The 144,179-nt window shown below is 38.9% G+C and overlaps 2 protein-coding genes across 2 annotated transcripts; one reads left to right on the forward strand and one right to left on the reverse strand.

Moving 5' to 3' along the window:
* Window positions 1-15,646: 15,646 nt before the first annotated feature.
* On the forward strand, window positions 15,647-39,528 carry grin3a (glutamate receptor, ionotropic, N-methyl-D-aspartate 3A; the record flags this gene model as incomplete). Its single annotated transcript, XM_079599872.1, has 9 exons — window positions 15,647-16,360; window positions 23,975-24,579; window positions 30,616-31,666; window positions 31,752-31,897; window positions 36,199-36,314; window positions 36,435-36,586; window positions 37,570-37,734; window positions 37,895-37,965; window positions 38,701-39,528. The coding sequence occupies 9 exons, from the start codon at window positions 15,647-15,649 to the stop codon at window positions 39,035-39,037; spliced, it is 3,357 nt and encodes a 1,118-aa protein (XP_079455998.1). The 3' UTR covers window positions 39,038-39,528.
* Window positions 39,529-46,050: 6,522 nt separating this feature from the next.
* On the reverse strand, window positions 46,051-107,943 carry plppr1 (phospholipid phosphatase related 1). Its single transcript, XM_079598928.1, has 8 exons — window positions 107,643-107,943; window positions 86,218-86,314; window positions 65,026-65,214; window positions 57,717-57,849; window positions 50,847-51,097; window positions 49,375-49,551; window positions 48,334-48,465; window positions 46,051-47,073 (listed from the first exon to the last, which is right to left on the reverse strand). The coding sequence occupies exons 2-8, from the start codon at window positions 86,275-86,277 to the stop codon at window positions 47,041-47,043; spliced, it is 975 nt and encodes a 324-aa protein (XP_079455054.1). The 5' UTR covers window positions 86,278-86,314; window positions 107,643-107,943; the 3' UTR covers window positions 46,051-47,040.
* Between the last annotated feature and the right edge of the window lie 36,236 nt (window positions 107,944-144,179).

The raw sequence follows: 144,179 nt of genomic DNA on the forward strand, positions 1-144,179 counted from the left end.
CAACAGGAAGTCGGCTATTTGGCGTAGTTTAAAAAACACATGCAATGGAATTTAAAATACTCCTCCTAGACGATTCAACCAATCACCACGAAACTCGGTGTGCATGAAGTCAAGACATTGAGGATGAAAAGTTGCGAGGGGATTTTTGATATCTCGAACGGTTTGGCCGTGGCGAGGAAACGAATTTATGGCGAATATTGGAAACAGGAAGTGTGTTATAACATCCTCATACATTAACTGATCTTGATGAAACTTCAGCAGTGTGTTCGCTGTAAGAGGCCGATCACATGGATGTGACTATTGTGAGTCAAAGTTATAGCGCCACCAACTGGCAGCAGGAAGTGTGTCACTTTCAAAATGCTTTGAAATCACCCTCTTATTTTTACCCGATTTGCTTCAAACTTAATCTGTATAATGTAAACACACGACAGATGTAGACCTGTGAAAGGATTATTGATATCTTTAATACTGTCGCCATGGCAACGCATCAAACTTTAATATTCTTTTTGGATGCATTTGAGGCTCTTAACATGCTTCAAATTGCATGAAACTCAACATGCATTTGACATTTATTGTGTAATAGACATGTGCGAAGTTTCAGAAACGGGCGTGGTAAGGGGCTCAGTAGCGCCACCTTTAGTCAAAAATGGGGTATTAGTTTTACCTACAGTAACCAAACTCGGTACGTATATTCTTCTCTTCGATCCGGACAACTTTCTAATTTACAGTCATTAGCTCCGACCAACAGGAAGTCAGATATTTTGGTTTGAATGTGTACTGTTTGGAGCATTTTCCTTCTGCCCCTGTGTGTGTGTGTGTGTGTGTGTGTGTGTGTGTGAGGAGGGGGGCTAGTTTAGTTTAACCCTTTCTCTGCTGTGTGCAAAATCTCTGGCACTTTTGAGGGCCTTAACATGCTCGAAAACTCTTGAAATTTTGCACACAGGTCAGAACCCGCGGCCATTAGGGCCAGGCTGAAGCTGGTACCCGGGCGTGGCAGGGGGGCTCGACAGCGCCCCCTGGAATGGGATTCGAACACTTGTCCGTATATCAAACACGCTTGCATGAATTAATATGAAACTCGGTACACTTATAGATTTAATCGGGCCGAACAACTTTCCCTGGGTCAAGTTTTACGCCAGCCCAACAGGAAGTCGGCTATTACGGGTTGATTGGAGAACGCTTGCTCTCGCATTTGAAACACTTCTCCTAGAGAATTCATCCGATGACCACGAAACTCGGTCAGCATGAAGTCAAGACATGGAAGATGATAAATTGCCAGGGGATTTTTGATATCTCGAACGGTTTGGCCGTGGCGAGGAAACAAATTTATGATTAAAAAAGGATGCATAAAGTGTGTTATAACTTAGTTATAGTTTTACCTACAGTTACAAAACTCAGCGTGTATATTGATCTTATCAAGCCGAACAACTTTCTAATTTACAGTCATTAGCTCCGACCAACAGAAAGTCAGATATTGTGGTTTGAATGTGGATTGTGTCTCTCTCTGTCTCTCTGCCATTCTGTGTGTGTGTGTGTGTGTGTGTGTGTGTGTGTGTGTGTGTGTGTGTGTGTGTGTGTGTGTGTGTGTGTGTGTGTGTGTGTGTGTGTGTGTGTGATATTTTGGTTGGGTGACAGTTGTAGGTTACAGTTTGACAAGAGTTTATAGTATAGTTTATATAGTTTATAGTTTAACAAAAGCACAATGTTGTGCTTTATTGCGAGTGTACACAAATATAGAGAAACACTTTGAATGATGTCCTGTGTGAACAAAATGACGGAGTATGTTTTTATGTCTCCATTCGATCGAGCCACACACACACACACACACACACACACACACACACACACAGCATTTCAATCTTGAAATCGCAGCATGTTCATTATAGCCTTAATAAAATTTAATAATAAAATAGTCAACCTAACATAAAAAAATTACACTGCTCTGTTTAAATAGTCAGTTGTACAGTTCGTACCGTTCACAGTAAGCACCGCTCCACTGTGATGTTTCCAAGCATATATATATATATATATATATATATATATAATTAAAGCTGCAAGCAGCGATGGAGGGCCCAAGCCGGTAGCACCGCCACCCGGTGCCTTTAGTGCAACTAAAGGCACCAGGGTGGCGGTGCCACCGGCTTGGGCCCGCAATCGCTGCTTGCAGCTTTAATTATATTTATAATTGTAATTGCTTGCTTAGAAATAACCCCAAAAGTGGAAAACAGTCAAAACTGTACATTTAAAACACTGACCAATTCTTCATTTTTTAGCTCATCTGTCACGGATAGAACACACAGGATTGTGGGATATCAGAGGCAGTGAAGGATGCATCTATGCTGCCTTCAAACATCGATCAGATGAAGGTCTCAGGAGACAGGAGAACGTGTGCATCCTCTGAAGGCAGCATTTTTAAGTTAGAACCGAATGGTTGTTTTTGAGTCGGACATGACCGAAAAGATGACTTTCAACTCTGCCTGGTGGTTTAATTTGTTATTTAATTCAGTAACCCTTCTGGACATGCTCATTGGCTCATTTGGTGCTGCGCAAGGAGCATGCATGCTACTTCAGTTATGTATCTGCTTGAACTAAAGTTTGACCGCTGGCTTGTAATAATGGGGGATTGTCCTTTGGAGGATTTTGTGGAGATTTTAGAGCAGTGCCTTCAGGTCTCCTGGAATGAGGTCCCGATATGTTTCTGGAATGGGTTGGGTGACCTCTTCAGTTGATGCCCATGGTTATGACCAGATGTAAAAAGTGTTCACGTGCTCGTAGAGTCCATAATTACGGTTTGCAAGATGGGAATAGTCTGAGAGCTCCCACTTGACCTCTGTAATGACTGACCGCTGCAGATTCATTTAGGTGTTGATAGTTTTGCCATAAAAACGCATAATTCCCAGTCCAAGGATGTGAACAGCTATGAATAATACGTCACGTGTGTTGTCATTTTGAGAGTACAGTAATTACAGCACAGCATGAAAGCAGCAAATTATGTCATTTGTAATTAAATCAGAGCTGGTAAATGTACACCAAATAAAACTTACATTTACATTTATTAAATTAGCAGATGCTTTTAACCAAAGTGACTTGCAAATGAGGATGAATCTCTTACATACAAATTAGCTTTGAATATTTTATAAATTAGCATAATTTAAGGGCAGCAGAGATTAGAAAATCACTGTGGCTTGTCTGTGTAATTGTTTGATCAAACGACCGGCAACGTGTTTCCAGACATACCTTTTGACTTTTGACGTCCTCCTGAGAGTCTGTCTGAAATTGAGAAGTTCATGTCTGTGTTTAAACTCACATTCTTCCATCAAATTCCAATTCAAAGTATGAACTGAACAGAGTTTTTTCCATGTCAGGAATCAGATGTCAATCTCTGAAAACGATAAGATAAATAAATAATATACCTTCAAACAGAACAAACCTGGCAAGATGAATTAACCGAATCTGATCTCTGTGAAAACGGATGAAAGTCATACGAACCAGCTGGCCTTGAAGTGGGCTTAATAAATAATTTAATGTATATTAATCTGCTTTCATTAAAATCATTGCTGGGCCATTTTGAAAAAGACTCGATCCACAGTGTCTGTAATTATGTTAAGAGAAATGAACATATTTTGTGTGAATTTCTAAATGCACCTCTAAATACCTCAATCTCATCAGCTAGAAGTCATTCTGTAAATGTCCTCATGAAAAGTGTTTAAAAAAAGATGAACAGTTAAAGAAATGACCTTGAAGAAATAGACACAGATGAGAAAAGGTTTTTTGACGCCACAGGGAATGAAAAAGTATCAAGACAAGAAACACAAGGCTTTCGATACACTAATAAAACATAAACATTATATGAGCACGGTGTACCTGTACCTGGTCTGGTTAATGTCATGAACTCAAATGATTACTATTTCAGTCAGATCATATCTTCTGTAATGGACCTGCTGAAATGACATTTAAAAACATAGATTGCTTTTACCCGAGGCATCAAATGGCATGTAAAAATGAATGAGGCTTCTCGCCTTATCTATATAAACGTTACAATTTATGAGCATTTAAGATTGTATTATTAGTAAATAGCATATTACATTCACTACCACTCAATAGGTTGGGGTCAGCAATATTTATTTTAAAGAAATTAATACTTATTATAAGGAAGTATGCATTGAATTAATCAAAAGTGAGGATAAATACCTTTATATTGACAATACATCACTTTTACACTTTTATTTCATCAAAGAATAAAAGTATTACAGTTTGCACAAAACATTGATAATAATCAGACATGTTTCTTGAGCATCAAATCATCATATTACAATGATTTCTGAAAGATCGTGTGACAATGAAGACTTGATTAATGATGCTAAAAATTCAGCTTTGATCACGGGAATAAACTAACACGTGAATATTACTGTTTTTACTGTATTTTTTGATCATATAAATGCAGTTGTGGTGAGCAAAAGACACACACACACACACACACACATCCAACCCTAAACATTTGAATAGTAGATAATCTTTGATAAGAAAATGTTGGTTTGCCCAAAGCTACATTTTCTCTAATACCGGTAAATCTAACCACACAGGTATAATTACCTACTTCTACATGTTTTAAATGCAATTTTCCCCAGATAAAAGGTAAAAGAACCAACAACATCTAATATGAGTCAAAACACTTTTAGTGTGTGTATAAGCGAGAATTACTTCAACCCCAGATGTGCCAGGCCTGTTGGCCAATCTTTCAAGTATACCCAGACAGATGCCTGATCAATACTGTACATTTACTTGGCTAGGCTTTTATTTCTTGTAGAGCTGTAGCGCAGTGTATTTTCCTTTTTTCTAGTTCAGATGAGATTTCCAGCACAGAACACTGCATTATAAGCGTGATTCGTATCATACGTTTTTGCAGTTTGACAGAAGATGAAATGAACAGTACTGGATTTTGCACACGAAAATTCTTGACAATGTGACCGCTTCTTAAATCTTAAAACCAGAAGGAGCGGATCATGTTTTTTTAAGCACAAGATAACTTGCGTCAGCATTTTAATAAAAAAAAGCATAACGTTATTAATGTAAAATGTCGAAAACTACGAACAGGTATAGGACTCGATCTCCATCTTTCATAGTTTTTTTTTATCATCATTCTGAATCTGATTGGACATAATCTTTGACAAAAAGTGATTTATATTCGTTCTTTTTTTATGAAACTTGCCCACATTTAGGTGTTTATTTAAAAAAAAAAATAATGAGGCTAGACTTTTTTTAATGAAGGCGCTGTTCTTTCTTTTGATATATTGAGAACTTAAAGGAACACTCCACTTTTTTGGGAAATAGGCTCATTTTCCAGCTCCTCTAGAGTTAAACAGTTTTACCGTTTTCAAATTCATTCAGCCGATCTCTGGGTCTGGCGGTAGCACTTATAGCATAGCTTAGCATAGATCATTGAATCTGATTAGACCGTTAGCATCTCTCTCAAAAAAATGACCAAAGAGTTTCGATATGTTTCTTAAACATTGACTCTTCTGTAGTTACATCGTGTACTAAGACCGACAGAAAATGAAAAGTTGTGATTTTCTAGGCCAATATGACTAGGAACTATCCTCTCATTCCTGCGTAATAATCAAGGAACTGCTGCCGTACCAGCAGACGCAATGATATTACAAACTTAGTGCCGGTCATGTTGGAAGTTACCTAGCTGGGGACTATTTTCAGGCGCTGTGTAATTTCATTGCGCTGCTGGTACGGCAGCAGTTCCTTGATTATTACGCAGGAATGAGAGGATAGTTCCTAGTCATATCAGCCTAGAAAATCACAACTTTTCATTTTCTGTCGTTCTTAATACACGATGTAACTACAGAAGAGTCAAGTTTTAAATAGGAAAAATATCGAAACTCTTTGGTCATTTTTTTGAGAGCGATGCTAACGGTCTAATCAGATTCAATGATCTATGCTAAGCTATGCTAAAAGTGCTCCCGCCAGACCCGGAGATCGGCTGAATGGATTCGAAAACGGTAAAACTGTTTAACTCTAGGGGAGTTTGAAAATGAGCCTATTTCCAAAAAAAGTGGATTTTTCATTGGAAAAATGCAACACATCTCATGGCAATTCGTAACTATTTTACATGTTGGCAAATTATTGGCTAATTTGTACAATCTCATTTTGATAAGAGATGAGGAAATGAGGATCTAAATGCTCTAGTTTTACTTTACTTAACTAAATTAACAAAGATAATATCAAGTGAAAAAGAAAGGAAACCAAGAAAAACCAAGCACAATAAGAAACTAGCACATGAGAACCAAGGGAACAAATGAAACGGGAGCTAAACACAGGAAACAAAAAAATACAAAGTAAGAGTCCCATAACAGAAACCATATGAGAACGTGGCAGTGTGAGGTTCGGGCTGGACCTTCATACTTGCTATTTTTAGAAGAAAAAAAGAGTATGTTTTCATACAGATCATATCATATGAATTCATACAAAATCTCCACCTTGTTCAAACCATTTTTTTCATCCCGTCTGTGACCCACTAGTTTATAACCCTTTCTATAGAGTATAAACAGGTCACAATGGTATTTTCTCATGACCTACATTAGGCGTCAGCACAGCATTAGAAGATGATGATGCAACCAGTCATGCTTGGTGCTTGGGTCCCTCTCATAATTACGTCTGATAGAAGGGGAATGAGAACATGAGATTTATTTCTGTGGCTTGTCAATGAAGGGTCAAGGAGTCACCGGTGAAATCCCATCTCTCTCATGATGCAGATCTACACTCTGAGTTCAATTCCCTCTATATGGGAGATTTCCCGCTAGGGCAATTACTGGGATGTCCTTCATTCATTCCACACTTGTTTTTGAATCAATAATAGTTAGTGGTTTGTAGAAATCATCCTGCGTTTAGTTGTATTTAATTGCCATTTATCTGAATGACAAGTCGTATGATTTAGACTGGAAATTTGGACTTTCATGAACAAAAACATCAAATAAAGGAGATGATCTGTGTCCATGAGGTTGGAAAAGCCTTTGATCAGAGCTGGATTATAGACCAGATGAGCAGGAACTGCCAGAGCTCTCCAAAGCCTCTGCAAAGACTGCCAAAGGAAGCTGAACACCAAACGTAACTGCAATGAAGTGCTTGAAGACAAGGAGTGAACAGAAACAGTCTTTAATAAAACCAAAGTGGACAATGTAGGAGAATCACTGAGAATAACACAACCACATTAATTCATACGACACATATTCATAACACAACATGGAACAATGAACTGCAGAAACTACAGGTTTAAATATACATCCTGCATCCCAGTTCAGAGGCTGCATGCTTCAAAGGTCACATTCAACGGCCCAGTGCGTCACGACGAAGGCTGTCCCAATTCAAAGGCTCGAAATGCGGCCTCGAAATGTATCCTTTGTTTCCCGTGAAATGAAGGATACAACAGATGGATCCTTCGCAGCCTTGGCTACCCCAGAATTCATTGCGCGCCAGTGACGACAGGATTGTTTGAGAGAATTTCCCGAATTGCACTTATTTAAATATCTAATGACACAAATGTAAAAATAAAAACTTTAAAGCGGTTCAAATGTTGAAATCTTACTAAGATGCGATTATATGTGTGACTCTGGATCACAAAACCAGTCACAAGTCATATGGCTATTTGTGGCAATAGCCAACAATACATTGTATGGGTCAAAATTATTGATTTTTCTTTTATTAAGGATATTAAGTAAAGATTATGTTCCATGAAGATATTTAGTACATTTCCTGTAAATATATAAAACATTTATTTTTGTGAGTGAATGCAGCACAATCACGAAAACTTTAAAGGCGATTTTCTCAATGTTTAGAATTTTTTTTTTTTTTTTTGCACCCTCAGATTTCAGATTTTCAAAGAGTTGTATCTCGGCCAAATATTGTCTATCCTAAAATAAAAATTATTAATCTTTATTCAAGAATTTAACTTTTTTTTTTTTTTTTTTTATTACCCATATGGTTTTGTGGTCCAGGCCAGCAGGGTCACATACAGTTTATGCTCTTTATCATGTACAGAAATGGACCATGGTGAACATAATTTAGACAGTTTGTGAACCCTGTTTTGTTTTCAGACAATTTAAGGTAACTTTCAAAAAAGTCCAGTACAAACGTTACTGCCGCTCATCATCAATGGCAGCTGTCGTTGCTTGGCACTTAATAACTCTCAGTCCGTTGTTGGTGTGTCCTTTGAATCGGGACGCGGTTGCAGACAGAGTAATCAACAGAACTAAGAACAGGTGAAGAAATAATAAGTAACTATGGAAACTTCAGATAAAAACGGGAACAAGGAAAACAAAACCAATACACGATCAAACTTGACAGACTGAGGGAGTTTTGACACTGGGCACGTTTGCTGCGGTCATGACTGTAGGCTTGTTCGGCTTCATGCAGCGCTGTGCAGAGCGATCGGCGGCTGACTTGAAGCAGTGCATGCCGGATAGAAATTGTGTCCGACTTGAGACAGCGCCGACGCCACGTGACGTATGCCAAAGTACCGCGAGAGCGATTCGAGAGCACCCGGCAGATTCATTCTGCGCAGCTTCTCCAGTGCGGCTCTGATGACGACACAGCTGTTTCACGATTGGCTGAATCCACCGCTTGACAATGATAGCGTGTTTCGCGCTTATTCTCACACTTTCCGTTTCACTAATGTTCACAAATCAGTTTTTTATAAACAGTAGCTCATGTATTCGCAAGGTTATATTGTGTTGCATACATGTATACATGTTTATCAAAATAAAACAGTGGTATTTAAATAGTATAAGCGTATGTTGAACTTTATTCTTGTACAAATAGACGGTGTATTTAGCAGTATATAAAGTATTAAATGGAAACGTATCTGAAATGTCTGTGTATTTGACAAATATTGCATTTATTTCACTTCAGCCGTGGTAAAGTATGCAGACACAGCGCAAGCGTCACTACGGGAACCAGAAAGCGTCCAACTTTAAGTCTCTGTTTTCGGCGTTACATCCATCCGCAGCCGATGTCGAATACACTGTGTATTTAAGTTCATCCTTGTGCTCCATTCAGTTGTCGGTATTGTCATTCCTACATGCTGTTATTTTGCCTCCTTTTCAACTGTGAATTACTTGAGTTTGTTAACTCATCATCACTGCACGGCCCATTATTTTCTCCTCATGTGTTTATTTATTCGAAATGCCAGAGGAAGACGTTATCCGAACATATCGTTACAGAGCCACGATATTTTTTGCACCTGTGTTGTTAGATTACCTGCACCTGATTATCATTGGCTCTGCTTGTTTGCTACCCGGAGCTAATTGGCGCTGCTCATTATGGAAATGATCTGCATCTGTGTTTAGTTTGCACATTGTCAGTAGATCATCCACAGAACTTTCCACTCCAATCTGCGCTTTAATAGGATTGCAGTACCACGCTAATTTCCCCTGTTCACTAAATCTGGCCCTATAACTGTAAAAGATGAATGTTCGGTGTGGCTCTTTATTCTAAAATAAAACACTTTGAAGTAAAAAAAAGAACATCCAAAATCTTAGTTCAAACAGTGACTGCTCACACAGCCTACCCAATATTTTGAGGTGGAAAATGGGAGAGGGCCAATTTGATGTTAATAAAATTACCAGTTCATTCATTTAATTTCATGTCTCAGAATGTGAACTTCTTGTTTGTAATTTCACCATTGTAACACCAAAAAATATTACTGAAGTCGAAATCACAGCTGCTCTTCCCCGAACGCAGAGATGTAAATTACGTGATATTAGTTTGAACTGCTACCGCAGATAATATTGCAACCAACTTAATTACAGAGTGTAGAGATATTGAATATTTGATCACCAACAAATTTACCAAGCTACCATTCTAACAGCAGCTACAAATTAAAAATGAATTAAGACTCCATGCCGAAATTATAGGCTTCTGTAATCAGCTTCACTAAATGGCACAATGTGCTCTTTTAACTCTTTTTACATTTTATGTCAGAAACTGACCAACAAAGCCATTTTAAAAGAGTTAAAACAAAAATTATCACAATTAGTTTGCCTGGTGCCTCCTCCATTTTAAAATCCACGAGCCGCCACTGAGTTCAAATATTTAAATGAGGTTTTGTGTAAGGTATTTTTAGTCATCAAATGTTATCTTACCAAAACATGTGTCCTTACACTGTAAAAAAATTATCGTGATTATAACGGTAAAAGACTGTTAAGTAGTTAACAGAAAGATTCCTTACTATATACAGTGAATAACTGTGATAGATATAATGGTACATTAATTTTACTGTAAAATACCGTTAAATTTTACCGTTTTTGAAAGTGAAAAAGAACAACTCGTTGTATAATTTACAGTGGAAACCCGTAAATTGACATTCCTACAGTTCTGACATTGACATCCCTGCGTGACACTTCACATTTGATGTATTTTTGTTGAAATAAATGTTTCTTCATAGTGTTCTTAGTTTTTTTCTAATCAGTTATGTACCTTAGGTTTTTATGTTACATTTAACGTTGTTAAATTAATTATTGCATTTTTTAAATGTCATGTGTGTTACCATAATGGTGTTTAGTGTTTGTGTGAATTACACTGTGCAGCTTCAATATATTAGTATTAACTTTCTTGTGGAAGAGCTGCTTGTGTTGAGCTTTAATTGATCATGTGACTCTCATCACTGCTGTGATTGTGGGTTGTCAGTGTATTACAATGGTACAAAACAGATATTAATACTTCAATAGGTCAGTAAATTAAAATTTATGTCAGATAATGAATTACGGTTTATTACTGTAAATTGTAATTTAAGTCTGTAAAACCTAAAATGTTGCTACCGTATTTTACACGGTAAATATCTGGCAACTACAGCTGTTTTATTACAGTGTATTTATTTATTTCGGCACGAGATGAACATTGTGATCAACTCCTCTATTGCGATGTCTATCAGAGTGAAACAGCTTCTCAAACTATGAAAAATGTAGCGCGGGATTTGATTTTGTCCATCAGAATTGATAGCAACATTGTCATTTGCTATTTCTACGATCAGAGACACACATCATCAGAAAAGAGATGTTATTGTAGGGGAAAGGATAAGTTAATGTCTGCAAGGACACATGGACTTAAAAAATAATGATGTGGATGGATAAATCATTTATAATAAACACTGGAGTGTTCCATACATTCCACATATCCCATGATGACTTCAACATACTGTATGATGAGGGTTTAACACAAGGATTGTTAAATGACTTTTCCATGACCCTCAAAGGACCGTGATCCAGTCCTGCATGTGAAACTGATAAAATGGGCAGTGTGTCCTTGTAGGGGAGGAGAAGGTCAGATCATGCAGGAAAGAAAGACTATAGGTCCAGAAGTGTAAAGCTACTGTGATCTTATAGGTATTCATATACAGTGTTTTAACAGACCAGTGGTGTGTTTCTCATACAGCGACTTAACTCACTGCTTCACCAACACTATAGCTAGTCCCGCCAGTCACGTCTGTTTCCTGAAACCATAACATGGTCCCACCGCTGGTTCAACAGTTGAACTGTTATTAATAGCGTCACGTGGTGGTGGAGTAATAACTTCTGCTGATTAATAGATTCAATAACAGCTAAATAACACAAACAACAGAAAGCTGTTCATATTTTTTTGATCAAGCTAACATATGTAATTGGTGTACACGTTCCTCTCGTAAGCCGGTGGTTTGTTCAGACAGCAGCGTCTTCTCAACGTAATTTAGTAAGCCATCTTGAAGGACATCTCGATTCTCTAACTGCACCACAAGGAGGCGAGGAACTAGGAGTGAGGCTTCCAGAGGAGCGATTAGCGAGGATGCACAAGTATGCGTAACTATTTATTGTCGAAAAACGTGCGCACGTTAAAAAAAAATCCTCCCCCTTCATGTCTGTCACTAATTTTAATTCTGTCTTGATAACTCTCAGAAAGTTTGTCATGGTAATGATGAGTATGACAAAGTTAATGTGTTTGGTCTTGGTGGAATAGATCTGCTACACTGCTGCTGTTGCAGAGCAAGTACGTAATTTGCCACTGCCAATACACACACAACATGTCGCTAAAGACATGCTGCTGCTGCACAAACACACATGCATCACCCCCGTAGCAGATCTAGACAGGTGGAGCTGGGGAGCGTGTGGGGTTTCTGAAAGCGCACTGCAAACTGCCACAGCAAACAATAGCCAAGAATCTGAATGTTGAGTAGCAAGCTCATTGGCTACTGATACAGCAGGAACCAATCAGCAGATCAGTTCACTTTTAAAAAAAACTTTTGCTGATATTTTACTCACCCCCATGTCATCCAAGATGTCCATGTCTTTCTTTCTTCAGTCGAAAAGAAATCAAGGTTTTTGATGAAAACATTTCTCCATATAATGGACGTCAATGGGCCCCAAACAGTTCAAGGTCCAAATGACAGTGTCAGCGCCGCTTCAAAGGGCTTTAAACGACACCAGACGATGAATAAGGGTCTTATCTAGCGAAACGTTCAGTCATTTCAAAAATAAATAAAAAAGTTTAAGTTTTATAAGCACAAATGCTCGCCTTGCTCTGTTCTGTGATGCGCATTCGTGACGTCACGTAATACGCAATTACGTTGAAAAGGTCACGCTTGACGTACCGAGTCAGTGTTTACAAATGTGCGGAAGGACCATATACACATATTCAAATGTCTTTGTGTCAGTTTATCGTTTAATACGCCCATTGCGTGTGCGTATCCTGGGTGTTGTAATATTAAAAAGCCTAAAAGAACATTTTCGTCAGGACAGAAATTTTTTACTTTTCATAGAAGCGCGACCTTTTCAACGTAATTGCGTATTACGTGACGTCACAAACGCGCATCACAGAACAGAGCAAGGCGAGCATTTGTGCTTATAAAACTTAAACTTTTTTATTTATTTTTTAAATGACCGATCGTTTTGCTAGATAAGACCCGTATTCATCGTCTGGTATCGTTTAAAGCCCGTTGAAGCGGCGCTGACACTGTCATCTGGACCTTGAACTGTTTGGGGCCCATTGACGTCCATTATATGGAGAAATGTTTTCATCAAAAACCTTAATTTCTTTTCGACTGAAGAAAGAAAAACATGGACATCTTGGATGACATCGGGGTGAGTAAATTATCAGCAAAAGTTTTTCTAAAAGTGAACTAAAAGAGCTTATGAGTCTGTGCCATCTAGAGTTTCATGACAGAACTTTGCATTTATGTTTTACCTTTGCAGTTGAAATAAACCATACTGTTACGATTCGGCAAGGACGAAGCGGAGAGCGAATCCACATGCACGCACTACTTTATTTAACACAGAACAGGACAGGAACAAGGAACAAGAAACAGCTACAGCAAACAACGACCGACAACCAACAACTGAAACACAGAGGTATAAATACACAGACAAACAAGCTAAACAAGATAACAAGGGGGTGTGGCTAATCAGAAACACATGGGAACAATGATCAGACAATTAACAAGACACATGGCAAACAGGGAATCACATGACAGACAACAAGGAACAAAACCCACACCGTGACACATACATCATCTCACATATTTCAACAGGGCATATTGCTTTACTATTATTTATTATGAGTTTCTTAAATAACCAAATTAAACAACATTAGGGCAGATCCCTTCAGCACAGCTGGTGATGCTTCGAAGCGACACTTGAGTGATCAAGAATATTCCAATATACAAATAAGCTTTCTTTCTATTTCCTCCATGCTCATGTTCTGTCCTTGCATTCTTTCCTCGCATCCTAATGAGGGTGGAGTTGGGAAGCTAGGAAAGGAAGAGAGTATAAAGGAAAAGAGGACAAATAAGAAACGAGAAGCACTCTAAGTGCGACAGCCAGGGCCACTCTCTCTCTGTTTCTCTCTCTCTCTTAGGAGACTTCGCTCTAATTGGACGTATGAAGGCTCACCTGCTGATTCGTCACATGATGACTGCCATCCTTTGAAATACACCACGGATGCTGGAGAATAGAGTTGGCGTTGTTGTGTTCCTCCACCACACAGGATAGGAATGGGTGCCATTTACTTTCGATTGCAAATACTTTTTCTACTGTGTAGTTAACTTCAAGTCCGCCGTTATTTATTTTCAAGTTATCTAGTAGTTGTGGGTTTAGTTGGCACCATCTTTTGTCCATTATTTTGGTTTTCCCCAATCCTGAAGAGACTGCCTTTAATCTGAGTGGTGTCAAGAAAAAAGAATAAAGAAACAAGCACACGATCACGGCTGGTACAGACTTATTTGTTTATGTTTCCTCCCTGACCCTGGGTCGTAACACTGTTATTATTGTATGCATCAGCGTGTATCAAAATCTGAAGAAGAAAGCATGTCTAAGCGATGACATTCATGGACCTGGCGACCGATGCACTGGCTGCACAGTCTCAGCCGAGGAACAGTGTGTGTGAGATTTATGGCAGTGGTGACTGATGAGGTACAACAGCCATCAGATTTTTCTTGTTCATCACTCACGGATGGGAGTGTTCTGGTGTCACGCCCCTCCTCTTACCCAACCTCTCCTGCCGTAAGTCAGGACTGCGCCGTGATAGGACGAGAGGCAGAGGTTATACTTCCTAACCAATGAGAATCATTTTGATCAGATTCAACAGATCAACAGCTAGCCACTGCAAATTGGAGATGCTACAAATTTCCCATTCATCTAAGTGTATGAGCATAAACAACATCTGCTTTCTTTGCCACATTGTCACATTTAACTTGCTCACTAGTGCGATAATCTTTTAAATCTACTTTAGATGTTTATTTATTTATTTTTTGTACTTGTGTGAGAAGTACTATACAGACAAAATCAAATTGGAATTGACATGTTCTATTTGTTTATCTGTTTGGTTTATGGTTAACAATCATTCATTTATTTTTTGTTTATGCTTATATCATGTGCAAATGTTAGATGGAAATTTACATGAAGCTAATAAACCCATATTTTAGGTTTAAAAAAATAATAAAAAATCTACTACAGAATCTATGATTGATGTCTGTCTATAGCAGCAGAGGTGTCCGTGCAGCAGTGAACGGGTTAAACGCACAGCACAGCCAGTGCAATAATCTGAACTATTCCAGCGCCGTTCTGGGAGTTTATAGGACCAATTCCACTGCGCTACTGCGTTTAAACTGTAATGTAAGCCTTTCAAACGCTCATTTCTGTTTTGGAATAGTTTTCGAGTATTTTTTTGTGATCAAAAACAGGATTGAATAAAGGTTTGCATACAAAAAATAAAGATAAATCGAAAATCTAATTCTTTCTTTTATATTCTTGGACATCCCTTACGTTGATTTGGAGAACATACGCGTTTTGGTGGATAAACAGACACTTTGCATTTTAGTTTGCCTTTTCGCTTGTTTTGTGGAGAGCGCGTGAAAACAACACCCTCTTATTATTATTTCACAACGGGAATATTTCGCCATAAACGCTTTTGAGATGAGCAACGAGTGTTTTGAGCCGCGTTGGACATGTGCACTGCTGGCGATCCCTCAGAAGCCTGTTGGAGAGGAGCGTAACTTTGCTGCGTCTAGGAGATTCACCGGTGATCCATCATCTATCCAGCGCTGTGCAGGAACCACCGGGCGCGCAGGTGGACGAGGATCCCGTCGTTTCCAGAGCTTAAGCGAGGCTTGTTTGGAGTAATGCCGGGCTCTTGGATTTGGGGTGCGCTGGGCAGGTTGGTGTGGCTCTCCTTACTTGCGCCGAGCGCTTTGATAATGATCCTTGTTCCTCCAGCGTCTATGGCGCATCCACAACCATGTCAGATTCTGAAGAGGATCGGACACACTGTGGGAGTCGGAGCTTTGCACCTGCATCCTCGCGTATTCAGGCAGGATCATCTCAGCGGGAGAGATGCGGACTGGGATGCAGACAGGGACACGCGGGAAGAGTGGGACATGGTCATCCAAAGTGTGCACGAACAAGCCTGGAGGGGTATTAGGACTAAAAGCTCAGCTAATAACCCAAACAAGGCCTCCAAAAGTAAAACCGCACTCAAACAAGTGGGTACGGATGCTGTGTTTCTACCTCGAGACTCTGTTCTACTCGCTACAGAGACTCTCAATCGAGTGGCGGGGCTTTTACCCTACAACCTCACCCTTGAGATAGTCATGGCCGTGGAAGCAGGACTTGGAGAACTACCTGCTTTCTCCTTTTCCTCGTCGTCTACATCTCCCAGTGGCGATCCCGTGTCGTTCCTGCAAAGTGTGTGCCACACTGTCATCGTGCAAGGAGTTTCTGCCATCATCGCGTTTCCACAAAACAGGGACGAACTGGTGAAGTTGGAATTTATTTCCTTAACGCTACAGATTCCAGTCATCAGCGTCGTCCAGAAAGTATTCAAACGCCAGAGTCAGGTGTGTTTATTTTCATAATAAATCATAATGTTAAATCAGAAAACACTGCTATTGCTGCATGTAGTTTATTCAGCACCATTTTCCCTCACGTAGAAATGTAAATAAATGCTGCAATGTTGGCGAGCTGCACTAGTGGAATTTGAGGAAACATGATGACTGTGTGTTTGGAATTGAGGAAGTGGATTGTTGCATTAATTGGAAGCATGAATGAATGAACTTTAGTTATTTAAGGGTTTGAGAGTATGATTTTTGAGATTTATGATTCAACATAGAGAGTATGATTTTACACTTTGCTTCTCACAAATGTATTTTCCCTTGTGATCACTCGATACATGCATGTCAGATGCAAGAATAACGTGTGTGTGTGTCATTTAGCCTAATTATTACAAATAGTGACAAGATTCAATTTATATTAATAACGAACTGAAAATATAGAATGATTTTCAACTGCGCCTATTTAAATTATGGAATTGTCACCATCATCAGACAGAATATGAATATTACAAATATAATTGTAAATAACACAGTTATAAAATATATATTTTCTTTTTTAAATTAACATATTCGTCCTGTCAGTTTATAGTAAGTAAATACGTTTCTGAATTTCTCAAATTTAAAGTTGGTTATGTTATGATATGATTATCATTTCTTTATTATTATATGCTTATAGTAAATCGCTGTCTGATGACAGGTGGTGTTTGGTGGTGTGAGTGATATATATGTAACTTTTAAAAACTAAACAGTACATGCAATTTGTCAAAACAAATGTCAGGGTAAATTATGATTTATCATATTTAGTGCATACATATCTCCAGTGCTATTTATAAGTGCAACCGTTTTTTTTAAGGATTGGTATCAAATGTTCACGATACATTTGCCTGTATCTGGATCTAACTTGCACTGAAGGTGTTTGAGGTCAGTTCAGTTGGTTGGATATCTTTTATTAAATTAATAAGTTTGTCACAGAACAGCAATTTAGATACCTGTGGCACATGGTGTTTGTAAAAATGATTGATTTATTTTTAAACGAGGGCTGAGCTGTTTTAGGCTATATCTGATCTTTTGAAGTTAGCACCATCTTCTGGTCAGGTCTTTGTTTACATGGAGATTTATCCTATCAGATTTCTCTTTGTTTGGACAAATTTTCGTTCAATGAGCAAAAACCGACAATATTTATCTAAAATGCTACTTTTGCATTAACTTCTTGTTTATTTAATGTTCTATAAAATCAATATCACATTTGCAATATGCTTTTTTAGGGGAAAACAGGGTAACACTTTATTTTACGGTGCCCGTGATACAGAGTAATTACATAATTAAGTACTTAGTAGTAGATGTTGTAATAACATGTAACTACATGTACTTAACATGTAATTAAGTTATGGAACAGCCTGTACTTACACATTGTAATTACACACATGTAATTCGCCTTTGGCTAAGCCACGCCCTAGAATGTAGATTGACCAATCACAGCGCAGCGAAGAACGAGCTCCCACAGAGGGTCCGACACATTATCACGGCGCTCCATTGACTTCAACGCAGGAGGCTCATATTTTTGGTCTCAGCAGGCTATTACGTCGTCGTTTTATAAAAAATATGGTTAAACGTTGTGCCGGGGGCATTTGTAACACAGATACGCGTTTCCCAGAGAGGTTGGAGTGGGTGTCCGTTTTTTCCCCTTCCCAAAACCGAAGTTAAATACTGACAAGTGTCGTCTTTGGATTAAACTGTGTGGACGTCCTCACAGTCAGCGAAACCCCTCAAGATCAACAAGCTCACTTTTGTGCTCTAAGATACATTTAGCTTTTAACCTTACTGTGAAGTTATAGTTAGACAGTTTTATGCTGGTTTAGATTTATGATTTCGGTTCTCTGCCCTAATTGTTGATACGCTAGCACACGCTGCTAATAAATACAGCTTTATACTCGCGTAGTCCGTTTGCTTTGTAAATAATAACGATTATAGAAGTGAATAGAGACCTACCCAGTTTTGCATAAACAGTGTTTCTCCTGATATTGTGAGTAACAGCCTCCGTCTCGATTAGTATATGCTGTGTTCATTTTTTGACTGTGACCGTTATGCTTTTGCCTGTATTTGGATGCCTTGTTGTTGCTCGCGTTTCACCGTATGTCTTGAATAAAGCCTTCAAACGCACACTGCAGACACGTTTGCCTACTTCTATCGGACACTTTATTTGCTGCTTTATAAAAGTTTGATAAAATTTCAGCAGGAAGAGCCGTCACAGCATAAGCCATGTTGATGCCAAACCAGAGCGCATATGAAGTTGTCGGAGGTAGCAACAGTAACTAAGGGGGGCGGGGCTTAGCCAAAGGTGAATAGGCAGCTACTGTTACACATATGTAACAAGCCGGGTCAGTTACATATGTGTTACCAACTTGGTACAATGTAATTATATAAGAAAGTACTTAGTACTACACAATGTAACAAAAAGTGTATCAAGTGTACTTCATGTGTATCTACATACCTTATCCATGTGTACTGTAGTTTGGATTAACTCACTAGTTCACAGCATAAATACATGTAGTAGCTTTCTAATTACATTGCAATTACATAATATTACACAGGGATAAGCTACGTAAAATAAAGTGTATCAAGAATGTACTTAAGTGTACTTCATGTGTATCTACATACCTTATCCATCTGTACACATGAAGTACACTTAAGTACAGTCTTGATACACTTTATTTTACGTAGCTTATCCCTGTGTAATATTGTGTAATTGCAATGTAATTAGGAAGCTACTACATGTATTTATGCTGTGAACTGAGTTAATCCAAACTACAGTACAGATGGATAAAGTATGTAGATACACATGAAGTACACTTAAGTACAGTCTTGATACACTTTTTGTTACATTGTGTAGTACTAAGTACTTTCTTATGTAATTACATTGTACCAAGTCGGTAACACATATGTAACTGACCCGGCTTGTTACATACGTGTAACAGTAGCTGCCTATTACATATGTGTAATTACAATGTGTAAGTACAGGCTGTTCCATAACTTAATTACATGTTAAGTACATGTAGTTACATGTTATTACAACATCTACTACTAAGTACTTAATTATGTAATTACTCTGTATCACGGGCACCGTAAAATAAAGTGTTACCGAAAACAGCACTCTTGCTCGTGTGATAGCTTATTACTTAACTATATAGTTATAAATGTAAAAATCAGGGATTCGTATGGGGCATTTTTCCCCCATAACTAAATTTTTGAGGGAATGTTTGTTTATTTTGATGCCATTTTTGCCACAAGCCGCCATTAATTTCTCCCCCTGTTGTGTGTCAATCAAGATCCTAGAAGAATGAAATAATAGACTAATCACATTTTGAGAAAGTAAACGATGTAAGATTAAAAGCGTTTAATAAGAGAAAAGGTTTGTAGCCCACTTACAATTTGCAGTTAAATTCCTTCCTCAAGGTTTACTGATTTAAAATGTATTGATTTCTTCATAAAAATCACGCTGTGTTTATAAACCTGTTATAAACCAGCACACATGCCTATATCAGACCATAACAACAACTATATTATTTTACACCGTTTGGCAGATTTATCATTTGTCATTCCGAATACCTTTCAGGATAATTTGAAGGATTCAAGGTTGAAAAGACAAGCTATTCTCCACTGGCCCGAAGAACTGGGGTTTATCAGATCAGCCGTTTTTAACTATTCATCTTCAAAACGGCTTGAAACGCACATAATTGTATCACCCTCCAGTGCTTTTTTATGACACAGTGGTAATATCTGGCTGTATCCCAGCTTGCAAATCATTTAATGGCACGGGCTCCTTCCAGATAAAACCCATCCCGGATGATGCAGCCACTCAAAAGCTCCAAGTGTCTCTTCTTAACTTGTTAGTGGTACTTATAGCTCTCCCGCTGGTTAAGTCATTTAGATCTCATTACAACTCCTGCAGAAAATAAGTCTGACTTTGTTAAGACATCTTGAAATAAACCCTGGACAGCTTTTCCTTAATCAATTCTGATTAGCCTGTTTTCTGCCATCCCATAATTGCAGCCCCAGGGGAAATTAAACGGCTCCGCTAAGCATTTCATCTGCAGGGGTTTGTTAAGGTCTTGATTTCCTTTGCAGGACAATGTCATGTTATTAATGGCTATTATATCATTAAAACAATGAGATTCCAGATTTCATGTAATAAATGTTTCTGAATGCGCACTGTACTTAGTGGGAAGACGTTTAGAAGTTCTCTTCACATCTGATATACACCGATCAGGCATTATGACCGCTGACAGGTGAAGTGAACAACACTGATTATCTCTTCATCACGGCATCTGTTGGTGGGTGGGATATATTAGGCAGCATGGGAACATTTTGTCCTCAAAGTTGATGTGTTAGAACTTTGAAAAATGGCCTCCAACCAAATGATCCTGGCTTAATCTAAGCCCTGTTTGTGAAACCAGGCCTTTGTGTTTCAAGCAACATGATGCAGTTAACTATGGCATGAGATGCTAAACGAAAATCAGACCCAATCTGACTATTTTCAAAGCAGTCATCAAGTTGCAAATGCTTTTAACTAGTTTTGAAGTTCTTGCCCCTCCATACAATTCTATTTCAATGCATCACAAATAGAACCAGAGAGTGATTGTTTTCAGGAACAGAGAATCGCACAATTGGACATCATGTTGAACATCTAAATATTTGTTTTCCCCAGAGGAGAATCGGCTTCAGAAACTCAATCTGCAAACAGAAGGAGACAGTCCATCAAATCATGCATTACGATAAATATCTGTTGAATAAAACTCGTGCCTTCCCTTTGTTTGGCAAACGGAGATGTGCAAAGCCCAAACATTATTGGTCAGGAAATTCTCAAAAGTTAAGGAAATGCATTAAAACATCTAAGACAGAAAGTTTTTGGCAGAATATAGATATCTGTGTGTGTAGTGATAAATCGCAATAAGACACGAGTTGCATGGTGATGCTCCAGTGGTGTTTTCAAAAATCTGGTGAGAAATACACTGCCCGACCAAAACAAAAAAAGATTAGATTTAAAGTGGAAAATGCTTAAGAGTTTATGATTGGATCATTATTGTAGTGATTATTATATGTTTGGTAAAAAAAAAAAAAAATTGGTTACACTTTATTTCGATAGTCCACTTTAGACATTCTACTAACTATAAGTAACTTTCCAACTACATGTCAACTAACTATCATTAGAGTATTAGTAGACTGTCAGTAGACTGTTAGGTTAGGGTTACTGTAGGTGGTAGGGTTCTGGTTAGGAAAATAACTTGACAATTGCAAAGTCACTTATAGTCAGTAGAATATCTGTTGGATGATCGTCACAATAAAGAGTTAGAAGATATTAAGCAGAGAGTCTATTAATACTATAATGACAGTTAGTTGACATGTAGCTGCAAAGTTACTTATAGTTAGTATAATGTCTAAAGTGGACTATCGAAATAAAGTGTTACCAAAAATGTAAATGTTGTGCATAAGAGGTGCATAATGTTTGGTCAAGATCTTGCATTGACAGTGCAAGAGTCCAGCACTCTGTAAAGTCTCCTCCAGCACATCCCAAAGACTTTCAGTGAATTTAAGCTCTGGACTAAAGATGTGCCAATTCATGTGTGAAAATGATTTTTCATACTCCCTCACAACCATTTCTTTACAATTATTTGAGCCTGATTAATCTTGACATTGTCATCCTGGAATATGGTCATGATGTGTCTTCCTACATGGTTGTTTAAGAAATGAAAAGCTACATACTTGATCAATTAGGGTTAGAAAAACTGTTGCCAAACCAACCCGATCTCACCAAATGCGTCTATATAGCACGCAGTGTGTTTATCGTGTAATATATACGCAAAAATGAGTTTTTACGTGCATAGTATACGCATGGATAGCACATGGTTGGGTTTAGGGTGGGGTAGGGTGCGTGTGTATTATACGCTTGGGTAGGATTAGTGGTGTGGGGTGCGTGTGTATATCACGAAATTAAGTGCGTATCATATGCACGCGCAAAACTGCATATCATATCCACGTAAAAACTCATTTTCGCGTATAAATTGCACGATAAACACACTGCGTGCTATAGAGACGCATTTGGGTGAGAACAGGCTGGCCAAACATATAACATAATAATCAGCAATAATGTGCTAAATGGCTTGCTTCCCACAAATTAAACGTTTTTATCTAAAGAGGAATGATCAGATGTTATTTTTCAACAAGACAAATTGCAAAGGCAACCAAGAAGTGGCTTGGGAACCAGTCCACCAGGCTCATGTTTTGGACTGGTCAGAGTCCAGATTTGAAACATAAAGTGAATATTTGGTCTCACATTAAACTCAAACTAACTGGGAGATATTGTTCAACTACTCATGAACTGTTTGATATGGATGCTTGTTTCCGCCACAGAATAAAACCAAATTTAAAGATAATTACAACTTTTTCTCTAACAATTATGACTTTTTAATATCAGAATTATGAGATAAAAAGTCAACCGTACCTTTTTATGTTTTATTCTGTGGCGGAAACAAGCGTCCATAGTTTGAAGCCATCACCATTGAGTGGAACAACACTGACTCTTGGCTGTCCGCAGGTTGGGGAAGGCTCTTCCGTGCCGTTACTTTATCTACAGTCTTTGTGCAATTCTTGCTAATTTCCTGACCAGTGATTTGTAATTAAAATGGTTTAGACCATTAAAAGAGCTCTACATATTTTGCCAATTTTTTTATGGAGAATTGCCTGAATAAGTAGTAGATCAATCTTTCTTAAAAAAAAATCTAATTACACAAATATAATCAGGCAGGCTAGGTTTTAGATTCATCTGACTCCAATCTAAATAAAACCCATCTGCATGTGTTAAAGACCCACATGCAACTGTTTGATGTCTTTCTTGCCTTGACATATTTTCTATTGAAACTGGATTTGGGTGGGATTATTGAACGTATGTTTTGATACAGCACAGTCGAACCATAGTTGTGTCCAGGATTATGTACTAAATACTGTACACAATGTACTTAAACTACGCACTATGTACTGTCTAGTAAATGAGATATGTTGGTCATTCAGCATCCGAGTCTGATGGCTGCAATAGTTGTCCAAAGGTGTCTGACATTCCACCCTTTGTTTTTTCCAGTTAAATAAGTGCACTTCTTAATGTTGAGTGTATACAAACTACCCAAACTATTTATACAACAAAACGGCATAAGTATGCAAATTGTTATGCACCTCATGATTTCATTCTCGCATGTTGACGGCAGATGTTAGGCGCAGGGACATTCTCAATTAGTGTAGTGTAAGATGAGTCATCAATATTTGAGTGAGGGATTGTACATTTTACAAATGTGTGCATACCTGCTAAAGGGTAGTTTCAACAAGTGTATGAGAATACCAGTATATAGATGACCTCAACGCATGTATAAATGACTAAATACAACGGCCACAAAACTCCATATAACAGCTAAAGTTAGTTTTTAACTGGTGTTAAAATTATAAAAACATTTAAAGTCTAGATGAATCAACATCATTTATTGACCAATTGATGTTGGATTGTTGACCACTGTGACCCATCCTTAGTACACAAATTTCTCTGTGATAATATCCCCATTTATTTCTTCCCAACAGAACCCACTCCATTTCCAGATGGCCATGCAAAATCCTCAAACTCCTCAAGTAGATCTCATCTTCTCCCTTCTGTCCATGAATAACTGGTATGATGTCAGTCTGGTGATGTGTCAACAGATGAACATTTCAGACTTTGTCTTCTTGCTCCATAACAGCTCCAAATTTCATCTGGGCACAGTTCTCAAAATATCCACCAACAGCAGCTCCAAAAGTGACTTTCAAACGTCCCTTCAAGGTCAACTGGAGTCCATCAAAGACTCAACGTCTACTATAGTGACCTTTGGATGTGACATCAGGGATATACGGAGAATCTTTACCGCCATTGCAAAGTTTGGACTGATTCTTCCTGATTACCGCTGGATTATAGGAGACTCTCAAAACGTGGAGGAATTACGGACAGAGGGGCTACCCTTGGGTCTTCTTGCACATGGTCGCATGGGTGAGCCCTCACTGGATCATTATGTCCAGGATGCTTTGGAGCTGGTGGCTCGGGCGGTGGGATCGGCTGCCACCGTGTCTCCAGAGCTGGCACTGATTCCTGGCATCACAAACTGTATGGCAAGACTTGAGACTAAAAATCTCACATCAGGAACCTTTCTGTCCAGGTATTTTATTATGGCACACTGTCTGATCTTGTAATATTTGTGTTATTTAAATCGCATGACTGGCATGCTTCGAATGCAATGGCTGCACTCTTAACAATAAAAGTTTTTTTTTTTTGCCTCTATGGTTCCATGCAGAACCTTTAACTGCCATGGGATCATTCCATTGCGCTAAAGGTTCCCTCTAGTGGAAAAAGGCTCTTTAAATGATTGAATTATTTCAACCAAGAACTGTTATTTGGGGAACCAAAAATTGCTCTTGTAGGTATCACTGTGATACTCCCCTTGTGGAAGTTTTTTTTTTTTTAAGAGTGTACATTCTTTCGACCAAATTCTTAGAGAATATCACATTTACAATGAGTAGAGAAGATGATCTCATTCAGTTTCACATTACTAAAATAGATGAGTCAAAGTAAATATTTACTATTTTTATGCTTATAAGAGTGTCACATCATTAGCTTAGCAACATGCTAATACCAAACTCTATTGGAAGTAAAGTTTCCTGCACTTAAAGGATTAGTTCACTTTCAAATAAAAATGTCCTGATAATTTACTCACCCCCATGTCTTCTAAGATGTCCATTGTCTTTCTTTCTTCAGTCGAAAAGAAATCAAGGTTTTTGAGGAAAACTTTCCTGGATTTTTCTCTATATAACGGACTTCAATGTTAACCAACCATTCAAATGTTTAAAGGGGTGGTTTACTGCTTTTTTTTCTTTGCATGATTGTGTTTATGGGGTGCATTATAACATTACTTCGTTTTTTTTTTTTTTTAAGCCTTATTTTGCATAAATTTCATCTTTATTGTAAGCCACTTTCTCCTCTGTCATTTGAACGACCGGTTGACTTCCTAATTCTATGAAACCACTCCCTCAGAAACAGGCATGGGCTCAGATTGGTTAGTTGGGCCGGTGTGTTGTAATTGGCTAAACTGCGTAGTGCACATTGTCCGGAAACTTCACGCCCATCACCTTTCCCGGACGAAAGTTGCATGTGCTCCAGTCAAATGTAAATAATGGTGTCAATACAGCCGTGTCAGTTTGAGCCAGAATCAGACCCAGAAAGCGGCAATGAAGAGAGTCAAGCAGAACCTCCCCAAACACGGCTCTTACAAAACGTATCTGAATGGTAAGATTTTAGCTTTTGAGATACGGGTTTCTCCTGATTAAACATTTAATATAACTGAATAAATGACTGAGTAATACCGCAGCTGAAGTTTGCTGTTGCGATTACACATCATTTTTTTAACTTTACACGTGTGTCTTATACACACAAAATAGCATCGAACTAACTGGCTAGTGGCTACTATAAACAAACTAGCGTTGGCATTGGTTTACGTTCTTGATCAAATCGAAAAATTACGTCATAAAGTATACATGGAAAATACATTTACAAATTAGTACATAATTACAAATTCAGGTCCAAAATGTTTGTACGCGTTTGTCATAGACACACGAAATAGCGGCTACTAACGCCAGCGCTGGCATTTGTTTTAATGTTTACGTCCTAAAACATTACGTCTGAAATTAACGTTATACATCCAAATACATTTAAAATGATTAAGTCTTACTTACAGGTTGTGGCCCAACAACGGCTGCCTCTGGTTTTAAAGTTGGAACCGCTTCATGTTTTAGTAACAGTTTCTTGTTTAATCCGGCATTGAATTTGTGGAGATTCTGGAAGCTGTCTTCCGTAAAATGCGCAGCACAGAGAGCTAAATTACAGTTGTAATTTTCAGGAACATAATCAAACATAAATTTTTGCCATTGTTGACGAACTTCAGCGTCAGTAGGAAGCCCTAACACAGAAGAGCTGACAGCTGGGTGAAAATAACACTTTAGACGGCATGGCTACAGCTCTCCAATATGACTCTTCCTCTTCGACAAAGCCGTAGAAATATGGCCATGCCCCTTTTTTTTTTGCATATTCCGGAGGGAGGGTTGATGTAAATGTATGGGTTAGTTACGTATAAAACCCGGGAAGTATCTCGTTGTAGTCCCATTCGAGTCGTTTTTGTAGGCATTCAACTTCCTGATTTTTAAAAGATGATATCTCTGCTTACGTTGAACTTTCAGTGCAGCAACTTTGCAGATACTGTTCATGCACCAACAGCAACATTACACACTATTTAAAATGAAAAAAATGAAATCGCAATCAACCACCTCTTTAAAGAAGGTTCAAATGTCCGTCTCAATGCAGCTTCAAAGGCTCGACATGATCCCAGTCGAGAAATAAGGGTCTTATCTAGTGAAACGATCGGTCATTAAAAAAAAAAAAAAAAAAAAGAATTATATACTTTTAACCACAAATGCCCGTCTTGCACCATCTCTGAGATGCGCCACGCATTACGTTATCACGTTGGAAAGATGTCGGACGATTTTGAAGTTGGAGGAGAAAATGAGATGGAGTTTTTCGGCTTTACCCACCTTTTTGAACCGGAGTACACAGACAAAGAACTTAGACAGATGGCGTGACCCGTGACCGTTCCAACGTGATGACGCAATGCGTGGTGCATCTCAGAGATGGTACACGACGGGCATTTGTGGTTAAAAAGTATATATATTTTTTTTATTTTTAGAAAATGACCAATCGTTTAGCTGGATAAGACCCTTATTTCTCGGCTGGGATCGTGTAGAGTCTTTGAAGCTGCACTCAAACTGACATTTGGACCTTCAAACCGTTGGTTGCCATAGAAGTCCATTATATGGAGAAAAATCCTGGAATGGTTTCCTTAAAAACCTTAATTTTTTTTCGACTGAAGAAAGAAAGACATGGACATCTTGGATGACACGGTGGTGAGTAAATTATCAGGACATTTTTATTTGTAAGTGAACTAATCCTTTTCGGAGTGCTATATGTATGAGATACATAATTGCTGAGGAAGTAGTGTTCCAAATCAGTCACTTATGAGGTTCCATTTCATTTGGAATGCAGTCTTAGAAGGCAGCAGAGAGAGCAGGAACAGAGAAACTCTCTCAGTTCCCACCAACCTTTCAGAAAGGTTAGGTTTTACATGATGTAAAATTTGACAATTTTTGACAGACCAAATGAACCATGTCAGAATTCTGATAATCTGTGACTAGTGACTATACAGCGCGTCTGCATATTCTATAGGGATTATCCTCTTCATCCACCGCAGAGGGGAGCTTTTTAAGACAGCATATCAAGAGTGTTTTCTCCAACACTGCACTGTCAGGAAACAACTTCGCCAACTTCTAACCAAACTGCTTCAGGGCTTAAATTTCACATGCGCAGCACTCCTATCATTACTGATTTAACAGGGTTACCGTTAGCTACACCGTTGCAGAAAAAAAAATCTCTAAATTGAAGAGAGAAAAATACAAGACACAACAATACCTTTTCCCTAAATTGGAAGGTCAGACAAGAAGCCTAAATAGTACACCTTACCTTCAGGCAATGGGTTCAATGTGAAGTTACTAATCATTTGAGGTGGTCATTCTACATGTAAATGCTAATAGTAAAAAAGGGTAATGCTTTAGATTACAGCCCGAAAAGTACTGTGTAATTAAGAGGAATTTACAGTGTAACTTTCTGTAATTATAGTGTACCTATAAAGTACTTGCATTTAAGTATAAAGGAACAATATGTAAAGTTTTGGGAATAAGGGGATAACAACCAGGATAATTAAACAAATATTTATACTGTAAGTATTATAGAACTAAGGGGTACTTATTCTACTATTATGATATAACAATCTTACATTTGGGAGAAATTTAACGAGAACAGACGGTACCTTTTTGAAATAATGGCGAACCAGTACATACTGTATAGCCTTTTTAAAAATTACAGGGTAATATCTATGCAAATACAATAAAAAATAACTAAAAAAATTATAGCAAAAGTGCAGATGTTTAAGTTTGGGCTAACATGTTTCAAGGCAAGACAAGCTAACACTATTGCAATTTTTTTAAAATACTGGGAAATATATCTTGTTTGATGTGGTTACAGGGCAAGTGGTGCTTGTATAATAAATAAAGTTTTCCGAGTCAGTGATATAAGATTGTGTGTATGCATTTTTATTGTACTTACCCTGTAACTACATGGAACAAGAGGGTAACAAGCACCACTTTAATGTACGGCCCGCAATGTCACATTTACCCTGTAACTACATGGAACAAGAGTGTAATAAGCACCACTACATGAAACAAGAGTATTTTCCCCCAATATTTAAGCAAAAGTTGCAATAGTTTTCGTTTTCAGTGCACTTTTGTTAAAAATATGACTTTATAAATGCATAGATATGTACCCTGTAATTTTTAAAAGGCTATACAGTATGTACTGGTTCGCCATTATTTCAAAAAGGTATGCAGTGTATGTTCTCGCTAAATTGCTCCCAAATGTAAGATTGTTATATCATAATAGTAGAATAAGTACCCCTTAGTTCTATAATACTTACAGTACAACTATTTGTTTAATTCTCCTGGTTGTTACCGCTTTATTCCCCAAACTTAACATATTGTTCCCTTATACTTATATTGTAAGTACGTTATAGGTACACTATAATTACCGAAGGTTACGCTGTAAAATCGCTTTAATTACGCAGTACTTTCCGGGCTGTAATCTAAAGCGTTACTTAAAAAAGTATATTTTAAAGAAAAGTAGTTAGCATGCTATACGTTAAGAAAAAGCAGCTACCTACATAGGAGATATTCAAGGGGCAGAATCTTATATGTATTTCAGATGATATAGCCTATTTTAAATTGTGCAATTAGAGCAGTATATGTATGGCACAAATTAAGGATCTCCTTAAAACACTTCAGGAAAGTGAAGTGAATAAAGTCAATAATGTCATTTTACATTTACTGCCCAAACTATAGATATTGTAGGGTGGGACATGATTTTATCTATCAGGATTTAATTTGATTATAAAATATTGGGCTTCATTATTATGAAGCAGCTATTCACTCTAAGGCCCGGTTTCACAGACAGGGCTTAGATTAGGCCAAGACTAGGCCTTAGTTCATTTAGGATATTTGTAAAGATATAATGTAAAGAGACGTAGGCCTAAGCGTGTTATTCAAGCATTAATGGCATGGAAATACCCTTTCATACTGTGAGCGGCACATATGAGGTGTTTTCTCACTCATTTCTGCTCCGAGGTCTTGATTGTGGCATTTCTTTGAGGTTTATAATCCAGTATTCCTGTAATTATTTTGTCTTTTATGTAAGGAGTCAATTATTCCGCTTATACTAAAGTTACCACATCTCGAAATATTGTTCAGATGATGTATTTCAAGACGTTTGTAAAGTTTTTGTCATTAAAACGCGCTTGTATGTAGGACTAATTCCTTGCGCATGCTCCGTTGCTAATTCCAAAACGTCATTTTTGAGTTAATAACGGAGGTTTCAGCCACTAATAGCAGACTAATGCTAACACACTTAACGACTAGAAACATTCTCTGACTGTGAATGCAGCAGATTTTAAACACCGCTGTGAACACAGACTGAACGTGCTGAACACGCGTGCATGATCTGTCATAAGTATCAAATTACATTCATAGCTGCCTTACAGTAAGTGTGTCCCAGGCTTTATGCAGTTATTAATGCAGTTATGAGAGAGAGAGAAGCATGTGCGTCAATATTATTATTTATTTATTAATTCCATTCGTTATAATTAATTTGTAAATTCTTTTTTTTCTATTAGTGACAGTAGACTAGCCTAATAAATGAAACACAAAGCCCTTTTAACAAGTATTGGCCTGATTCAAGCATTCAACGGCCCTGCAGTATAAGAATTTAAAGTCAAAGCTTTTATCGTTCATCAACTGGGAAAAATCATTCTAAAAATGAACAATATAATTTCTTTGGTGTTTTGTAATAGTTGTGGTGTGGACTCTGCTGTTCTCATATAGAAGGATTATTAAAACTCTACAGATATATTTATAGCCCTTGGTGTGAACAAGCCTTTGGATCAGAGGCATTTTGTTCTAAAAGCAAATTAGGTCTATTTTGGTTTGACGTTGTATTTGCTTTAGAATTAGACTGGATTGGATAAAATCTATTTTCTCTTGATTCTCAGATACATGGCCAACACGTTGTTTGACGGCCTGAGCGGCTACATCAGTGTTCAAGAGGAATCTACCATCATCTCTGAAAGCCATCACTTCATATGGAATCTACAGCATGACCCAATAGGCAAGCCCATGTGGACGCGTCTCGGCAACTGGAAGCAAGGCAAAGTGGTTATGGATTACGGTGTTTGGCCCAATAAGAGACAGTCTCAGCCAGGGGGAGACTGGCGGCATTCCTCGCGTCTACGCTTGCGAGTCGTCACCCTGGTAGAACACCCATTTGTCTTCACCCGAGATGTTGATGAAGAAGGTTTGTGCCCGGCTGGCCAGCTGTGCCTTGACCCCCAAACAAACGACACGGCCTTGCTGAAAAGTCTTTTTCAGGGTTTGCAAAGTGCCAATGACACTGTGCCCATGGAGTTTAAAAAATGTTGCTATGGCTATTGCATTGATCTTTTAGAGAAGCTGGCAGAGGACATGGGGTTTAAGTTCGACCTCTACATTGTGGGAGATGGGAAATACGGAACTTACAAGAGCGGTCGCTGGTCAGGGCTGGTCGGGGACCTCATGAGCGGGGCTGCGCATCTGGCTGTCACTTCCTTTAGCATCAACTCGGCACGCAGTCAGGTCATTGACTTCACCAGCCCGTTCTTCTCCACCAGCCTGGGAATCCTTGTCAGGACTATGGATACTGCCGCCCCCATCGGTGCCTTCATGTGGCCTCTGCACTGGAGTATGTGGCTGGGAATATTTGTGTCTTTACATCTGACGGCCGTGTTCCTGACCTTGTACGAGTGGAAAAGCCCTTTCGGGATGACCCCAAGGGGGAGGAACAGGGAGCGTGTCTTTTCTTTCTCCTCTGCGCTAAACGTTTGCTACTCAATCTTATTCGGCAGGACTGCCGCCATTAAGCCGCCAAAGTGTTGGACCGGCAGATTCCTCATGAACCTCTGGGCCATTTTCTGTTTGTTCTGCCTGTCAACGTACACAGCTAATCTCGCCGCTGTAATGGTTGGTGAGAAAACCTACGAGCAACTCTCAGGTATACATGATCCCAAGGTAAGAGTAACTTGCGTATATCAAATGGTTAAGAGGCTAAAAGTATACTTGTTGGTTGCTGAATATGGTCCTTTTGCTTTTCAAGCTCCACCATCCATCACAAGGTTTCCGCTTTGGAACGGTTCGGGAGAGCAGCGCTGAGGACTATGTGAAAAAAAGCTTTCCAGAGATGCATGAATACATGAGACGATACAATGTCCCTACAACCCCTGATGGAATAGATCATCTTAAGTAAGTTGTAATCGTTATTGCAAAGTGGCATCGACCACTGAAGCGGCACTAATTCACTGGATGCCCTCTACCATGTCCTTCTTTAGATGGCTTTCCCTTCTTGCTATGTTGTACAAATCCATGTGGTTTCACTGGACAAGACTAGGAATGAATAGACTTGTTTTACTGATGTTTGAACTGTGCGAAAACGCATATTCTATACTCGTATTCCTGGCTGACTGCAAATCATACATTCTACATGGCATGCAAAACACATACTCTACTTGTTAAATGTCTACTTGTTAAATGATCTAACTCTTTGCAAAGCATACATTTTAAGGTGCAAAACACAAATTACTTCTCATTAAATGATCTGACTCACATGCATTACTGGAATGTTCTGACTTATAATAAATACGACCAAACAGGAAATAAGTATATGTGATCATGAATATATAAATCAAAACTGAATATATAGGTACAAATCTGAATATAGGTTTATAAGCCTCAGTATATATACATATATATATATATATATCAGTGGTGGGCCGTGCATTTCACACCTAGGCCTTCAGTGATGTCCTGTAGCAGCGCACGCACATACTCTCTATAATTGTTGTTAAATTCCTGTTTTTATTTTGCACCGGCAGTTATAGGGTTAATGCGGTTCGCGAAAGGCCGGGTAGAGAGAAACGAGCAATTGAGTTCGGCTTTTCTGTACAGTGGTAGTTGCGTTCCGATTGTAAATTCAGAAAACGGATCCTCATCCCTGTCTTATCCTTCAATGGCTATAATATTAATGTTTGAAAAAAAATAAGTTGTTTCGATCATAAATTTACAAGAAAAATTAGGAAGAAAATCATATTCAGCACGGACAAAAACAGGGGCAAAAAATGCATACTCTCCAAAACTGATTTTTTTTTACACAAAATCCATCCTAATTTATTTCCTCAAAAAAGACTTGAATTACTTGGTTGTAACGTTACAGGTTGTCTGTGCTTTTCAGTCCCAACAACCTTTTCTATCGCCATCAAGGCTAACGTGCTGAAAGTCGAGTCTGTCCCGTCGTATTTCTGGCATAAGTTTTAATTCGCTTTAGTGCTGAGAGTGTCTGCTCGATAGAAGCAGTAACGTTAAAAAGGGAAAACACCGCAAAACATGACGATGTGTAACGTTACAGCCGACACAAGCTCTCACACAGATTTTTGAACGATATCATTGAGATCAGCAGGACTTTTGCCTTCAAAATCAGTCCTGGCATAACTTTACATTACAGTCTGTTCTGTTTTTACCCGGACAGATCGATAGAGCTCGTGACTCTGCGTAAACTGGATAGTGTTTTAACCTGCTGGTGGTCGAGGAAGGAAATAAACATTATCTTGTGGGTTGAAAAACGATTAAATCTACAGGTATTTTAGTTTACACAGTTCGCTACAGATGTGGTTAGCTATCTCTGACTACCAGTAATAATAGTACACGCTCTGACCATCCAATCAAAGGGCGTGGAAATGCTTACGTTATTGTGTGCTAGAGGATGGATACCCGACCCGAGCCCGACAGGACCCGCCGGTACCCGACGGGCCGGGCCGGGTTCGGACAGATATTTAGAAATGATGTTCGGGTTCGGGTCGGGCTCGGTCACATCAGCGCGATAAGGCATTGCACATTTTAAATTTAAAACAGCTTATGTAGGTAGCCGATGTGCCTGATGCTTTCACTTGATGCAAACGTTCGTTTTTGTGATTAAAATACATGTAAAATATTACCATAACATCCGTCTTCCTGTGTGCGGACATTTGTTTATGTAGCCGTGACAACGAAACGCGTGCATAATGTGCGCGCGCCAGGTGTTAAGAGCGCTTGTTGCTCCGCGCGCTGATGCGCTTGTCCTGTTGACATTTCCGATTGCCTTCCTACAGTTGCTTAATAAAAGCGGGCTTTCCACACAAACAAACGTACATGTGTCATTAGTATGAGAAAAAAATGGGATTTTAACTGTCGGGCTCGGGTCGGGCTCGAACATAAATATCTTTATGCCTGTCGGGCTCGGGTCGGGTTCGGTTACTGCTCTGTCGGACGCGGGCCGGGCTCGGACTGAAAAAGTCGGCCCGATCCGCACTCTATTGTGTGCCTGCTAGATGGCCCCGGTGCAATCAACTCGATATCTGATTGGCCGATTAAATCTGACCGATTATCTGATTGGTTAAAGCAACAGTTTCATTGCCATTCATTTAAGCTACAGGCGCCCGCACTATCGATTCTGAAGGCCTCGAGGCAGATATATTGGACCCTGGCAACACATGATGACTGAAATATGATTGGATAAAAGCACTAAAATAAATATACACTACTGGAAGCAGCGCAACCAAGAAAAAAGCTATGAAATTATGAGAACGGACTATTGGGAATAATTTAATACTCATTCATAAAAAAAATATATTAAAGTGCAAGTCAGTGATTCTCATAGTGTTTAGGCCAGCAGAGAAGGCCTTGCTGGCCCTGACGGCCCACCACTGCTATATATATATATATATATACATTTAAATTCATATGTATAAGTCTGAATATATATATAATCTGAATATATAGTTATAAGTCTGAATATATAAGTATAAATATGAACATATAGTTATAACTCTGAATATACAAATGTACATCCTAAATATATACAAGTCTAATAATATATGTAAATCTGCAGTAAATCTGAATATATAATTATAAGTCAGAATGTATATTTATAAATATGAATATATAAATGCATATGTCTACTTATATGCCTGAATTTTAGCACAGGATTGTGGGTATTGCTCATACTTTTACTCATTCCAACAAGTGCCAAGCTTATAATGTGCTAAATTTCTTATTAGCATGCAGGTTGAATGAGGAAACTAATCCATCCAGATGAACAGATTGAATCAATAATTTAAAAATCTTGCTGTCAGACTGTAATTTCACAAACAGCATGAATGAATGCACCCGAGTGCAAATGCGTCTTCCCTCTCTTTCATGCGCAATGAGCTGTGTGTTGAGCACGTTCTCGCATATTAGGGAGCTCATTAAGAAAAATTATCTACCACCCACAGTTGATTTTGATATCCTAGGTATTAATTGTGACTTTTTATCCCACAATACTGATTATGATATTAACTGGCAATTGTGAGAGATAAAGATACAATTATTATTTTTGATTGATTGATTGATTGATTGATTGATTGATTGATTGATTGATTGATTGATTGATTGATTGATTGATTGATTGAGAGATAAAGATACAATTATTATTTTTGATTGATTGATTGATTGATTGATTGATTGATTGATTGATTGATTGATTGATTGATTGATTGATTGATTGATTGATTGATTGATTGATTGATTGATTGAGCTTTCTTAATTAGCACCCAAATACGTGAAAACACACTTTACACACAGCTATAGAGATATGCCATAGTGAATAATTATTTGCAGGCATTTAGCACATTATAAGCACATCTATCTATCTATCTATCTATCTATCTATCTATCTATCTATCTATCTATCTATCTATCTATCTATCTATCTATCTATCTATCTATCTACCTGTCCGTCAGCTATATAGTCAAAGAAAACATGTTTTATTTGTTGATACTTTCTCTATACACAATCCTATTGTGTTGTTGTCATTGTTTTTTAGAAGTTATGGCCAAAATTAGTACAATTGGGCTTTTTAATACATACATGTATGCATTTCATTATAGGAATGACCAAAGCAAATAAGTCAAAGGCAAGAGTTTTCGGAGTAAGTGTTCAACAGGCCACACTTAACTCAATTTTAAAGAAGTGTTCCTCCTTTCGTATCCTCTGTTGCAAGTCTGAAACTCTCCACAACCTTCAGGATATGATTTGATGCAGTCCTCAAATCAGACCACATACTCCAAAATATTGCCAGTGCATAATTCCTTCAAGCAGGGCAGAATGAATAGATTTCAGGAGAAGTAGATGCAATTTGCAACATTTTCCTAAGAAGGTTAGCAAGGTCTCTCCTTTTCAATCAATCCAACACGTGTTTTTTGCAAGATAACATTTTGAATTGCATAAGATAAACAAGGATGCAACTGCTAGTAAAGTCAGGTTATGGACTTTCCATGTTCCCTTCTATGAGTGTGAATAGGTAGTTGGTTCTAGTAGTTTTAATTCATTGTGAGGACTTCAGGACTAATTGACTGATTCAACGATCAAAATTCATATTGAGACTACATGTGTACATCCACAGACAAAAAAAAAATAAAAAATACTGTCCATGTGTCACTGTATAATAGCAAACTGTTTGATACTATTTCAGGGATGATCCCCAAAAGCTGGATGCTTTTATAATGGACAAAGCACTTTTAGACTATGAAGTGTCTATAGATGCAGACTGCAAAATGCTGACAGTGGGAAAGCCATTTGCAATTGAAGGCAAGTAAATGAATGTTTCTTACTCGCTTGCTATTTGTTTAAAGATTACTGAGAGAATGAACTACTAACTGTGCACATGCTGCTCTAAAATAATAAATACAATGGTCCTTCTGTTCACAGGCTATGGCATCGGGCTCAAACAGAACTCTCCTCTGACTTCAAATATCTCGGAGTTGGTCAGTCAGTACAAATCTGATGGATTTATGGACACGCTACATGATAAGTGGTACAAGGTGGTACCCTGTGGTAAAAGAAGCTTTGCAGTCACAGAGGTAAGTCATGATACAAACTGAAAATCAGAAATGCATTCATTTGGATGATGTTTACTCGATAAAGCTGTTACAATATAGGATTGATAAAGTTAGGCTATTAATATGCACAATTCAGGGTTGGGACTTATGGAAGGGCCTGTCTTTTTTAGGTGTGTGTGTGCGTGTGTGTGTGCGTGCGTGTGTGTGTGTGTGTGTGTGTGAGTGTGTGCGTTTTTAATAAATAAATAAAAAACGATTTTTAAAGTAAAACAGTAATATTGTGAAATATTATTACAATTTAAATACCCATTTCCTATTTGAATATATTATTTGCTTCATATTTTTCAAATGTGCATTTATTTGATCAGGTACAGTAAAACAGTAATATTGTGAAATATTATTACAATTTAAAATATCGTTTTTCTATTTGAATATATTCATTGCCTCATATTTTTCGAATGTTCATACTTTTTTCAGGATTATTTGATATAAAGTTAAAAAGATCCTTATTTTTCAAATATATATATATTTTGTAAGATTATAAAAGTCTTTACTGTCACTTGCCAATTTAATGCGTCCTTGGAATTTAAAATTCCGATCTCACTTTCGTCGTGATTTACTCACCCTCGTGTCATTCCAATCATGCGTTGTTTTCTTTCTTCAATCAAAAATGTATTGTTCGCTCAATTTAGTTTAAGGGATTTCAGAGATTGACTGGAGAGGAACATTTTCAGAGAATAATGGCAATGATTTGTTCCTCACACACAAGACTTGGAGTATACCACACAAGTCATGTGTGTGTGTGTGTGTGTGTGTGTGTGTGTGTGTGTGTGTGTGTGTGTGTGTGTGTGTGTGTGTGTGTGTGTGTGTGTGCGCGTAGAAGATCTCCTTTTGTGTTTTGCTAATAATAGGGGGTTCTATGTGAGGGTGACTAAATGCTAAAGTTCATTCATTCATGAACTATTCCTCTTTTCTAACCTTGACTTTTCCGTTGTCATCCCCAGACTTTACAGATGGGGATAAAGCACTTCTCAGGGTTATTTGTCATGCTATGCATTGGAGTGGCCCTGTCTCTCCTCACCACACTGGGGGAACACATCATCCATCGCTGGCTGATACCCAGAATACCGGAGTCGTCACAGTTTAAGTACTGGCTCCACACCAGTCAAGTACGTGCATTTGTGGAGTTCTAGGCTGGTTTTATTAAACATAATCACATGTAATCTTGGTGACACGTTGTAGCATTAAGGGAATGATTTTCCTCATTTATGCACTTTGAAATTCTCAACACTTCTTCCCTGAATAATACGTAATTTAATTGTTTTTCAGAGATTACATCGAGCAATTAACCCGACTTTCAAAGAAGACAAATTACAGACTGTTGCAAAACCGGAGAAAAGGTAAACTGCTTCCAAACACTGTCTAGCATTCAAGCAACATTGAATTCAAGTTCTGAAGTAATGTCATTCTCGGATAATTGTGCCTCTTTCAATTTAAGTATACATTTTCTATTCAGATTTATTTATATACAAACAAGTTTTTTAATAGTGTCCGTTAACTCTGTAATCGATATGACATTCTTTCTTCCAGGACACAAAGAGAAATTTTGAAGAAAGTTTTCTTGTAATTACAATAAATTGGAGCTTTCACACTTGATGACATAAAACACCATTAAGTATTATACAATTAGTCTTTTGAAGGCATTATTTATTGTTCTGATTTTTATTAGACCAATTTTGTCAAACAGATCAGGCAGTTCATTAAAAAATTTGACCCACAAGAACAATCCATTCATGATTTCTGCATCTCTCATGAACACGACAAGGAAAGCCAGGTTAGATTTAAATATTTTCAGTGACAGTTTCTCACCCAAAGATATAATATGCCTTCAGAACACTTAATATAGCACACAAGTAAAAATAATGTAGATTCGTTTTGTTGCATATGCATGGAAAAGAGCAACCCGTCTTTCAAAAATTCTCTTTTTGTGTTGTACGGAAGAAAATCATATGGATTTGGAATGACATAAGGTTGCGTAAATGTTGACAGGATTTTAATTATTGTAACAACTATTACTTTGCATGACATGCTTCCTAAAATACTGATATTGTGATATCATTCTTGTCCCGACTAAGCTGCAATGTTGGAAACAACCAACAAATGCCATGGAACTCTTTGGGAACTTCGAACTGCAACAGGCAAAAACTGTCCAATCAAGAGGGACAACAAAATGACCTGGAATGCTCACATTGTAAAGAACTGCTGTCCCCACAGGAGAAGAGACAGCTTCCATTACAGGCCACATCTAACGGAAGAACCGACTTGCTGGGCCTTGCCCAGAACCCTATAGTACAGGAATTGACAGACCTGGAAACACAAATCCAGCTTATCAAAAAGCAACTGCAGCTTGCCATGAAGAAGAAAAAAGATCTGGAGCAGTATCAGAAGACAGAGACTTTGACCGAGTCCTAGACTTGTGGGAAATATGGCTGGAGTTTTATGGGTTACATTGTTCAAAGGCTTGGACCTACTGGGTGATTATTTCAATTGCGGCTCCTAAGGGAAGCAAGACTTTCTTAGCACATTGTCTGAAGTCCTTTTTTATTTCGTTTTTTTATTTTTCATTTTTATTCCTCATTGAAGTGAACCTGAAAAAGGGACAGAGAGAGTCAAATTGGATATAAGCAGTGTGTATTTCTGTATTCCCAGAAGTTCAATTCTGAGGATACCTTGTTTTTATGTGGGGACGAGAAAAAGACTGCCTAAAGGGAAGACATTCGTGTGTCAAAATGACATTTATTTAAGGTGTCAAACTGTGATGTATGATAGCGTCTCCTGCATATTGATTCGAAGAAGAAAGCCACGCCGTTGTCTCTGGAGTTGTAACAAGAAAGCGTTAACCTTGAACACACACTGTTAACCTTGAATGGTTATGTTTCTATAAATTAAAATGGCTTTGAGATATTTTTGTGTGAGATTTATTTATTTCAAATCTTCTAAAATGAGTTTCAAGTGTCTTTTTCAATATAATTAATTAAATTGGATGAGTTCTGGTGTGACCATGATGGGAATCATAAGGAAATTAATGGTTCTGGTTTCCAATTCTGATTCCAACTAACATTTCCAGTTCCTTTTTTTTAAGTGAAGAACGAGAGAGGACCAGGCCTGGGACATTTATGTTGTTGTTTTGTTGTTGTTTAGCAAAGGGCGATGGGGTGTATGTGATGAGCAGGGGGGGGGCCGAGAGTTGTGGGAGTGGAGCAAAGCCAGTGGAGCGATTGTTAATGAGTCACACCGGTCTCGAGTCCCACGGAGGAGCTCTGGAAGGATAAAAAGAGAAGAGCTGACAATGAAGGACGAGAGAGGACCAGACCTGGGACATTTATGTTGTTGTTTAGGCAGCAGTCATCCGTGAGGTCTTGCCGCTTTACTTTTGTTTGTTTTTTGCCATTAAAGTTACGCTGAACATTTGGCTTGCCTTCTGGTTGAGCATGGGAGGGACGGCATCGGAAGGAGCCGCCACAGTTTGATGGGGTCTGCTCCTGTCCGCCGTATGGGGAAGAGCAGGCAGAATGAAGCAGGACTCGATGCCGGATACTGACATGGAAGGAGCCGTCGGTAAAGTTAAGGGCCGTCCACCGAGAGATATCCAGTGCCACCACCACCAGGCATCACGGAGGATTTCAACCAGCTGGTGGAGGACAGTGAATTTTGGGAACCGGACCAAGAATTGTTTTATTTTTTTCTCTCACCTCGTCTATACTTACCCCCAGGTACTGTGACCGCCATGAAGGCCATGAAGCGCAGTCTGCAAATAGCGATGGGGTATATGCGACGAGCAGGGAGAGGCAGGGAGCCGTGGGAGTGAAGCGAGAGCGTGGAGCGACACCTGCGAGTCACACCGATCTTGAGATCCACGGAGGGGAGAAAAGGAGGAGTGATGACAGTGAAGGATGAGAGAGGACCAGGCCTAGGACATTTCTGTTGCTGCTTTGTTTTTGTTTATGCAGCAGTTATCCATGAGGGGCTGCCGCCTTACTTTCGTTTTGTGATTTCTTTATTTTGTCATTAAAATTATGTTGAACGTTCGACGGTTCCAGCCTCCTTCTTCCCTGACCTATGAACTTCTTTACATTAATATTTACCACTAAACAACTACATTTTGATGAATATCTCAATTGTAAGTCTAAATTAAGTACATATGATGAACATTTGTCAGTTCCAGTTTTCCCCCCTCAATAGATCCAGTGCTGAAGAATTCTGTTGAATTTAAATTGCACGTATATATTGGACGTTTCCCAACACAAAACGTATATAGGTACATACCAAAAACAGCTAAGAAAATTAGATATATTTGTTTGGAAAGAATTACAAAGGTATTTCTTGGACTCCACCAAACAATGCAAGCCTTTACTTCTAAACGGAAAAGACTTCGAGGTTACTGGCGCACCTCATCTGGAAAGTTTCAAAACATCCCAGAAAACCTTTAACAGGACTACAGGCATCTCAAGCACCAGCTAAGGTCTTTGTTCATAATTCAACAATAAGAAAGAGTGTGCAAACACCGCAGTGTTGGCAGAGTAAATCTATGGGGATGTTTGTGTCTGTCCAACCAGTTATCAGTTTCTCAAATATTAATCTACTTTTTCACAGGGTTAATTATAGGGAGTTAACTATTTTAAATAAAAAATGTTTTAATTTGTGCAACATAACATTTAATTTTGAAAATGAACAACCATTTTGTTCTCCAAATATAAATCAAAAGAGAATATCAAAAACATTTTTGTACCACTGTATGATAATTCATACAAATCTTATTCTGTAAAAGTTCATGGTGCTACAAAGATCGTAAGAACACAAGCAGGCACGATATGATTTTCAGCAGTTAATTATCGCATAGACTTCATTTGAATCCTTTAAAAGGCAAAGATGGCTCCTCTGTGGCACTGCTCACTGCTGCTTCAGAGCCCTCGCACATGAACTGTCTGCATCTAAACCCCTCGAGATGTTTATTAGAGATTTAAGTCAACTTTTCATTCTCTTTGTATAATAATGACTTGAAGCTGAAGATAATGAAATCAGGCTCTAAGTGTGATTGTGTTTCTCTGACAGAAAAAAATACCCCACTGCTACAGTACTTCAGGATAATTTCAAACGCTAGTTCACCTCAAATTGAAAAGTTTGTCAATTCCTTGTTTAAACCTCCGCTAATGCCTTTAGGCATTGTCAGTTGGGATAACTTTTGTTTTAGATCACAGATACTGACATTATGATTCATTGGTCCGTTAATGACTGCAAGTCATGCAAACCCTCAAGCAGAAAACAATTCTCTCAAACTCAACGCACAGCTGGCATGAGGATTTGCTGCAGGTGGGCAATGATTTGTTTACTCCAAACTTATTGCTATGTATTCAACTTTTTGTTTTTATTCGCCCATATAACTGGAGAATAAATTTTTATTACAGACTGTTCTGCTGAAATGTATTTTCTTTGGCATAGAGTTATATTGTGAAGAGAAGTGTGTGTTTTAGGTTAAAACTGCATTCACTGGGAAGTTATCTTTCAAAGAGTTCAAGATTGTTCCTCATCAATAGATGGTTTAAACCATGTGCTCAATGTTGTTAATTAAAGTGTGGTGTTCATTAACAGCACATAATTAGTGTTACTTGATGAAGGATGGGGTCATGTTTTAGTAGCCGTTCGACTGGATAATTCCAAGAGTTCAAAAGAGAAACTTTCTGGAAAATGTACAGCTGACGGCTGTTCAGAGCACTGGTGTATCAAGAAGAGAGTTCTTCAAGCAAAACCTTAATACCATCTATAATGCTGGAACATTTTTCATAATAATCCTATTATTGCTCGGAGGGAAAATGACAGACAAAGGTGGTGGTGATATATGTGAAAAGAGCAAGTGCTGGATTTAAGACTGCAATGCTGAAAGTTATTTTGGCCAGAGAGGCATAAAGTAAAAGCTATAAAATGTATAAAACAGTTAATTCATTTAATTTTCATCATAACTAATGCGAATTTTACGTTTAATCTGTTTTGCTAAGAGCACTATTTTCTTTCTCTCCGATAACATTGTAGCAGGCATGCGGATTCTAGAGTTCCTGGATTCCACAATTTTCAAAGAAACTTTTTGAAGACTTTGTATCTCTTGACAGTAAATTTTTCAGGAGTGTGGAATGGATTTTTCCCACCTCACACATTTATTTTAGGCACATATGGGTCTTACCCAGAGAACCACACAGTACAAGAACAATGTTTATTGAAGCTTCTTAAGTACTGGGCAGGTCTGATAGCAATAAATATATAATTTTGAATATAGCATTTAAATTAAGGGCTTATTAAAGCTACACAATGTACAGTTTTTTCGAAGTTAACTATTTAACTAATGAGCAAAACTGTCCGTGACAAAAAAAACGAATCAACGTTGTCTTGGCTTTCAGAAATTTCCTTGCATATCAGATTTGAAGTCCATTGCTTGTTTCACAAAACAATGTTTATGTTGGTAACACTGTCGATCTCTGCTCTGGTCTATTTGCCTATACAATGGCCAAGTTACAGGCTAATTGTGTCAATTAGTCAGACAAATTGCTAATTGCAATCTAATGTCAGAAATTTCAAACTTTCGTAGGCCTAAAATGATTTTAAAACATTTGTTTTTAACAAATCAAAACACTTACCTGCTCATTAGAGATATTTATTTAAGATATCCATCTTTGTATAATTCTTTGATGTTGTTAGTGAGATTAGCATGTAACCAGAGCCCGTCTACGAGAGCCTGGCCACTCCCTATTAAGTCCTCTTGTACAGAATTTTGGTTGTAGTTCCACCAGAGTTCCACTGGGGGCGAACGCCCAAGTGCAGAATGAATGGGAGTCTATGGAGCTAGACGGCTAAATGTGTCTCTTTCACCCGATTGTCGTTGAGAAATCTCAGATTTGTTTGTAGGTTTTGCAAGTTCAATATGGGTTATAGGTCGAAAGTTGAATGAACGAGTACTTATGTCCTTTCGATTTCTTACAGATTGAGTTGTTGTTGCCCATAACACGCTAGCATTCTGCTAATGAACGCTGATTGGTCAGTGAAGGACTGATTACGACCAGAGATACCGCTTGATGGCATCGTGGCATCCGAAGCGGGACCAGAATGTCTTCAAGCAAAAACTCTTCTAGCACGTGTGTTTACCTGTGTCCGCTGTGTTGTGTGTTTACCTGGGTCCGCTGTGTTGTGTGTTTACCTGTGTCCGCTGTGTTGTGTGTTTACCTGTGTCAGCTGTCATGTGTGTTTACCTGTGTCCGCTGTGTTGTGTGTTTACCTGTGTCCGCTGTGTTGTGTGTTTACCTGTGTCCGCTGTGTTGTGTGTTTACCTGTGTCCGCTGTGTTGTGTGTTTACCTGTGTCCGCTGTGTTGTGTTTACCTGTGTCCGCTGTGTTGTGTGTTTACCTGTGTCCGCTGTGTTGTGTGTTTACCTGTGTCCGCTGTGTTGTGTGTTTACCTGTGTCCGCTGTGTTGTGTCTTTACCTGTGTCCGCTGTGTTGTGTCTTTACCTGTGTCCGCTGTGTTGTGTTTACCTGTGTCCGCTGTGTTGTGTGTATACCTGTGTCCGCTGTGTTGTGTTTACCTGTGTCAGCTGTGTTGTGTGTTTACCTGTGTCAGCTGTGATGTGTGTTTACCTGTGTCCGCTGTGTTGTGTGTTTACCTGTGTCCGCTGTGTTGTGTGTTTACCTGTGTCAGCTGTGATGTGTGTTTACCTGTGTCCGCTGTGTTGTGTGTTTACCTGGGTCCGCTGTGTTGTGTGTTTACCTGTGTCCGCTGTGTTGTGTGTTTACCTGTGTCAGCTGTGTTGTGCGTTTACCTGTGTCCGCTGTGTTGTGTGTTTACCTGTGTCCGCTGTGTTGTGTGTTTACCTGTGTCAGCTGTGATGTGTGTTTACCTGTGTCCGCTGTGTTGTGTGTTTACCTGTGTCCGCTGTGTTGTGTTTACCTGTGTCCGCTGTGTTGTGTGTATACCTGTGTCCGCTGTGTTGTGTTTACCTGTGTCAGCTGTGTTGTGTGTTTACCTGTGTCAGCTGTGATGTGTGTTTACCTGTGTCCGCTGTGTTGTGTGTTTACCTGGGTCCGCTGTGTTGTGTGTTTACCTGTGTCCGCTGTGTTGTGTGTTTACCTGTGTCAGCTGTGATGTGTGTTTACCTGTGTCCGCTGTGTAGTGTGTTTACCTGGGTCCGCTGTGTTGTGTGTTTACCCGTGTCCGCTGTGTTGTGTGTTTACCTGTGTCAGCTGTGTTGTGCGTTTACCTGTGTCCGCTGTGTTGTGTGTTTACCTGTGTCCGCTGTGTTGTGTGTTTACCTGTGTCAGCTGTGATGTGTGTTTACCTGTGTCCGCTGTGTTGTGTGTTTACCTGTGTCCGCTGTGTTGTGTGTTTACCTGTGTCCGCTGTGTTGTGTGTTTACCTGTGTCAGCTGTGTTGTGTGTTTACCTGTGTCCGCTGTGTTGTGTGTTTACCTGTGTCCGCTGTGTTGTGTGTTGTGTGTTTACCTGTGTCCGCTGTGTTGTGTTTACCTGTGTCCGCTGTGTTGTGTGTTTACCTGTGTCAGCTGTGTTGTGTGTTTACCTGTGTCCGCTGTGTTGTGTTTACCTGTGTCCGCTGTGTTGTGTGTTTACCTGTGTCAGCTGTGATGTGTGTTTACCTGTGTCAGCTGTGTTGTGTATTTACCTGTGTCAGCTGTGTTGTGTGTTTACCTGTGTCAGCTGTGTTGTGTGTTTACCTGTGTCAGCTGTGATGTGTGTTTACCTGTGTCCGCTGTGTTGTGTGTTTACCTGTGTCCACTGTGTTGTGTGTTTACCTGTGTCCGCTGTGTTGTGTGTTTACCTGTGTCCGCTGTGTTGTTGATGCCTCGAGAGAAAAGAAAGTGCAGAGCTGAAAGCACAAAGTGACTGAAGGATTGCCGTAAAGCAGTATCTCTGGTCGTACGATGTGTCATTGACATTTTAAAAGTCTTTTTAAAGCAAATAAGTGACTCTAAAAAAAAATCTAACACCCATCAATGTGTCATTTCTTTGCATCTCCTTTAGAATACAACATTCAAATTACTAGACAAAAAATAATATCCTGAGAAAAGTGGATTTTGAGGGGTATAGCTCCATAGACCTCCATTCATTCTGCACTCGTCCTGTGAGCGCCCTCATGTGGAGCCAGAGTGGAACTGCAACCAGTTCAGAAGCCGGAAGTTTACAGAGAGTGGCAGTTCTCCCCATATTAGACATTCTCTGATGTAACCATGAGCACAGTGATCCGGATCAAGCCCTCAGATTCATCCGCGCAGGAGTCGAACTACTCAAGTAATGACCAAAACAATGTTCCTCCGCAAGAAACTTGTAGTTTTATGCTTCAACCGCTAGAGGGACAATATTATTATAGCTGATCTGCAAGACAAGTACAGTACATGTATATCAGTTCATATTTTATGTTTTTTTTTTTTTGTCTTCTTGAGATATTTATTAGAAAAAATACATATTTCTGGAGGAACTTTGTGCTTTTTAACTTTGCAGACCTTTTTCATGCTCAAACAGCAGCAAGAGTAAGTACAAACAAAAAAAAAACAGTATCCTACAAAACAATTTTTTTTTTAAACTGCATAATAGGACACCTTTAAACACCCCTTGGCCGAAAAAAAGTGTTTTTAACTAAAGTGGTATTAAAAGCATTCTTGTCATCAGGAAATTATGGCACAAACTACATTAACATTCTTAAAAATGAAGCCAACTCAAGTTATTGGACTCAGCTACAGACTATTTATTTGACAGACTACTCAGGAAAATATATTTAGCATTTCAAATGAAATGCCAACTTTAAAGAAAAACAAAACACAAGTCGAGAATAACAGGTTATTCAAACAGTGTTGTGTATTACATGCTGAGTACATGGCCATTCGAAGATGCCCGAGGAGAATCCGATACAACGACGTGTAACAATTCAACAGGTTTTCTTTCAAACTCACACCAAAAAATAGGTATACCAAAAAACATTCCTGGAAAATCAGCAGGCAAAGTTGATCAAAATGCTTTATACAGATAACAAAAAGAATACAAAATGATCTTTGTCCAAAAATGTACAGGAAAAAAAATCTAAATAAAATCATTCTTTGTACAAATACCACATAAACAACATCGATATTTGAATTACATTATATATATAGACTGTATATATTTACTTTGTGATGTAAAACATGACAAAGAAGGCAGAAATCTGGACATGAATTGAGCAGTGTTGACATTATGAGGGAAAGCTACAGCACTCTCTTATACAAAATGTACAAAACAGCTGCTTCTAGGTACAACTAGTTACAACATAATACTGTCTTTTTTCTTTCTTGCTTCTTTTTTTTTTTTACAGTATGCCACAGTACAAAAAACTTTTTGTGCCTAGAAGTGTTGAGGTGAAGCGAAAGTGACTCTGTGCTGCCCCCTTAGTCATGTGACTTCAGTCATGGACGCCGAATGGTTCTGAAAGACAGACAAAATTGGATTGAGAGTCGTGCTGTGCCGCTTGCAGACGGTAATACGCATTTGGCTTGTCACTTAAATGCTTATTACCCATCAGGCGCATTTAACAGAAACACCAGAGAGACACGGAGCAAAACGTGTAATTTCTCAATGCCAATTCCGTCGATTATTGTACTTGTCCAGATCGTGACAGAACACATGATTTTGCTTGTTTCCCAAACACAGTGACTTGCATAGCCAGCTCTAAAAGTGCTCTAGGGTGTTACGCGGGAGTCCAAAGCAGAGGAGGATTACTCTGACCCACATCTGTTGCTCAGGCGCTCCAGGTGTTTCTCTGGCTGGCTGTCAATACAATCGTCTGACAAGACGTTCCCTGCGGAAAACCGTGCCGGAATGAAGCAGCATTGGAACTCCCTGCTGTATAATCTGACAAAATGCATCTTTTTGGACGATAAATGGACAAACTGCAAAGTCAAAGCCATTTTGAGGTTTTATTTAGGAGCCAAATAATGGAACTACTACAGGAGGGGCTAACATTTCAGTTTCGGTTTTACAAAACGCAAGGCAAATTCCAGCCAGATTGAAACTTATGTTGGGAATACTGCTGAAGGTGAACACTGGAAATACATATTTCATAACTACAAATTTACTGATTTACTTTATCATTACCGGTAGTTATTGTGTAATATCCTGACGCTATCAGATCCCTCTGAATTTATACATCATTATTTAGTCTCGGAACCAAGAATATTATAGTTAACAAACTACAACCAAACAAACTAACTATGTTTAATATATATAATAATAATATAAAGAAACTTGGCTCATGGCGTAAGACTGAAAAAAACAGCTTGGCATGATGGCATGACTCGAAGTTTAATTCTGTAATGTAGAAGTTTGTGTGGATACGATTGAGCTGAAGAGTAGATACATGAAGGTAAACACCACATTGACTCTATAAGCAATGACTGTGCTAATGCCAGTGACAAGTAATATCTAACTTGTTCATTAAGTATACTCGTTAAATAAGTTATGTTAGTATGTGCTATGATAGCTGTTGATTTGAGATTAAATAGATACGGTTAACTGGTTCCAGGGCTACAACTCCAGTAGTTGAAACAACTTAATTTGTTTGAGGAATCAACTTAAAAATCTGTGTTTATGCTACAAATGATTAATTCCTCTGACTCAATGTAGCTTGTTGGTTGTTGGTTGAACATAAATAGATGGTTTCCTGAAGGCCACAGATGATGGCATTACCTGTGCGCTGAGAGTCTCCAGAGGGCTTTCCACACGAGGGAACGTCATCAAGGGAAGACCGCGGTAATCCTCGTGCTTCTGTTTGGTAGGAGCGGAGAGGGTCCCTTTGAAGTTGTTCACTACACAGATTCCCTACAATGAGAAAGGAACTTTTTGAAGATTGGGATGGTTATCATACCGACTAAAGTAAAGTCATGAAAAAACTTTATTTCTCAATATAAATTTGTTTTAAAAAAAAATTTGATCATCAAAAAATATATAATTTACACCAACAAAATGAAAAAACAGATTCTTATTTTTAATTTTTTTTCAAAACAGTTATATATAAAGTGGAACCTGAGGATTTTGAAAATTACAGCGGAAAGGAAGATTTTCTGTAATACTTATATGGCGAACAAAAAAAACTAAGTTAGCATTGGTCGGTTAATGTGGTGGAGCTTAACAATTATTATTAATAATACTAAATGCACAATAACATTAAAAAAAAAAATGTTATGTCTATGAAAGAAGCTGCATTATTGCACTGTTTCAAAAATACAGTAAAATCAGTAATATTGTAAAATAAAATTTAAAAGAATTGGTTTAAACTGCAAAACTGAATTCTGAGCAGCCGAGAATCATGTGACAGCTATTACTGTCTTCAGTGTCACATGATCCTTAAGAAATCATTCTAATATGCTGATTTTCTGCTTTTAAAAAACCCATTTCTTATTATTATTAGTTGAAAACAGTTGTGCTGCTTCATATACAGTATGTATTCAGGATTCTTTGATGAAACAAAAGATTTGAAGGAAATGTTAAAAAATAAGTGTTCATCCAAACACTTGCATATCAACATATTTTTTTAAGCATCATCATGCAGATTTGATGAGGCATAATGTTATTTACTAAAGATATCACTTTCATATACAAGTAAACCGCTACAGAGCACAATACTGTATTTTGTATATCATTACAGGGGAGAGAGAAAAAATGCATATTTAAATGTAAATAAAATGTTATTATTTGAGTTAAACAATGACAGCAAGCTATGCAACCCACCAGAAAAAGAGCGACGGAGCTTCCTAATATGAAGCCAGCAATGACGTCAGAGCAGTGGTTGCGATATTCTGAGACCCGGTTCAGGCCGCTGAGGAAAGCAGCGCACAGGATCCCCAGACACAGCACAGGCTTGGCCAAACGACTGCTTTTCGTCTTGATGGTGCTTGTGATGTACATCTGAAACAGGCAAACACGCGCGCACACACACACACACACACACACACACGCACGCTCGTTAAGGAGCCGATTCATTCTCTGGATTTGTTGTGCAGCAGCAGGTGACTGAGGAAATTGAGCTTAAATAAATACACAGCGCTTGCTCCACCTCAGGGAAATTATTGCCAATTATAAAGAACGGAATCCGAGTAAATAACCTCTTCTACCCATGAATGAGAGATAAAGAAAACCCTGGCAATTCAACATCACTAATCTGACAATGAAACGCATTAAAGGCAGGAATCAGTGAAAGAGTGAGAAATAAAATCAATTTTGACAAAATGTGTAGTTACATAAATTGCCTTTGTATGGTAATGTCGGTGATATCTAGTAAATACATATGTAGATGTTTTGTTTTTTTGCAATACAAATCAATCATTTAGTTAAGTATTTTAGGTATTTTACGTTTGTACTTTGTTGTTTTTGTATGTGTATCTTCTATTATTTTTTACTTTTAATTTGTTCCATTGTTCTTTATTTCTTATGACCTTACATAATTGAGAAATATTTGAAGGATGCATGCCATTTTTTTTTTTTTGCTAACATCGTCAATAATGCGAGTTTTAATAGTATATTCTTTTTTTATCTCTTAATTTCTATTGCGAAATTCTCTAGTATTGGTATCAACTTTGCATAAGAATAAACAGTCACACTTTATATTAGACATCTTTAACTACTATGCACTTTTTCATAAAATATTAAGTTCAAAGTACTTATTGTGATTATGTTGTGCTGTTGTGGCGGAGGGATACGAGTAAGATTAGGACAGGTTTGGTGGTGTGGCTTTACAGTAATACATTGTACTTATATTTAAACATATCTGAATGTAATTACAGCTGTAATTAATTTATGCGATTAGATCGATAATTACAGCTGTAATTACATTCAGATAACTTAATATGAGTACAATGTAAAATAATGTATGTACACAATAAGTGAATTGTATCAAATGATTAATTTAAATGTCAGTACATAGTAGTATATAATAAACTGGGACCCAATAAAATCTTTAGATCTTCGTCTTTATATTTAAAATGCAGTGTAGCTCACTTTGTTTTTCCAGTATAAAAAGTATTCACACGATTTACCATGTTTCAAGTTTCCAGTGACAGGCATTTCAAGACGAATCGCTTGCCACGTCATTGCACTGGACTTGGTTGTGTAAATCAAATTTATTTTCAAAGTTAACAACTCATGAAATATGGGCCAGTTGAAATCAAAAAGTACTCTGTTTAGGATGCACACTAGTGTCTTACAGTAACATAGACGGCAGAATAGACACTGAGCGTAGCATCTTTGGATGGGAAAGACCTCCTGGCTCTCTCCACGACCACCTGGTTCCCAGTGCAGATGTTTCCATTGGCGATGAACTGGTGGCTGAAGTGACAGTCCAACCCAGTGTAATTTGGCTTGCAGACGCTCAGGAAATATGGCGCCAGATTGCCAGTCACGATCTGGCCGGCGTTGACAAAGATGTCGGTGGCGAATAGACCAAACGCGAAGACACCTGCGGTATAAAAGAAGAGGCAAAAATATATTCAGCTTGTTACTCCCAATCAAAGCTCTGAAAATATAAGCAAATCAGACAAGGGTTTGGAGGACGCCCATGAATACCAATGCAGTCCTGGGGGCTGTTCCATAAAAGCCGCTTAGAAAAGCGGGGATTAAAGTCCAAAACGCGACTTGAATAAACCTAACAAATAAGTTGGGGCTAAAGCGGTTTCATAAAAGGTAATTCAAGTTCACGCAATCCCACTAATTTGATCCAGGTTTATCTAGTCTAGATAACTGCGTGTGCACGCGTTTCTTAAGCAGCCCTGGAGGTCGATCATAGATCAAATCGATCCACCATCAAACTGCATATATTTTGTGCTGTTTTATGCGTTTGAGACATGGTGTTTGCAAAACTTACATTTCACAGGAATATTCTCCATCTGAAAATCTTAGAAAGTCGTGCAAATAGTTCCATTTTGCTGTAAACTTCACATTGAACGAGCGCTGCTGCGCGCATGCGCGCCAAATCGGAGCGCAATAATTCTTAATAATATACATTTTGCTTTGAAAATTAATAGGCTGTGCGATATTTTATAACACCAGAAATATCTTCTAATTATAATAATTTATCTTTAGGATGTTGGATCAGTTGCAGTGAACTTATATCTCATTAAACTCATATATTTTATACTTATAATAAAACAATTGAACAGAAGTAGGCCTAATTCAGGGAAGAATTTTTTAAGAAACCAAATATAATAAAGATACAAATTATAGTTTTGAGTTTAGGACCTAAGCTACTTAAAAAAGATGACTTATACTTATTTAATTAGAATGCTGAGAATTACAGCTTTTAAAGCAATCTTTTTTTTTTTTTTGGAGAAAGCAAGAATGTTTGGTTATATTTAGTTTATACAGTGCATTATGGAGAGGATAACATGAAATTAAGAGCAAAAGTATACATTTTGAAAAGATATGTGCAACTCTAAAATCAAAGAATATTCCATAAAATAAAGGAATACACTAGCCTATAACTAAATAACCTTCCCTCCCTTAATTCTAGTTATTTGTTATTTTATTTATTTACTTATTTAATATTTAAATAATATTACTTTAATAACTTATTATGAATTATGTGTCATTATAAGAGTTTGATATAAATATGTGAATGTTTTATTTTTTCCATTTTTTTTTTCATATGTAAAAGTGTCTAACTATGTAGGCTACTTAATGGTTGTTGTTCTAATAGTTTTTAGGTGTTGGTGGGTATTATCACAAAAGAAAAAAGTAGAAGGAAAAATAAGATTTATCGGGGAAATATTATGTCTTTAAAGGAACTATCCATTTGTATAATTGTGTTAAATGTATTTGAATTGAAAGACATAATAAAGTACATAAAATATATATATATATGCTAAAATATTGGTTGTTGGACATTAGATGTGCCTTAGAATTTTAAACCTACAATTTAGTGTATTTTTAGGATAATAACTGTAAAGGGACTATTGTAATGGGGTAAATCAAGTGTACAATTACTAAGCTCAGATTCATCTTACCAGTTTAAATGTATACTGTGCTTTTGTAATTATTTCTTTTAAATGTTGTGTTTCATAAATTTTTTAAACTATCTAATTAAATCACAAAACATTCAGCCAGTAAGAAAAGTAAACCTGTAGGATATATATATATGTATATATGAACCCCGACATATATATGTTTTTAGGTCTATATTGTCTAATTTATCATTGTAGCCTTAAGTTGATTTTCTTTACTGTATATTTATTTTTGGACTTATAGTGGTTAATAAAGTCAAATAATGGTATGAGAGATTGTCAGTAATTGTGTTCCTATTGGTCAGTGTTAGAGGATCTGTGTAACAACTGAGGCTTAGCCTGACAGTTAGCCTGCCCTGGACCAGGCTAGTTTCCCAGCATAAGTTGCCAGGGTAACTGAGTTTGAACTATTTTAAGTTTGCTTTATGAAACAGAATCAACCGACAATAAGTCTGACTAACCAAAATAAGTCTGGCTTATACTCTAATCTTGGTTTATGGAACAGCCCCCTGATGGAACAATGTTATTTTTATCTTCATCCAGAAGTAATTACAAATGCCCACTAGAGCAAAAGCTACATTTGCATACACCATTTGCCACAAACAAAACTACTCTACTAAGCTTAATATCTTATGCATGTAATTATGATGTCCTCTAGTTATGCGAACTCTCCCAGTCTGACTTTTTCCAGATGATTTGTGTGATCTTGCAAGGAAGAAAATGTTAACCAACATGTTGTCAATCATGTCTGTCTAGAGTATGTTGTATTTCCTGGTTCTTGTCATGTGATTCCCTGTTACCCCTCATGTGATCTTGTCTAGGGTTAAGTATCGTTTGAAATTTAACAATTCCAATTATGATTCTGCTTATCGATTACGATTCTTATGGAATCCTAATTTTGATTCCAATAGGTAAAAAAATATATATAACTTCGATATCATTCACATTGATTCAAAGCCTTATTGCAAAACATTTTATTTTAGCTGAATACCATGATACATGTAAACACTCAGTAATAAAAAAATTAATAAATAAAAATTTGCAATCGCACAAATAAATACAACTGAAAGATACGATTGAAATAAACAGTTATAAGATTTTAAGGTATAGAAACTGTCATAAAATATACATTACAAATATAGTCACAAGAACAGCGAGTTAATTTTCTCTTTGTCTTTTGTTGTTTGATTAACATTATTACAGAGACGGCAGCAGGAATATTAGGCTGCTGTCCCTTTAAGAGCTGCATGGATCCAATATATTGTTAAACGCATTTTATTTTTATGTTCCGTTTATGCTCAAACTGTTCACTTAAGACATAAGCGACTGTGTTTACGGGGATATTTTGACATATTGTTGTGTGTATTTGCCAGACCTCTGCCAGACGTTACAAAGTACCTAGGGCAAATCATAATATTTTTAAAAATGCTTTTATTCCTAATGCAATTCGGACGTTGAACAACACGTCCCGTTGATGTATTGTAACGTAATTGTTACTGCTGTACTGCATTTTGCCCTGAAGATGTCTGTGTGTTAGTCTTGTTGTTCTTGTTGTTGGTTTGATTGTTGTTTTTATGAGACCGAAGGTAAATTTCCACATTGTGGACAATAAAAAGAAATGAAATGGAAATTTGTCCATTCAAGTACAAAAAGACTTGGAAGAGAACTCTATAGAGGGAATGCATTGGCGTCACTTTCCCGCAGGAACACACCCCTCAGCCGGACTGAGAGGCAGAAGAGCTGCTGCGTGACTGGATATAACAGGGAAACTGAGAAAACGTGAGTAAAACGAACTAAAGGTTGGACTCGATATAGTGTTCCTTACAACTTACCAAAGATCAGTGATCCATGGATATTGACATGCAGCCAAGAATCGTGTTTCCTGACATTTATGTGCCTGGTTTTGACGCCAGGGAAATATATAAAGCAAATTTCCCTGTGAACGCTTTATATAAATACAATATAGCAGGTTTAAATCCATGTGATCACTTATATCAATGGTAGGCTATACATATCATATCATCCCGCCCTAAAACTATAGTTTTTTGTCAGTGTTTGTTTAAAAACATCCAATGATGCATAATATACGAAGATAAATATTTAATTGAGGAGTTCTCATTATTATATTTAACAATACAATAGGGTATGATTTTACCCCAAAATTCAGTATATTGACAGAAAATAACTGCAAATCCACCTTTCGCTGCCTGGAGTCTGTTGTCTGTTGTTTTTATGAATTGCAGCGATCGATTTCTGTAGCTGGGTTCCAGCCACTGGGCTATAATAATATTCTAGCCTACGTGACGTGGTGGTTGTGTATGATTCGGCAATATAGTGGACAGCCAATACACTGGTGAACACACAATTTCTCCCGAGAGACAAAAAATTGCCTGCGAACTTGTACGACAGCAAAAAACATAACTTTGTTTTAATAAGTGTGTGTGTGTGTGTGTGTGGGGGGGGGTTATTTTCAATTTGTTTTCCTTCAATTAGCTCACCTCCAGCTGACTTTTCTTGGCACTTGTTTCACTGTGAAATTGTGCGTCTTGGAGTGAACTAGATTACAATTCACGGTGCCTCTGAAAGTATGAAGGGTTCCTATATGACCAAAAAGTTGAGCTACTGAAAACAAGACCACCGCTGGAGAGAGAGACAAAATAGAGTTGGGATTCTCTCCAGCCACAATTGCTCAATATTGTGAAAAGGCTGCAGTCCATATCACTGCAACCCCAAGCCTCAGAGACACCATTACCAGAACCTCCACTACATTATGCATCGCATCCATTAAATCAAGTGCTCCCCGTGCTTTTACTTTCATTTTACATGGAAATGTGCACTAAAAGAAATACCGTGAGTGGAAGTTTTCATGGAAAGTTTTGTTGATTGTGTCTCTCATTATGTCTGAGGAAAACATTTAAAATTGATGTGTTTTGGAGGTAGTGGTGTGCGTCCTGTCTGTTCCCAATTAATAAAACAGCCACAGCTCTGCGGTTTTACTTTCAAATCTCCAGGTAAATCATAACACCTAACAAAGTCAAAGATTTATTGGATATGTGTTGCACTTACTTCTGAGAACTCACTAGTTTTTTTTTTTTTTTTTTTTGTATGAATGAGCCAAGTTGACTAATCAGCCATTAAGAAATAAATTGCATTGGCCAAAATGTCAAATACAAATCCTGTGACAGCTATAAACTTAAAGTACAACCGTTCACATTTGTACTCTGCAATGCATTAAAAAAAGTGTAAAACTTTTGAGGCTTTTTTTGTGACGTTTTTATAAGCTGTAAAGACACACACACACACACACACACACACACACACACACACACACACACACACGCACACACACACACACACACACACGCACACACGCTGGATGAATCTTGTTAGTGTCGAAGACTCAGGATCCACTGAGGAGAACTTATGTGATGCAGAAACACAAATTTTTGCTCCATTAATGCATCTCTTACTTACTGTATGTGATCGCACTGTTCTGTATGTCTGTCAGGAAATCAACGCGTGTTTACATGAATAATTAAGCAAGGCATCTTCTCATAGGATAAGGACAAGCAGTCTCATGAATAATTATGAGACACAAAGTTGAGTCTAGCGGTGTCACAATATTGGAATTTCCAACTTCGATCAGATACCTTTAAAAATATCGATACCATAATATACTGCCATACAGATATTTGTATTAATATCTCATAATTATAGAGCTTACACATAGCACAGGGAGGTTTTATTTGAAATTCTGAACTAAATTTACAGAAAAAAGGCAAGCAAAAAGTTAGTAACACAATAAGAACAAATTAACAAATAGCACAAATAAATACAATGGAATAGAGAGAAATGTAAAACAGTTTATCAGGTGGGTCTAACTGTAGCATTCAGAAAGAAATACTATTAAAGTAATCAAATGTAAAATAACACTGGGTAGTCTTTATTGTAAAAAATAAAAACAGATTAATGTTTGCAATTAAAGCTACAGAAGTGATTCAGTCAAGAGCAGTGAGTGATTTTCTCTTTTGCAGCAGGTTTATTAGGCTGCTGTCACTTTAAGAGCTTACGCATGGATATAATACACTGTTACACGACAACATGCATTATTTTTCTCAACTATTTACGTTACAAATCAGTGTGTTTAACTAAATACTTGCCAAGACGGGCATTTTGACATCATTTTGTGTGTATTTGACATTTAAGCGCAGTAAGCCACTCAGCTTCAGTGGCGCGCACGCTTTTGGTGTGAGTGTGAAACCTGTGGTAATGCAAGGTATGTGTCAATTCACCGTCAGAGAGAAGAGAGCAACACAGAGCAGCTGGTATCGGTGTATCGATACTGCAGAAAAGGAGTATTGGGACCGGTTTAGATATTTCAGTTTCGATAAATATCGAAATATTGATATTTTTGACAACACTAGTTGAGTTATCGATGTACCATGTACATGTGAGATTGCCACGAAGACAAAAGATGAAAATAGGGTAATAAAGCTTAAAATCAACTAGTGTTCTCATCTTATTAAAACATTATCTTCTATGATGTTCAACACACGACTGTTAAAATCTCAGAAAAATAACGTTTAGAGTTTCATGGCCCTTTCTAATTTGTAATCATAAATATATTTACAGAGTGTTCCCAAAGTATATATTAAATGATATTTGTTTAACAGCATATTTTACTAAGTAAATGCTTTATTGCCAATACCAATAACTTTGTCAAATGGATTTTTTTTTCAAATGTTAAGAAAAAAATGACTAATAATTATAGCTATTCAACAATATATTTGAATCATTTTAACATTCAAGAAGCAAACTGCTAATGTTTTTGTTTATCATTTATATGATCAAAATATATATTTTTAAATTTCAAGAAATGTACTTCAATCATCCTCTAAACCCATAACAATAAACGTTTTGTTTTGTTTTGCCTTCATTCATGACAAATCACAGTCATTGCATTAGCAAAAATCCCAACAATGCATTATCTCACCATGGTGCCATCAGTTGTGACAACTGGAAAACCCATATTGGACCAAAACAATACTGAGCTGACTCCCAGCAGAACAGAAGACTCACCAATGAAGCGAATGATTCTGCGGATGAGAGGGTTTAGGTAGCAGCACTCTCCAGTCACAATGGTTTTCTCCTGGGCTATTAGGGCTTCTCTAGTGGACTTCATGATATACATGGAGATCTCCCCAACAAATATCTACAGACAGAAAAAAAAAAGATAGATTTAAGCAGTTAATGCATAATGCGAGATTCAGGTCTATTATATTTTTTGGCCTTTTGCTCATTATTAAATTACTTGAACCAAAAACAGTCACACTTTACGGTAAGGTTATGGTAAGGAACGGTTCCAGATTTATCCACTTGAGCTTAATTAAGCACGGCACGATTACAAACCATTCCCGGCCCGGAATTCTCATCACGGTTGGCTAACCATGCGGAACTGTGCTGGTCGAATGCATGACGCATGGGATCTGTTGTACTTTTACTTCTGAGAGCTCACTTAAGTATTAATAGTGGAGTTTGCTTAGGTTTTTATTTGGATTCTGTATTATGTATAATTAGTATTAATGGGCCAAGTTGATTAATCAGCCATTAAGAAAATTATGTTTTAGAGGGGTGGTAAAATGCCATTTTCACAAGATGTAAAATAAATATCTGATGTCCCCAGAGTGTGTGTGTGTGAAGTTTTAGCACAAAATACCCCACAGATATTTTTATATAGCATGTTAAAGTTGTCATTTTTTGAGGGTTTGCAAAAACGCACCGTTTTGTGTCTGGCCCTTTAAATGCAAATGAGCTGCTGCAGAGGGCGGGGTTTCAAGTGCTTGTGTGTGTTAGCAGCTGCGATTACCTCACGCAGACACACTAAAATGACAGAAACTGTTCTGCCTTTAACGTTAAAACGGAGTCAGACAAAGATGGAGACTCAAGAAGAAGTAACAACATGTAGAAGCAACAGGACGTCTCTGAATGGTTAGTTGATGAATTTATGTTGCTGATGTGGAGTTAACTATCTTCAATTAGCATATTCTGTCATGATCATCTATAAATCGCTCGTATAGGAACTGTTGTGAGATGCACACAGGGTGACTTTCTATTGCATGTGAGAAGATGGATGCTAAAGTTTGAGCTGACTCACAAATGTGCTCGACTACAACAACTCTTCCTCTTCTCAACATGGACTGCGTGTTCCCGGGGGCGGGGCTTATGTACATTTTAGGGTTGGTGATGTCACTAATCGGGAGGAATGTTGTGTAGTCCTTACCAGTCGTTTGTTATGGTCCTTTTCTTTAAAAGCAAATATCTTCCTTTGCTTTGAACTTTGAGCGTTGTAACTTTGCAGATGTTTTTTATGCTCAAACAGCAACATTACACACTAACTAAAGTTAGAAAAGTCAAATCATACTTTACCACCCCTTTAAAGGGATAGTTCACCCACAAATGTAAATTATGTCAGTAATTACTCTCCCTCATGTTGTTCCAACCCCGTAAGACTTTCGTTCATCTTCGGAACACAAATTGAGATATTTTTGATTAAATCTGAGAGCTGTCTCACTCCTCCATAGGCTTCTATTGTAATTTAAACTTGCCGGCCCGTCCAAGTGACTACAGTGGCTCAATCTTAAGTTATCAAGCGACAATAATATTTTTGTGTGCAAAAAAATCCTATTTATTAATTATTTTCTTCCGTGTGGGCCTCTGACGCGAGTTCACGAGAGCGCCACGACGCATGCGCGAGAACTTGATAACCTTTTCTCAATTGGCAGATGCAATTACCTAGCAGCCTATGAAGGAGTGAGAAAGCTCTCAGATTTCATCAAAAATATCTTAATTTGAGTTCTGAAGATGAACGAAAGTCTTACGGGGTTGGAACAACATGAGGGTGAGTATTTTTTGTAAGTCATTTTTGGGTGAACTAACCCTTTAAGTGTCAAAATCTAGGTTTGTCAGAAGATAAGTACATACACTAAATGAAAACCACCCCAAAAATGACAGTGCTGGTTGAATGTGTGTAGTGACGTCACATGGCCACTCAGGATTAGTCACTTGTCTGTTGCCTGGCTACCAGTTTCTCTGTATCTGACCAAGCTCACTATTTCAGCAAAGTAAACAAGTTTAAAACAGAAATATCTGTTCATCCTCCATAACGCAGTCGCTATTTACATCTCATACCATCTGTAAACTCTTGCGTTACAAAGGGAACTACTGGCACATTTGTATTACATCCCAAAGAGCTCCGTTCTCGGAACCACAGTGGAAAATCAAACCATATCCGCGCCGGCGGGGCCGGATCGGCACGGAACGGGTTAAGCAAACAAGAATGGTTTGGTCAATGTTCAAAATTTCAATCTAAAGACCGTAAAGTCATCATTTGGTTTTCGCTACTGCACCTTTAAATGGGATCATGCATTAAGAAATGTAGATTTCCTGGATCTTTTGACATGTAGGAGGTCATTGTACTATACAAACATCCTCTAAGTTTCAGAACTCAAAACTTCCTCATTAGTCCAAAAACAGCTTATATTGAAACCAAGCTCTGAAGACGTCTAGTTTCAGATTTCGTCAAATTATGACGTAATAAAGCAACGAAAAACGACCTCTGGGGAATCATATCAACACCTACTTCTACATCATCACATCTTTGGCCCCGCCCACTGATGCGTTCGTGAGATGAGACGGAGAGAAGAGAGATACAGGATCACTGGGCAAAAATGCCATTACCTTCCAAAGGATCCTGGAAAGTGCTTATTTATGTGAATGTCTCTAGCATTATTTGTTTGTTTGGTACATTTCACTGGATACTTTGGTAAATCAGTTGCAATTTCGGCGCAGGCTTTGTGAACAGACTTTTACAGTAAAGATATGGACCTGGAAGTAATGCCACAACATGTATGTGGCAAGCGAGGCTGGTGGCGCGAGTGCTAAAGAGTCTCGAGCCGTCTCGAGTCTCATGGAAGGAGATCCGGAAGGATAAAGGGAGTGAGGGCAGTGCAGGACGAGAGAGGACCAGCCTGGACTTTATGTCGGTGTTTGTATTGTTTACATGAGGTAGTTATCTGTTAGGGGCTTCCGCTTTACTTTTGTTTTCTTGTTTGTTTATTTTGATATTAAAGTTTATGTTGAACTTTCGTCAGTTCCCGCCTCTTTCTTCCCTGAGCCTTGAACATTGTTACAAAAACATACTAACATTATAAGTGCCTCAGGAAACATTAAAAGTGCAGTTCATGATCCCTTTAAGGCATCTGTATGTAAATGACATCTGTTACGATTGGCTAACTTCGTCACATGTGAAAACAGGAGCAGTTCAAAGTCGCTGAACTGCCACACAGGAATGTATACAATGTATACATGTGTGCACTCATATGTTAATGAGCTCCTGGTCGTGATATCATAACCATGATGATTTTTTTTAGAAGTGTCAAGTTAATGTTCTGGGACTTTGTGAATGTTAGAATGACACAGAAACTCTTTTAACAAAGAATTTCTATCTCCATTTTACGAGCAAGATCAGGTGTAAGAAGTCCTTTGTGCCGTGAAATTGAGTGAACCTCTAATGATCAGTTCACTTTGCCCTTGCATTATTTTTAATAAGCCAACTGTGACTAAACATGGTGTTTCGCACTAATGGTAATAATAATGACGATGTACAAACCCAATTCATACTTTTGGGTATTAATTTGTTTAAAGGTAGCAATATTCAAGGCGTAAACATCAAATATTATAAACATTTAAGCAATATTTCAGCAAAAAAATATATATTCAAAACCCGTATGCTGTTATTTTATTTGTGGCACACAATAGAAGCATTTCAAAGAATCTTTACACGGCCCTTTTATTCTCTCCATACTTTCCCTTCCATCAAATCTCTAAAATCTCATCCTTAATTATGCATAATCAAAATAGCAGATTGAGTTGGCTACAACATACAGTACATCATTCAGAACCGAAGGCTTTCTGATTATGATTCATATGTGCTCATTTTCAATCTAAACACAAATGTGAGGGAAACAATTGAGACTACTTCGAGCTGACTTTCCCTTGTGGTGAAAATCAAGCTTTTAATGTTGTTTATATGTCGGTGGTGTTATTAATAAGCTTGAAGACTAATCATGTTTACATTCATAAGTCGGCAGCATTTCTGAGTATTTTCTGCTTAAAACTGCAGTGAACCAAAGACAGTCTCAAAAACACGGATTGAAACCGCTGGTTTTTCTGAAGTCACAAACTACCTTGTAACCAATCACGTCAACGTGCCGGCGGGCTTTAGCATATCATTAACAGTGAATCTCGAGAGATGCCAGGTTATCCCTGTATATTTTTCTGTTGATATGAAAAATCTGGGACATTTAGCAATATAGCGGGTGAATTGTGTATATGATGTTATGATGAACTGTATGTCTTTCTCCACTGACGTTATTAGCCGTTTTATAACGTAGTCAAGCAAAAGGCTAATTATGTGTCCGATGTTGTAGAGAGCGATACATTAAAACGCATTATAATTCACTCTTCTACTTCTTCTGAATCAGTTTCTGGTTCAAACATACATGGCTGAATTAAACCAATATTTCCACTTGCCATACTCAGCGACTATAGACTATAGATATAGAAAGGGACTTTAGTTTACCTCAGTATAGAGTTGACTGAGTGGATCTCTGAGCTGGTGTGAGTGATTGGAGACGGGGCTAATTTGAATATTCATGGTTCCACGTATACTAAATGAGGCAAGGGTGTAGAGTTACATTCAAGCTATTTTAACTTTAAAAAAATCACGTTTAAATATGCCATTTTGAACCAATCAATTGAAACTAATCCCAAATTCATGCCGACTTTTAAAAAAATTGTCTGTTCCTTACAAAAATATGTTTTATTTATTTATCTATGCTGGGAACGTCAACGATAAAATTGCATGTGCATTTTCTTCACCCAAAGGTTTCAAAGGAATTATACAAGTTTCATAACCATTAACATACATCATTAGAAAATCAATATAAATAGTGTAGACTTAAAAACATCTCAATTTGACCGTTTAATAAAGTAGATTTGCTAAATTGGATGCATGTTTCCCACAGCATGTGTACGTCTCTATACAAAACAGTCATAAAACATAATAATAGCAAAGTTAAAAGACGAAATTTACTAAGAAAAACCTGTTGATGGAATGAATTTGCATAGAAAGGAAGTGCGTTTGAGCTTAAAAGAAAGATAATGACAAAAGTGGAGCCGTTTGGGGAATTTTCACCTAAAAGACACAGCATTTCACAGGCCACTTTGAAGTCAGATATTACTCAGCCACTGACCAATTCTCAAGTTACCAAATGCAAGAGGTTTTCTATTTTCTGCCATACAGAGGAGAAATAAAGTTTGTCACAGGGAGGGAAAAAAATTCAAGACCAGAAGCAGCTTCTGCAGTTCTTTTTATCTCTGGAGTAAAACTCTGGCTTGTTTAAAGCTGATTTCTGTGCCTGGAATGATGGGATTGGACTGCAGTGTTCATCTCTTAGGATAGTACAGTACAGATGCAACTCCAGTCTGTTGCTTGAGATATAGGCAGGGTTATAAAGATGAATAATTACACTAGGAATGTCCAAAACTGTTTGGAAAAGGTACAAGAAACCTATGGTTGGATATGGTCAGCCTGAATGTCATCAAACCTATCATGAGTCATATAAGAAAAATCAATTGTTACATAAAATTATGCAAAAATAAAGATGTTTACTTACAGTATGCATATCTACAGATTTTTTTTTCCACCACAGAATAAATAAATACTCACAATTCTGACTTTTTTTTTCCTCGCAGCGCTGATTTTGCTCTCAATTGCAGGGTTATTTCTCAATATTATTGACTTTATATATCATAATTGTGGAAAAAAGTATGAACTGTGAGCTGTAAATTGCATAATTAACTGTGAGCTCATAATTGCAACTCATCTCATAACTTTATTTCTTGCAATTTCACGCAGACTTTTTTCCTCCAAATTGTGAGGTATAAACTTTCTCACAATTGCAAGTTTATATCACAAAATTCTGAGAGAAAAACAAGTTTCCTGTCATTTTTTTCTCAAATTTTGGTGATATGAACTTTCCATTGTGAGAGAAAAGTCAGAATTGTAAAACAACATTTTTATTTTGTGCCGTAAACAAGCTTCCATATATATTCCCAATTCATATTACCACAATTAAAAAAAACAGCGCAACTATTTATAAAGTATGGTAGTAGTATTTGTTGTACTCCTTTAATTTATGTAGGCTACTAAGGAGATCATGAGGCTTGTTGAGGTGTGTTAGGTGTCTAACTTATTTAGACCATCAGATGTTTGCCCGGCCAACAATAAAACGAGCAATAAACCTCATATGAATATCACAGAGACTTCACAGTGGGTTTTTGAGCCAGTAACCGCCCACCCAGAACACCCGAGCTTCAGGTTCTGGAAACACACTTCACATTTACTTCTGCAGTGAAAATAACCTCAGAATGGAAAATAAATCATAACGGTCTAAAAATAAAAGCTTAATTTCCTTCATTTTACTTGGATACTGATTGACCAAACCAAAGTCAGAATCATGACAAAATATGTTCATTTCAATCGACAGCACATCAAGAATAACGACTTATATTTCATTGTATTCTTGATAAAATGTACAATTAAATGATTATACACATCCGCATGGTGTGACTAATCTGTATAACTCCTAACAGCTTCATAGTACATTTGGCCCAAACAAAGGCTGTAAAACTGAGATCATCATTTTCAGCAGAAATGAAATAAATTCACTCTAATTTTCTTTAGTGGTTGATGTTTTATGCTCCATGTGCCTATTAAAAGGATGTGGGTCACACACAGAAACCCCACTCTGGAGATTACATTCAATTCCCCATTTATGTTTTACACTATAAAACAAAACAAAAAAGCATTTGTGTGTAGTATTTGTGTGTTGGTATTGCAGTGCCCTCTGGTGTTCATGTCCAACACATACAAGAAAACACACTTTATTGGGGGGAAAATCTTTCCCCATTATTTTTTTGGGGGGGATTATTCATTTCAAAGGAAACATTTTACAATAAGGTTTCATTTGTTACTATTAGTTAACTTTTTTATCTTTACCTCATTACCTTGTAGAATGACTTAAATCAACAGAAACTAAAAAACAAAATGTACACACACATATCTGAAATATCTCACTTTGCATGTAATGAGTCTATATAATATATTAGTTTCACCTTTTAAGTTGAATTACTGAAATAAATGAACTTTTGCACGATATTCTAATTTTTCGAGTTTCACCTGAATTGTAACAACCCTAGTAATTAACTAGTCCGTAAACTAGTTTGGAGGACTAGTCTTGGACCATCTTGACCCATGTGTACTCACAATGGCAGTGGGCGCCGCCGCCACCACGCAGTAGAGGATGAGAGGAGGGATGAAGCTGCTCTCCTCCGGCCCGGGGTACGGCTTCATCAGGTCAGCGTCGTTGCAGAAGAAGCCCTGGACGTGGATCCCAAACGTGTCTGTGCATTCAAAGTAGTACGCCAGCAGCACCGTCCCGGCCATGATGACCAACTGGAAAGACAACATGAAGAAACAAACTTAACAGAAGTATCTGTCGAGATCTTTCACCATTTCGCCTACACAATCTCCGCTCGGGAAACCTCTTGTAAGCAGCGGTGTCCATCTGTTGTTCTGTTTGCATTAGGCCCACTTGGAAGTCATTCATTTGTATCCTCTTTCATTTCCAGCAGGGTTACATAAAAGGCCTTTCATGAAACATTTGAGACAGCATTGCAGAGAGTACGGCTGAAGGCACTTAGACGCGTTACCACCGAAATTACCCGGAAAACAATTTGTTCAAGGATTTATTTTTTTTTTTTCCCAGATCTGTTGCTTTCTGCGTTCCCACCACGGTCTAAAGTACCGCGAAGATTAGGCTGCACGCACCGCAATTTTTTTAAATGGTGGAAGAAATTAAATGCTGCTTGGAGTCAACCAATCAAAATGCAGCATGAACTCCCCAACCAATCAGAACGTTTAGTGCCCAAGTCCCGCCCCCATGAGTTCCTGAACTTTGAAAAAGTACTACCTCACAAGCAGGGACTTTCTGAGGGGGACATTTTTTAAAGGGAACTTAATTAAGACCCTGGTTCCTGCAGTCGAAACACACGGAGTACCGCCCCAAAGTTCCCAGTTCCTGGGTAAAGTTCCTATGGTGGAAACGCGGCTTTGATTGACTCCTATAGTATGAAAAAAAATGGTTACACACCCTTTGTTTACGGTGAAGTAGTTACATAGTACTTATTTGAGTAAGTACAGAATAATATTAACTACATGTAGCCTACTTACTATATAGTTACGATTAGGGTTAGAGTTTGGTTTAGGGTTAGTTACTTGTAATTATGCATAAGTTACTGTTAATACTAAAGTAAGTGCATGTAGTAATGTGTAACTACGTCACCTTAAAATAAAGTTACCAAAAAAAATACTATGGAAGTCAATTGACATTCTTCAAAATATCTTCTTTTGTGTACAACAGAACAAAAACTCAGGTTTAGAACAACCTGGGTGAGTAAATGTTGACAATTTTTATTTTTGGGTGAACTATCCCCCTTTAAGGAATTGTAAAACACTTTGGGTGTTATTGAGGTGGAGTACAGGTAAGGTTAGGGACAGGTTTGGTGGTGTGGGTAAGTTTAAGGGAAGTCTCAAAAGTGTAATTATAGATGTAATCACAGTATAGAAAAAAAGTAATTCCTGGGATTTAAGAATCGATATCGGTTCATCAGAATGAGAATGAGTATCATTATTTTCAACCCAAACTTCGTTTTCAAAACTGGCTCGTTTGGAGCGTTTGTTTCAAAACCTGACACTTTCTTCTTTAGTTTGTTTAATTTGATTTCCCTTCAAGTCCCTGTTTCAGAACAAAGATCAACAAGTCTGAAACCAGTCTAAGATGAACGATGGGATTTAAGTTTCAACATTATTCTTACTCAAATGCTGCCCTATAGTCCTCCCCCAGCAAGTGCACGACATGTTTTAACCACTAGGCAACGACACCAACCTCTAATTCAAACGATAGGCCACACCACCACATCAGAAGTCAAATCAGGACAGAAGAAGAGCATATCAAAGCGGGTTGAATATTGTCTTACTGCACTTCTCAAACTCGGACTCTGAAACAACACAAACTCAACCCTGCAGCAATGGACTGAGTCAGCACCTCATTAGTATTTCATGAGCCCACGTAGCATGATTCCTCATGCTTGACTTAAGCGATAATATAAGGGCATCATACAGTGCCGAAAGGGAAGCATGTCTAACCCAATTACAGTCGCGATCCACTGACACGGCACTTTTCTTTTTAGTAGCCGGATTCAGAAAATCAGCCTCAAACTATAGGTGGAACATAAGGGTTATTCAGGGTAAAATTAACACTTCACTGGAATAGACAGCCTTACAAAAAAGCACTTGAGGTAATATTAGATAGCAATCCTATGCTACGTTGCTTTGATGCATACCATGGGTACTGAATGATTACCGCAGTAATCTAGCGACATTTAGTGTGGCTTTAGCTACATTACTTTGAGAGGATTTCAGAACCGCTGCAATGCGAGTTGGAGGTAAGTAGTATTAGCTTGTTAGTTAGATACAGGATTCAATGTTATCTATGCCAGTGTTGTTAGCTATTCAAGGCCTTTGGTGTGCAATGGTGTGCCACAATTTGAGTGTTTGTTTACCATCTCTATTTCTTGAACTTCGTGCTTTGCTCTTGACTTCCAATCGGGCTTGAACGGGTAAAATCAGTGTAAAGTCGGGTAATGAGGTGTAGTCGTTTACAGTTGAGCAGCAATGTTGTAAATTGGGGCACTTTAAAAGCATCTCATGTGAAGAAAGTAACTATTTTATGGGGTGGCATTTTTGTAAGAATTTTTGAATGAATTTAATGTGATTTATATGTAACTGTAAAAGTGTGCACGAGGTTCCACCCCTAAACCATCAGTGGGGTGACAAATGAGATGACAGCATTATATTAATAAGCCTAAAATTTGCAAAACGTAGAATAGTTACGAATTGCCATGAGTGTTGTGCATTTTAAATTGGCTAGGCTACTTTGCAATGGCTTTAAATGTGGCTAATCCAGATCAAAACGATCCATGTTTATATCAGTTTGATTACAGGTTTGATTTTTTTCTTGCTGGTGCGAGTAAATTTTGCTAGTGGTTGCACTGGTGCCACCATTTTACAGCATCAGCAGAACCTTCTGAGATTTGATGTGGAAAAAGAGATTTCTCCACTTAGTCAAGATGTTGTAGCTTTGAATAAAAATGTTTGCTTTTCTGAATATATTGAAATTAAAAGTAAGATTGACAATTTAAAATGTTATCTATTCTCAGAGAAGAGGGTTTTTTGTGCGGTTAATGGAAGTACAGGAATAAATGTTGTTTTGAACAATTTTATATTTAAGAATTGTAAAGCCTAAAATTGTGAAGACTTTCAAAGAAATTAATAAAAATGAGATTACATCTAATCAGTCACAAGTGAATTAAAAGCACTCATGTACGATAAGTTGGGGTTATTTTTATTTTTTTCAATGCAACAAGTTTCCTCAATTTAAGTAGACAGAACTCAGAAAAACTTGTTAGTTTTAAACTAAGTAGATTGAAATTAAGTAATTGCAATTTAATTAGATTAAGTTACTCCAACTTAAAATAAGTTATCACAACACGTTTTCTTTTGTTTCATTAACTTTTACTTGCCAGAGTAACTTGGAAATGTCAAATTCACATTACTTAATTTTTTCAATGGTATTTACTTAATAATTTTAAGGCAGCGTGAACAGTTTATCAGCTCGGAGCAATAATAGAGAGCGCAGCTCGGGCTCAGAACAGGTTTACTCGCGAGCCGTGACACCGTTACTACAGTGCTGGAGATTCAGTGAGAAAGCGCTTAAATTCACTGCAGTATTAATAACATCGCAGTGAGATCTAGTGGGAAGCATTCAAATTCAGCGCAGAATTCTCTGTTATAAACCATATCAGATCAAACAGAGCTGACGTCGAAACCAGGAGAAAAATTGTGCCATGAACGAACAAGTTATAGAAGGCTCAATCACCATGGATTTAACGTAACACTAACTGTAACCATGGTATTGTGGCACAAATAGTTACTGTTTTTACATGAGTAGTTTCAGGGTTCGTACAACCTTTTGAAAGTGAAATCAAGGACTTTCAAGTGCTTGATACTTTTTCCAGCACTTCAAAGCTCTAAATATTATCCAATTTAAATGTTATTTTCAATGTGATGACCAAAAATAAGCAATAAAAAAATTGGTCCCACTTTATATTAAGTGGCCCTAATACCTGTGAACTTACATGGTAACTACATGTGTACATAGTATGTAACTACAGTGTAAGTACACATTGGTACATAGTATCTACAACTGTATTATTAGTGTAACTACACGTATGTAACAACCCACGTAATGGTATGTGTAAGTACAAATGTGTAACAGGACATTGGTAACAACACTTTTTTCAGTGTAACAGGAATTATGTAACTACATTTTGTAACAAGAATATGTAGCCTATTTGTTGTTCCACTTCCACATGCAGTCTTAGATACTGCAGTTACCAGTTTGGGTATAAATGTATTTAATTTCCAACAAGTGGACAGTTCCTATGGAATTATCATGTAACGACACTGATGTACACAACAATTACCTTAACAATTACACTTTATATTAAGTGGACAGTTCCTGAGGAGTTACCATGTAACACTGGTATCACAAGGTGAAACTTTAGTTGTAATTCAACATTAGTCCTGCCAGTCATAAATACATGTATTCCAACTGGTAACTGCAGGATCTAAAACTGCATGTGGAAGTGGAACAACAAATAGGCTACATATTGTTGTTACAAAATGTAGTTACATAATTACTGTTACACATGTGTACTTACTGAAGTGAAAAAATGTTGTTACCAATGTCCTGTTACACATTTGTACTTACACATACCATTCTGAGGGTTGTTACATATGTGTAGTTACGCAAATGTTACAGCTGTAGATACTATGTACTAATGTGTACTTACACTGTAGTTACATACTATGTACACATGTAGTTACCATGTAAGTTCACAGGTATTAGGGCCACTTAATATACAGTGGGACCAAAAAATTAAATTGTAGAACTTAGTGGCACCGGTTCTACTGCTCTCACATGTTAGTCTGGAGCCCTGTACTGTACTGTTTTTTTTTACACTATTTTGTTTTTAACCCACTGATCCAGCATGATGCATTGTTATATTACATTTGAATGCTTTCTGTTTAATTATTAGCCAGACACATTATTTGTTACAAATATAAGTTGAACTATTGCCCTGTGAATGCACAGAATGTCAAACTACAGCGTGCATGTGGGTAATAAAGTATTTCCAAAAACATGAAAGCCCTTTTCTTATAAACCCCAAGGACTGAACACAGTACACTTAATAGCGCTTTACAACAAAGAGCTCTGAGCAAATCCCATGAAGATGAAAATACAGAAAAACACTGCACTACAAACAACACCGAGATCTCTCCCTAGAGCTTATTAAACCGGCTTTTGATGACGGAAGGAAAGGCAGCGCTACAAATAAGTAATATCCGTCACTCTCGTCGACTGAGTTTTAACATTTCCGACACGGTCATGGAGGACCCTATTGAAAACTGCTCAGTTTATTGTCCAGTATATTTCTTTTCATTTTCTAATAATTGCAAATATGTTCTTCCATTTGTGTATTATGTCAATTTGATATTGTCATGATAAAGCCAATATTAACATTTAGTAATTAAAAATGACAATTTATTTGAAAGACTAAGCAATAACCTTGCAAAAAAAAAAAAAACTTATGGGAATAAAATACATGAAAATAATATAGTTAAATTAAATGCAAAACAAATGTAATGTTTTCAGACAATTGCATGCAATTAAATACAAATGTATTATGGTTTACATTCATATTAAATGCAATTAGCTGAACTTTAGACTGCTTTTTTGACCCACTTAAGTGGACATTTGTAAATCATATGTAATTTCATAATTATTACTTCTCTTATCTTTGAAATATGTTTAAAATTACTGCTGAATGTATAAGCATTTATGGTAAACTAAAATATAACATATTGAACTTTGGATGTCATGTGTTTCAATGTATTTGTAATTAAACATTTGTAATGATGCAGTTTCAATTGAGTCATTTTTAAATATAGCCAATTACCTTTTAATGTAATATAAAATAACACACAAGTTAAAAAAAAAATACTTAACATGTGCTTCAGTATGTTGGTCAACACAAAAGAAAAGTACGACAAAAGATTAAAACATGATTAAAAATTTATTTTTTAAATTAAAACTTTAAAACTACAATATCCATTTAAAAATGTATACAGTCATGAAAGTGGCCTTGTATTTCATTTATATTATCTGCAAGTAGAGTTTTTTTTTATGTATTAAGATATAAAGTAGCTACACATTCAATACAATTAAGTGGACATCTTTTTCAAGAGTAATGAAACAAAAACAAAGCTTTCGTTTAAATACAGTTAATATTGTTAATAAAGATTTGCACAACACCAATTGTAAAATTTAGGTCAACTTTCTCAAGTCTTTGATACATCGAGTCATTAGTATCTCATGCCAACACACTCATCACATCTTTAATGCGTGAAGGAGGGATGATCAAGGCCAGATCCGTTTCGCTGTTAAAGGGATTTTATGCTGGATACACTCATTCGGCTCAGTCGTTCAGATCACGTGATCATTCCCCAACACACTGCACTAATCAGCCAGACGCCACACACTCCCTCAGCTCTCCTACAGAGGGCAGCGCGCGACTACAAGAGGGAACAACGAGGACAAGACCGACAGAATGTGTGTGTAGAGAGAGATGATTGCTGAGATCACAGTATACTAAGCAGTAGGCATTACAATTTTGACAAAACCTTGTTGCCTGTGAGTGACATCTGGTCATTGTTACATTTTTATTTGATCCAGTTTCTTCACCAATAAAGAAAGACATGCTAAAATGTGTTATTACTTACAGCTCATTGACCATAGTTTATGGAGGACATTGCATTATGGGATACAGTACAGTTTTATGCAGTGTGTTCTGATGTACATATTCTGCACATTTTGTAGCAGGTCATCCGGGTAATTCCATGCATATGCATAATTTGCATATTTTGCATCCTGCAGAAATAGTAAAAGTAGCATGTAAGTATTGCCATAGTGAATGGAAAAGAAAGAAAGAGAACAAATGAGACAAACAGATGGAATTGGGAACTGGGAACACTTCCCATAAATCCTGATGTCCTCGTTACATCATAAGAAGAATGGCATCTATGGTAGTTTAAGTGTCATTGTTTATCCCGAGGTTTTCCCGCAGCCTGCCGGATCCAGGCCGTATCCAGATCTGACGAAGGACCTTCGCCTGGACCCGATGACGACGCAGTGCTGAAGTGCCAACTAGCCTCTCCCTATGGAGGATCCCTGTACCACTCTACTGATAAAGCGTTGTCGGGATAATTTCAGTTTCGCGTATCTATCCCGGAGTGATAAAATTCTGTATCAAAATTTGAAGGCCAGGCAAGTTGTTTGTTTAGGCTTGGTTTGTAGGGAATTACAAACAGGTTACACATATATTCAAATGTGCATACCTATATAATTAATTCTTGATGCGCACGTGAGCTCCATCAGTGTTTCTCACAGGTTCGCGTTTAAAGTCTGTGTAGAGAGAACGGTGTCGTCTTAGCGGCCCCTAATTTAATAACTAATGATCGTTGCGACGGAAGTGAATCAATCAAAACTAACTTTAGCTGGAAAATATCTTTATTCAAGAACCGCTATAAAGCAAAACAATCTCGGTTACCTTAAATTATCCGTTTATCTCTATAAAGCAGCTTTGAAACAATCTACATTGTTAAAAGCAATATATAAATGAAGATGACTTGACTTGAATTCCTTAACCCTCTGTGGACCAAAAACAAATACTTAAAATCCAATGTGCATCTCTTGTGTTAGGGCTGCAATGATTCATCAAAATAAAACCAGAATCGAGATACAGAGTGCGATTATCAAATCACAAAAGATGCCTTTTGATTTAAAAAGTATATGTGCTGCATGTTTCAGAGTGAAGCGCGACACTGTTCATTTACCCGTGAGCAGCGCATGATGTGGTTTCCAGTGTCTCATGATGCATTCACACCGGACACGAATAGTGCGTCAGGCGCGAGTGATTTCAATGTTAAGTCAATGCAAAGACGCGCTATGCGCGTAAAAAATTCCTGTGGCTCGAATGAGGCATAGAGTGCGCCGCGGTAGACGCGAATACGCCTAATTCGCGCGTCAAGTTTGCACGAATGCCGCGAATTGAGCGTCTAGCGCGTTACGCGTGAATGATTTTATGTAGTGCTTTTGTGCATTCACGCGTTTGACGCAAATTCGCGTCTGCCGCTCGAGTTGAAAAATCTGAACTTCTGCGTCAGTTCGCGCCGCGTTAACCAATCGGAGCCTGCTTGCTGCTGTCACGTGGTGAAGTGACGTGATAAACCGGGAAGGCCCGATTTTCAGATTATAATGTCATTTTAAATGTTTGGCCTCAATAAATTATTTTGTAATGACTAAATGCCTGCGTGAAGAAGGAATGACATTGTTCAGATGTTAACTATGAATGTGACACTGAACACTTGCAGTCATAGGCTACATTTCTGAATGAGATGAAGAAAAACTCACATAATTAAAGAAGTCGTTTGACCTTCGTTATAACGAGTCATTAATGTATTTTAACTTATAGGTTTCATATAATAGAACCGAAGCTATTGTGAAATTAAACATTTCTGGTTTACCAGCGGCAGACGTCAGGAGGACTAGCCGAGGTGAGGCTGCTCCAGCGGGTTACATGAGCACTGAGCGCCCGGTGATCGCCTGGATCTCACAACTCCGAAACGTCAGATCAAATTTTTTAAATAGGAGCTATCTTTATAAACAAACCACAGATTTGAGCTTTAAACAACTACATTCTCGACTGAACAACTCTTAAAACTACGCGGCAGGTGCGAATTTGACGAGCTATTCGCGTCCGGTGTGAACGCACAGTTAGAGCGGCTCGGTTCACAGTAAATGCTGAGTCTGTCTCTTTAATGTGCATTTAGGAACGCAACATCTTCTCATACTTTTTATGAGAAGCGCTTATCAACAATAGCTTTATGGGTTTAAGGTTTGAAAATCAAGAAATTTATTATCGAATAATTTTACAGTAAAAAAAATCAATCATCATTATTTTATCAGATACCCGATTTTTTTTTTACAGAGAAATGTTACAATGTTGTAATGATAATAAATGTTTTATCAATACATTTGACTATATACAGTATAAATGACAACATTTGCCAAATTGTGCAGCCCTAAAAACAATTAAAGCAACAACAACAAAAAAGGTTTGTTTTTATCGCAATGTTCCAGAGAATATATCTTTTCCCCAAATCATGCAGCCCTACTTTGTGTCATAAGCTCTTAAAACTGCACACACAGCATCTGAAAGTCACTCTCTACACAACAGCCAAATCGCAATGGATGCCAAGCTGCTTTAAAGGAACTGTTAATCTAAAAATGAAAATTATTTTGGGCAAAAAATAAATAGCTCACAGATAACAGCAGCCATATCACCCTGTAGCCCAAGACTGGTTCCCCACTGAAGCCAAGCGGGGCTGAGCCTGGTTAATACTTGGATGGGAGACCAGGTTGCTGCTGGAAGAGGTGTTAGTGAGGCCAGCAGGGGGCGCTCACCCTGTCGTCTGTGTGGGTCCTAACGCCCCAGTGTAGAGACGGGGACACTATACTGACAAAGAGCGCCGTCCTTCGGATGAGACGTTAAACCGAGGTCCTGACTCTCTGTGGTCACTAAAAATCCCATGATGTCTTTCGAAAGAGTAGGGGTGTAACCCCGGCATCCAGGCCAAATTTGCCCAGTGGCCACTGTCCATCATGGCCTCCTAATCATCCTCCTATATATATACTGATTGGCTTCATCACTGTCTCCTCTCCACCAGTAAGCTGGTGTGTGGTGGGCGTTCTGGCGCAATATGGCTGCCGTCGCATCATCCAGGTGGATGCTGCACATTGGTGGTGGTTGAGGAGATTCCCCCCTTCTATGTAAAGCGCTATATAAATGTGATGAATTATTATTATTATTATTATAAACTTGTCTTCCACCACAGACCATCAAATTCTCAGTTAAGCTTCATAGGTTTAGGTTTTGTCCTGCATTGTATTTGTTGTGCTGATGGTGCAAATCGTGGGGGTTGTTAAGAACTGATGATATTACTTTTCGAAGCAGTCGGACTTGTGATTTGCCATGTGGATAATAAAACAGTCTAATAGATTTTTTTTTTTAAATCCCCTTTACTGTTCAGTAAATGAAGGGCCAGAGCTATACTGTAAATTCAGTCATCATTTACTTAACCTGTTGTTCTAGGGATGCACAAAATATCGGCCTCCATATCGGTATCGGCCGATATATGTTTATTTTTAAGGTTATCGTTATCGGCTCGATAACAAAATTTGGCCGATATATTAAAGTCGATAAATAATGGCAGAAAGTCGTGACGCAACTTTACATCTCGCAACTCTATATCTTGCAATTCTGAGAAATAAAGTCAAAGTCAGAACTGCGAGAAATCAACTTCATATCTCGCAATTCTGACATCTTTTCTCAGAATTGCGAGATATAAACTCTCAATTGCGAGTTATAGAGTCCAATTCTATGGAACTTAAGAGACTAGGGATTTAATGTCCCAATAAGTTGGTATCCATTTAATAATTTTAATAAATATAATTATTTACACTGTTATTATTGAATATGTTTAATGTCCAACAACACTGAGGTGCAAACTGTATCTTCCAAAAAAATGCTGCTATTTTTACATCGTGTGAATAGAATCTATCGCTATTTTCACTCTTTCAAATGGCCGCTGCCATTTATTTATTCTGAGGACCACAAAAAATGATATTTAGAAGATATTGGGTTTAAACAACACTGAATCCCATTGATTTTATTTATTGTATAGATTGGGGGGGCTATGTTTGTGTTAGGAATGACATAAGGGTTTTACCCACCCTGATGATAGAAATTAGAAACTTCGAGTGAATCTCTTTAATAGACCAAAAAAAAAAAAAAAAAAAAAATCATTGTGACTGGATAGGCTTTCGATTGGATCAGCAATAAGCTACCTAACAATTACCCAGACGACCCTAGCAACCATCTCGCAACACACTAACAACCAACACCCGAGCACAGTGGACAAGCACCACTCACGTATCCTCAGAAAGATGCCAAAAGTCCAGTCCACACCAAGCCGACGGTCACCCATAAGGCCGTTCTTGAGTTCCTCGTGCTAGTTGACAGTCGCCTTTAGTCGTTTTGGTGTGTTCAAGCGCAGCTTTCTGACCGAGACCCAGCCGACAACACAGTCAGCTTCCGTCGCCGCTAGTTCTTTGACGTCGGCTTGGTGTGTCCCGGGTTTTCATCAGCTTCACTTCAGAGCAGATCAAATCTAAAACCAAACACTACAGCTGTTCCAGACAACCAGAATCCATCATAACAGGCTGTATGCATCATAAACACGAGCAGTCAGCCGACTGACAACACCAGCGGGTCAGTGGGACTCGGCCCTAAAACACACATGATGAACGACTTCAGAGAACCATGATTCATCTTTCTGTTCGCCGCTGAATCAAACCAATTACATGAGGAGATGATTCACTCTATTTTCGTAATGTGTGCTGTAAAAAATAGTTTATAGTGTGGCAGTGTGACACTGCATGATCAAACAAGGCCTGTGTTTGAGGATTAGGCAGATATTATAATAACTGATCAATTTAAAGATTGAATCAATTTAAAAGTGTAAAAATACTGTTTTCTTACTAATGACACAATGGAGGCTGTGTTACATTTTTACATCATCTTATTCATATTTTCTGTTAATTGGGTAGTTCATTGAAATAGCTCTTGCTGGTTACAAATTAAAGCAAATGAGAAGAAAAAAAGTATTTGCATAATGATCATTTTTGCTAAAATAAACATCAAAAGAAGCTCATAAACAATTAAATATTCAAAGAGACATGACCTACTAACTAACTAATGTGACCAGACTTCAGAAGATAAGAAAGATGACATGCTTAGAGGAATAATTCACAAGGAAATGTAAATTCTGTTATTGTTTATTTATATTGTTTCAAACTTTAATGCCGTTTCTATAAAACACACAAAAAGAAAAGAATATCCACAACTCTTCTTTTCCACATATAATGACATTTCATTGTAACCAACAAACTTTTTAGTGAATACTTTTCAGCAAAGACACATTAAATTAATCAAAAGTGATAGTAAAGACATTTATTATTAGCACTTTGTGATCAATTTCGACATATACAATAACAAGTTTTTATTCATTACATTTTTCAAAATCATTTTTGTATCTGAATGCGAGTGAGATTTCAGAGGTTTAGTGGAGGTAATAGTTGACTATAAAAAATAAAAAAAGTTTTGGTACTACCTTCATCTTAAGAAAAAAAAAGTTGGAGATTCTTCAAAAATTCTCATTTTGTATAAATAACAGCATAAAAGTTTAGAATGACATGAAATAGAGTATAAAAAAAATGGCATTTTCCATTTTTGGGTTAAAGATGCTGGGCTTAATGTGTGCTTGTGGAAACCGGGAGAGCTGTTTACTCAGTCAAATTTGACTCGGCTCATTTATTTTAATAGTTTAATTACGTCTCCTCAAAAATATTCACCAGTGGGCCTGTCCTAAACTCTCGTACAAATAATTAGACAGGCAGCACTTAAAGCATTTGCTGTTTTTAGCATTCAGATTTGTCGGCAGTGCCGCCAACATTTTTCTAGAGCAGGTGTCAATCAGGCCTGGATTTGAGCAGCTTCTCTACGTTCTTCCTTGAACATAACAAATAAACTGAGACAGTTTGACAGTATGTCTCTCATTCTCTGTGGGGTTTAAAAGAACTGAAATCCTCTCATCATTCTTGCATCTTTCTGACGCAATGCATTTGAAATCATACGCAATTGAGTATCAACTGACAGCACAATACATGCAGTTCCTGTTGAAACCGGTCTACAACAGTGGATAAAGCAGACTATTGGTTGATGTTGGAAGGTACACTGTAATACTAATAAATGATTTTTAGGGGTTCAAGCACGTAGCACTGAAACCCTATTCGCCTTTGGCTAAGCCACGCCCTAGAATGTAGATTGACCAATCACAGCGCAGCCAAGAACGAGCTCCCACAGCGGTCCGACACTTTTTCACAGCGCTCCATTGACTTCAACACAGGCGTCTCATATTTTTGGTCTCGGCAGGCTATTACAGTTGTAGTTTTATCTAAAATATGGTTAAACGTTGTGCCTGGGGCATTTGTAACACAGATACGTGTTTCCCAGAGAGGTTGGAGGGGGGTGTCCATTTTTTTCCCTTCCCAAAACCGAAGTCAAATCCTGACAAGTGTCGTCTTTGGATTAAACTGTGTGGACGTCCTCAGTCAGCGAAACCACTCAAGATCAACAACACACTTTTGTGTGCTCTCTTTTTGCTTTTATAACCTTACTGTGAAGTTATACTAGTTAGACAGTTGTATGCTGGTTTAGGTTATGATTTCTGTTCTCGACCCTAATTGTTGATACGCTAGCACACGCTGCTAATAAATGCAACTTTATACTCGCGTAGTCCGTTTGCTTTGTAATAACGATTATAGAAGTGTATAGAGACCTACCCAGGTTTGCATGAACAGTGTTGCTCTTTGATATTGTGAGTCCCAGCCTCCGTCTCGATTAGGATATGCGGTGGGTCATGTTTTGACTGACCGTTATGCTTTTGCCTCTATTTGGATGCCTTGTTGTTGCTTGTGTTTCACCGTATGTCTTGAATAAAGCCTTCAAACGCACACTGCAGCCCCTTTTGCCTACTTCTATCGGACACTTTATTTGCTGCTTTATAAAAGTTTGATAAAATTTCAGCAGGAAGAGCTGTCACAGCATAAGCCATGTTGATACCAAACCAGAGCCCCGATGAAGTTGTCGGAGGTAGCAACAGTAACTAAGGGGGGCGGGGCTTAGCCAAAGGTGAATTGTAATTGATTGCATTTCCAAGGATCAGCATTCTCCCCTAAAAGTGATCAACCAGACCATACCAGCGCATCTACAACATAACCAAGGCTCGCCCCAATCGGCCTGATGGGGGCGCTACAGCGACAGCAAAAGTAGGTAACCGCTCATACCTCCTGAACTGACGGGTGTAGGCTCAAGTGTCTTATATCGATGAAATCCTTGGCCCAACAACAACACACGTCTCAGATTCGAACGTCTCTCTGGCGAAATCTTCGGGTATTTTGGAATCCCAGTCGGAACCAATCCAGTGCATAAAGATTATCTGAAATCTGATTGTCATTAATTATCAAAAAAAAGTCGAAATTTCAATTGACGTCCGTGACTGGACGCCAAAATGTTCAAAGTAGCCTTAGATGCATTGGCCACTGGGGGCGCATTTTCGTGTGCATGAACGATTGCAAATCGTGCGATTTTTCGCACATGCCCACGACATTCATAACTCGTGGTAGAACTCCTCATTCTGAGCAACTTTGCCTCTAGGACCGCCGCTGTCAATCAAACTGTTCGCTAAATATCTGAGATTATTTTTAAAAACGTACTTTTGCGAACTAGTCCTTTCGCAGACTTTTTTGCTCAACCTCAATAACTCTCAAAAAGTTTTAAAACCTATTTCCTTATTAAATTGTGTTTTAGCTGTAAATGGTCTTTTCCATCTAAGCAGTTACATCCTAGCTAAATAAAACAAAACCTTTGTTTTTACGCATGTGCTTAAAGGCCTTAAAACGCTTAAACCCCGTTAATTCCTGCTTGCAGCTATATTTCTGAGTAGTTTTTTTAACAAGAAAATACTATTTTATTTTTTCTACTTTAAAACTTTGTTTAATTTAATGTGTTACTTGCCATTTCTTGGTAATTGTTTCCGAGATTTATTAGCAATTTCTGAGTGACAATTGTTTTACACCATTGTTTTTCAGTGTATTGTGTTCATTGGGGGGGGGGACCACCGCCGGGCCGGACGGTTCGAAGAACGGTAAGGAAAGGTTCCATATATATATATTTTCACTTGCACTTGATTAAGCTTGGCATGTTTACAAAGCGTTCTCGGCCCAGAGTTCCCCTCACGGTTGGCTAACTGCTGGTAGAATGCGTGTAGTGAGATCGGCACTCAGGATTGGTCACTTGTCTGTTGCCTGGCTACCAATTTCTCTTTAGCTGGCAGAGCGCGCTATTTGAGCACAGTAAACAAGTTAATAACAATACCTGACCATTCTCCTTAGCAGGGTTGTTATTTACATCTCATACAGTCTGTAAGCGCTTGACTCACCAAGGCAACGACTGACGCATTTCTATTACACTGGATAGAGCTCTGTTATCAGCCCCGCAGTGGAAAACTGAAATGGTTTGGCTTGACAGTGAAAAAGTGGCTAATAACCATTCAAACATTGTTTAGGTTCTTAGTTTAGTTTGAGTCCAATTCATTTGCAGATAAAACTTCAGCTTTAAAAAAACTATTCTTGCAGACAGACACAAAACTGGAAGGCTGGAGAGCACAGCACTTTGTGGCTGGACTTTTAGGATGAATAATTAATTGTGTCTGATGTTATTGGGGAATAGGTGGTTTCTTAACAGGGACCAGACCTCGAGAAGTGCCGTCTCTAAGGCAGGGTCTAAAACTTGCGAGCCAAAATTAGTTTTGACTATAAAACCTTATTTTGCATTGTTATACACAAAAATACTCAAAAGGTCAAATTTTCATCTATATTTCTACATGTAGTTGCAACACATGACTTTGATTTTGTGGACAAAAGTTTTCATTTTTTGTCTTCATGGTATCAGGACTTTTGTATCATGTGGAGATTTGTACTTCATGCCCTCAAAAAAATTATATATATAAGCAAAACAAAATGTATGTCATGTATTGATTTAAAGTGAAAAGTGATTGATACTGTAAGTTTTTGGAATTTCACTAGTTTCATACTCTCAGCAGCCAATAATTCACTGCACAAAACCATTTATTTTACTCGTAAAATAGGCACAAGCAAATCGTTATTTGCCTTTTATTGCCTACTGCACATTGAACTTTACAAAATGGTGAGCAAATGTAATTTCCATTATCTACTTGCAGTGTTTCCCACAATGCATAAGTGATTTATATAGAGCGCACTAGTCAATCACATTTTTTATTATTTTCACAAAACTGTAATGGCCCCCAGAATATTTTGTTGTATGACTAGACCTTATGTAGCCCCGTCCCTTTTCAGCGCCGCACTCGTTTTCTTCTGTCGGAAATACGGTTTGTATTTCCACAGCATGAAAGGAAGATCTTACGGATTTATGAATGAGCCGCTTTAAAAAGCCGTTTTAAAATCTTCCCGGTCTACTGGCATTTGTTATGATATCCGCTTCAAACATTACAAAGCTCATGATAACTTTCGTTAACTCTACAATAAGTAAATCCACTTGACCATATAGTAGAGATGCACCGATTGATTGGCTGGTGACCGGAATTGGATGATTTTCACGTGATCAGCCATGATGACGGCAACCGGCCGGTCATTCTGACATATGCCGATTTTATGCCGGTCAAATGCACTCGGGCGCTGCATGATTAACATCACGCAGCATCAGCATCACACGTGCACACGTAGGAAACCTTTCACGGCCGTTTCACACCGCAAGCGTGAGCAGCGCATATTTTTTTCCGGCGTACATGTTAATCAATGAGTGCGTTCACACCGCGAGCAGGAGCAGCGCGCTAGCGTCAAGCAGGAGCATCTCGTGAGCAGCAGTGAAGAGCTGGCTTTTTGGAGGCAGATGCTGCTGTTCGGGAACGCAGTCGTGATAATAGTTCTGGGAGGGAATTATACAGAACCACTTTGACGACAGACTTTGCTCAGGCATTTCACAACAACCAGAACCACAAATTCAGATGCTGTGCAACCAGACCAGTCCGCTGGCTAGTCCAGTTATGCGGTCCCATCGCAAAATCACGTCTTTTTTTATGCGCATCGAGGAATTTATTCGGTAAATGTGTTTCCATCGTCTTTTATGCGCAAGTTTTCTTATCTCAATTGAGCACACAAGTTATTAATGCTAATTTTTAGAATATAGACGCATTGGCGAAGTGTCGTGTCATAAAATGTCGTCAATTGACCCTTCGCAGGGAGCTTGATTGACAGGTGATCTGACCAATCATACTTCGCCATCCGTCATTTTGTCCGACAAAGCAGTCAGGAGAGTTAGTAGATTAACATGGGAGGATTTGATCTTGAGAAGCGGAGTGTACTGACGTCTTTCCGCGGTTAAAACAACATTCCTTCTGATGTTCATTCATGTTTATTTGAAGCTATAAATGAACTAGAAGGAAGAGATGATCGGTTCACAAGCGGCTTTAACTGATGCTCTACAGCGATCTGTCATGACACATTAAAGAGCCACAAAACGGTATTTATTGTTAAAATTTCTTTTAAAAAATGACCAAATTTGAAAGGTGCCGCAATGTATTTTTCACTGCATGAGAACATGGTGTGGCGTGAGAGCGGCGTGGCTTGTCAGACATAGCGACAGTAACTAAGGGGGGCGGGTCTTTTCGAACGGTCAATTGAAGGGGAAAGAGTTGTTCAGCTTCGGTCCTGAGTTTAGTTAAACACTGCTCAAACGTAGCATTCGTCTTGAAGGCGTGTGATGCATCATGGGTAAACATCGATTTTGTTGATGAAACTGCCTCTGAAGCCAACACAGTAACTATGCATGCGTTATATAATTATAGCCTGCATGCCTGAATATTACTTTGATGAGAGCTAACACTGAAAATAGGTCGACAGATGGTTGTGGTGCGGTCCAGGTTTACGGCCGTCATTACTGGTGAAGATAGAGGTGTAGTTTGTCTCACATAAGACAGTCTAACAGAAATTTATAACCAAGAAAACCCCACCAAATTATTTGGACTAGACAAGATCTTATAGCGGCAGCCAATCATTCATTGCTCGTTTGCCTTATTTGTCGATCAGTGAAAAACAGGCCCAATCACTGACCACATAAACAGGAACAACATGATCAGAAGATGGCCAGTGTCCAGTTCCTGCACAGTCAGTAGCTGGAAGAGAAAGGTAGCTGGCATATGTCACCATATTGGATACGCTTCTCAGATCGAGAGCCTTTTCGCAGGAATAATCTCTCTACAGAACGCATGACTGTATTTCTCAGCGCCTTCACATCTTCACTAAGCAAGCATTAGACTGCATGATCGTTTCTGTGTGGCCTAGTTTCCGTCTCTGATGTGTCTTGAAAGCTTCAAGCAGATCCAGAGGCAGAGGAACAGAAACACACACACACACTCACACATGTCCATTTAGTGGAAAGCACTGTGGAATTGAGGGTTCGCCCTGTAAAAGGAATCTCGGTGACAAGCTGTGTTTTCAAGTGCATTTCATCTCTGTTTGCATGAAAAGTCCCAACTGTAGTCTGTTTGAGAACCTGCTAGTATAGATGCACATTTTATTTCTCTCGAACACCGTTTGGCAAGTGGTCTGGCACTTTGCTGCCAATGTGAAATCCCTCTTTTTTACGCAGTCACAAAAGGAAAGAATCAGCGGCACTAAAAGGGGAAGTTAACTGTCATTCAAGTGCACACTCAATAGGCAACTAAAAATCAAAAACAGTTACAAGTACGAAATAGCAGACTATATATATATATATCTTTAGTCACAAGTTTAATATGCTAATTAGTGTTGTTTGTTAAGTAAAGCATCAGATATGTGCTACGATTGTGCTCTAAGCAATGGATGATCACTTTAAAAAGTAACAATTTCTCACCGTTTCTCTGTCACATATTGGAATGCGATATTCTGACATTAATCAACATGAATCTCACCATGAGAACGTAAATATTGACTATTTATGATCGACAATGAAGTTGCGATGTCTTTTCTTCTCTATTGTGATGTATATCTGAGTGAAACGGCTTCTGGAACAAATGTGGGTGGGGCTTGATATTGTCTGTGGGGAATTGATTGGATGGTTGTGGCTTGCTATTGGTGGATCTCATTTGATTGACCGCCCTCATCATCTGAGAAGAGAAGAGGGAGGGGAAGTTATTGTGATTCAAGATTATGAGACACTAATTTAAAAAAAAATATGTACACATGAATAATGCAATATTCCATTAAAAATTAGAATTCATGGTGACTTGAAAAAGTTCAAAAGATTAATTCTAAGAAGATCGTGAAAATGTTCCTAAGCGCAATTCCTGCGTTAAACAGTAGATGTTGATGCCCCATCCTCCTTCAAATTAGAGGAGAGACAGCAACTTGTCTTTCTGAAGACAAAAAATGAAAGCGGATACTGCAAAAAGATGTTGATAAAACTAATAGCACAGCAAACATGATGCATTGATGCAGCACATAAACCAACACCACAGTGAGAAGCTCCAGTCACCTCAGTCTACACGTACAACGCTATTAATAGGCCAAACCACACTGGTTTGCAGCCCGACTCGCGGCGTCGAGTGCGAGACACAGAGATCACAAGGTGTTGTTACAGAACCAGGTATTTTATTTATTTTACTCTCTCTTTTTATACACTAAATGTGTATATGGATTTCTTATTTTACTCTCTCTCTCTTTATACACTATACCCTAAATGTGTAAATTGATTTTTTTTTTATAAATTGACATCTTTTTATAAATTAAATCAAGAGTAACTCTTGCAAGTGTAATACCGGTAGTACAAATTATGATAAATATTATTCATATTAATAATAGTGTTGTCACATACTGGAAGTTCTAACTTTGAAATGATACCTTGAAAAATAGTGATATTTTGATGATACCATTTTTGATACCACGGGGAAAACTGGCATATAGACTGTGATGCAGATCTTTACAATCTCATAATTTTTTTAATAATTTGGGTAATGATGTTGCAATAGTTTACACATGGCACCGGGAGGCTTTATCTAAAACTTTTAACTAAATTTACACAAAAAAAGACAAGTAAACAGTCAGTAATAAAATAAGAAAAAATAAACAAATTGCAAACTATAGCACAAATAAATACAATGGAATAAAGAGACAAATGAAATAAGCACAGGTTTTGTTTTTTTTTCACCTGGAAGCAACCCCAGATGATCATTAACGTCCTTCACACATCCCTTTTTACTAAATGGAATAACTCACTCATTCCTAACTTCATTCAGCTGAAGAAAACGGTGTGCCAACCTATACTTCACCTCAGCCAGACATTCATAAAAAGACTGGAGAGAAAATTGCTCTCCATGTTTCACTGGAGGATAAATTTGAGAATCATTAGCATACAAATGATTAATGAATGCCATGTTTATCAAAAAAACGTTCCTAATGGAAGCATATTAAGGGAGAACAAGACTGGTCCCAAGATTGAGCCCTGAGGAACCCCACACATAAGGGGCAACAGAAGAAATATAGCTCCCTATACTAACTGAGAAAATGCACATCGTTTCAAAGTAGCTTTACAGAAAATCATGATGTCAATGTTTATAACATCTCAATATCGGTCCTAAAGTTAAGATTTGCTATATAGTATATCTCACTTTACAGTAGTGTACTGTATGTATGCAGATAAAGTTGAATATATATGGTTATAAGGTTTTATATATCCCAATTTGTATACAGAGCTGTGAGATAGATTTGCTATATAGTATTGTTTTTATGCGAGTATACAGTATGTACTCAGGTAAGTAGGATGTACAGTATATACAGTACACGGTTGACGTTAACTCGCTGTCAGTTGAGAAAGAGGTATCCTTGATCTCCTGATCCAGCCAAGCAACTGCCATTGAGATGAATGTGAACGTGTATAGGTAGCTCTCTCCATGTGTTTTAAACCCAACTGCTCAGCACTCCATGAGTAACCCGAGGCATCGTGATCAAAGATCCAATGGGGATGATAGTTCACTGCTCAACCCTGGCAGAGCTTAAAAAATAGATCTTTGACCACTAGGCTACAACTCCACCACATGCTTTATGATCCCATACCAGCACATAATTCTGCTGTAGAACAAAGCTGGATGTCCTAAATACTCATCCACAGTATATCAGCAACACACAGCGCTGAATATTTGGCATCCAATGTTCTCATGTTCAGGCAAATGGCACAGCGGTTCATCTCACAAACCCAACAGTGCTGTCTGGGAGATATGCTCAACTCGTCTCGCGGAGGGAGAAGAGCACTTTGAAGTGCCGACACACAGTTCCCAGTGATTAAACTGGATTTGACAGAAATTTAAATTAAATATCCAGCCAGTTTCAGAAAAGAAAGGACGTCTTAAAGCCGTATCAGAGAGTACGGAACAGCACAATAAATGGAGAATAGAATATGATAGCAAGTGGAAAAAAAAATGCAGTTAGATATTAAGGTTTTGGCTGTAAAAGAAACTTACCTCTACAAATATGAAGCATGGTATGATGGAGTAACTACGGTGTGTATTATCTGAAGCCATTTTGCATCAATTCAGTTTAAGTTCCACAATTGGCAATCTAAAGGAGAAGGAAGTAAAAAAATGTCAAAATTAATAGAGCATTTAATATAAATCATGAATTTACTACCATTCTGAGAAATTCAGAGACAAGAAAAACAGGAGAAAGAATGTGGAGAATCAAGAAATAGTAATCGCCCATTTTACTTGTAAAGTAACGTATTTCATGTCACATTTTTTCTTTAAAATACAAATTCATACACTGCTGTTCAAACGTCTGGTGAATCAATAACTTTATATACTTATTTAGCAAAGAACGCATTAAATTGATCAAAGAGAAAGCAAAGACATTTAGGATGTTATGAAAGTGTTCAAATAATCCATATGTTTTTAACTTCATTGAAGAATCCTGAAATAATCTCAGTTTACACACAAATTTGCATCATGAGCATAGAATGATTTCTGAAGGATCATGTGACACTGAAGACTGGAGTAATGATGCTGAAAATTCAGCTTTGATCACGGGAATGAATTACAATATATTAATTAAATAATATATTCAAATAGAAAACAATTATTTTAAATAGTAAGAAAATTCCTGAGAAAACCTGTGGCTTGGCAATGCTAATTCTCTTCTGGGTTTATGGCTTACAGAACTTCACAGCTCTACTGCATCATTGACTACTTACGTGAGAGGTCGTAAAACTGCTAATATCCCACTGCAATTGAGTTCAGCTAAATCATAAATGTCTTAAAATGAATTGTGGAATACCCAAACAGTATATGCCACAAGCAAAACAAATAGGAGTTCATAACAAACGCAGAAATTGAAGGGCATCCTGTCAGTGGAAAGTAAACAGAGCAAAGACGGAATGACGGAGAAAAGACTTTAACTGTGCAACATTCTCATTAGAGCAACACAAGGTTAAACACAAACACACTTTTCTGCTTTTCACACAAACAGAAACAAAGACAATTTTTAACAGAGGAGATTCATTATGCAAATTTGCTGTCTCCTAGGGCAGCAATTAAAGCAGAAATGTGCATTATTTCATGTCAAAATATTTTCTCCTATCCTGGCTTAATATGCAGTAATACATATTAAGTTTATTCTCAGAAAAGTATAAACACTGGCATTGTGGGACTATCTAAACGTCGCTCTGGTTGAACGTTTGAACCAGCCTGATGCAACAACACATGGTGTAGGTTTGGGGTGGAAATATTTGGACCCGTTTACACCCGGTCCCCTCATGCATTTCCTCCGTTGGGATATCTATCCGGTCGTGAAAAGAGTAAGACCAGGTGTGAATGCCCTCCGAAACGCTTTCAAGACAGATTCAAATCCGATCACTCAAACCACTTCATGAGGTGATCTGAAACACAGGTGGAAATGCATCTGGTTGTTAAAACCACATGAGAATTTTACTCCTCCCAAAATGTTAAAAAATAAACGTGTGACAGAGCAAGTTGTAGGCTTTATGACGTGATAGCCAGATATGAAAGCGCTACTGAAACACGCATCACCGCAAACTGCCCCAAATCAAAACTGGAAGTAAGTTGAGAACGCTCAACACACAATCTTCTTCATTAAACGTAATTAAACTAAATGATCTTACCAGTGCTGATGCCACTCTCTCTCCTATAGCGGTCTTTGATCTTGAAATTAGCTGATGATAGATAAAATTAAGCTCATGTCGGTTGCTTTGGTTGACGTGAACTCTTAAATTTGCATACAGCATTGGAACTTAGGATCGGATTTATATCCGTTTTGCAAATGGATCCATTTGAACAAATCAGATAGCTATCTGATCAGTGAAAAAGCATTAAGTGACCGGTGTAATGGACCCTTTGACTAACAGATGGAAGACGGTGACTGTTAGGGGAACTTGTTTTAAATCATTTATTGTTTTTGTCATTCCATTTGGTGACGGTAATGGTAAAGAAATCAACAATATTCTCCACCAAGGTAAACTTCCGTCCTATTTGAAAGGACAGGAGGTAGTTGGTGGGTCAAGCTCTTGTGGCTGAGACCATGACCAGCGAGTTTTGGGAACTGATGCAAGCTTTTTCCGTAGCAAATTTAAAGCCACATATCAGAACTGCCAATTGTTTTCCATGGAGACTCTGTAATTGAGTGTCTATCTATGCTTTCTAGAGCAAATACACATTCCCAGTGAAGTATTGCATCATAACTCAGTGTATTACAAATGTTTGTGCTGCTCCTGTACTTTCGTGAACTTCATGTGAAGTTGTTCAGTCTGCCACCTCTCTTCTGAATAAACAATGGTCTAAAATGTATTTAGACACCACCGCCGATGCTCCATTACCAAAAAACTGCCCCCGTCACAGCCCTAGATATACGACACAATAGGGAAGAAAAGACTATCGCAACTTCACTTTCATGACGACTTTAAGCCACATTTCAAAATGTCTGAATGTCAGATATCAAAATATCAAAACAAGTGCCATCTTTTAGGTTGAAAATAACGCTAATGGTTTTCTCTTCACTTCTAAAATATATAAAATATTTTTTTTTATCGATCTTCACCATTTCAGAGAATAAAATAGTTTTTTTTTTTAGGTTTTTTCTTTCACTTAAATAAAATTGAGAACCGGTAGGTGTCTAAAGCCCAAAGTTTGACATAGTTACAAAAAAAAAGGTAGATTGGTAAAATTTTAATTGGTAAATAAAGATGGAATAACCCTTTGGTTAACTGCTAGTTGGTCAAACTAGTTCTTACGACACAGTCTTAACATAGTGGCTAAGTTTCTGCAACTGGTCTGGTCATAACTGCAACTCTAAAAGGTACACTGACAATAATCGGTGTAGGACAGGCTCTCTCAAATCTTGTCCTGGAGGGTCAATGCCCTGCATAGTTCAGCTCCAACTGCAGTGCTCCAAGCTAAAACAAAATATATGACTAGAAAGTACAGAAGGTGAATTTAATCAGGGTTTGAGCAGTGCCCTCCAGGACCAGATTTGAGGAACCCTGGTGCGGGATTTACAAAATTTGTACAGATTAATTTCACAAATAATAACAAAGAAATGACAAATAACATATTGGATTAAATCTGAAATTGTCTTACAGCATACATCCCAGTCACTGTGATCGGCAACCTATGGACACCCCCGTTTACCCATGATCCATCCACACATGAAAGGCTTTTCCAAGTCCTGAACTTTCTCCACCCCATAATGGTCACTCAAAGAAACAACCAACCAATATTCCTGGAAATAAATATGCTCGTCATAGAGCGGTTACATATCTCTCCATCTGCTGTTCTTGGAAAAACCGAAGCCCTGGTCACTCTTTTAGACGGAGCTGAAGTGCTGCATCAATGCAATACTAAACATCCTTTCATTCGGGCCCAGACAATGATTCATGAAACTAATACTTCCATCAAACTGATGTTGCTGTAGGTCCAACACTTCCGTCAACGTGAGGGCCATTGCAACACTTGCCACTTGGTCTTTTTTGCTTCAAAACTAGCAGATCTGGAATAGAGCATTTCCCTTCCTTACTGCTAGCGTCGCTTATTCACCTTGACATTGTCAAGGACGTTGTCAAATGTTTGACATCACAATGGACATTGTCAAATTGTTCACAGCTTTCAGAACATCTGAGAACTCTTTCCTGAAGAGGCAAAACTGGAAACAAGAGTGGAAAATATATTTTGGTAATAAAAACAATCACTTCTTCTGAAACAACCCACATATCCACATAAATAAACCGCCTCATCTACTAACACAATATTGTGTTACATAGTTAAACATTCAAATTAACTTTTAAATTAACAAATTTCTCCCTTCTGATTTCTGTGGCGAAATAACACAGTATTGTTTTAAGCAATTCCAGTGTTACAGTTGTGTACCTGCAGTGATAGCGCTATGTGTACTTCTCAAAGAAAATACTAATTACTAGGGATGCACAATATATCGGCATCCATATCGGTATCGGACGATATAAGTTCATTTTTAATGTTATCGTTATCGGCCCAATAGGAAAATGTGGCCAATATATTGAAGCTGATAAATAATGGATTGTTTTCCTTCAGCTGAGACACTTTTCGTCATGATGGATTTGATTTTCTTGAATTATGGCTAGAATCACTTCAAAGGGAAAATACAGTTAAGTGTAACGTGCTGTCAAATAGGCTGCCAAAAAATTATAATGAGAACATTATAATTGTGTGCTTGGGACATGGCTTTTAATAGTGAGATTTTTGTTTTTGTAATAAAGCTCTCAAAAATGATACAAAATTTGGATTTACATTTATCGGCCAATATATCGGTTGTCGGCTTTCAAATATAAAGAATTATCGGTTATCCGTTTCAGCCAAAAAATTTCATATCGGTGCATACCTAATAATTACCAATATACTGAACCTTTTCTGCATGTAATCCTACACAACAGCAGGTAGCCTATAAAAATGAGAAATGGACTATTGGTAAACAAAAAAAGGACATTAATATGTTGGAAACAAAAATAGCCTCTCTTTTACGAACGTAACCGTACAAAAATTGGAACAGGTAAAATGGAAAACCCAACACAATCTCAAGTCAATTTGTAAGTATTTTACAAATTAGTGAATTTGTTGCAAATTTTCCTGCAGAGATTTTACCTACAGCTCAAAGAAAAATCAAAGAAAAGTCAGATCGTATGACTCGCATTTCAGAGAGTATTCTTCATTCTACAGCAAGACTCACTGACAGCAAGAAAGTGCTACAAATCATATATTAAAAGAATGTGTCGCCCGAGCAAGTAAGTACTGTAGGATTTTTGACTGGTGCTACATGAATACATTTCACAATACCTGGGTTTTGAGAGGCCGTCTGAAATGTAAGGTAGGAGCAGAGCAGTATCCCAAGGATTTCTATGAATCAGGACAGCAGCTGCTCTGAAAGTCCTGTCAAAACACAGTTGACTGGACTTGAAAGAAGATCTATGATGGCCACTTAAAATCAAAAACACACCTTCAGGAGAAGCTAAGCCCTAATAGTCCATCTTCTCAAAGTACAAGCACATTGTCAGAAGCAAAGCTTGAAGTCTTAAATTGCCAACAAGGAAAATGTTGTCTCTGTATATATATCTGATTGATGGAAAACACAGCTGCATTTATCAAACAGTTTCTTAAAGGGATAGTTCTTTCAAACGAAAACTTCTATCTATCATAACTTTGAAGCTCTGGTGTGTGGGACTTTATTTGGCAAAAAAGAACAATGCAGTGTTTTGTTTTGAAACATGCTGTGAAGCTCTGAATAAATAATAATAATAATGATGCAGCATTATTGTATTTATATTAGGGATGCACCTGAACATTTTGGCTGATACAGATAACCGATAATCATTTATATTTGAAAGCCGATAACCGATATATTGGCCAATAAATCTAAATTGTATATAATTTTTGAATGCCTGATTACAAAAACAAAACTCTCAACATTAAAATCCATGTCCCAAGCACACAATCATAATGTTCTCATTATAATTTCATGCAGCCTATTTGACAGAACATGTTACACTTAACTGTATTTTCCTTTTCGAAGTGATTCCAATCATATCTCAAGCCATTAAAAAGCATCATGGCAAACAGTGCACATCTAACAGTGCACGACAAGTGTCTCAGCTAAAGGAAATCATACATTATTTATCAGCTTTAATATATCGCCAAATTTTCTTATTTTATAATGAAAATTAACATATATTGGCCGATACAGATATGGAGGCTGATATATCGTGCATCCTTAATTTATAATAATTACGTTAACTGCTTTTTTCATACTTTTCAAAATGCAAAAATTTAATAAAACTGAAAACATAGAATTTAAAAAAAAAAAAAAAAAAAAAAGTAAAATAGGGCTTTTGTCATCATTTGTGACTTCCTATGTTTGTAAACAAATTTATACGTAACAGATTTTTAGGAACATAGACTTAAAAACCAAATAGATTGTGACCCAATGTGTTTAGGTAGCCTGACTTCGTCATACTCATATTCTAGGCAGAATGTGAGTCTGATACTGCTCCATAGGGCTTTGATTATGAGGCGTGTCTTAACCGAACCAGGAAAAAAAAAAACTCTGCACTCAATTGGATAGACCTACAACCAATCAGAGCAACGCATAGTTGTCAACAGAGCTCAACTCCACGTACGCTGGAAGAAGTAGTAAATGAATTAGTGTAAACGATCTTTGCCGTTGGTGTAAAAAGAATTTAAGAATTCGCGGAGTACTTACAAGCACAAATAGCATTTTTGAGAGAAATACAAAAGGTGTATGTATATACGAACAAGTTCTCCGTTTAGGATTAGATCTCGACAATAAAGCAATTAAATCTTCTCGCATTTGTCGGCCCTTTCTCAACTTTATAACATGGTTGCAACGCGACTTGACTGATTTAAAAAAATGGAAAGACGAGGAAAGAGACCAGTCTGAAGAAGCGTGTTCATCTGAGGCTTCAGAGAAAAGAGATCGTGAGCGCATCCTTTCCATTGGTTTTCATTGTGTCCCATCTTCTTAGCGACCATCGGAGCCAGCTGATAAATTAAACTTTTGCCGAATCCCGTAGGAAGGACAGCAAACACATCTTTCCGATCGAAAAATGCCTTGATTGCGGTTCTCTGTTCGTCTTTTAAAATGAATGCGCTGCGATTTCTTTTATAACATACACGATAGCGGAATCTAAACATGTCAATTCTCCAGCTGCAGTCGTCTTTGTTGAAAACCAATTCAACCCAACCGCTCTTTGATGACGTGGTGATTACGTAACCGCAGATCATCTGTCCATCATCGATTAAAGCCCGCCCTGGCAATTTGATTGGCTCGGCCTTCCCAACCAAAACTTCCCGACCAAAAAATGTTGTGGGCGGGGTTCGGGCTGGCACCCAGGCTAGTGTTTAGGGAAAACACACATACTAAATATTAAAATACTAATCGAAACCAGTAAGCCAAAGGAGTGGTAGGCCTATGTTCAAAACCATAGTATTCAAAAACCAGTAGGCAAAAACTTCCGCTGGGATTGTGAAGTGTGTATTTGATTGACACTTTACTATCCCATGAGGCCATGGGAGGGGATTTGTGAATAGCAGTGAAGTGACGTAACTGATGCTGGTACTGTCGGTCACATGATAAGGGGAACAGTGGATGTAGTACATATGCTAGTCTTTTGTCTCAAGTCTTGAACCACTTTTGTCAATAGCTTTCTATATCTGCAGGTTCGTTTTTGAATAACTAATTTCATACATTTTATATATATTTATTTATTTATTAGACCCAAAGTTTCTGAAGTCAATTTTTTTGAAAGTTGAAAGTTTTTTGAAAGTTGAAAGTTCTGAGGTCATTTGGTGCTCTTCACTTGCACACCTTACTATTGTATGGGTATGAAGGATTTGCATTTGCCTGTGCCAAACTTGTAGGGTATTGTGGGTGGATGATGTTAGAGCATTTCTAGGTTGTTGTTTACCAGTCCAAGTCTCTATCGCTTGGGGTCCTTCCTTCAGACCAAGTATATGAGTTTTTCTGCTTTATCATCCATAATTCCAACTGCTTAGTATTAGAATTAGCATCAGAACACACAATTTGAGCCATCACTTATGTATAACGCGCCTAGGCGAACTAGTCAGTCGTTAATGGCATCACGAGCACGAGATTCCCTTTTGCATGTTGCTTGAACATAAATGTGTGCCTGTAGTGTGAGTACACAACCACCCTATAATGATGAAAATCCACCCACTCCTGTTTTTTTAATCCTCATAAATCACAGGCAGTGTCTCAGAACAAGCCGTTTGCAGATTATAGTTTTTGTGACGTCACATATGCTTAGGCCACGCCCACAACTGCTGACAGACTCCGCCCAATTAGCAGTGGTGGTCTTCACATAGAGGCATAGGTAGGCGGCTGCTTCAACGTTTCAATGTATTTCTTAAGAATATTAATAAAATACCAGCGGTCGTAGTAGGGGGCCCCCAACCAACCTCAAAAAAAGAAAAAGAAAAGCCCATTATCGTCATGAACGCTTCAAATGCATGGTAAATTGTATTAATATTCTTAAGAAAAACATTCAAACGTTGAAGTAGTAGTTAAAATGTCCAGTTCATGGTTATCTGTCCCTACACATACACCCCCCTACTTTCACAATGAAATGGACTAGTCCGTAACAGTGCGCGGCGCGAAAGATAAACACACAGTGACAGGAGGACTGGGAAAGTACACAAACAGAGACGAAGCAAGACGAGTTTAAACGCGAAAATGAAACGAAGTTACCCAAGCGGCTCAAATAAAAGAAAAAAGCGAAAAGACGCCGATAAGTATTTGGCAACGCTGCCAAAGATGACAAACTTTTTTACAGCTACTGTTGGGGATACAGACAGGAACAACAACGTCCAAAGCGTTGAACATGCCGCTACAGCAGCAGCAGCTCGCTGTGAAGTTACGCTAGGTGAGGATCACGTTAACCAAGACAATGAAGAGGACATCACGTTGTTGTCGTCCGCCGTGACCGACAGTGTTATAGACGTTGACACAGAAGAGGTGGAAAAAGTTGTCCAGTGATGGCCATTTTGACACCGATGATGACGATGATGGGGCTTTGGTCAGTCAACCGCCGAGTTCTGCTAGTAACAGAGGTGTCAAAAGTATTCACATTCATTACTCAAGTAGAAGTACAGATACTAGGGTTTAAAATGACTTCTGTAGAAGTTGAAGTATCAACTCAAGCTTTTTACTCAAGTAAAAGTGTAAAAGTACTGGATTTTAAAACTACTTAAAGTATAAAAGTAAAAGTAATGCAAGGCAAAAAATGCCATTAAGGACAAAAGCTTAGACCGCGCCAAAGGGGCCTATAGTGCATCCCAAAAAAAAAATTCTACGGCCATAATGACTATAATATTATATATATTAAAATGTAAATGTTGAAAAACTTGTGAGGCACTAGGCTACCTGTTTCAGCCACATATAAGGATTTCGGATATTGCCATCTTTGTGGGGATATTTTGACACTATAATGGTTGCGCACACACACACACTCTCTCTCTCTCTCACACGCACGCACTCTCTCTCTCTCTCTCTCACACACACACACACACACACACACACACACACACACACACACACACACACACACACACACACACACACACTCACTCTCTCTCTTCTCTCTCACACACACACTCTCTCTCCTCTCTCTCTCTCTCTCTCTCACACACACACACACTATCTCTCTCTCTCTCACACACACACACACACACTCTCTCTCTCTCTCTCTCACACACACACACACACACACACGCACACTCAGTCTCCCTCTCACACACACGCACACACTCTTCTCTCTCACGCACGCACGCACGCACACACACACTAACGATTATGTTTGCCACTTATCCCGCGATTGTCATACAGTAGGCAATATTGTAAAAACGGCTGTCCCCAAAGCAATATTTGACGCGATTTGCCCCGTATTCTTGAGCACAAAACTGTTGATTAATTTCTCCCTCGCTTACCGCATCTACAGTAGGTTTCCTTCGGAGGAGTTGTGCCGCTTCGCACAACAAAATGTAACTACAGCGCGCCGCGCGGACAGCCTCTCACAAGTTAGAAAGAAAACGCAAAGCCAATCAGTTTAGCGATGTGTGTTCAGGAGGCGGGACTCAGATCTATTGTATAATTGCCCATTTTTTGAACGACGACAAGCCGGAATGAAAACAAGCAGAAATGAAATAGGAGTAACGAGGCTATTTTTAAAAAGTAAGGAGTAGAAAGTACAGATAATTGCGTGAAAATGTAAGGAGTAGAAGTAAAAAGTCGGCTGAAAAATAATTACTCAAGTAAAGTATAGATACCCAAAATTTCTACTTAAGTAATGTAACGAAGTATTTGTACTTCGTTACTTGACACCTCTGGCTAGTAATAGCTCTAGCTGTGCTAATCCTGCTGCCACCGACCAAAGCACTGTCGGCTTGCTGACAGATGACCCGGCTCTCTGACCTAAGAAGCTCACGGCAGAGGAGCGATGTGCGAACACACACACACTATCATGTACATGGGTTTGTTTGTAGAATGTTTGACATGTTCAATCTCAAATGTAGTCAATTCACTTACAATATCCTGTATCTTGTACATGGGTTTGTTTGTATGTAGGTATAAAATGTAAAATATAGCTAATTCTAGGTAGGTGACTCTCAGGACACTCCTCGGTCTCCGTAGTGTTGTGATACGTCATATTCACGTGATGAGAGAACGCACTTGAGCAACAGTTCAGGAAGGAGAAATCAATCTAGTCCAACTGGACCTGCTGCGTTCACACCGAACGCGGATAGAGCGTCTGGAGCGAGTGATTTCCATGTTAAGTCAATGTAAAGACGCATTGACGCATCCAGTTGGACTAGATTGATTTCTCCTTCCTGAACTGTTGCTCAAGTGCGTTCTCTCATCACGTGAATATGACGTATCACAACACTACGGAGACAGAGGCGTGTCCTGAGAGTCACCTACCTAGAATTAGCAAGGGGGTAATCCATCCGCCGGAAACTGAAGCCTCCCCGGGAGCCGCCATTGTAGCAGAACTTCACCTGCTGTTAGCATTCCATTGACTCCCATTCATTTTGGCGTCACTTTGACAGCGAATAACTTTACATCGGAGGCGTCCAAAGACTCCATTTGTCCATTATTTATTTCTAAAGAAACACGACAATGTATAAAAGGCTCCATTACCTTGTATCTTACGTTATGGCCCCGTAGAAGCCGTTTTTGTAAAAATAGGCTAACGATTGCGTCATAACCCCTCGACTCTCTGTCGCACAGTCGAGAAATTAGCGTATAGACCGGCGGAGAAGCTCGCAAGCAATTGGGGGGACATGGAGGCATAAAGTCCGATAAAGTCAAGGGAGAAGCCCATAGAGAGAGAGTGATAAAGTTTCTCCGGCTGCTGCTCATGGACAGCTAATGCTCACGCTCTCCGTCTGAGATTCGGAAGGGAATGATTCAGATTTCTCTCTGCACAGCGACTAGAAGACTGACAACTGTCAGACACGTTGCTCACGTCACCAAGCTCAGTTTGAGCCTGCGCAGTACGCCTGGCGGTCAGGAAGTAAGTGCTTCAAATAGGCTTCACTTTTCTCCGTTGAAATCTAGGGGGTCGCTGTGTCCATCTTATATACTGTCTATGAGAATTAGCTATAGGCCTATTTTACATTTTATACCTACAGTACGCTATAAAATACAGGCAGTACGAATAATTTAACACACTTGAAGCGCCGACACAGTCCGAGTGCATCCTTAAATTGTTTCACTGTTAAATGTGTAACTGGAGACGTGACAGGACAGGAAAAGAATGTCTGTTTTTATTTAATCTTTTGTTTGTGAAAGAGCCATGCGTTAAAAGTCAGATGGCACTTAAGCTCCTTTATGATTTGCTGTAGGCCTATGTCTGAACAAAATAAATAAAAAAGTTAACTATCTATACCATATTGAATTGCATAGCATCATATTTTTCTCCATTGCATCATATTGCATTGAATTGCGTCGCGTTGAATCGAAAGCAGATCGCACCCGCATCGGAATAGCAGTGAATCGTATTGCATCGCATCGGTAGCTGCTTATATGTATCGTATCATTGGCTATGCATCGAGATGCATATCGCATCGGCCTCAGTTTAGGAGATGCACATCCCTAATATGCACATTGCACCCTTTAACATAACACAGCATTTTACACACAAAAATAATAATAATCACCCCATGTTAAGTATTTTAACAGTTGAGTATTAGTATAAGATGTTTTGTGTGGGAACGATTTAATGAAATTTAAGGTCCTAAAAAGTCTTAAATATATCTTAAACGGAATAACAATCTTCTTTATTATTTTAAGAGGTCTTAAACAGGAATTGCAATAGAGATTAATTTGATTATTAAACTTTAAAAGGATGCCAAGAAATTGCTTGTGATCTGCTATTGATGTAATATGACAATGTTTACTTGATGGTGTTTATATGAATATGTAGCAGATCAGATGATTGCAAGAGCGCACTGCATATTATTTTCATCATTTTTTTAAAAAGAGAAGCCAGTAGACATTTCCAGTTTATTTCGGGTTTGTGTAGCTGTAGAATTAAAAGTCATGCGTTAAGATTTTTTTCTCCTGGATATTATTGGTGGCTCAATAAACTATATCTGGCATTTAATTCAAAGCAAACTGTAGCTTTTGGGCTGAGACTAAGAACAATATTTAACACATTATTCAATATAAAGATTTTACTAGTATCAGCAAGATAATCTGTGTGTGTGTGTGTGTGTGTGTGTGTGTGTGTGTGTGTGTGTGTGTGTGTGTGTGTGTGTGTGTGTGTGTGTTTTCAGAACCCCTCCTTAGCAAACACACCTAATTGTTCTTAAAACAGACTTGATCTCCTTTGATTATGTGCTCAAAAAAGAGATAAAAATAGCTAGCTTGTTTTATTTTATCCTTTAGGAAAAGCAAAATGAGATGCCGCATGCATAAATACCGTATAAGACAAACTAGCTGTTTGCAAGACATCTGCATCATGTGTAGGAAATCCTCCAGAACTATGGTGATGTCAGATAAAGCCCTCTGGCTGTGTCCATCCCAGCCGACACCGCATCTGTCCTGCTCATGTATACTGTATCTGAGCCTGTGATCCAAGCACTGTCCCGAGGGACAAGCTGTGACATTTCTCCAGCACAACGTCTCTCTGACTGCCATCAGTGTAATGTGATACCAGTCAGAAGCCACTAATGGACTGGGGGTTCATGAGGCCCAGCTCAGATAAATGATGAAGCATCAAATGGTACACACAGACTGCAAAACATAGAAAGCTGCCTCCTGTCCCCGACTGAACTGGAGCGCTCTCCATAGGCACAAACTCTTTAGAAAAACTCAATTAGTGCTCCTCATGTGCGTTAGATGCTATTGATTTCAACAAAGATACAAGTGTTAGCATATCGCTAAGCTAACGGCTCGATACTCTAAGCTTAAAGAAATTAAATGTAAATTCCTCCATTCTCTAAATGCATCTTACGCCGCATTTACATTATATGCCTCGAGTGACCCAATTCTGATTTTTCCTCCCATATGGCACAGATGGGACATGACCCACGAACGTGTAAGCAGGGGGAAAAAGCACATGGATTCCGATATTCTCAGAATGGTTTCAGGCCTCATTCATATGAGGAAATAAATATGATATGAACCAGATACTAATTTTCATCTGCCATGTAAGCAGACAGATCAGATATTCCTGTCAATGCGAGTCGTATAATACGTCATTGAAAAAGCGATAGTGGTGAATGACGTCAACTCTTTAGTGTTGTCAAGAGTACCTACTTTGGAAGCAAGTCAGTACTGAAATTTTTAAAATGTGACGATACCAGCATTTCCCTCTAGCATTTTGAGCGCTGTTGAATGAATTCATAAACGACTCTTCACGCGCTCAACATATATGTCTCTGATTGGCCATCGTGTTCACATGCTCAACATACATGTCTCTGATTGGCCATCATGTTCACATGCTCAACATATATGTCTCTGATTGGCCATCATGTTCACATGCTCAACATACATGTCTCTGATTGGCCATCATGTTCACATGCTCAACATATATGTCTCTGATTGGCCATCATGTTCACATGCTCAACATATATGTCTGTGATTGGCCATCGTGTTCACATGCTCAACATATATTTCTCTGATTGGCCATCGTGTTCACGCGCTCAACATATATGTCTCTGATTGGCAATCATGTTCACGCGCTCAACATATATGTCTCTGATTGGCCATCATGTTCACGCGCTCAACATATATGTCTCTGATTGGCCATCATGTTCACATGCTCAACATATATGTCTCTGATTGGCCATCATGTTCACGCGCTCAACATATATGTCTGTGATTGGCCATCGTGTTCACGCGCTCAACATATATGTCTGTGATTGGCCATCGTGTTCACATGCTCAACATATATGTCTCTGATTGGCCATCATGTTCACATGCTCAACATATATGTCTCTGATTGGCCATCATGTTCACATGCTCAACATATGTGTCTCTGATTGGCCATCGTCTTCAGGCGCTCAACATATATGTCTCTGATTGGCCATCATGTTCAACATATATGTCTCTGATTGGCCATCGTCTTCACGCGCTCAACATATATGTCTCTGATTGGCCATCATGTTCACGCGCTCAACATATATGTCTCTGATTGGCCATCGTCTTCACGCGCTCAACATATATGTCTCTGATTGGCCATCATGTTCACGCGCTCAACATATATGTCTGTGATTGGCCATCATGTTCACGCGCTCAACATATATGTCTGTGATTGGCCATCGTGTTCACGCGCTCAACATATATGTCTCTGATTGGCCATCGTCTTCACGCGCTCAACATATATGTCTGTGATTGGCTACAATGACTACCTTGGGTTGTTTTACAGGTATAAGATATCCAACGCGTATACGCAATGTGTTATAAGAATTGCCAACAAATACAGTGCTTTACAAAACAACACATTACAACAACAAAGATTGTTAAATCATAATTTTACACTTAGTTACAATAATACAGAAGAGAGAAGAACAGAGGTAACCTGACTATAAAAACAAATAGTATTTAAAGTCTTTATAGCAACTGGAAAAAAGCTATTCCGTAACCTGGTAGTTCTTGTTTTAACCAGACCGTCAAGACGCACTCCATCTAGCAACTCACAGATATATACAAATAACAAGGTCACGCGTCACATTTTCGTTAGATAAGTCCATATACATACCCTTTTCATGTGAAAATATGACACGTGACCTTGTTATTTGTACACGCTGTGACTAAACAAATCAGAACATGTAAATAGGAAAATGTTGGCGTTATTTTGTCACTTACTGGGAGCAGTATGCTAGCTGGAGCTGTTTAACTCCAGTCTTTGTGCTAAGCTAGGCTAGCGGTGGGTGCGTCAGAAAGAGTTACGGCACGCACAGAGATGAGAAGGGTATGTATGGACTTATCTAACTCTGGGGGATACGGTGAATAAGCTAAAGTCCCAAAAAGTCGGTGTGTTCTTTTAATGGCATTTATTCCTGCAAAATAAAGGCTGATAACTTGCGATTTGTGATTAAGAAGATTGAGTGAATGTAGATAATAGTTATGTGGAAAAAGGGCCCAAAGGCCTCTGATATGGCCCTGGATATGGGTCACTTTTAATAGAAGGTGACAGCTGGTCATCAAAAAAATCAGATAGTCAACAAACGGATTTAGGCATCAAGACCTACAGTGTTAAAGCGGCCCTTAATGATCTTATTGTGAACGATTCACATCATATTGTTGTTTTTTTTACTTTTTTGACCTCGTAATGTTTAATCAAAATGTCATAACTCAAAACTTCTGGTGAAACGACAGACTTCTCTCTGGTGACTTATGCTGGACTTTTCCAATCATTTCGTCCACATAAACTCCGCCCCTTTCTCACAGCGAGCGCATTCAGATCTGCATCCAACCAATCAACAACAAGCCCCCTCCCTACTTTCTTTTTTTGAAGAAGTGATCTGTCACTATACCATTATTGCGAGTTTTTAAAACACATAGAATACAAATAATTGTATTAAATTGTATTATTGAACTATTTTATCAATATTTTTTCATACGCAAACCCCGCCCCAAAGCCGATTTCACTGGTAAACTCAAGTCAACTGACAAAAAAAATACAACTTTACAAAATTTTAAAAAGAGAAAAGCTGTAAATACTGGTATTGTAACTTCACAGTTCTACAATATTCCACGTTGTACTTCCTCCCATTAATAGTAATACGAGTGCATCATCTGTATATCTAAAGTATTTGACTCTATAGTAGCCGAAAGGGGTTTGAGCTGGAACTTGAAATATTTTTAATAAAAAGAAAAATTAGCTTCCCGCAATTCACCGCAATTATTATATTGTGGATAATTCTATCCAAATATTATTCAAGTCATCTGGTGAAAATGCCAGTATTTTCATATTGAAATATAGCTACAGAAAAACGAAATATTGCAATGTAAGTTTTTTTTTTTTTTTTAAATGGCATGCAGTCCTACTAGGCATATGGAAATTCGGTCAAGAGACGCTACCCTAGAAAGCAGAACAATAACGCTAATGCTGTAAGCAACACCCTAGTGACCACAGAGCAACATTATAAACCACACAGAACACCTAATAACCACCACAACTCCCTAGAAAGCTTTGAATGGGAAACGCCACTCACATTTTCAGGAGAAACATTACAAACTAGTGTTAGCATACATGGAGCAGCGCTCTGGCATACTGTATATTAACTGTGACACTAAATTCAGTTTTTACCTCTGAAGGGGTTAAGTATTCATCTAACCCGTTTTAAAAACGCCAGCACAGAAATGAGCAAATGAAGCGCAGTCAAGCAGAGTTCAGTTTAAATGTGTTCTCTGGAACTAAAACATAAATCCAAAGCGTCTCGCGTGGATAATTCTCTCTTCAAACACTTCAAAAGCTCTGCGCTATTTCCTTTTTCCAATCCACCAGCAATTAACAGGCGGGGGGAAATCCATTACCGGCACACAGGAAAGTCCGCAGTTGTTCTACGGGGAAACCGTGATTCTCCTTCGCATTTCAACTGGGTAATTATAATCTTGACTGAGGCGTTTCCGATTAGAGAATTAAAACAGAGTTTCAGAAAGAAACTTCAGAAGAATGAAAAGGGTCACAGCGGATCTCGCCGTTCTTCATCTTCCCGTTCTCTCCATTCCAGCCGACTTCACATCTGACGGATATCTGACCTGGCACGCTTCTTAGCGGTTTCAATTAAATGGTGCTTTTACAACTAAACAATCAAGTAGATGTCTATATATTCATGTTGCTCATACCCTGCCAGGACACTTTCCAAATGAAAATCTACAAATAAGCCTTTGGCAAACACAATGTGCTCAAACACAGCACTCGTCTGAGTCTCACAGATGTTCCTGCTGAAGTTAGCATCCATCATGTGTGGCGCTCCACATTTGCTGAACCATCAGATCTTCAGGAAAGAGGTTTAAGCAGTCACAATATTATCTTTTCCTTTTGACTGAACAAATGACATGATATATACTGCATTTTTGTGCTGTTTTGCAGTGTCTCTACGCAATAGCCTTTACAGTCCGAATAAACAAAGTCTATATGTATTCTGTACACACAATACCATTCAAAAGTGTGGGGTCAGTACTTTTTTTTTTTTTTTTGTCCTTTTATTCAGCAAAGATGCATTATATTGATTAAACGTGACAGAAAATAAATTTAGTATCATTTCTATTTTAAATAATGCTGTTCTTTTGAACTTTCTAATCATCAAAGAATCCTGGAAAAACATATCAGTGTCCAAAGAAATATGAAGCAGCACGACTTATTGATAAGAAATGTTTCTCGAGCATCAAATCATCATATTATACTGATTTCTGAAGGATCATGTGACACTGAAGACTGAAGTAATGATGCTGAAAATTCAGCTTTGATAACAGGAAAAAATTATAGTTTAAAAAAACATAAAAATAGGAGACAGTTATTTATAATTGTAATATTTCACAATATTACTGTTTTTCCTCTATTTTTGATCAAATTAATGCAGGCTTGGTGAGCAGAAGAGACTTACCGACCCCAGACCTTTGAACTGTAGTGTATCTGTACGTTTATGAATTTTATGACTTGTTCCAATTTTTAATTCCCAGGTTTTTTTCTACGACTCTGGAAACCCTAAACCAGCCTTCTGATAGATGACAATATTAGTAACTTCATTAGATGTTAACGTTAGCGTGTTTTTTCAAGTATGCATTTTTTAAGTTCTGTAGTTGTTTGAAGGTGGTGACAGCGTTCAATCACATCGTAAAATTCTATTTCTGAAACATCAAACAAGAAAACATTCTTCCGTTGTTCAACAAACGGTTCGTCCCGACTCCAACTCGCACCATTGGATGAGCCAAAATGTTATGTCAGGATGCTCAAACAAACAGAGCAATGTTTAGAATCACACACACACACACAAACAACTTTAACTGCCTCTCGGGGGGGGGAATGAAGATAAATACCTATATAAATCATATTTTGTAAGCTCTCTTATCACATAAAATTGTGACATTTCTTCACAACTGCCATGAATAATCCAGGAGCAGGAATTAGCCTCCTCTTTGATAATTCAGAAAGTCTGAATCATGTGTTCTCCGCACGTACAGATGTCACTAAATGAACCCCTCTGTAGACTTTTCCATGTCCTAGACAGACTATGCTCATCAACATCCTTGTTTGTCCAAAAATACCTATCAACCAATCAGATTTTAGGGTTAGGGTTGGCGATGGGGAACAACATTATCATTTCCCTGTGATTTCAGAGAATTGAAGGAATGACAGAAGATGGTTGACACGGACAACGGTTGACTTACTTTTTGCTCCAAAAAGCTCAAAAACATTTAGTGAGAGGTAAATAATTAAATAAGTATAAATAAATACGGCTGTACGCACTGTGATTCCGATTCTGCTTCTCGATTCCCATAATTTAAGTCTTTAAATAAAAGGATTATTGAGGGTTTTACACTGGGATATACAATAAAAAAGCCAGCACAGCGACAAGAAATAGAAATGAACACAAAAACCTCCCCATGCCTACATTACACAACACAGACGGAGGACTTGCACTCAGGAGTACAGCGGACAAATACTTTCTACGCACACTGCAACAGTCACAATATGATGTCAGACTGCGTATGTTTTAAAAAACACAATTTAACATAAATAACACTTTTTTAATAAACCACACCTAAAGTGTTTAATTTTATTACAAAAAAAATTACTAAAAATGTTAAAAATGCTGCTGCACCCCCAACACCCCGACTTCCCGCGACCCTGACCGAGACCCATCGCTTCAGGGCTCTCTGCGTTTGTTTGGTGCGCACCCGGGTTCAACTTCGGAAGGCAGCATTTTTACTAATACAACTGACCCGCACTAACAGAGCAAACACACAAGAGCTCGTTTCAACCAAACCAAACCTGCCAAGTGTGAACACACCCTTCGACGTCATGCAGGATCCAATATACTGTTACACATGCGTTTTCTTTCTCAACTGTTTACGTTCACTTAAGACAAAGCCGACTGGGTTTACGAGGATATTTTGACCATTTTGTGTGGATTTGATTCCAGAATTGGAATTGATTTTCGATTCCCAACCCTAATGATCAGTTATGTTGGACATTTAAAGGATTTTCTGGAACTTTTGTTGATGCTTGAATGCTTGTGCTCAGGCTGTGGGCACTCGGTGATCAATACTGAAGTCAGTACTACTACTGACACCAGTCTTTTCTTATGTGGTCATTATATACATTGTGTAGGCAATAATGATGAATGAAACTGCTGGTTTACACATTAGACCAACATAAGAACATTTAGTTTGACAAATTAAATAGTTAAGTTAAACATACTAGAGTAAACTGATTTGACTTAAACCAATAGGGTAATAATTTCATTTTATTTCTAAACTTTTGTTAAATCTTCTCTATGTCCATACATCAGATGAAATCCTGAAGGCACACATGTACAGGAAGTACAAATAGTAGTAAAATATTACCATGTCACAAAAAAGTCACTCTAAAATAAAACTTTTAAAAGCCAAAACAAATTTGGTTGATTAACCAACACTGGGGAAAAAAAAGATTTTTGCTGCTTGTTTAAATTGCTCAGTTAAAATGTGCTAAAGCAACACACAATTGCTATAAATGTTGTCCTAACTTTATTTAATTGTGTTCAATCCACTTAAATATGTCAAATTAAAGTTTACTTAATCTGTTTGTGTTGGGATTACATGAATGATTTGTGTTGCATTAACTGAAACTGGGCAGTGCTTGTTAGTTCCCTTGCTTTGAATATGGCAGAATCAAGAGAGAGTAAATGTTGAAATCAAGTGTTATTTTATGTGTTTTTGAGCAAAATGAGAAAAGGGAAAGACTTGATAGTGTATTAATGTTCAATTATGTTGGAATTATTAAAACCCTTTAAATTGCATTGGGTTACGTGCAAGACTGGAGCATTTGCTTAGGCTGTGGACTGATACGGAGTTGCTTAACTGCTTTGCTGAAGGAGCATTTATTGATTAGCATTTAAGATGCTAATGTGCTATTTCTAGCTAATAGTTTGTTAACTAGCTAATACAGTCTTATATATTCAGTTGTGACACTACAATAAATGAAATCAAATGCCTGAATCATGTCAGGGAGCCATATAAAATACACTTTGAGACACCCTAAATTGGGTTGCTTAAAATGACTTAATTTCATGATGTTGAAGTTACATTAACAAATGATCTTTGTTTAACTTATCTGATTCATGTGGGACCGATGCACAAGATTCATTTTGTTTAAAAAAATTCAGTGAACTGAGACTTCATTCAGATGCCCAAACTGAATTCGAAAACACCCATATTTTACCAATCCAATAAACACACCTTATTTGTATGTCTGTGGGTTACAATTTACTAATCCAGTATTAGATAGCGAGAGTCAAGCTGACTAAAATCCACACAATATACATGTAATCACTTTGTTTTAATTTAATGCATTTTCAAGTTCCATACCCCTAATTTTCGGGAACCACAGCAATCAGAGACCACCCTTTAAACATGCAATGCAATGTGTTGCCCACTAATGTGAGGGTTCCCCCATCATGTGACCACTTCATGTCTTCAGAAACGACTACAGTCCTGCAATCTGTGCTTTGCATGCAGTAAGATCCCTAAAATTCAGCAGGAGACCCTGAATCAATACAAAAATCACTAAATGCTGCTGTTCTGTCCAAAATGTGTATCTGATTGAATGCTTTTTTCAAAGAGCTGAACCCAAAGGCTTATGTGGAGCCATCTGTGTGGCCAGCATTACTGACACCCCAGATGACAAACCAGATAAACCATGGCAAATGCATCTAAACATCAAAAACAATGCGCGTAAATAGAGGCTTCATATTATTTATTTCGTTCGCCAAAGCACAACATCTTTGAAACTTCCCTAGTAGTGCATTTTAAACGCGAATTCTACATAGCGGATGCATCTTGCCATGAGGACAAGTGTCAATCATCATGAAGATGATGAAGCTCAAGAACGTATGAGAAGATCACTTGTTTCCAGCATGTGGCTTTCACTAGGTGTCCGAACAGCCCAAGTTCTCCATGATTTACTATTACACACCATTACCGCATTTTTATTCGTATTTATTTTGGATATCCAAATAAAAGGAGGTTTAAGAAATGTCGCCGTTTCCTTGCAAATGTAAAACGGACACAAAATCTCAGTGGACGCACGAGACAATAGCAGGTTGCAACAACTACCACATGCTTCATCATTTCACCCCTCCGACCTCCTCTAACAACTTACCGTGCGATGGGTGTATATTATTCCCCAATTAATCCATCAGTGTTCATTTGCCATAGATTCGGAAAACGGGTATTCCATTATCTGTGTTTTCTGCCGCGTTTCTGCGAAGCTGGGTTTGGTGTTTGATTGGAGATCAGTGATTAGAGGCGATCGTGAATGCTCAAGGAGTTCACACACACACACACACACACATACATATATACACACACACACACAGAGAGAGAGACGCTGAGAATAGTGGGAGGCGGGGCCGCCCGGGAGCCCGAATGTGCCAGTCCTGCCTCATGAATATTTATGACGCAACGCGACGCTCGTCCAGTAGGGTTATCAGCGTAATGTAATTAAAACCCAGAAGCCTAGCAGTAGCAGTTGTAGAAAAGGGAAATTCTGGGTGGGAATTCGGTTCATTTAATTAAAGCGTTATGTTCGGACGGTTTTAGTGAACTGGCTCAAATAATCTATTAATTTTTGAGAACTGTTAAAGGTGCACTGTGTAATATTTAGGAGGATCTGTTGACAGAAATGCAATAGCCTATCATATACATAACTATGTTTTCTGTGGTGTATAAATACATTACATAATGAACCGTTGTGTTTTGATTACCTTAGAATGAGCAGTTTCTACATACACCGCGGCCCCTACCATGTTAAGTCGCCATTTTGCGCCATCATGTTTCTACAGTAGCCCTAAACGGACAAACGCATTTCGTCACTATGTTGATCTTCGTGCAAAGAAGCTAGCAAAAGTCAGCGAATAAAACACTGACACAATGATGAACAAGTAACAATAATATTTGCAATAACATTTCGTTTTACTGGATAATTAATTAAACATAACTTACTTTTTACTTTATCTTTTAAACACAACTTACTTCTTACTTTATCTTCGTAAAGAAACCTCATTGCTTAACTGGGTACTCTCTGCTGTCTCAGACGACGACATGTTTTCCTGTCAGCCACCGTAACTTCTGTTGGGTGCAATTCGTAACCTCACCACTAGATATCTCTAAAAATCACACACTGCACCTTTAAAGGGATAGTTCGCCCAAATATTGAAATTCTGTCGGTAATTAAGTTTGTGTCGTTCCACACCCATAAGACCTTCGTGCATCTCCGGAACACAAAGGAAGTTATTTTGATGAAATCCGAAAAACAATATCAGCATCATAATTTTTTTTATCCCTGCACATATTTTATTTTATTTTTTTATGTGCCTCATTGGCTAATTTTTTTATCAAAATCTTTTCCCCTCCCTCTAGTGGCATCTCTTCTCTTATGACGTGATTACTGCCGCTAGGGCAGGGCAACCTGTCACTCACATAAGACTGACCAATAGCAAACCACAACGTATCAACCATCCAATTCAACAAGATCAAGCCCCGCCCCTATATTTGTTCTTGTTTGAGGAGCCATTTTTCTTGGATAATATACAGTGTGTCACTAGAGACAGAGAAGAAAAGACTATTGCAACTGTTGTTTCGTGTCGACTTTCAGGAGCAATTACATTATCTGTTGTTCGGAAAAAAATTCATTAGGAATCCACACAGACAGGAACTACACAAGAGGAGAATGATTTACCCACACAGATTTCACAACAGGTTCAAACTGGCCGTTCCGCCTTGACCATCAAAAAACTGCTTGGTAAAGTGATTTCTGTCTATTGCTACACTAATAACAACAGGCAATGGACATTTTTTGCCCATGAAAAATGTATTTCTCGCTTTGTTATTATCCACTATTAGCCTATTAAAAATGTCCCCATCACCAAATTCCTTACTGTCTTATAATCTAAAAATATTTTGACAATCACTAATCAAATTGTTGTCCTACGATAGACGTTTTTTGCTGTTTGCAATTGCTTTCACTACACTGTAGCCTATAGATTGTTTGTTGTGTTATTTTTCAAGCATCAGACTCTTAAGCAGAGTTCGTAATATTAATAATACATGCAAGTAATTAATAATTATACTACGCATCCCCCTTAATGTTAACAATATTGTCCCCAAACACATGTTTATTCCTAAACTTTGCAAATGTTTTCAACCGAATCGTTAAAAAGAATCGGTTCAAAAGAACGATTCATTTGCGAATTGGACAATGGACAAAACTCAAGTGTGAACAGGAAGACAGACAAGCAGGGCCCCCTAATGGTTCCCAAACATAAGCATACTGTGATTTGACCCGCAGTTGACTACGTTTGCGTCTGTTCTTGAATTATTAATCAGAAAAGGCTGTGAGAGCATCACGCGTGTTTATGAGGTGAAATATAGGCTACTGACAGGAGAACAGAGCGCGGGAGTCTCCATTCGCGTTTGAACTACTTTCGTCTTGAAAACGTAAACCCATCTGAAGCATGTTTACGTATAAGAACACGTCCTGTTAACGCCCTCCAATCAGAATGATGTTTCAATGCTATTAGATGATAATTTGTCATGGCAGGCGCTACACACGCATCTGTCTGCGGGAAGGATGTGCCGTCAAGCGTTAAATGTATGCAGTTTGGACAAAGAGACTGGAGGAATGCAGAGAGCGCATGTTGCTTTGTGGTGTGTGTGTGTGTGTGTGTGTGTTTTTCCCCCCTCAGGCCAGCAGCTCAGTGCGTCTGCGAGGGGAAGACCCTCCTTTGTGTTTAATCATTAACTATCAGGCCAAATCCTCATCCCAGACTGCAACCCATTGCTGCAGTGATACATGTAAAACCCCATCTGACATTCTTTGAAGACTATATTTGAAATAACTATTTTTATATATTAGTATATTAGCTTAATATTTTTGTTGAAGGAATGCCTTTCAAACATTTGTGATTGTAAAAAAATATACTCTTTATAAAACTTTATTCATCAAGAATGCATTCAATTGAGTGACAATTTGTCCAAGGTGACAGTAAAGACATTTATAATGGTACAAAATATTTAGTAAATGTAATACATTTAATAAATGCTGTTCATTGAACTTTCCCCATTTTCACACACAAGAAAAGGTTAACCAGCAAAAACTGGTTTCAACATTGATAATAATAATCAGAAATGTTTCATATTAGAATGATTTCTGAAGGATCATGTGACTTTGAAGACTGGAGTAATGATGCTGAAAATTCAACTTTGATCACAGGAATAAATTACATTTTAAAATACATTCACAATTTTTTTTTTTTTAAGCGTAATAAGAATTTACAGTATTATTGTTTTTATTGTATTTTTGATTAAATGCAGGCTTTGGTGAGCGAGAAGAGACTTCTTTCAAAAAGAGACTAATTTGATTCCACACTTTTGACCAGTAGGCTAGTAGGTATTATGTGAGTTGTAAGTCTTCTGGTTAAATTATAATATTTTAGTTAGATTACGTTATTTACATATTTGGTTCAATTTGAGTACATTATAAATTAAAGAGCATCTTACACTTACCATATTATGGTTGAGTAATGTCTAGATTTGGTGACTGGAGTTTGCTTGTTCTGACGTTCATACTCAGTTTAATTTCCATGACATTATGGGAGCATGACCGTTTAGTATTATTATATGACTCTTGTGTTTGCAGCATATGAGTGCATCTGGGCCTGAAAATGGCCTCATGTTCTGTCTGTAAACAACAATTAAGAACAATCATCGGCTCTAAAGACTCCCGTGAAATATCCGTCCATTACAGATCCCGCACAGAGCAGACAGTCGGCATCACAGATTGTGGGCTTGTGTACTTCATGATGTATCGAGGAAGTGTGGTGAAAGAACTCATCAGACCGTATTTTCTACACTCTTCAGCTTTTGCATTGTTCACACCGCGGACGATAACTGTAACGATGATGATAGATATAGTTATAAAAATCATTCTAAATATAAAATAATAGCAGAGTTCACACCACAGTTATAACAATAACAACAGAGAGGAACGATATCATTGGAATCACTTTCAGAACGATTTTTTTCCAGCTGATAAACGATAAAAACGGATGTACGTAGCCCGATGGTATTTTGACCAGCTGAAAACTCGTGAAGATCTTGAATGTCTAAACTAAAGGAGTAGAAAAAAACTTGTATGTTTGAGCAGTCTGTCCTTTTTAGGATGTTATTGGACCGTGTTGCGTTCATATTTCAGTCGGACCGCACCAGAGTTCGTTTGGAAGCGGAGCGAGACCCATATTTTCAGCGTCTCGGTCCGGTTGTTTGCCACACACCAGGGTTCAGATGGCAGTGTTCACACTTGAACCGAATTAAAGCTAGAGTAGGTAATGTTGGAGAGCTAACCAGATTTGGAAGTGGCACCTCTTCTAAGCTCCGCCCCCTCCTGTCAGTGCTCCGTCCAAAGCTACGCCCCCCCACAAACATGAACGCGCATCCACATTTGGAGTTAGCTGCATGTACCTACCAGTGATGCGCGGGTTGATCCAAAATGAGCGGGTGCCTGCGGTTACCCGCGGTTACGAGTCATCCAAAAATATTTTTAATGATTTTCGGGTCGCGGTCGGTCGGGTCGTTTACCTTTGTAATTTATATAGTACTAGACACAATGTTCTATGAAATACACGGGTCTACACTTTATTGGCTGAATGCGCGAGGATGACGCACGAGCAGTCTGCAGATGAAAGTGGGAAATCCTTATTTACCTTTTGAATGTTGAGCGCGTTATTAACTTTTGAATAAAAGCTGACGCGGGACAAAATGCCCGATTTCCCAACGCGTTGAACTGAGCAATGCCATTGTGCCATTTTAATAGGCTACTTTTAAACGCATATAGCTCAGTAATGTCAGTTTTATGTAGCCTATTTGCTGAGAGGGGGCGGGGGGGATTTTTGTTGGGAAAGTCCGGGGAGAGACGCACACTTCGATTAGACTGGATAAACACATGCAGCATCTTAATTGTTAAGAAAATGAAACGAAATAAATGAATAAATCAAGCCTTTATTACAAAACACTAGGCGATATCATACAGCATTCTGAAAAATGCGCACCCCTAGTTCCTCCGTCTACGGCCCAATGACGCTACGGTGAGCATTTACTAGCTACTTTATGCGGTCCGAGTTGCGGGCGGGTTAGTTGAAAACGTCGGTCGGGTGCGGGTTGTTTATACATTGACCCGCGCATCACTGCTGTGCACGCAGTGGTGCTCGGGCATGAGACATGAAGGCATCTGATTGGTTCTTTAAATTCGCACCGAATGGCAGTGATTGGTCAGAGTTTTTACTGTCCTACAGCTGCTACAGAGGTCAGATTTTTTTCATTCCTTTTTCTGAACACATAATGTATTGACTACTATCAGAATGGAAGGACCATTTCACCCAGTATAAAAAAAATGTTTCTGAACAGTATTACCTACCCTAGCTTTAAGGAATCACACCAGTTAATTTTAATCCAACCAAACCCTGGGTTGCTTTCACACTAGCGCGTTTGGTGCTCGCCGGGTTTGTTTAACGTCAGTGTTCGGTTTGTTTGGATGATGTGAACGCACCCGTGAACCGTACCCGAGTCCACGTAAAAACGGTGGTGGTCTACGGTACTGCGGTTCATGTGAACTACAGCACGGTTCACTGCTGATCTGAACACAATCATACTAAATCACAGAACCACTATTGATGACGTATGATTGGATAAAACGTACTCGGTTACTAACGTAACCTCGGTTCTCTCTAGGAGAGGGAACGAGTACTGCGTCGAAGAACGCTACAGGAAAGATATTTCTTTGTCGAGATTGAAGCCAAAAATTAATCCTTAATTTTGTAATATTGTAAAACGCTTTTCTGAAGCATACAACCTAGGCGGAGCAATACAGCTCACCCATTGGCTGCTCTGCCAGAAAAGCACAGCCTATGCGAGGCCAGGACGCTGACCAATGAGGGCGCTTCGCGCCCTTCTGCGTCACCTCCCGCCCAAACAGGCGTGGCCTAGGCCTATAAATACGAGCATAGCTGTCTAACACGCCGATTTTCGTCAATGAAGCGACGCAGCGTGGACACGCACGGCATGAGACGCAGTACTCGTTCCCTCTCCTAGAGAGAACCGAGGTTACGTTAGTAACCGAGTACGTTCTCTTACGTAGAGTTCTCTCGTACTGCGTCGAAGAACGCTACGGGAACCCTATGCAAACCGCCGTGCGTGTTCTTGGATCGACACAGACACCTAAGGGCGCGCGCGCCCTGGTATACAAGCGCCTACCCCAAGAAGTATAGGGAGAGCGGCTAAAATAGCATCATCCCTTATAGTAGTGCCTCTTAAGGCATAATAGCATATATATGTAAATATAGATATATATGAAGGGTAATAGCATGCTCATGGGACACATTGTCAGTGAGTGATGCTTAAACATTGAAGTGACCTGGGCCGCAGCGCGGGGCAGGAACACTTATACATATTAGACATTGAAGTGACCTGGGCCGCAGCGCGGGGCAGGAGCACTTGTACATATTACCATTGAAGTGACCTGGGCCGCAGTGCGGGGCAGGAACACTTATACATAGTCTTCTAGACCGAGAGCAGTTTAGCCTGCAACGCAGGAACCTCTAGGTTATAGAACCTAATAAATGTAGACGGGGAGGCCCAGCCTGCCGCCATACAGATATCATGTAACGAGATTCCGCTATACCAAGCCCATGAAGAGGCCATGCCTCTCGTGGAATGTGCTCTGATGCCCAAAGGGCATTCCAAGCCTCTAGATGCGTAGGCTAGCGCAATGGCGTCCACTACCCATCGAGACAGACTCTGTTTCGTTGCGGCTCGTCCCTTGGAGCGCCCGCTGAACGAAACGAAGAGCTGCTCCGTCTGTCGAAAAACAGCGGAGCGGGACACGTAAGCTCTTAATGCCCTGACCGGGCAAAGGGAGCTATTTCCGTCCTCTGAGGCCGGCAGGGCCGACAGGGAGATGACCTGAGCCCTGAACGGTGTGTTGAGGGACTTAGGCACGTACCCATGCTTCGGTTTCAATACGACTATAGAGTCGTTTGGCCCGAACTCCATACAAGAAGCTCTCACTGAGAGCGCTTGCAAGTCTCCCACACGCTTCACTGAAGCGAGAGCCAAAAGAAACACGGTCTTGAGAGACAGGTGTTTCATGTCAACTGAGTGAATAGGCTCGAAAGGGGCCCCTTTCATAGTGTTCAACACTGTAGAAAGGTCCCAAACGGGGACTGAAGGAGGCCTTGGAGGGTTTAACCTCCTGGCGCCTCTCAGGAAGCGGACCACCAGGTCGTTCCTGCCTAGTGAACGGCCAAGCGTTGGATTAACGAACGCTGATATGGCAGCCACATAGACTTTGAGCGTGGATGGGGTTCTTCCCTTATCCAATAGCTCTTGCAAGAAGGAGAGAATCTCCGGTTCTCCACACTGAAGTGGTGACAGACCTTGATCTGAACACCATCCAGAGAACACCGACCATTTGGAAGCGTAGAGCCGTCTAGTAGACGGAGCCCTAGCTTGTTCGATCGTGTCTAACACTCCTCTTGGGAGGTTAGCGGGTACCCGTTTATGGCCCATACGTGTAGGGACCAAAGCTCGGGGTGAGGATGCAGAATCGAGCCCTTGGCCTGTGAGAGGAGGTCTCTCCTCACTGGAATCGGCCACGGGGCAGTACTTTTCAGTCGCATCAAAGCTGGGAACCAGGTCTGATTCGTCCAGAATGGAGCAACTAGCAGTACTGAGCATCCGCTCTCCTTGATACGCTCCAGCACTTGAGGCAGGAGTGAGACAGGAGGAAAAGCATAGAGCGGGCGGCGGGGCCAGACTCTGGCCAGCGCGTTCGCGCTCTTCGAAAAGAATTCTGGGCAATGAGCGTTTTCCTGGTTTGCAAACAGGTCTATTTCCGCTCTGCCGAACGTTTTCCACAGCAGACGCACTGTCTGTGTGTGTAGGGACCACTCTCCCGTGGGAACGTTGTTCCGTGAGAGTCTGTCCGGGCCTACGTTCAAGTGGCCTGGCACGTGCATTGCTCTTAACGAGCGCAGGTTGTGCTGGGCCCACACCAGTATGCGTTCCGCTAACCTGAATAGGTTCCGGGATCTCACGCCACCCTGGCGGTTTATGTAGGCTACTACCGACATGTTGTCCGAGCGGACCAGGACGTGGTGTCCTTTTATCCGGGGACAGAAGCGCCTCAGCGCAAAGTCCACTGCCATCATTTCCAGGCAGTTTATGTGCGGTAGTTCGGCTCGCTCTGACCACTGGCCAAAGAGCGGACTGCCGTCGAGCAGTGCTCCCCAGCCTGAGGTGGACGCGTCCGTGGACACCACCTTCAGGCTCGAGGAAGTCCCCAGGCTTACACCTGACCGGTACCAGTCTGACGCTCTCCATGGTGTCAGGGCTGAAATGCATTCCTGAGTGACCTTGAGGCGATAGCGACCGTGTAGCCATGCTCGGCGCGGTACGCGCGCTCTCAACCAGAACTGTAGTGGGCGCATGCGCAGCAGGCCCAACTGCAGCACTGTTGAGGCTGAGGCCATGAGGCCCAGCATTTTCTGAAATCTCCTGAGTGGCACTATGTGGCCGCTGAGGAAGGATTTCGCCATTTGCAGGGTATTTCGCCTGCGCTGTGATGACAGCTGTGCTGTCATAGACAGTGAGTTCAGATCCAGTCCTAAAAAGGAGATCCTTTGACTGGGAAACAGTGAACTTTTCTCCCAATTGACTCTCAGACCTAAGCACTCGAGGTGATCGAGTATTAGTGTCTTGTGGTGAGCGAGTTCTGACGGCGATTGAGCCAGAATTAGCCAATCGTCCAAATAGTTCAGAATTCGAACGCCCCGGAGTCTCAGGGGTGCCAGCGCCGCGTCCATGCACACTGTAAATGTACGAGGTGCTAGGGATAGGCCGAATGGCAGGACTGTGTACTGATATGCCCGGCCCTCGAAGGCGAATCTCAAAAATCGCCTGTGACGTGACGCAATTTGTATGTGAAAATACGCGTCTTTCAGATCTATTGCCATAAACCAGTCTCCTCGGCGAATTTGCGCGAGGATACTTCTGGTCGTGAGCATTCTGAACTTCCGCTTTGCAAGCGTTTTGTTCAGACGCCTTAGATCTAAAATGGGTCTGAGACCCCCGTCTTTCTTCGGTACCAGGAAATATCTGCTGTACAGGCCCCCTTCGCTCTGAGCTTGAGATAAAGGCTCTATGGCCCCTTTGCTCAATAGCTTCGCTATTTCGGCTCGAAGTAGATGTGCTACTTCTGTTTTTACCGTGGTTTCGACTTTTCCCGTGAAACGGGGAGGGCGTCGATAAAACTGTAGCGAATAGCCTCTTTTTATAGTCTCTAGCACCCATTCTGAAACCCCGGGTAGTCCTTCCCATGCATCTGCACGTGTGACTAGGGGTTGAATGTAATCTGGGCTCTGGTCGCGAAATGGCGGCGACACGAGAGCAACCATGTGCTGTGACATGGACGCCGTGGCGTCTGAGGCGGGGGACATGTTTAACACAGTATGCGTCCCGCGCGCGCTCGACTCTCTGAGTTGAGAGAGAGCACGCGGGGCGAGCCCTACGGGGCTCGTTATGTTTGTGAATAAACGTGGGCGCTTGGTGGCGGGCACATTTATAACACCGGGGACACTGTGTTTGTGTACTGACTGACCGTTCGTTAGTTTCGTTTTTACAGAAACCGCGGAACGTGCAGTGTGTAGTGGTTGTGGGCACTGGACAGTGGGCACGCTCACTACACGTAAAGCACAATCGAGCCGATTTTATGTGTGCAAACCCTGTGTTGAACGGGGCTGTGCTTGTGTGAATGAATGGGCACTGGGTGGGCATTGCAGTTACACACATTACACCATCGGCCTTGGCCGGAACACCAGAAATTAAACTCTTTTTTAGATTTATCTGGGTCGCCGTGAAAACGGCGTTTGTGTGCAGGCAAACGGGCTTTACGGCCGGTTTGTTGGCTGCTGAGTACACTGGTACAAACGCGGAACTTAGGGCTGTACAAGCGGGAATCTTTGGTGGAAGTCCGGCCGCAGCGGGACCCGAACACCGTCTTTTTCCTAGCAGGGCTAGGATGGCGCCGAGGCCTCGGGCTTGATTGAGATCTTGGGCCGAGGACCACGTGGTGGCGTCCGGCGGAGCGAGACCGTGGTCTCTCTCGGGCCTGTTGCTGCTGGGCCGGTGCGGCGGGCGCGGGGCGCTGCTGAGTTCGGGCAGGCGGCTGTTTAGGGCGGCCTGTTGCGGAACTGGAGCGCTTTGGCAGGAAATGTCTCATGGCCTGCGAAGTTTTCTGTACCTCGGCGAATCGGTCCGCGAAGTCCTTCACGGAGGATCCGAAGAGGCCAGCCGGTGAAATGGGGGCGTCGAGAAACGCAGAGCGCTCGGATTCCGCCATTTCAGAGAGAGTCAGCCATAAATGTCTCTCGGAAACAGTATCTGTGGCCATAATCCTGCCGATGGCGTGTGCGGCGGACTTTGTAGCGCGAAGAGCTAGGTCTGTGGCGCTACGCAAGTCCGGAACACTGATCGCGCCCGGGCCTTCCTCGTCTAGCTTGCAGAGGAGGTTGGCCTGGTGGATTTGGAGCACCGCCATGGTGTGCAGCGCCGATGCAGCTTGTCCGGCGGCGGAATACACGCGACCGTTCAGAGCTGATGACGTGCGGCAAGCTTTGGATGGTAGGACTCCCTTAGCCCGCCGTCCAGCAGAGGGTGGGCAAAGGTGAGTCGCTACCGCCTCCTCGACCGGAGGGAGAGCGTGGTAGCCTCTGTCTCGAGCACTGTCCACTACGGAGAATGCTGGCGAGGCAGAAGTACGTACTCTGGCTGAAAATGGCGCCTTCCACGATTTCGCTACCTCTTCGTGAAGCTCAGGAAGAAACGGTGCGTGTCTGGAGGGGGGCGCAGCGCGGTCTCCAGAGAGGAAGCGTCCATCCAGCCGGTTGAGTGCAGGTTGTTCGGGCGTCGACCAATCGAGGCCGAGGCTCGACACGGCCTGTGTGAGCAGACGCATCAGTTCTGCCTCGATGCTGATCTTCCCTCCTCTGCGCTCTCGAACAGCGGGGGAGGGGAGGTCCACGGAGCTCGCCCAACCCTCGCTCTCCGAAGCGAGAAGCGAACAGCAATCATCATCTCCCTCTGATACAGCTTGCTGGTCGTCTTCCATAACGGACAAAGCGGCGTGCTGCGGCTGTTGTCCGTCGGTGAGCGACTCGAGCGAAACGTTGAGAGGAGCTAGCGGCGGCGGCGGCGAGCTCCTCGTGGAGGGAGGTTCCGGGACCCGCTGAGCACGGCGCTTTTTACGGCGCGGCGCTACAGGGGGCGGTTGAGCAGCTTCGGCGAAAGATGCAAGGCGAGTCCGCAGAGTCGCGATTGGCATCATGTCGCAGTGATGGCAGCCGCCATCACCGAGAGCGATAGCTGCATGTTCCTCGCCCAAGCAGGAAACACATAATTCGTGGTGGTCCCCGTCGATGAGCGCGGCTCGGCAGGAGCCGCAGGAAAAGCGAGACATCTTTAGAAAGACACTCGTGCTCTTTTGTGAGGAAAAAGCGTGTGACGCGGTAGGCGAACACACACACAAAACACACACAAAACTGAAAGGATATATCCACGCCGGAGAAGCGCAGCAGGGAACGGCGGCTGAAGGCGGCGATGACCAGCGGCTTCAGGTAAGGGCTCGTCCTGCTGAGGTGCTTGTATCCAAACGGCTGTGGCGGCTCGAATCAATCCAGCGATGCGTGCAGCTTCGTTGAATTTAAGAAAATCGGCGTGTTAGACAGCTATGCTCGTATTTATAGGCCTAGGCCACGCCTGTTTGGGCGGGAGGTGACGCAGAAGGGCGCGAAGCGCCCTCATTGGTCAGCGTCCTGGCCTCGCATAGGCTGTGCTTTTCGGGCAGAGCAGCCAATGGGTGAGCTGTATTGCTCCGCCTAGGTTGTATGCTTCAGAAAAGCGTTTTACAATATTACAAAATTAAGGATTAATTTTTGGCTTCAATCTCGACAAAGAAATATCTTTCCCGTAGCGTTCTTCGACGCAGTACGAGAGAACTCTACGTAAGAGAACTGTGTTTGTGTCGTCTCATCACTTTACAGACGAGCGTGACTAACACACTGTTATATCTCATTTCTGCTCGCCTTCAGCACAAATCGGCTCGAAATGTTATAGTTTCATATTTAGTAAATGAGTAAACTGTGTCATGAATGATATATAAATTGAACGTAATTTATCATAATGCAGCTCGTGCCTCGGATACTCTGCCAAAAACTACAGTAAGTTACTGTATGTCTGTATATTAGATCTGTGAATTTTAGTCAAAGCAACGTTATATACTACAGCTAAATATGCTGTTAATATGAATCAAACAAAATAAAAAAAATATCTGAACAATCACTCACTGCTCTTGGTTGAATAACTTTAGTAGCTTTAATGATATGCATATTTCTTGAATGCTGCTGGTAAATGCTCGTGGATGAGATCACTAAAAGGGGAGGAGCTATGCCAATAGGCCTGCTGTCTCATTTTCAGATTTACGGGGAAAACAACAAACAGAGCGGATGGTTGTGTACACAAAAATATGTTTAAACATATATTTAAAAGTGAATTGTGCATAATAGGCCCGCTTTAAATGTTTTGGAGGTCTTTTACAATAGATGTACATGCATCCAAGGTAAAAAAAAAAAAACACTTTCATTTTCTCAAAATGTACATTTCATGCATTATCACTATGCATTATATTAAAACGGATTGCTGGTGGTTAGTGAATAAGACTGATGAGGATTAGGTTTGAGGTCTGACGTTTTTGCACTCAATCACGCCACATAAAAGTGGAAAAACCTTGAAAGTAGAAGGTGAAATTCATTGAGCCCCAAAATATTCTGATCAGAACATAAATGTTTGCATATTAAAGCTGAGGATGAGTGGCCCTGGGATCCTGAGATAAACAGCACCAAAATGTAAGCATCCTTTGTGTACTACATATACACTGTATGAATGCTTCCTGGTTCTGTAGAAAACATGTTGTAATTGTTAAAATACAGAAAATATCAGGCTCTTTAACCCATAAAAACCCATCAGCATACTGAAGGAGGCATTCCCAAGCACAGAGAATCTAAAAGTATAGTTTTATTATACAATTATAGCAGCAGACATCCTCTTTTCTTGAGGTCTTGGTTGTTTAACTTTAAAACCGCTACTCGGCAGAGCCAGCATTGAGGGGTGATCTGTATGCATAGACCCCAACTGATATTTTATCAAGTAACACAACATCCCCGGCCCTTGCACTGAGGGGTTGCCATGGTGATGCGAGAGGCTGGGACATAGGTATCTTAGGACGGCACTAAATCAATGTGTAGACAGTTTGGCTGAGCCGATATTTTGTAAATGAGACTCCAGGGAGACCAACCCACCCTGACAAAGGTATTCCTCGCTCCATTCCCAGCTGTAAATCTACCCTACACCACTGCTTTTAAGACCACTCTGCATCAGTAAATATACTAAAGAGTGCTCTCAATTGACTTCTATTAGAATTTAAGTTTATATACATACATATATATATATATATTAGGGCTGTGAAACGATTATTCGCGATTAATCGTATCCAAAATAAAAGTTTGTGTTTACATAATAAATGTGTGTGTACTGTGTATAATTATGTTGTATATAAAAATACACACACGTGCATGTATATATTTAAGAAAAAATTGTTATTTATATATAAAATATTTATATTTATTTATAATATTAATTATATATAAATCTATATACAGTTTATACATGCAAATATTTCTTAAATATATATACAAGCATGTGTGTGTATTTATATATATAAAATAATTATACACAGTACACACATTTATTATGTAAATAAATGTAAATATGCACCATATTTGAGGTTAATAGCTATGTTTCCATCCTCCTACAGTATATATATGTGCATTTGGGGATATTGCATTAAAAAAACACTGGATGGAAATGCCAAGATTTGCATAAATTCAAAAAATGTGCATAACAAACGAATGCGCTCAATTAAGGCAGATAAATTGTTTATCTTATAAGAAGACATGCGCATAAACTACGATTGAAGCACATTTACTGAATAAATCTCTCGGATTATAAAGTCACTCGTGTGACTTTGCTTCAACAGTGGATGGGATTGGAAAACCGGACTAACCAGAAGATCAATTTTATCATTTTATCATTTTTGTTCTGGAAACATAACAAAATGGGGTGGGATGGAAACGCTGCTTTATACGCAAATGTTTTATGCAATATTCCAATTTTGTGCATAAGTTAAATTCCCAACTTTGAATGAAAACACAGCTAATGGTGTGCAATGACACTGGATATTGAATGAATATGAATACACCAAACCACAAACAAAATCTCACTATAATAGCAGGACTTTTACACAGAAAAGCACAACTTTTCTATGGAACTTCACCTCATTTCTACAGAAATGATTTTACTTTCTTATTTGCAATTATGATTGCAGTTTTTGCCATTGGACCAGAAATGGCACACTTCATCTTTAAAGTGTGTGTGTTTTTTTTACCACTGTCAGGTATGAACTAATTTCTCCTGCATGGCCACAGACAGCAATACCTCAGAGACAGAATGAGAAATGTCTTCAGACTCTCTAGGCAGAGAGAGATTGTTGACATTTGTTTGCGTGAGAAAGTAAGACGCATGGAAATGTCTGACCTCTCGTGTGATGGGTTTACTCAACGATCCCTGCTGGTTTCCTGTCTCTGGCTCAGCGGATCCGTGAGAAACCAGGAGAAATACAAATATAGTGGCAGAACAGATTCAACCGGCTCCGAACAGAACATCTCGGTGACATTTGTAACTCTGGTTCTCCTCATCGTGTCACAGGGCAGTGACAGCAGACCTCGGGGAATATCATGTGCAATTCCTATTACAGCGGATAATTTAAAATTGCATGTCTAGTTCACTGATATTATCTCGGGGTTGTCAATTAATTAAAATATTTAATCATGATCTCTTTTTTTTTTTTGTTAATGCTAAAAATATAATAAACAAATAATATGTGTAAATGTATGGTGAATATCTGGAATATATATAGCCTACAAAGACTGGACAGAGTAAAATTAAAAATATATAAAGATTAAAGTGCCCTTATTATGTTAAATTTGAGATTTTGTTTTGGACATATACTCTGCTCTGATTGGTCAGATGGCCCAGTCTGTTGTGATCGGTCTACTCTGCTCTGATTGGTCAGATGACCCAATCTGTTGTGATTGATCTACTCTGCTCTGATTGGTCAGATGGCCCAGTCTGTTGTGATTGGTCTACTCTGCTCTGATTGGTCAGATGACCCAGTATGTTGTGATTGATCTACTCTGCTCTGATTGGTCAGATGGCCCAGTCTGTTGTGATTGGTCTACTCTGCTCTGATTGGTCAGATGACCCAGTCTGTTGTGATTGGTCTAATAGGCTCTGATTGATCAGATGGCCCAGTCTGTTGTGATTGGTCTACTCTGCTCTGATTGGTCAGATGACCCAGTCTGTTGTGATTGGTCTAATAGGCTCTGATTGATCAGATGACCCAGTCTGTTGTGATTGATCTACTCTGCTCTGATTGGTCAGATGGCCCAGTCTGTTGTGATTGGTCTACTCTGCTCTGATTGGTCAGATGGCCCAGTCTGTTGTCAGGGGCGCAACCCAGTGTCAGAGGGATATGCAGCATCAAATTAGGCGCCCCCCACACCCAAAACAAACAAACAAACAAACAAACAACAACAAAAAACAAAGAAAAAAATGTCCAATATAATGAGTGAGGAATGAGTGAGAGTTAACAGATTAAATAAGTAGGCTACAAAATTGCCATTTATTAATAAAATTGAACTCTGTCCCTCTAGGGGGGTTCATTACACTATAATGAGAGTTAGTAGACATGTAGGTGCAATGTTACCTATAGTCAACAGAATGTGTTAAAGCAACCATCAAAATAAAGTGAAACCCATTTGATCTTGAGTGTTTACATCATGACTGTACAGCTACTATATTGCCTGTGTGGGTTGTACTGTACAGTGTTGCAAAGAATTTCAACTTGGACCATTCTAAACGCCAACCCTCACTGATCTCTGGGTCACCTATTGTCAAAACAAAGAAATCTCGAACTTCTAAAATAGTCTGTTATCATAAGTCCTGAACCACAGCGGAATATATAATACTTGGTTCCTCTGATTATTAATCATTCTTAGTCAGTGGGACTTGGTGCAAAATAACAGATCTGCTCTGATATGATGCACTCTGGTAAGGATTTCTCAAACCATCAGATATATCCACGCTGAAACACCCTGACATAAAATAACTATTCTGCAAGTGAGATGCAATTTTTTGTTTCAACCACAAATGGCAATAGAGAGGCCAAGTTCTGCAGTGTAGGTTTGAAGTACTGTAATAATAACTTTCACACATATTACAGATGTAATCTGTCATGATGATGTTGTTTTCTGCTGCACACTAGACCTTCAACTGGTACTTAGTGATAACATTTCAGATGACAGTATTTTGGTCATAGGTGACATATACACCAGTTGAGTTTGATTAAAACTATTATTTCAATGCAAATAGCAGAAATGTCACCATCACCAGCGCTTTGCAAATGCGAGACAGTTGTGTGAACCACAGCAAATACCAGACAACTGAGAACTGAAAAGACTGCAACTTAAATGAATGGGAAATGAGGGAAATGAAAAACACCTGTGCAGATCAAATTAGACCCCGTTTACACGTACATGGTTATTTTGAAAAACGGAGACATTTCCCTTCGGTTGTGCCCTTTGTTTACACGCAAACGGAGAATTCGCCTCTGAAAACGATTCTTTCTAAAAACTCCGGCCAGAGTGGAGATTTTGGAAAACTTCGTTTGCACGTTTGGATGTAAACTGAGAAAAACTGAGTTTTAGGCAGCCGACGTCACAGTATGTGACTATTTTCTGGATATTGATTGGCTAACGTGGGCTTGAGCTTCTTGTTACACTGCGATCTACAGGTTTGGCATGCTCTTGACGGCATATACCTACACGGGTTTGTGTAACACTTTTCTGAAAACTGACAGGTGTGCACGATGTTATTTTTGAAACCGGAGAGGTGTGAAATGTCCGTTTATGAAAAGAGCCATCCACGTGTGAACGAAGCCTGAATCACCATGACAACTGATAAGTTGCGGGAAACTTGAACAAAGGAAACGTACGTGACTGAAAATAACAAACTAAAAGTCCACGAAAACGAAACTAAGATGAAACCATCATCCAAACAACAAAACTGTGACAAACACATAACAAAACAAAAAAAAAAAATATGAGAACATATTTCAAATTGCATTTGTGCTTTTGGAGAGGATCTTCACTGTTCCTGGTATTTTGAGCACAAACTATGTGCTTTCTATAGCCTAGATGTAATACAATACAGTATTTAAGATGCATGTGGTGGGATTACTGCATTGTGATGGCAGAGCATTCAGGAGCGTTTCAACTTGTGTGCAAAACAATCCCACACGTTGTTCAGGCCCTGTTATACAATACATACAAACACATTACTTTAAAATGAATAGTTAAAGGAATAGTTCACCCAAAAATGAAAATCATCCAATAATTTACTCACCCTCAAGCCATCCTAGGTGTTTACGACTTTCTTCTTTCAGCCGAGCACAATCAGAGTTTAATCATATCCTGGCTCTTCCTAGCTTTGTAATCGCATTGAATAGAGTCTGAGTTTTTGAAGCTCCAAAAAGCGCATCCATCCATCATAACAGTCATCCATACGGCTTCCGCTACGCCTACTGTACGTCATGCGTCATATGTCGGGTCAGAGGTCACCCTTCCGCCGGAACTCAACTCTCTCATGGACGTGCGTACGGTCGTCGCCGGAAGCCGTTGATGTTTTCAACCAAAATAACATGGCTTCGCTTCAGCAGGAATTTACAAACCATATTTATTAATGTAAGGATGGAGATGGTTTTTGGAAAGTCAAAAACGCGGCTGAAAGAAGAAAGTCATATACACCTAGGAAGAGTCCAAGTACATTTTCATGCCCCCATAATATCATGTTAATATACTGGATAAAATACGCAATTTAAAAAAACAAAACTTTTTTTCCCGTTTTTAGGCTTGAGGGCGAGTAAACTATGGAAAAATTTTAATTTTGGGGTGAACTTTTTCTTTAATATATGACTACCTTGAAACCAATAGTCACGTCTCTAGTGCTCTGCTCTTGTCCAGGTTAAAGTCGACATGAAACGGAAGGTATAGTCTTTTCTTCCCTATTGCGACATATCCGAGTGAAACGGCTTCTGGATAAGAACAAATGTAAGGGGCGGGGCTTGATTTTGTCCAAGGGGGATTGATTGGATGGTTGGATCATTGTGGTTTGCTATTGGTGGATCTCATGTGAGTGACAAGTTGCCCCGCCCTCGCGCCAGTAAACACATCATCATAAGAAATGTGACTGCAAGATGAAGGGGAAGGGATTTTGATTAAAGATTATGAGGGAACATGAATTAAAAAATAATAATAATGATTTGCACGGATACATAATTTGGTTACACTTTATTTCGATAGTCCACTTTAGACATTCTACTAACTATAAGTAACAACTACATGCTAACTAACTAGCATTAGAGTATTAGTAGAGTGTAGTAGACCGTTAGGTGTTAGGGTTAGGTGGTTACGAGAATAGTTTGAACTTGTAGTTGCCAAGTTACTTATAGTCTGTATAATCTCTGTTGTGGGACCAACAAAATAAAGTGTTAGCAAATATTAAGCAGACAGTCTACTAATACTCTAATGACAGTTAGTTGACATGTAGGTGCAAAGTTACTTATCGTTTGTAGAATGTCTAAAGTGGACTATCGAAATAAAGTGTTACCCATAATTTCAAATAAATACTGCAATACTCCATTAACAACAAAAATCTATTTTGATTTTCTTCATGACTAAATTAGAGGCACGCATCCAATCAGTGCAGCCCCCTCTGTTGGTAAAAAATAATTACTACACTGATCGATACAACAATAACAAAAAACTCTTGGAAGCTTAATTATTTAGAGTTTAGAAGGGACCGTTCAAATATCCACGCCGAAAAGAAGTGATCTAAACCCAAAATCAATGGAGAATCTGATATAGTGTGCATTCTCAGTGCTTTGCTTGAGCTGTGATACCCACACCCCAACACTGTTTACTGTCTGTTTTCTTTGTTTTAACCCCATGTGTTTGTATTCCAGAACACTGCTGCTATTCCAAACACATAATCCTCTTTAGCGGAGACAATACAGACAATCCACAGCCACAGTATTCCTCATTCTTCTCTGTGGCTGCCATCTTGGCTCAGCACAGAGCGCGTGTGCCTGCGGTGAGAGCTCGCAGATACTAAAAATAACCTCGGCGGAGAGAATGTAGCCATGGTAACATCACAACGGATGCAATGGCAGGAGTGATCTCCAGAAAACATGGCTGAGTTAGAACAGCAGATTATGCGGGAAACACACACACACATAGTACACACCATGAATCACATTTCGTCACGGTGTAGGTCTGTGTTTTATGGTTTCTGTTTTTTTCACACATGACTGGACAACAAGGCCATGTTCGCATGCAAATAAGGAGTGATGGATCTTTTGTCTTTCACAGGCCTATATGCATATGTGTCTCATTGTATTTTCATTTAAGATTCAAAAATGATTTTTATTTGTAGCTACTTAATACAATTTAATGTATTACATTTCAATGGTTTTGGTTCTGAGATAATGGACCAATAGCTATTCAATACACCTTCCATAAATTAGCACACTAGTATCATACTGCTCATGTTATTTTATCAGTATACTTAATTTGATGAATAACCATGATACATTTGCAAAGATGAGTGTACAACCAATGTACGGCGGGTGCAATACTGTAATACTAAAGGGGGGTTACAATGGTGTTTCATGTATTCAGAGTTGTTTACAGTGTTAAAGAGATGGATTCTCATGCTAATAATGGCCAAAGTTTGAAAAGTTATTTTGAACGAATAACAGAGAATTTCTGTGCTGAAAATCATACTTCCGGGTTGCAACACGTTTCGGCTGTTTTTTTTCTATCGTAGATCTAATGACGTAGACCAGAGAGGAACTCCTTATATGAGCATTGCTCTCGGAAAAGCGCGTTCACGCACACGTCGACCAGAGGAGAGAAAGACCGCGCTCATCGACGCGCTACCGGAAATCATCATCATCAGCGCTAAATAGGAATGGTTGATGTCAAGAATGTCTCCAAAAAAGTGTGTTTTGGGATGTGAGGGAAAGTTTACCTTGTTCAGCTTCCCAAAGAACCCAGTGTTACTGGAACAGTGGATGCAGTTTGTATTTCCGGGACAGCAAAGGAGTTCGGCAAGTGCGGTTTTGTGTTCTGGTCATTTCAGTGACGAATGTTTTATTAACAAGGCCCAGGTCGTCGCTGGATTTGCAAACCGGTTGCAATTAAAACCTGGCGCGGTCCCAGTGATAAAACTATGGGGTTATTATTGTTGCAATATTCCAAATAAATAGATTAATATTCACAAATAAATGTAAAGAGATTCACAAAAATGTATCGAATGCACAAATGAATAGATTAAGATCCACAAATAAATGTAAAGAGTTTCACAAAAAATTATAAAATTCACAAATAAATAAAATGAGATTTGCAAATAAATAAAACATTTACAAATGTTTTCTTATTTTCAAACACAACTCTGCCTGGCATTTATTTGTGAATCGGTTCCTGTGCATTTGTAAATCGCTGCACACATTTGTGAATCGGTTCCATTTGTGAATCCCCTCACGCATTTGTGGATTTTGAAACACTTCTAGCGCAGACGTGCAGAGAAATCCACAAATAGGTGGACTCCACCCACCGCCTACTCAAGCCAATCAGATAAAGGCCACATCGAGCTGGCCAATCGTAGCACGTTATCGCTTCAACCAATCACGTTAGGCTTTACGCTCGGGGCGGGAAGTGGGAACTGACTGATTCTTGCATCAATGAAAGGAGCAGCACTGGAGCGCAGTAGTAGCGCTGAACTGTGTGTGTGGCAAAAACACTCTGTTTTCAAAAGATTGTTGGAGTTTAAGGCCTCTTTATATTTCCATCAGGATACACTCAGGGAATTATGATAATCAGAGATCCCGAGCATCATGAACAGTCTCTACACCGGCAAGAGGCGCGACACAGCGCGTCAAAAGCAAATAGGCACTGTCTGTTCACTGCTGCCGCTGCAGTTTAAATCGTGTAAAACTAGCATGTTTGAAATGTTAACACACATTCCCTATGTGACGTCTAGCTTTATATGCATAATCGTGCTCTTAACGGCTCTGATCGTAGCCTGCTTATTGACTAGTGCTGGTTAAATCATATTTCGTGATAGTGTACTGGACGCGGGGCAGTCATTAGTAAACGGATGCCCGCACTTCTGATGTAGCGGCTACTTCACGCAATTAGGACAAATGTTTTTGTATTTATACATTTGGGCTTATATTTGGTATTCTACATTACATTTATTTATATCCTATTGCTATTTGTCACTGCGATTGTGCTTTAAAAGGCAAAATCGTATAGTGTCATGCATCGTGTCTACCCTGTGCGAGGCAATCTACACTGGGCAAAGCGAATGTGCAAAAACATTTGTCCTAATTGCGTGAAGTAGCCGCTACATCAGAAGTGCGGACATCCGTTTACTAGCCTATCAATGAATGCCCCGCGTCCAGTACACTATCACGATATGATTTAACCAGCACTAGTCAATAAGCAGGCTACGATCAGAGCCGTTAAGAGCACGATTATGCATATAAAGCTAGACGTCACATAGGGAATGTGTGTTAACATTTCACACATGCTAGTTTTACATGATTTAAACTGCAGCGGCAGCAGTGAACAGACAGTGCCTATTTGCTTTTGACGCGCTGTGTCGCGCCTCTTGCCGGTGTAGAGACTGTTCATGATGCTCGGGATCTCTGATTATCATAATTCCCTGAGTGTATCCTGATGGAAATATAAAGAGGCCTTAAACTCCAACAATCTTTTGAAAACAGAGTGTTTTTGCCACACACACAGTTCAGCGCTACTACTGCGCTCCAGTGCTGCTCCTTTCATTGATGCAAGAATCAGTCAGTTCCCACTTCCCGCCCCGAGCGTAAAGCCTAACGTGATTGGTTGAAGCGATAACGTGCTACGATTGGCCAGCTCGATGTGGCCGTTATCTGATTGGCTTGAGTAGGCGGTGGGTGGAGTCCACCTATTTGTGGATTTCTCTGCACGTCTGCTAGCCTGGGAAAACCCAGACCACTTCCGGCAAATTTAGATTTGCTCTGCAAGTGGGTCTGGCAAAGAGCCCATTGAAACCCATTTCCAATCCGCCGAAATCGCGGCACCAATCAGAAACGTTTTACACGATGACGACAGAGCAGAGACGGTGACGCAGATTTTGTACATTACAGAGATGGATGCCGCCGTGGAACATCACAACATCACTCGTTCGAATCAGCTATCGCGTCTGTTTCAAGCGATTTAAAATGGTCATTTTCGTTAACACAAACAGAGAATTGCTGAGAGTCTCGAGATGTTTCTCCGTCGCTCTGCATACGTCATGTCATTCATCGCTCTGATTGGTTTTAGATCTTTCCGACGTCCGTTGGTGACGCCCCTGTGGAAATGAATTGTCTATGGAGCTTTGCCAGACCCTTACTCAGTTACAACTGAGAGGGTCTGGGTTTTCCCAGGCTACACGTCTGCGCTAGAAGTGCTTCAAAATCCACAAATGCGTGAGGGGATTCACAAATGCACAGGAACCGATTCACAAATGTGTGCATCGATTTACAAATGCACAGGAACCGATTCACAAATGTGTGCAGCGATTTACAAATGCACAGGAACCGATTCACAAATAAATGCCAGGCAGAGTTGTGTTTGTAAAATAAGAAAACATTTGTAAATATTTTTTTTATTTGCAAATCTCATTTTATTTATTTGTGAATTTAAATTTTTTTTGTGAAACTCTTTACATTTATTTGTGGATCTTAATCTATTCATTTGTGCATTCGATACATTTTTGTGAATCTCTTTACATTTATTTGTGAATATTAATCTATTTATTTGGAATATTGCAACAATAATAACCCCATATAAAACACCCCATTCATGTAAGTACAACGGTATCAGATTTATTTCTTGTGCTGGAAATCCCCGCTTGACTCTATAGCTCCGCCCACGCCCAGAATCAAGGACCTCGGCTTTTTCCGGATAGAATCGGAAAGCTGTATTTTTATTTTATAAATATGATGAAACTAAAGACTTTTTGGAGATATGAAGGACGCACTATTACTCTATAGGTACTCAAGATTAACATGAGATTGACTGAAACTAAGTATTTTACCCAATACCTAATTTGGATTAGTATGCTAGCTGCAACCATTTACATCCAGTCTTTGTGCTAAGCTAGGCTAGCAGTGGGTGCGTCAAACAGACTTATAGCACGCACGGAGATGAAAAAGGTATGTATGGACTTATCTAACTCTGGGGGATACGGTGAATAGGCTAAAGTCCCAAAAAGTCGGAGTGTTCCTTTAAAAGGGGCATAATAGTTCCCCTTTAAGATAAATCAAAACAACACAGTGATGAGAAAAAAAAACCAATGATGAGAACGGTCAAAGATCTAAGATTTACATTTTTCAGGTAAATGTAACGTAACACTGTTCACAAGCTGTATTATTCAAATCTTTCCCCAGTTGAAACACATAACGATTACATGATACATTTCAGTAAGTTATATCTTTCGACATACCTTCTGATGTTCATTCATGTTTATTTCATGCTATAACTAGTAGTAAAGCGGAAGAGATGACCCGTTTACATGCGCTTCGCAATATCTTTATTCTTTGAATTTCGTATTATAATTGACATTATTCTAAAGCTCATTGTTTCATATCAAAAGTAAAAAAACGTATTGTGATTTAGTGGATTGGAGGCACGCTACTAATGTTTAGTTAAGTCTTATTCACACACCAACTGAAAACAGCATAGATAAAAATAAATAAAAAGATTAAAATCGAGAAACGTATATTTTCAACCCAGCCCTAGCTTCTTCTTTTTTCTTTTTTTGCCTGCAGAATTTTCAGTTTTTGCTAACAAACCAAACGTTTACCCCTTGACCTAAAGCTGCAGGTCCTTAAATGTTTTGGGAATGTTAAGAGAAATAAATATCTAATGTCAGGTGGTGTTGATCTTGATATATCGGAATCATGTTCTGCTGCAGACATGTCTAGGAGAAGCTGTGAGTGGTTATGATCATGCTTTTCTGTCCAGGAGACAAGACAACATGTCAAAACTACACCATATAAAAGTCTATTTTTTTGGCCATTTAGATTATTTTACATTGAGTTATTTAACTAATTCGAATTATACCCAATAGTGATTCCCTTTAGATTCTTTAATATAAAATACAATTATTAGTCAAAACTATTATAATAATACATAGCCTACTTAAATTGTCATAGTTTTTTTCTTTCTCAAGTATTATTTTCAGTGTTCATTTAAAAACAGAAAATGACCAGAATTTTTTTTTATATACTAATTGAAGGAAAACATCCAGAAAAACAAAGTCATAAAATCAAAAAATCAATTTTAATTTCAACAACAAAGTTAAATCAATTGCTTTTTCCTGTCGGCAGACAGGTCCCACTATCTCACACACTCAGCTCACATATAAATATAAAAGATAATCACTCTTTATATCACTCAGAACAGCTATTGCAATGCTAAATGATGTCCTCAATGTTGTCACGATCGCTGTTTGCCGTACAAAGGAAAGTTGTCAGGATCTAGATGCAGCAGCTGCTTTTATTAAACTTACTAAACTCAAAACACTGAAGAATCTCTGGAACTGAACAACCAATGACATAAAACTGACTATGAACTGAAATACACACATGGTTGAGGGTTTAAATACACAGAAAACAGAGGAACTAATGAGACTAATTAACAAGACACACATGAACTGAAACCTGATCTAATCAGTTACCATGGAAACAAACAGGCGAAGGACAGAACTAATTAGCAAACTAGAAAGCGACCTTAGGGGCTGTTTACACGACATTTTCAACTAAAAACGTCAAACTTTTTCTGCGTTTTGGTCGTTCACTTACACGACAACAGCATTTTGGATGCCTGAAAACGCAAAAAGAAAAAAAAAGTCCACGTTTTTGAAAACGGTCTCCGTATAAACAGCAAAAACGTGAATCTCTGAAGACGATGACGTCATGCACATGCGTATTACGTGCTCAGTCCATAGTGTTTAATCGCCATCTACTGGCCTGGCAGCAGAATACAGCGTTTTTAGTCTTTTTCGCAGATCCGTGTGAATGAGGATCTTTTTGACAATGGTGTCGCCTGTACGCGGAAAACTCAAAGGAAAAACTTCTCCGTTTTAAGCGTATCGTTGTCGTGTAAACGTACCTAAGAAACACAGACATTCACAGATCAGGAAAACAGATCAGAAACAAACTCAAAATGTGACAAAACAGCTGTTGATATTTCCCTCAGGAACCAGCATTTGGGACCCACTGATGACAAACTAGGAATCCAATGAATATTTAATGAGTCTCTCTGTTTGATGATGTAAGAGAATAATCTCACCGTTTAAAAACATCAAAGCAACAAAAGTGGCATATCCTATATGTGTTCTCCGTATTCTGCGGTTGTTCACAGCTCAATGTTTTTGCCCACAGCATTTTGTGAAGTAATTAAACGTGCCACATATGCTATCAAAATAATTCAGTGACCCAGAGATTGTGCAAAGCTTTAAAGTCAACATGAAACAGGATTCGTAACCTACTTTATTTCTCTAATGTTATGTGTTTTGGCTTCGCTTTACCCATTAGGAATTGATTGGATCATGATAAGTGTTTTCTCTGTGACAGCTGCTTTTAAGGGAGAGAAAATAAGAGGGTATCAGCCAAAAAGGGAACTTTTTTTAGAGGCAAAGCAAGTTGTTCATTTTAGATTAAATATTATGAAGGCACCATATTTTTCTTGGGAATTATCTGCACTGAAAAATCACACAAAATAAGAGGTCAATTTTTGGTTTCATGTTATCTCGAAGCCTTAGGGTGCAATTTCAACCAAAATTTGGCAGGCAAAACGTCAATTGTCAATTGATCTTATTGCATGGATTTCCCCATTGAAATTTCTCCATACCGCAGTAAATGTTAGTGCTGGTTGCAGGTAATGATGGAAAAGTCAGGATCTAGGAGCAACAATTCTGTCAAAGCATGAACTCAAAATAACAAGATACTCGGAATACAGGAACTATAAAAACTAGAACAGAATAATGCAACAATATCTAACGAAGACAAACAAAACACATAACTTAAAGGGGTGGTAAAATGCCATGAAGTTTATATTTTTAAATAGCATGTTAAAGTTTCACTTTTTGAGGGTTTGCAAAAACGCACCGTTTTGTGTCTGGCCCTTTAAATGCAAATGAGCTGCTGCAGAGTGTTTCAAGAGCTTGTGTGTGTGTGTGTGTGTGTGTGTGTGTGTGTGTGTGTGTGTGTGTGTGTGTGTGTGTGTGTGTGTGTGTGTGTGTGTGTGTGTGTGTGTGTGTGTGTGTGTGTGCGTGTGTGTGTGTGTGTGTGTGTGTGTGTGTGTGTGTGTGTGTGTGTGTGTGTGTGTGTGTGTGTGTAAAATGACAGAAACTGTTCTGCCTTTAATGTTAAAACGGAGTCAGACAAAGATGGAGAGACTCAAGAAGAAGAGACAACATGTAGAAGCAACAGGACGTCTCTGAATGGTTAGTTGATGAATTTATGTTGCTAATGTGGAGTTATCTATCTTCAATTAGCATATTCTGTCATGATAATCTATAAATCGCTCGTATAGGAACTGTTGTGAGATGCACACAGAGTGACTTTCTATTGCATGTGAGAAGATGGATGCTAAAGTTTGAGCCGACTCGCAAATGTGCTCGACTACAACAACTCTTCCTCTTCTCAACATGGACTGCGTGTCCAGGGGGCGGGGCTTACGTACATTTAGGGTTGGTGATGTCACTAACCCCGGAGGAATGTCGTGTAGTTCCTACCAGTCGTTTGTTGTAGTCCTTTTCTTTAAAAGCAAATATCTCCCTTTGCTTTGAACTTTGAGCGTTGTAACTTTGCAGATGTTGTTTTTGCTCAAACAGCAACATTACACACTAACTAAAGTTAGAAAAGTCAAATCATACTCAACCACCCCTTTAAATACACATACCAAACCAATCAATGTGATGAATAACAGGCGTGCTAATCAATCTAACAATAAAAGACCATAAAAACTGATGAAAACCAAGGTAACTGAACTAAACCACCCAAAGCTTAAGCTAAATGTGATCGCAATAATTGTAAATTATCAAACAGATTTAAAATGTATGATCAGTTGTGCCACATTCAAAGCCATACGTATACATGTGACAAGACACCAATACGTACATATCACTGCAGTTTCTAAAAGAAATGAACACTAGAGGCAATAAACCAGCAAGCACTTTTAATCGTTTTCACACACAATTATGATTACAGGGCAGATTATGAATTAATAAAGATGCGGCTCCTTGCACAATTATGTAATGACTTTTTACCATAGCATAGTTCATGATTTGTAAACTAATATATTTTGGAGTTTGCATTACTTAACCAGCTCCATATGTTCTGCTTTTCTTACATACCAAGCTTGCTCTTGCTTAGCTGGTACAGAATTGTAATTTTGATGCGGAGAGCTCGGGTGTGAATCCCGTGAAAGATGAGTCATGATGAAAGACTTTGAAAACAAGCTAAATGGCAGGGTTACAATTGCGTTTTTATGCCACATTTGCTTTTGTTAACACTATCGGTTAGGTTTAGGGTTTAGTGTAGGTGTACGTTATTTTAAAACGTGATGGAGCATTAATCTTTTAGCGCCACTCACCGGATATATCAATTACTGACAGCCCAAATGTTGCATTGTTTTAGTCTAGACGTCAAGGCTGTGTTTGGATGTCTATTAGGCGTCTTCTAAATGCAAAATTTCTTGCTGGGTAATAATTATATAGTAAGTACATGTTTTGAATTAATATTACTCAGTAATTATTTGTGTAATTACACAGAAACATGGGCACCTTAAAGGTACAATATGTAAGAATTTTGTAAATCACTTGCACAATGTGATATATTTCCTGCAGTTGTGTACTTACAATATCAATATCCCAAAAGTTCCCAAAGATTTTTCATTTCAGAGAAATTCCAATTTTAATAAATTGGCCGTCCTGGAATCCCTGTTCAGCGAAAAGAGAAGGCGTATTCCGGTGCAAACGTTGCTATTTTGCCACAGACCAGGAAAAACCGAGTCTAAAGTCAGTGGCGCGTTATTCAGATGCTATTTTAAGGGCGCATGCTTGGCCATAATGTAGCGTGTGCACAACTCACACACACTTCACTTCTCTCATCTACACAGACGCAGCACTTCATGTGTTTGCAAACAATACATAATTACAAAGAAAAATATTACCACACGAGGGAAATCATTGTGCTGTCCATGAAGATGTGAAAAAATAGGCATAAATCTAGCTTACACATTTACCCAAATTATTCAGGCAAATTGTAGTAATGATGGATCAAACCGTCATTTAGTCAATAGTAGCAAGAGACATCAGAACTCAAGAACCAGAAAAAGAAATTCTGAAGACTGCGAAATCCCCGTTACCATCATGTAAGTTGCGTGTGCCGGGAAATCCGCCATTATAATAGCAATCCGCCATGGAACAAGCGCGCCCGCTCTTAAAGGGAATGTGAGAGGACGCTCTGATTGGTTTGTTGCTCGTTACGTCCAAACCACACCTATGAGTAATGTAGCGTCTTCAGACCAACCCCTTTTAGATTTGCGTCGGGCGCAAGAGTCATATATCCCGCGGGTAAAACAGGGATACATTAGTAACCTAGACGTTAGTTCCATTAATTACATGCACCTGTCAATCATTATATCTCCCTGTGTATTTTAGTCCTTAGTTGCCTCAGTTCTTTGTTCAGTATCGTCTTTGTATTATGTGGTAGTTATGATTTATTCCTGGTAATCTCCTGCGTGTGTCCTTCTTAAATGTATAGAGACTGTTTTTGTTCCTACGTCTTGCAATGAATCACAGACTAGAGGGTGACACGGGAGGGGATTTTCAAACCTCTCCCGTCCCACTCCCACAAACAAAAATCCTGTCCCGCCCCAATCCCACGAAAAAACATCCAATCCCGTCCCAATCCCAGAAGAATGACTCCTATTCCCTCCCACTCCCGTGTTGTGTTTTTTTTTACCGGAATCTGTCAGTTACAGTAAAAAAAAATACAGTTCAGATATGAGCATAGCACAGTTTGTTACTTTATTGAACTGAAAGAACAAAATTTAAACAAAAACCAAATTTCCTTCTTGAACTAAGATTTCCATCTTGAGATTGAGTCCGTGCACTTGGTAGCACATCTTCGACCTCAACGCTGCTTCCATATTTAGCTCCGATATTAATGAGCTCTTTCGCGACTTCAATGAACCCTCGTCCCTCAACAACAGAGAACGGTCTTAGATCCTGGCTGCACATACCATCGCGTCTGTAAAACTTGACTTTACATTCATTGGCACCTTATGCTTTATGAATGATGAAATCGCCGGTTGCCTTGAGCTGGATGTTTTACGTAACGCTGAAGGCCACTCGTGCCTGAAATCGGAATGGTATTTAATCAATTGTCTGCATGTTTTGCAACTAGCGAAAGGCGTTTTCACGCCGTCTTTCTCAACACGTCTACATTTTTTGGTGATTTCAGACTGCCCTGAAATGTTGGTGAGCACAACTGATTGATAGTTTTCCGACAGTAGTCGTATCAGTGTGTCTTTCATGTCTGACTCCATTTTGATTGTGATTTTCGCGGCAACACAGTGAATGAGGGAAGCTTCTCTTATATTATTGGTGGTTGGCATTATATACAACTTGGTGCATATATTACAGCCACCAACTGGTACGGGTGTGTGGAGCACGTCATTCACTTTACCAGCCACACCAAAGCAAACAGGAGAGCATAAAGAGACGGGGCAAATAGAATTTAGTTCAAAATTTAAATATAGAGTTTATTTATAGAAACTGTATATTCGTGTATAAAGTTGGGTATCATTGTTTATTACGATTCCCGGTCCCGCCCACTCCCGCTGACATTTTTTCCTTTACCGTCCCAATCCCGTGATATATAGTGATTTTGTTTCCCATCCCGCGGGATTCCCGAAAAAATGTCAGCCACTATCACAGACACAATGTGACACATAAACCTTTGAAAGCTAGTGTACTTCAATGATGCTTTTTGTAATTTTAGGCTATGTTTACACGGAAACGATCTGAAGAGAAAACGCAAAAGTGGCGTTGCGTTATCACTTTTTATTCTGCGTTTAGACGAGCGTTATGGGGAGGAATCTGCGTGCATATGGTGACGCAAAAGTGTGTGAAAATCGGTGTAGTGTGCACTCCAGGCGGCTAGGTGGCGATGTGAAGCACTGAAAGTGAAAGAGCCGCTGACACAGTTTTTCATGTTTAATACGGTAAATCTGCTGCTTTAACCCTCGGTGCTCTTCGCGTGTCGCTCAAAAATGACAGATTTTTATTTATTTTTGTCAATGAAATTAATGCTTTATTTTAGTTTGATAATGTTTTTTTTTCTGTTCTGGCGCATGCCTGTGACGTAAACGCGTACGCGACGCCTTCACTGTCTAGCAGACTTTTGCGTTTTTACCCTTTAGACGGGAACGCGACGGTGGAGCGTTTTTAAGATTTCCACTCTGGAGGGTGGTTTCACTTTTTTTGCGTTTTTAAGCCCCAAAAACGCCGTCGTCGTGTAAACGAAAGGCACATCCGATAAAATATTTTTACGTTTTCACCCGCGAACGTTCTCGTGTAAACAGGGCCTTAGAGTTTGAAAGCCATTATCCTCATTTGCTTTAACTAAACTGAAAAATCTGGTCAGGATGTTCTTCAACATTTTAAGCTCAATGGAATTAAGACAGTTTGACATCAGAGTGATATGGCAGAATTTTGATTAAACTATCCCTTTAAACAACAACAACAAATGTGCTGAGTTCTCAACTCAAGCCTCCCACATTTATGTATATGCATAATGTATTTCTATACATTTCTCATCTGAAATTCTTGGGGTAAATTATTATACCGAAACCGAATATTTGGGCAAATGAAAGTCAAAAAATGTATGTCTCTGAGGTGAACACTGAGAGGAACAGTGAGAGCTGGAGAGAGAGAGGTTTGGATTGAGGATAGAGACAGCAAAGCATAGATGGGAGTGAGCCGGGAGAGCGCTGGCCCTCAGGACACTTTCCCAGAACCTGATGAACCTTTCTAGCCATGAACAATGACTGCAGCAAGCGCTCATACTCCTGCCTGAAGCCCGCTCCAATTTATCTGATTAAAATCACCATTGAAATGCAAGAGAGCTGCGCTATTAATCTTCATTACGGGCAAATTCAAAGGAGAAAAGACACGCTTTTGAAAGAGCTCTGAATAAACAGCCCTGTGACTCATCAGCACGAATGAACTACACTCACAAAGCCCCATAACAACTGAATAAAGAGAAATCTAGAGCTCGCAATTTCAGAGAAGACGCAGTGTTCAAAACATGCAGTAGAACAAGACAGTTAATGAATGTATTCAACATGAGCATTAGCACAGCTGTTGTAATTATGGTGTGGCTATGGTATTGGATATTGAACTGCCCTTGTGAAAAAAGAAGTACATTTTAACATGGTTAATATAATACACCTTAAGAGAAAGCTTAAGTGCAAACTGAATGTAATGCCTTCTCTTAATTGCATGTCATTAACTATTAAATGAAATGTATTGTAGTTTAAATTTATTAAATGCAGTAAACTAAACTTTTGAGCGTTTTTGACCCACCTTAAATACATCTTTGCATAATTCTATTGTCTTTGAAATATGGTTAAAGTTACTGCTGAATGAACTGACAAACATTTATGGGAACCGAAAAAATACTTTAATGTAATTTCAGTTGAAACTTGTATGTCATGTATTTAAATATATTTATAATTACACACTTGTAATGAAGTTGCAATTTAGTACACTTCAAATTTACTTTGAATGTAATATATAACATACTACAGTTAAAATTAATCAAGTAGCCTACTTTACATGTGCTTAAGCATGTCAGTCAACACATCAAAATAAGTGCACTTCTTTAAAGCACGATAAAATATTATTAAAACATAATGATTTAAAATATACTTTAAAGTAAAACTTCACATTATTAAAAAGAACTGTTAAGAAACTGTAGATGAAAGTGCTCGCTTTAAATCAATATTCTATTATCTGAAAGCATTTTTTAAAATATATATATACATACTAGTGCACATTCAATTCAGTTATGTGCACTTTTTATTCACAAGGGTTTAGTATTAGCACAACATAAAGGTGGAAGATAAGGTGAAAACCACTCTTGATTGTGAAATATGTATATTGGAGGCCTATACATGTTCAAAAGGATCACTGACTCAATTAATAAAATAATGTATTCAAAATAGTTGTAGTTTTTGTAGTTTAGGGTTTGAATCACCCAGTTCTTACAGTCCCCATGCAAACACAAAGTGCCACAGCTGTCTTGGTGATTAGCCTATATATAAAAGTCCTGGTCAAGGGCATCAAAGAATGTAATGAATAATGGTATTTTTCCTCTACAGCATATGAATAATGGAATTTGTAATGTTACCATCTACTCCTGTGCCTCTAGAGATGTTTGTTACCGGATATTATGTTTCTGTGTGTATGTGCACATGCCGTCAGCATAACACGGTACACCTCTCTGCTCACCACAAGACCTCAGCTTATCAACATATTTGAAACATATTTGGTTTGAAACATAGAAAAAAAAGTCAATATTTATTAAAGTGGATATGCAAAATTCACTTTTACATGGTGTTTACTGTAGTGTGTGTGCACAACCACCCCATAATGGTAAAAATACACCCACTCCTTTTTTTAAATTCCCATACAGTAAATCATATAAGCAGTGTCTCAGAACAAGCCGTTCTGTGTTATGTCACAGACTCCGCCCTATTAGCATAGCCCCTCCCCTCAGTGAGCTGAACACAGGCCATGTTAATCTCCTCGCCAGAGTTAAAGTTATTCAGTCAAGAGCAGTGAGTGAGTGATTTTTCTTTCGTTGTTTGATTTATATTAACCGCATACCGGTATAGCAGTAGATACTGTATAATATTACGCTGCCTTCACTTTAATACACCGATCTAATATACACATGTGATTTCATTACTTGCTGTTTACATTCACAAACATAACCGCCTGTGTTTGTGTGAACTTTGTGTGTTGTTGACATATCCTTGTGAGTATTTGACAGTTTATGTGCAATAAGACGTGAAAGAGGACTTAGTTTAAAGGTGCAGTGTGTACATTATAGCGGCATCTAGTGGTGAGGTTGCAAAATGCACCCAACAGAAGTTACGGTGTCGTCGTCTGAGACAGCAGAGAGTAGCCAGTTAAGCAATGAGGTTTCTTTACAAAGATACATGAAGAAATTATGTTTACTTAATTATTCAGTAAAACGATATGTTATTGCAAATATTATTGTTACTTGTTCATCATTGTGTCAGTGTTTTATTCGCTGATTTTAGCTAGCTTCTTTGCACGAAGATCAACATAGTGACGAAGCACATTTGTCCGTTCAGGGCCACTGTAGAAACATGTCAATGTAAGGGGACTGCGGTGTATGTAAATGTAAATGACTCATTCTAAGGTAATAAAAACATAACAGTTCATTATGTACAATCTTTATACACCACTGAAAAATATAGTTATGTATATGATATTGTATTTATGTCAACAGATTATCCTAAATATTACACAGTGCACCTTTAATACTCACGAGACGCTGACATCCAGCTCTCTGTGTGCTCTTCAGATGTGTGTTTAGAAAACATCAGAAGTTTAGACTGATATGGCTTTAAAACACATGCAGATAAAAAAAGAACTGCAATTTAATCAAATAAATTCATCAACTAACCATTCAGAGACGTCCTGTTGCTTCTACATTGTGTCACTTCTTCTTGAGTCTCTCCATCTTTGTCTGACTCCGTTTTAACATTAAAGGCAGAACAGTTTCTGTCATTTTAGTGTGTCTGCGTGCAGTAGTATATTCCTGCACAACCGGAGGCTGCAGTTTTAGGACCCCAGTTTTAGGACCGCAGTTTTAGGACCCTAGTTTTTTGTGACAGCGCCACCTACCGAACTGGATGATATAGCGGCGGCTGCTGTTTCAGGACCGCAGTTCTAGGATCCAGGTGGTTTAGTTTGTACATAGTATCAAGATCCACCTTGATCCTAAGTCTCATTAGAAAATATATATATGTTTTAACAAATAAGATTATGGAATAGAATAGCTCCTGCAGCAGGTGGATTCGAGCAAGTAGCATCAAGCTACACGATACAATTTAAAAGATTAATATTAAACTTTTACTTAAAGCTCACTTTAAACCACCATCGAGTAAGATAGGATATTTGTACCATATTCCGGTCGCGGTTTAAAATGGTTTTAAGTCATAAAAAGATGTTGAAATATGGTATAATAAAGCAATTTATATGCAACTAATGGCTACACCTTGCTTGGCAATACTGTAAACATTCTTAATTCATGTGAAAATACCCAAAATTGCACGAAAATCACACACAAACCACATATACTCGAAATCGTGCATTTATTAGCTTCTTGTTTCAGGTGAAGAGATGTTTCTTAGCTTTGTTATCACGGATAACAGGACCACGTCATGCAGAAGGGCAGGATCATTGTCACGTTGAACCACGTGAGATGATTGACAGCTGTACAGCGAATGAGACTTGCGTACATTACTGACGCAAATCAGGAAGAGGAGACCCAGATCTCTCTGTGTTCGCTGTTTGAGTTTTATCATAAACACTATAGTATCGAGTCTTAAATCTTTCTAATGATGCTCAGTTTGTCCAGATAAAATAAGTAAGAGTGTGATGTTTTAACGAGTAATGAATGTTGATCAACAATCTGTTGTGATTAACAATGTGATCTGTTATCTTTGCCGCGAAAGGGGTTAAATTTGTGTTTTTGGTAATCCAGTTCTGTAGGTGGCGCTGTCACAATAAACTAGGGTCCTAAAACTGCGGTCCTAAAACTGGGGTCCTGAAACTGCAGCCTCCCGTTGTGCAGGAATACCCTTCTCTCTGCGTGAGGTAATCGCAACACACACACACACACACACTCACACGAGCTCTTGAAACCCCGCCCTCTGCAGCAGCTCATTTGCATTTAAAGGGCCAGGCACAAAACGGTGCGTTTTTGCAAACCATCAAAAATGACAACTTTAACATGTTATATAAAATATCTGTGAGGTATTTTGTACTAAAACTTCACACACACGCACTCTGGGGACATCAGAGATTTATTTTACATCTTGTGAAAAGGGGATTTTACCACCCCTTTAAAACAAGCAAACAACTTAGTTCATCTGCTGACGTATTAGTATGTCATTGAAACAAATTGTTAATTCATGGCCACAATACACTTTTTTTCTGCATGTCATGTGTGGCGACCTGTAGAAAGAAAAAAATAAACTAACCGATATGATTTCTGTCATTAAAAATCTCAAGTTTAATACTTTATCCAATACATTACGACATATGGAGGATATACAGTATTTGCCTTTGTCAAATTGTTTTATTAGAATGTCTATTATTTGAAGACTGGACTACTTTGTTTGTGTTTATTGGCTTTGTTAGAACAAGAAATTATATGAAGAATTTTTTTAAAATAATTTCCTAACATTCCGCTTTATTAACTATTTTTTCACATATGAATCACCCTGTATTTCACACACTTTATGTGCACACTTTAGCTAACAATGTGCCATTGGCATCTGTGGTGCTCTGGTCACAGTTTAAGAGAAATCAGAGGCGAGCTGCTCTTAAAATAGGCCCTTACAATGCAGCGTTCGCTCCGGGGGCTTAACCTGAATCTATCAATGCAAACAAGCCTGGTCATTCAACGGAAGAAAAGCACTTCTGGCCACTGTGGAGCCCTGACAACTGACAAACTGCATGCCCGGCTGTGCCCTGCAGTCTGCGCCAGCCGGCATCGTGAGTTAGTTAAGGAGCCATTGGTGTATCTGTCCAGATCAATAGAGCTAATTTCCTGCTTGGAGACACCTTTGCCAATTTATAAGATAGTACTAATCTATGTTTAGTGTGTGCCTGTATAAGAAAACAGGAAAAGTCTGGAAAATGCCATTTATTTTCTGTGTTGGGGACATTTGTTCGCCGAGCTGCTGGTCTGAATGCGAGGTGTGTTCGTGCGCACTGTTGGCGCGTTGCCATTTTGAGGCAAACTGAAATAGACTTCACCATTGACCAACTGGAACCTGGTCTAAAGTCAATGGTGCAGTATTTTTTTATTATTTAAAGAGCGCGTTAGTAATATGCGCATATAGGCAGGTCCACACTTTGTCCCGTAGTAGATGGTTTCGCTTTAATCTCGCACACGAGCAGATCCGTTTCATCGCTAGAGAAG

This window comes from Phoxinus phoxinus (genome assembly GCF_949152265.1).
Source record: "Phoxinus phoxinus genome assembly, chromosome: 23".
NCBI lineage: Eukaryota > Metazoa > Chordata > Actinopteri > Cypriniformes > Leuciscidae > Phoxinus > Phoxinus phoxinus.

Coding starts and splice junctions, on each gene's coding strand:
- plppr1 (XM_079598928.1), bottom strand. CDS start 86,277: ATGGCTTCAGATAATACACACCGTAGTTACTCCATCATACCATGCTTC. Junction 51,098..57,716: donor CAGAATCATTCGCTTCATTG/GTGAGTCTTCTG, acceptor TTTATACCGCAG/GTGTCTTCGCGTTTGGTCTA. Junction 49,552..50,846: donor ATTCTGCCGTCTATGTTACT/GTAAGACACTAG, acceptor TGCCTGTTTCAG/ATGTACATCACAAGCACCAT.